A 122,958-nucleotide genomic window follows, 5' to 3' on the forward strand; every position below is an offset into this window, starting at 1 on the left:
ATCTGAAGTGTCAGCAAATTTAAATTAAATAGAATTAGAGATAGTTGACTAAATTGAGAGAAATAAATTTTTATTAGCTTTGCAGAAAACCGGCCATTTTTTCAGGCTTCATGAAAAACAAAGGGCCATTTTTTTCATGCAAAATGTAATTACTGGAATTTGAAATGTTTTCTTGGCAAAATGATCAAGTTAGGATGTGCGAATCATGCTTTTCAACTTAGGTAATTTGTGAAAATAGTTCATTAGTCTATGGTAGAATCTTTTTGCCACAGCTGTGTGTGAGTGCCACATGAACCATAACAGATCTGTTGTTTCAGCAACGTCTTGTGGCATTATGGCGACAGCCTGTACCGCAAAGTGTCAGTCTCTCACTAGAGGATGTCTGGGGGTCCGTCCTCTTCTCATTCACAGCTGCTCTTAAACTGACATGACTTAACTCCATGGAGCTCAGAAAAATAACTGATTTACCGTTGTCTGAAAATCAATACTGAACTTCAACGCGATGCCCCGGGTGTTGGTGGCGAGGTTTTGCTGGCAGCAGGGGCTGCAGGGTGGCCTCTGTGAGGAGAGCCCTCTGTGAGGAGAGGCGGGCGCTGCCCCGTGCCGGACACAGCCGGCTCCAGCCGGCTCCAACCCACCCACCGCCGGGCACGGCCGAGCCCCACAGCCAAGACGGCGGCACCTCTGGGCAAGAGTATTTCAGAAAGGGCAAACCGCCACACGGCAGTGTGAGGAGTGAGGAAAACCGGGCAGAGAAAGAGCCCTGCAGACACCACGGCCAGTGAAGGAGGAGGGGAGGAGGTGCTCCAGGCGCTGGAGCAGAGATTGCCCTGCGGCCCCTGGAGGAGGCCGCAGTGGAGCAGGTATTTCCCTGCAGCCCATGGAGAGGGTCCTGGTGGAGCCAATATCCACACTGCCACCCACGGAGCAGATATATCCTGAAGGCGTGGCAGCCCACGGAGAGCCCACACTGGAGCGGGTTCTCCTGACAGGAACTGCGTGCCATGGCGGACCCATGCTGGAGCAGGTTTATCCTGAAGGACTGTAGCCCGTGGAGAGGACCTATGCTGGAGCAGGGAAAAGTGTGAGGAGGATGGAGCAACAGAGAAGAACTGTCCTGAACTGACCGCAAGCCCCATGCCCCATCCCCCTGTGCCGCCTGGCGGGAGGAGGGAGAGGAGTTGGGAACGAAGAAGCAAATTTGACCCTAGGAAAAATGGGGTGGAGGGAAGGTGGTTTAGTTTTTTCCTTTGTTTCTCACCACCCAACTCTGTTACTTGGCAACAAACTAATTTTCCCCAAGTTGAGTCAAGTCTGTTTTGCCCGTGACGGTAATTGTAACTGATGTCCTTGCCTTTATCTCGACCACGAGCTTTTTCATCATATTTTCTCCCCCATCCTGCTGAGGAGGGGGAATGAGAGAGCAGCTGGGTGGGTGCCCGGTGGCTGGAGGAGGCCAACCCACCACATGCGCTATGATAGTTTCTGTTCCCTTTTATAAGCCACAATATCTGTTTTCTTTTACAATATACTGCCATTTTCAGTGCAGCTTGGACCACATTCTCATTTCACATGGCTGCAAAATATGGAAGTTGAGAACTGCGCAGATATGGCAGAGAGGAACACATGCCAGATGCTCACCATGATTTCTGACTTATCTTGCCCTTGGTGACATTAATCATTCTTACACTTACTATGCCCAATACAGTCACTGGAACCAACTGACCCCAGAAATTACCTCGCAAATGTCATAAATTTGAAATCAAATTATTCAGCTTCAAACATTTTAATATCATGAAAGACAAATCTTGAAGACAACTCTTTGAAGATATCATAAAGTTAAGTTAATATTTTAAAGAGCCAATCATTAATTTAGTATGACTAATTATTTTGAAATGGAAATATTTCTGTGGGGCAAGATTTTAATGTACTAAACCATTGAATAAAATGAAAAATGCACTTAACAGCAAACAAAGAAACCACAACTAATATGTGCCTAAGTAAAAACTTAGCAGATAAAAAAGATGCAAGGTACCCAAGGCTGTTTTGGCAGAAGACTGCAAATATGATTTCCCTGAAGTTACCAGAAGGTATAAGGTTAGCACTTATATTACTAGTGGAAAACTTCTGCCAAGAACAGATCATGAAATGTCATATATGATCCCTAAAGATCATATATGAATCTCAGTGTGTGACGAGCTTAAGAATAATTAGGAATGTAAGGCCAAACTCAACTATCGAGAAAAAAATTTTAGATTCTACTGTCTGAGTACAAACATACATATTCTTTCTTATTTTTACATTATACTATTCTTTTATTCCACAGTATTCTTGGAAAAGTGAAGACCATTGTTATTTACATTCTGGTCTGCTCCAGGCAACTATCCTTACGTCAAGCTCAGCAAAAGTGTATCTTACATGATGATCTCAGCTGGTCATTAACTTTGGCAATATTATTTTCAGACATGTAACACAGTTGTATTTTGTCCCTTTTATTTATTTATTTGCTTTTGTGGCCACAGCCATGGGCATTTTGCTGACCCAGGAACCTAGCACAATCAACTACCTTTCCAGGCCCATTTCCATTTGAATGGACCTTTCTGAATAAGGAGGACTAAAAAAATCTCCTCCTAACACCTTAGTGATTCTTTGGCAAACCAAAGAGATTAATACAAAGTGGCATAAAGAAGTCTCTGCTCAATACTTTGCTGGAGGTACAAGGGACCACCATTGGGCCTTTCCTGAAAGGCAGAATTAAGTTCTGTCAACATTAGTGAGAGGTATTTTGCATCTTTGCAAAAATTAATCTATAATCAGTACAGTAACCAAAGAATGAGATAATTTAGAGAAAATAATTTATTATACCAAAAAGATCCTAAAAATAAAGTCATGTATAGGTTGGTTTTCTGTGGAAATCTCTTTTTTTTCATGAAGAAGAATCATACAGTTCTTCAGTTTTGCTGTGTATGTCAGGTTAAAAGTCAGACTCAGATGCCATTGAACATGAAAAGTACCCAAAGTAGTCATCCAATACTATCCTAAGCAATGTGTACCTCCTTTCCGAAAGACAGAACTAGGTCCAATTCTACATCCAAAATGCAAACACAAAGAATGAATTTCACTGATGATTAGAAGATTTGCACAAGACCTAGTAATCACTTAAATAACACCTAAGTCCTCAAAACAGACATTTAACTCCACAAACTATATGTAGACTTTCTCCTGGCCTTTGGAACAGGAATGAATTATACTTGAAATACATACGCTATCATTTGGAATTTGTTTACCCAGAATAATATAAAGATTCAGGACCTTGATAAATTTTAATTTAATATTGGAGGTAATGTATTTCAGAAAATTACACGACATCCAAATTTGTGTCAGAGCCAGGCTAAGTTTGAAGGTGATAATTCACAGGAAAAAAACCCAAGAAAACAAAATAAAACACCCGCCACCACCCAGAAACTCCCAAACAAGTTTAGGGACTACAAAAAGGGAACCTTGGCAAAACAGAATTTATAAGAGATAGTTAACATATCATATCGACATATCAGTTACGGTGGTTTCAGTTTTACTTTTCTGCACTGCAGGTCCAATGCCACTACTCTTCTCCATGTTTCAGTTGCCTGATCTCAAAGCTATCAGACTGAGCAAGGACTTTAAATATAAAGCACAGAAATGTATACAGAACTTTGAAACAAAACAAAATTAGAGAGCTTTGGAGCAAAATTTGGAGTTGCATAATGTTATGGAAAATTCTGGCTTTGTTTTCTCTAAATCTGCATGTTCCAGTAACTTTACGTGAAGAGACAATACTAGTTTGTCCACAAGTTTGTTTGCCACTGTGGCAAGGTGGACTGTAAGACATAAACATTACTTTCTCCTGAGCATCTTATTATTTTCTCTGCTCGTAAAATAAAGCTAACCTAAACTGAAAGCTTAAAGTTGTTCTTCACTATAAAGAAATATAGCAATACTATCTTTTTTGTAATGTGATATATAGTATATGAATGCTTGCCTCAAGGAGAATTTTGCTAAGAGTTTAAAGATGCTGTGAAAGAGAGGGAAAGCATTCCCCCAAGTGTAAAAGATACAGAAGTAAGGACCTGTATGGTCAGTAAAATGCGCATTTGATTTCAGTACAATAATTAGCATGTGGATCAAATTCAGCGTTAAAGTAAGTTCTATTTATGCAAAGCTGGATTTAGGGGAGTACAATCCTGTGTCTTCCTGGCTGGCCAAATTACTGCATTTAATTGAACATCAAAATAGGGTGGGTGGTAAGAGGGAATAGAATGGTGAACTGGAGTTATAAAAAGTGGTTAAGAATACAATATACTAAGTACATAAGCAAGCAATGGGAGTAAGGCAGGCTTCAGGAGTAGAAAAACATTTGTAGAAAAGATACAGTGGTCTAGAATCAGGCTGACAGTTTTCTTACAAAGGTTTTACTCCCTTAAGCTCCGCAGAGCTTCATCGTGCTTATCCCAATGGAGGCTTTCATCTCGATAAATACATACAATATCTGAAAAACAGGGCAAATAGCAAAGAAGCCTGGAAGAAGAAGTGACAAGATCAAAAATAAGTGTTAAGGGATTGACTACAGAAAAGCTCTGCAGCCAAAAAGTTGTAATTCTTTAAATTAAAAAAGGTTCCCCCCTGCCGCCATAACACAAAATGTAGTAGCTTCTATTATAAAAACACTTTATTCAGTTGAGTCATTCCAGTTGGAAAAACTATTTTTTAAAATAAAATCAAGTTTTGTAAAAGATCTAGAACTTTTAAGAAGACATTCCAAACTATTTGAGGAGACAGGCACATAAGGGTAAAAGAAAACATTAATTTCCTGGCACTTGAGGCTTTATGTGCTTCTTTTTTTATCTCAGTCATCCAGTATTATAGGTTGTTTAATATTTAATATTGCAAATTATTTGACCTAGGTAGAAACAAGAAGTGGATTTTCTGCACAGAGCATTCAGAATGTCAGTCAAATTACAACTAATGGCAGTGCTGAGGTTTATTAAAACTCCTGTGGTTCACTTAGTCAAAGAGCTTTCTGGCACCACCAAGAATGACGTATTAGCATCGCTGTTAACATTTTAAAAGATTAAATAAAAAGATATTTAGTATAAAACAACTGACGTATACAGAAAAAGCTTGAAATATTATCTCTGGTCTATACATGAACAACCAAATTGCTCTCCACGATTTTATTGTCCTTTTCTATCAGACAACAGACATGACACTAGTGATTTCAATGCATCCCAGTTGAAGATAACTACCCATATCTTATGGCCCTTACCATGCATAGTATCTGCTTCCAACCAGATGTAAGGGTTGTTGAAACGCAGTTGACCTGTAGTAGGTTGTCTAGCTGCGCATAGCCTGTCTCAGAAGGTGTCACTTGAATAGCACTTGAAATTCCAGTCTTTGCCTCAGAAATCATTTATTGTAAAGTCTACATACGCTGAACTCTTTGGAAACCTAGATATCTCCTTTGCCTTAATCCTCCTACAGAACACCAGTACTACCAGCTAGTTTTGTGACTTCAGTATGTATATACTCCTGCACCCCAGACAAAGCCATGGAGGAAGGTCTCATCTGAGATGAAAAATTTTCAAACTCTGGTTTTCCTCTCAAACATTCTAGTGTGATTAAAAAGAAACTTTGTGAAACAAGTTTATGCTGGTGTAAAATACAGAGACAGCATGGATTAGTTGACCTTTTAGGAACTACTCTCCTCACTTCCAAACCAGTAAAAGATTGAAAAATGGATGAGGCTGAAAAGGAATATGGTCAGTGGTATTAAAATCGTAGGAGTTGAAACTCCAGCAGAAAGGTCTTCCAGAAGTACTGCAGCAGTTTGCTAAGGTCTCCCCCCACTCCCTGATTTGATCACTTGCTGTAAAGTTTGGGCAGAGTTCAACACTGCAAAACAGGGGAATAAATTATAGAATTAAACTAAGGGAAGGAAATCTCCTATCCTTTGACACATCCAAAGCAGGTTGCCTTCCTCACTGATCCTCAAAACATGATGGCATCTCACATTTTACTCTGCCTGCTACCATCTACCTCTTATTTTACAGCTGAGATGCACATACTTTGTTTAAAAGATACAGCAAAGCCAAGAACAGAGTTTAGACAGGACAACTATGAACACAAGTTTTCCTCTCAAGAAAAGAAGAAAAAAGTGTTGTCAGGAAGAAAAGGACTTGGCATGAAAGCTAAAATCCTTTCCCTAGTACGTGAAAGATACACATGGCAGACCATACATTGGAAAAATATTCCCTGATAAAAAAAGATCCTTCTCTGTTGCTTTACACGTTATATAGACCTGGGAATCAACGGGGGTATAGTAACTTCCTTGGCTTTATTTTAACAGTTCATGCTATGATCAAGGTCTTACTACACAAGAGCATTTAATGTGGAATCACTACAGTCAGTGTAAACTTTCAGAGGTTAACACAGCTTTTTTGTAAATTAAGTTTTAAAAAAAGAAAAGCAAAATGTGAAATGTTCCCAGAATGAGAATTTGCCTGCCAAGATCCACATAGACTTATTTTTTGTGGACACATTACAACTCCTTTAAAATGTTTTTTAATGGAAATACAAATGTTGGTACAATTTAAAGTGAGTGCTGTGAATAGAGAATTGAAAGGTTTTATAGTCCTTTCCAGGTGTTCTCTTCAGAATTGCTTTCCTTGGCAACTCTTCTTTGTAGTTTCCCATAATATTAATTAGCACCTTGGTCTGGGCTTTTGGGTATGTGAGCCTTTCGTCACCATCAAGTTTTTTGCAATTTGAGGATCACTGTCCTTTGCTTGGCCAAAAGTGTATTTTTGTACTGAGGGAAAGCAGAGTGTTAGCAGCAGTTCTTCACACAGTGTCACAGGCCATCTGAAGCTGGAGGGCACCTCTGGAGATCATCTAGTCCAACCTCCTGCTCAGAGCAGGGGCCACTGCAGCAGGTTGCCCAGGACCCTACCCAGACGTCTTTTGAACATCTCCAAGGGTGGAGACTCCACAACCTCTCTGGGCAACCTGCTCCCATGTTTGATCACTCTCACCATAAAGAAGTTTTTTTCTTATGTTTAAATGGAATTTCTTGCCTTTCAGTTTGTGCTCTGTTCACTTTTAACTCCAACAGGTAATAATGAAGGCTCTCAACTCCACAAAATGGAGTGTTGCATGAAAACATACGCAGAGGGTGAAGTATTGAAGGGCCGATCACCCAACAGAGCAGGAATGTCATCCTGCTGCTACATATAACCGCTCACTCTTTGTATAAGTAGTATGAAATTTTGCTACACAAAACAGCATCAAAAATTTCTCTTTTCTTTTGGCCTGGGTACCTAACAAATTGCCTCCCACCTTTATCCCATTTTGGAATGTAAATGCAATAGGGACGCTGAGCTGGAACACAGTCCGATATGACATGGCTGTGTGTCTGTAAGCAGGAGGACCATCAATATGGAATTCAACAGGGCCAAACAACATGGTGAACATAAATATCACTTGTCATCAGTAATGATGCAAGACAGACACAACTCTCTAAATGTGTATTCTTTTAAAAAACTAGTGAAATGTATATTTCTTTGGTGAGTTGAGGCTTAGAAGTTAACCACAGAGATATAGTTGTTTTTGTTGTTGTTATTATTATTATTATTATTATTATTTTACTATCCTTCCCAGAACATTCAGTAGAGAAGATATTACATATTTCTATTTTTTATGAAGAAACTGCAACAGTCAAAAAGAAAATCTTACCCTGGATGTTGTACTTAGTATTTGACAACATGTGTAAAATCACAGCTGGATAGACTAAACCTCCTTATTTAATGATTACATATCTAAGAGATTTCTTTTACATATTGGTTCAGTTAACATTCAGCAAACACTGCGCTCATGGTGTCCACGCCTATATGCTACTTTCTGTCAAAAGAATATTAATAAGTAGTTATTCTATTAGAATCTTAGAAAGGTATATCTACTCCAAAGACTCTGTTTTAACATATGGATTTGTTGGTCAGGCACAAATTTTGAACAGAGGCAGCCACTTTTTCACAAACTGAGCTCTCAACTTTGTGCTAAATATATGCAGTTTTAAGATTAGACTTAAGATCCTCCTCCCTTGATATGATTAACTCCTTTCAGCATCACAGCTAGTCCATATAATTTCCTTATCCTAAAACGGCTCACTCGTTGTTTACATCTTTGCAATGCTGAAAGCAGAAAATAGACTGAAAGACTTGATTTTATTTAGTCTTCAGTGCTACCATCAGTTTAAAAAAACACCTAACCTATTTTTTACCTAACAATCTGTAATTTACATGACTCATAACTAGTACATGAGATTACAGAACAGAACACGAGTGATTTTGGGGGCGGGAGCTATATTTATATATATTAAACAGAGAAGTGTAACCATTTTAACTGCTTCTTTGTACCTCCAGTCATTTTCTGGTGTTCACAGAAACCTGTAATGTGGCAAAGACGACGACAAAACCCCACAAAATCCAGAGCCATGCAAATTATCAGAAGGTCTTTTTGCTTTGTTTTTAAATTGAGTAGATTTGACATAAATGGTGTTATGTTAATGTGATTCATTGAAACAGTCATTCCCCTAACTTTATGCTTAGTTCTTTTTAAAAGACTAATCTACTTAAGCTCCCTGGGGTTGACCATATACATATCACAGGGCAAAGCAACCTTCAATCCTGCGCACTAGGAACAGGGAAGGAGTACGGAGAAGCAAGCACAGGACAAGTCTGTCCTGTCAAGCAGCTTTGTGAAACAACAGCATCATACCTTCACAGCATAAATGACAAGGCAAACAGACACACCACCTCTCGTCTCCCCTTTCTCTTGTCAATTATTATGTTTTTTCCTATTGAGACATGAATTACATCATTAGAACAAGTCCCATTTGGATACAAAAATTATAAACATGAAATGAATGCTGCAGTATGTCACAGTAATGTCTTATCTCCCTAGGAAATGTATACACACACACATAACTAAAGAGACGAAGAGTTTAAAGAAAAAACAATAATAAATCCCAAACCAATTAGAAAGCATAATATGAAATTTTGGTTAGGGTGAAGTTAATGCGAATTTAGGCACTGGCTTTGTTGGAGTCAGTGTTGGGAGTTTCTACATTGAATCTTGTTGAACACAGGTGAAAATAAAATGCTTGAATTGTCAAACCCTTGAAATCCAATTTCTCTACTAGGAGGATGCATGGCCAAACTTATATTAACACCAGTTTATGGTATCTGTGCTCCCATTTTCAAGTTAGTCACCTTTTAATCAGCAAATTTCTGGAGAGTCTTCCAGCTCCAGGGACTATTAGCTTTATTCAAGATGTTATTAATATGATCATTTTGCCTGGGGAGAGAAGATTTGCCTCCTTCTCTCTAAGGGAGTATCATTCTCTTAAACCTGCATATGTCACCTGCTGTTCCTACTAAACCAGTGTTATGTATTGCACAAGCATACACAAAGGAGGCATTGAGGAATCTGAATTAAGACAACCTTTTTTTTGCATTTTCTTAAAAACATGACAAAACTAATGGGACTGAAAAGTTCTTTACTCTTCAGTTATCCATACCTGTTCCTCAGACCTGCTATCGTCTACACTTTCCTGGTAAGTGCACAGGACTTTGCCTTTGGCTTCCGCACGACATTGGCCAGATCCAGTGCGGTCCTAGAACTGTATAGCTGACATACTGGTATCTCAGTGAATATACATAGATTTCAGAGACTTTTCTGGCTAAGCACAGCTATAAAAATGCACTTTGGGAATTTAGTTCTTTACTTAGTCCTGGTTTTTAGGCCATTACCAGTAAATTTTGTTTAGTTTCCCTGTACTTACTGGACACTACCCAGTTGTACCTAATACACAGTTTAAATGAACAATTACAGATAGAAATTAAGTAGTGTCTTCCTTTTGTAAATTACACGGTATTTTCTCCTAGTAAATGAACTTGGTCTGAGTGGATAGGGAATAGGTATTTTGAGGCAATTCCTCTGCCTGCAGTTACATTTCAGTGCTTGAAAATTCAGCAAGTGGTCAATTTTTATCCAAAAGAACGTATCATTTGTCAGAGGTGTTGGGTGGACAGAGGCAGACTTCCATCTATCTGTACACTGGTAACTATTCACACAACAAGCAACACAGTAAGCTTACTAACCCTGCACTGCCAACATGTAACATGCCCAGGGGTAAGTCGGGCTTCAGTTTCCAACCTCATTCAACTTTTTAGCCTTTCTGTTGAGACATCGCTAAGCCACATTGGTAAAGCACACTGTGGATGCATCAAAAGAACACTAACGTAGAACCACTAGGCAAGTCTTTTCATAGACAAACAATATTCTCATATATCACATCCCTAGCCTTAACTTCAGGACAATTTTTCTCTTCTTCCTTACTGACCTCAGACATCCAGATCAGAAGTGAAGGAGACATGATTCTCACAGGTGGTATATGCTAGGAGGAGAACACCATTTATGGTACTTAAACATTCAAGTAAGTTATAAGATATTCCACTAAGCAAGGCAGAGAAAGATAAATGCCTCCTGTTTTCTCCTGTGTGAAGAACTGCAAAAGCACTGGCCTCGTGTTCCACTAGATGCCGGCTCCAAAGCACCCAAAGACACCATCGATCTAAGCAAAGTGAAACAAGCCTCTTCATCGTTAACATCAGCTCTTCCTTACAAGTATTCCTCTATGAAATCCTGCTCATCACATGGACTCATCACACCCTGCAGCCTCAGGAAGACCTGCTGCCTGTGGAGTTTGTAGAATTTGTCCCTGTCTTATCTTCAGTAACACTGAGAAGAGTTGCTGCCTAAAGCTCCAGCCTTTCCCTCAGGACGTGCAGTGTGAGCTGCTTTCCCTAGCTGTGCCCTGGAGCCAGGCTCCTCTCAGCAGTGCCTAGTGACGAAGGCACACTATCCACACGCAGAAAGCAGTTCCTAATCATTTTGGTAAATAAGCAATTAAAAAGTCACTGAAAACGCTGCATTTTCAGAATGTGTTTCATGCCAAGCAATTAAAAAGAGAGGAGGGCCACAGCTGCAGCTTACTGCTGTCCTGATAGCTAAGTGAAGTTCATTTACACTGCCAATAACCTGAGGCGACTGAAGGTACGGATCTCCAACCAAATCGAACGAAGGCCGCTAATTCTGAAGAACTACATTTACATTCGGGCTTAATGTAGTTAGGTCTGTTTTAAGGGTGAAGTAAGCTATCCAAGAAAAAAGGCCGTTCTAACACCGAACACGTGGTCCACCGAGGAACTCAAAACAGTTTCCTCAGAGCAGCAACTCCTTCCCCCCCCCCCCGTCTCTGTTGTATCCAGCTACAAAGTGCCCTCCCGCCCCCGTTTTCTCTCCACCTAGCCGGGACTGCTCGCTGCCTTCAACCTGCCCCCGCCGGGCCCGCGCTCCTCACGGCGGCCCGGGACGACGCCCGCACCCGCGGGGCCGCCGGGCGGGGAGGCGCCCGCCGCCGCGCCGGGTTCCCTCTCGGCTCCTCACAGCACCTCCCTCGCCTGCCTCCGCCCCCCGGCCGCGTCCAGCGGCTGCCCCAGCTGTCGGGGCCGCCAGCCGCGCCTCCTGCGCCCAGTGCCGAGCGGGCAGGGCCGTGGGGCGGCGGCGCGGGCGGGCCGGGCCGGGCTGGGCGGTCTCCCGGGGCCAGGTGAGCCGGTGCTCGGCTCGCGGGGGCAGGGGCGGCCGGAGGCGGCGGGCTGTCCAGGGCCAGGAGGGACCGGCAACGCAACGCGGGCTGCGAAGGCGGGAGTCGCCCCGCGCTGCCGGGCTGAGGTGAGCGACTCCCGGGGGATGGGCTTTCCCGCCGACCCTCCCCGGAGGGGCGGCCGGGGTGAGGGCAGAAGGGTCCGGCGGGAAGCTGCCAGCGAGGCCGGTGGCGGCGGGCTGAGGCGGGCAGGTCGGGCAGCTTCGACCTCCGCAGCCCAGCCCCGCGGCTCCCCCTTCGTCCCGTCCCGTCCCCCCCCCTCCCCCGCGGATCCCTCCCCTCGAGTGGCACTTGCCTGGCTGAGGGAAGCAGGGCCCGGGGAGGGCTGAGGGGAGATCCCGCCTGCGAGCGCGGAGCGTGCTGTGGGACCGGGGCGGCGGCCGTTGGGACTCGCGGCCGGGCCGGTGCGGGGTGTGAGGCCGCGGGAAGGGGCTGCGGGGGACACGTCCGAACGAGTTTGTCTTGAGGGGGACTGCTCTTCTTATCAGGTACGTTTCTCGGTGCTCCGGGTGGAAGGGTTTCCTTCTGGTTTCCAGCCTTATTTTAAGCGCTTCATCAACGGTGATAAAAAAAAAAAAATCAGTAACGTATTTAAATCGGTTTAAAAAGGGAATGATTTTGACTGACAGCGTCGGTGGGGTTTGAATGCGGTTTGCAATGAAGAGCTAGGGCAGCCTCCCGTTCGATTGTATTTCTAGGCTGGGTCAGGTTTTGCTCTCACGCGTTTTCTGTGGGAATGGGTGCCGAGAATATATTCAGCTCAGAAGTTTTTGCTGCTTGTTTCTCGTACATTCTGCAAGGTAACCTGTATCACTGAAAGTAAAATGTCTTCAGAGTCACCTGTTGTGCACAATAATTGTTTTTGAGGGTTTTTTTGTCTGTTTTTTGTCTTGTCCCTTTACACTGGCTAAGTGTACTGGAAGCATCCTTTCCTGGCTGCGTTTATTTTTGCGTTACTTTGCAAATACGTAGGTTTTGTCATTTATGGGTAGTATTTATAACAGTACTGAACTCTGTTGCTTTTACTGTGTGATTGTCTTGCATTGGTTTACGCGGAAATGTTGAAGAAATGTTTGTAAGCTAGTTCACTAGCCTTCTAAAGGCATGCCTGTCCAGCAAATGAAACGTGTGATTGTACAAGCCCAGGCTGGTTTTGACTTACATGAAATCAGTTACAGCAATGCTGAAGACGTGATAGAACGAGCTTTGACATGAGCCAAAATAGAGTTTACAACCTCAGGCATGCAGATCTAAGTGTTATTCAGCCCCAAAGCAAATTAGTTGGGTCTTCAGCTGTGTCACTTGTGCTGAAAAGGTAAAGCTGGCATTAGATGTCTCTACTCAAAACACATTTCATCCTTTTGCTTGCATAGGCTAACAGTCTACACCATCGTTAGAAGAGAGCTGCATGAGTTGATAATTCCTGTTCTCAAGGTTTAAGCTTATGGCTTTAGCCCTTCCTTCCTAAACTGGAAAGTAGAGTTCTGTAACTGTTTGCATGGGGGAAACAAGCAGGATTTGGTCCTCTGCTGTGTGACCAGAAATGTGTTCGTAGAATTAAACTAAAGAACAGAAAACGTGTCTTTGCTTAGGAAGGTCTCCAAGTACTTTTCTTCACTGAGGAAGCACACTTATAAAATTGATAAAGACAATCTCTAAAGTGAAATGCTTTGAAAGAAGATGCAGGAAAGAAATTGTGTGTAAACAAAGTTTGCTCAGATATGAATCGGGGCCACAAAATTTTCTGCTTACGCTGCAGGCTAGTATGTTATTTCTGCTGTGGCAGTCAGGCACCAAGTGCTACTAATGTTATTAGTATCTTATATTAATATTACTTTAGTATCTTAAGGTAGTTCTATAGATTAGAAGGAGTTTGTGAGCATGTTTTTTTCTCTTCAGTGCCTTCCAAATTTAATGTTAAACTTCTATTTCCAATACTGCAGCAGAAATTGGCTCAAATAAGAGCCTGCTGGAGAGATAAAGGACTATATTCCCATTCTCAAGTTAATTGCTCAATTTATACAGTTTTTGTGCTGGGAATGTTTTTAGTCAGGTCTTCCACTAATAACTGTAGAATGTTGGCAGATTGAGAAAGTTTTGGACTTCATGAGAGAATAACTGTTGTTAAATTTGGACAATTTTTAGTTCTTAATATGTAACGTGATCAGTGGCCTTGGCAAACACAGTATAGCTCTAAAACTGATCACTAGACTTGAGTTTGGAATTTTATGTTTTCAGTGGAATAATAGATTAGATTATTTGAAGGCCAAAATTAGGGTAGCTCATACAGTTAATCTCGTTGACTTCAACGGAAGGTTTGGCATGAATAAAGCATGCTATTTGGCCTGAAATGGTAGCTTTCTGATAAATGGTAAGTTTAGTGGTATTATTGTATCTAGGTTCCGTTAAAAGCTTTTCTCTTTTTTTAGATGCATGGATTTAGAGAATATTAATTCATTGCAGGACACTGGTAGGTGCTACTGAGCTTGTGAACAAGAAAGGAGCAGAGTGAATAAGTTCATGCTTATTAGGTAGGTGCTCATGATTATGAGAGTCTTATTCTTTCCAGTCATAAATTCCTGGTGGATTTACAATTCAGAAAGGATCTATACTTGCTCTATGAAAAGATAGGATTGTGTAACTGTACAGTAATTAATAGGACTTAATTATTTGGGAGTCTTGCATTCCTTTTGTGTCAAAATACCTTTGAAATTTATTGTTGTTCAGGGTGGACAATGGATCCTTTGTAGTTGACATTAAATCAAAGACAAAAAAATGGATCTCAAACTCCTCCCTGCATGAGTCACATGGATTTGTCTGTAGCTGTGAGCTGAACGTCTTCCATACCACAGGTGCTCAACCTGTGAGTGTTACTTACATTGGCTTCAGGACAGTTTTAATGCAGGTAATATGTAATGGAACTGATAAAAGATTTTAGAAGTGTATTTGGCAGCTGAAGTCCCAGCCTCAGCATTTTCTGTTTTTCTGCTATCTATGAGTGCTGTAGCCCAGAAATCTCATTATTTGACACAACAGCTGCTTTTCAGCTAGTGCCTTATTAAAACGGTGATTTTGTTCTTCCATTCTAGGTCCTCTTCTGCTGGTTACTGAAATACAGTGCTCTTAATATCTCAGAAAAACTAGTTTGTAACATGATTTACTTATTTTTGTTTGCTTTAAAAGAAAAGTGTAAAATGACAGTTATACTAGATGAGACAGTGTATGGAAAATAAATAGTTTTATGAAGTTCCCCAATCTACGTAAATACTTTTTCACTCTGTGGAATTTAGAGGAAATTACTAGAATTTATCACATTATTTCTGTTTTCTGAAATTTGTGTGAGATGAGTACCTCAGGTGATGCCTTAGTTGCCACAAAAGATCAACCACTCACAAATTAAGCACTGTGTATCTTCTCATTTATGGTGTTCCTTAAAGGCATCGTGGAATAGTTAAGGCCTGAGAGATCCATCAGTGGGTTTGCTAGAAGTTGTTATGTTTGACAAGATGTGACGCATTTAGAAATTGTAGAACTAGCAAGAAAATGAGTAATGTGAGTATGCTGATTATGGAAACATTGTGCACACATAACAAAACTTAACATCTTTTTACTGATGCTTTTGGTGTTTTAAATATTCTCTTAAAAATTCTTTTTATATTCTTTAGAGAAAAAATTACTGTGGCGCTCTGCCTGGATTTAATAGACATCTGGGCATGCCTGATTGTGAATGTTGCCAAATTGCACGTTTAATTTCTGAGTTCCCAACCAGACTTTGAATATCTTTGTTTCTTTTGCACCAAATTAATTATGGGAATAAGCTGACTGAATGGGTTTCTTATAATACTTGTCACTTCATGTTTTGAAGTCTGGGGGACTTTGTTCCATCATTACTTATTCATAGCATAGTCCAAGTATTCACATAACTTGAATTAAAAAATGCTTTCTTTTTTTTCACCCTTATCTATGTTTCAGCAAGTCAGCATTGTGGTTAGGGTGGTTTATTTGTAAGAAGGCTAATTGCTTTTTTTATAGAGGTGGCGATGGTGAAAGCAGCCACATGGAGTGTAGTTGTACACAGTAGATTTTCTGAGCTCATACATTCATGGGGCTGCACGCAGAAATGGTGCTGGTTTAAATAAATTACTCTGAGGCTTTGAAGTCACCTACTGTCTTGTGTGACGACTTTCAAGTATTTAAGAATGATTGCTATTGACTGACTTGTTGCGGTTGTATTAGTCTAACGTGGGGTCCAGTTGGAACTTTGCCTCCCCTTCTTTTCCTAACAACTGATTATGGGGCTTGTTCTGGCAGTGGTACCATCTCCTTTCCCTTGTGCTCCATAGACTTACATTGTACCCTAAGAAGGAGCAGTGCTAAAAGAGGCCCAGAACACTGTTCTGGCATAACCCTGTTTCCTAGAATGTCTTAATAGAGGACCTCTAAATATTTACCCCATGTGAAGACTGAGGTGCCACTGTATTTCCTTAGGCTGTGTAGGGTAGTGATGCCATATTCCTAATCAGAGTTTTAGTGGGACTCTGGAAGATGCTTGCTTCAGTGCATCCATCTGTCAAAACTGATAAGCTTTATTTCTTTGGTACAAACTATTAGTTTTGGTCATTGGGCTGTTGATTAAAACAGCCTGAGGGATTGTTTAAAAGAAAAAACCAAACCAAAACAAAAAAACCCTACCAAACAAAAAACCTTCACCAAGTATTGTGCTTCGTAGCTTCCAGAGAAATTTTAATGGCTCCAAGAGCAAGATCCAAGAGACCTTTTAAGTCCATAAAGAGAAGCTTAGGATGAAATCGCAATATAATTTCTTTTTTTAGGGTGCTGCTGTTCAAGCCAAGAGAGTATGGAAAGGGGAGTGGGGAAAGGAGAGTGTAAACTAAGCAGAAACAACTATTCCACCCCCCCCCCCTTAAGTAAGATAAAATAAACTTTCAGGTCTCATTTTTGAAAAGGAGGGAAATTGAAAGCATGAGCTGAACAGTCGTCTTTTTGGTGTGCCTGGCCTTCACTTGATTCCTTACAGCCTGCTTACATTGTTCACTGGTTTGAATATTCCAGCTTCAGAAAAGTCTTTGTCCTTCCCTCTTTCTCTCTGCATCAAATTCAAGTCCTGTTGCCAAATATAAAGGTTTTGCAAAACTTCGTATTTGTCTACTTCTCTATGCTTATATCTTTGTACACCCTTCCTCATCCCTTTTACATGGCTCAAGGTGCAGGTCTAGCATTCCTTTAACCTTTTGCTATGTGCCAACTCAATGTAGTCTTTGTTGTACTTCTTTTCTACTCTGCAGAACACTTTTTTTGTTATTCCCCCCACCCCGAAACCTATATACCTCTATACCCCAAAGTGTTATTAATGAAAATATAAATAACCTCCCTGTAGTTGAAGTAACCAGACTTGTGACAAACATAACTACTTTATTACCTCTCTGCTTCTTATGCTTCATCAGTACTTGTAAACTCTTTGAAGTGGAAACCTGCTCAGGTATTGTCACTGAAAGGCTTTTTAGTTTGCTTTAGAAGATTTAATAGAGAGCATGGATAATACTGTTGTCTCAAGGGAATACACAATGCAGAAGAGGATTTCCTGGATAGTGTAGAACTTTTATAAGAGCTAGAAAGAGGCCTCTTGCTCATCTCCCAGGTGACGGCTGGATATGAGAAGTAAAACATTGCCAAACTGGGTATGAGGGAATAAAACCTTGCTTGAAATTGTCCCCTATTCCATTTTTGCACCATATACAACGACACAAGTTCTTGTAAGAGAGAATTAAGTACCAAAAGTGCTTTTTGGCCCTGAGGTCTGTAGTGGAGAGCCATCCAATGGCATATTACACTCATTAATCGACTTATACAAACCTTAATGATTAAGCTTACACTTTTACATGAATCTAAGAGGAGATCTATGAGTTGAACTGAGGGCAGACCTTGGCTTGCACAGATTGGTATTTGTTAACAAAAAAAAAAAAAAAATCTTTCTAATACCAGTATCCTGCAGCAGTTGAATGAGTAAACAAAAGAATGGATTTCTCAGAGAATTTTTCCTCCTGTTTATTTCTGTTAAGAACTGAACCAAAGAGCTCTGAGTTTTGCAGAAGACTGCTGTCTGTAACTAAGTGGCTTGTTGCTCTCTGTAAGCCATCTTATTAAAAAGTACAACATTTAATATCTTTGAAAACAGTAAAGATTTACGTCAGGAGGACATGTTTGGAAAGTCCTTGAACTGGCTCCACACATGACCATTGCAGTCTTAGAAAAAGCTGGTGTTCTACATAAAGTGACTATGTGTAGAACACAGTATGCCTGTTTTTACAGCCTTTGATAAACACTGGAGAAAATTAATGAAAAACGAGCCATTATCAGACTATAATAATCCTATTACTGTCTTCTGGAAAAACACATTAAAAAAAACCCCATGGAACAACATTTTTAAATCAATGGTCCTACTTCTGCTGTTAAGTCAGTGAATACTGTATGCGCCAAAATTCACAGTGACGTAAGACTTTCCAACATAAGTGTCCACCCTATTACATCTAACTTGCTTCAGTGAAAATTAAAAAAAACCAAAAACCTTACTACGTTTTGGTTCCAGTCTGGAAAATATAAGGGGTTGATGGAAGAAGTCTACAGTCTTATGTTTCTGAAAGTAATTAAAGGCATCAAGTTCTCACACCTGGCCAGTATGATGTTGCTCTTGCTCTTTTCTGCCTTTTATCACCTGGTATAGATTTGAATAATGCAGACTGTCACAGAAGAACAACAGCCAGAAGCTTACTATTCATTATTACCCTCCTCCTCAGCAGTAAATTCTATAGATTTGGGAAATATTTTTATTAAAATCCAAGATTTTAGTAGGTGATAACTACAAAAGTAGGCAGAATGAACCCCAAAAACTGTGGATCACATAAGTGTGACTTGAACAAAACAGCTTGAAGTGCAGCAGTAGACAGCATGGTTAGAAGTAAATGATTGATTGCTTCAGGTCATGATTTCCAACGTAAGTTTCTGCTACCAACAGTTTATGCATTGGCAGTGAGAACCTGCTCTGGCTAAAACTTGGCATAAGAGAACTAGTAGCTTTTTAAATTTTAAAGACCACCAGGAAGTAGATATATTCAACAGGAACTGCAAAATTTGAATATATTTTTCAAAAAGTGATTTAACGAAGTATGCTACAGCACAGAGCAGCTACCTTTATGTTTTGCACTTTCTTTGGCTTTAAGCCTATTGAAAATATATCTGCTGTAATACAAGACAAGCAGTGGCTTAAGGTAAGCCCTCTCTCTCTTGATACGTCACCTGTGGGTGCACCCTTGGAAAGCTTTCCAGGTTTCTCACACTGCACTTTGAGTGGAGCTGCACCATGCAGTCCCCCTTGAGCCTGGGTGTGGAGGCGCAGACTCCCGTCTCCTCTGCCTTCCAGTTGGATTTGTAACACAAGCCCGGTTTCCTGGGGCACCTCAGAGTCCTTTCACTGTGGATACCTGTGACAGACTAGCTAGCTGAAGGGCTTTCAAAATATCAACTTCAAATAGTGTTACTCATCGTTCAGAGGTACAAAGCTGGGTACACCTGACTAAACATGGTAAAAGCTGACAGGCCTTGGTTTTAACAGTTTTCTTTGCCTGCTCTTGTAATTTGCTGTCAGGTTACTGACCTTCATCCCTCTATTCTGTCTGTCCTTCTGCAGAACGCTCCCTGTCACGGTGTTTGTCTTGGTCAACCTGTTAGATTGCAGTAACTTCTCCTGCAGAAGCTCTGTGCTCTTGAGGCAGATAAAACTCCCATTGTGCTGAAGGACAATTCCATCAAAAAATAGTAAAATAGCATGACATAAGCTAATTAATACTAATGATAAGAACACAGACTCCTCTTTATACCATCTTCCTGTCTTCGTGTCCAGTAACCTCTTTACTTTCCAGAGAATGTGATATAATGCAGAACTGTAACATGTATAACACAACATACAAAGCAACCATCTAATTTTTCGAAGTATGTTTGTTCATTTGTTTTAAGAAAAGTTCTATCAATTCTAGTTTCACTTTCAAATTAATGACATGGTATGAAATGTTGTGAAACCGGGGTACCAATGCTACAAGATTGTCACTGGTCAAAATAGAGCACTCTTCATGGAGAGCAAACAACAGGGAACTGATTTATGCCTGAGCCCTTACTTCCTGTTTTCTGAGTTTCCATTTTATCCACTGACCATAAAGAAAAGTAATTGATTGTATTCTCTTCTACTTCAGGCAGTTAGCTCTTTGTAAGTAAAAGTGACTTAATTGTTATTTGAGAATAGTAAGTGAGAAAGTAAAGACAGCCATTTATATCTTTACCTGTAGTCTGTGCATAGAATTCTTCCCCACACTTGGGTGGCTCTGTAGTTGTGCCCAGTAACTGTTGTACTTGATTAGATTTGCTTGATTTACAAGTGAAAATTTTTCATCCTACTGCAAAAACTATGTGGATTCATGCTGGGCTCGAGTCATGCTATATTCATCTATTATAATGAACAATAAAAATGTTCATTTGAACGAATGAACAAAATGAATAATCAAAAAAATCACTTATGCCTAATTCTATAATGTCCACAACTGTATATTTACAATTACATTACTTTTCAGCATCATTATTAAGAGCAGAGCTTTAGAATTCCAATACAAGGAAGGGCTTAAATAAGTTTAAGAGAAATATAATGTCCAAATGTTTTATAATGTATCGTATGATCTTTATTTCAGTAGATACAGTGAAATCATGTTCTACACCTTGCTTTTTCTTTAAAAAATCTAAAGTATCTGTCAAAGCTAGCAGCATCTTTTTCTTCGGTAGTGTCTAAACAGCATTGTTGCAAAAAGAAAGAAACACTGTTGTTATTTTCCTTTCTCCTTTAATTGTGTTTTTTATCTGGACGTTGGAACAAATCTTGAGCTAGCATAGATGTCCAAAGTGTTGCAAAAAGTCAACTGAGCTGTTGACCATGTCAGGATTTCACTTTACACGTTTACTCACTTTCCTGCTATCTGGATTTTATTGCTGTCCCTGGGACCATTAATCTCCATTCATAGCTTTGAATAGCTTCAGAGTTCTTGATGTGACTGTATTCTGTCAACGAGAGGCTGTGCCTCTGTCCCCATTTGTCCTTGCTGGGCCCATCTCAGGAAGTGAGAACAATGTCAGAAAAAACAGAGGGGGTAAAAACCTAAATGTGCTGAAAGCATTTATTACAGCCTTTCATTTAAACACTGGACAAATACTAGCAAAGCTCACTCTGGAAGGCCTGAGTTAGAGGAAGATCTATTCAGACTCCTCAGGGCTACATAGCACTCAGGCAGAGCTGGAGTCAGAACCAGGAATTTCTTGGCTCCTGCCCTCAAATTTAGACTCTTGGAATGCAGTTGTTATTTCTGGTGGATGGCACACTAACGTGACTGTCTAGTGAGGTCTACCAGACCAAATAGGAGGCACGCTTGATGGTACAGTACTAAACGTTTGTCCTAGTCAGCTCACTTCATGTCTGTCTCTTTGCAGAACTGAGGCTGTAGGAGGAAAGTAAATGCAGGGAATGTAGGAGCATTCTGAATCGGTATTATATGTAACACAGAGCAAGCAGTTTGCTTCAATACTTACCAGCATTGATGGCTAAACTTGTGGGTGCCACTGAGTATTTTTGGGCTCCATCCCATTTGCATTTCAACGCTTTGATGAGGCAAGGGATGCTGGAATTTGTGTTCGATTTGTTGTCTAAATACATCACTATGGGTAGATGGTTTACTGTACAAAAGAAGAGATTTCCCCTTAAAATGGAGGAATAGATGTGCAGCTTGGTTTTGCTCTGAAGTGACCTAATTTGAGATTAGAATGGGAAGCACAGTAAGCAAAGAAAGGAAACACAGCTTTTGGATGGGCATCTCTTCTCTAACTGTAGTAAATCGTATTGTAGATGCACAATCCTTGAAGTTGTCAAATACATTTAAGCATGGCAGTTTTAATTACCAGGTTCTTAGCATAATTAATGTCATTCTGCTACTTAGTTTGCTGCCTTTACACAACTTTATTAATACATGATTTTTAGGCATTCGAGAGAAGCAAGCTGAAGATGGGTTTGGACAAGTTTCCTGTGAATCTTTAGAAAGCTAGCCTGCCTTTGACATTTGTTGCTTTTTTCACTTGTTTACTTTGTTTGGTTTTGGTCTGTTCCTGCATAGGATTGTGTGTATTAGCTATCTCTACCATTCTAGCATACCATTTATTTTCTCTCAGCTTTAGTATGCTTGATTTTTGTATTCCTTTTATCAATAGCCTTTCTTCCTGCTGGTTAATATCTGCAGCACCCATGCAGATGTTATTCATGATGTTACCACAATTTGACTGTTATTTCCTTAGTGTATTTCAATTTTAAGTGTAGCATCCAGAATCTGCAAAGTGGAAGCAGTATGTGTCATCATCCAGATTGGTCTGTTTCAATGCAATCTGTATGATCTTATTTTTCTGCTAGAAATATCACATATTGTATAATTATTGAAAACACTGGCAGCAATGTTGCAGTGCTCTAATTTTTAAAAAGCCTTTACTTAGTTTTCTATGTTATGTTATTATATGTGTATAATTTATTTGCATGTACATTTAATCAGTTTCCAAAATGGCAATTACGTAGTAACTTCACTGTTTCTCAGTTTATTCCTCTAGCACTTCTCTTGGAGAGTTCAGCCCATAGTAACCGGTTTATGCTAATAAATATTTACATTAATGTGAATGCTTGCAAAAAATACATTTTAACCTTAACCTTAACACGAATTTACAGCTCCTGAAAGAGTTCACAGTTTACAGTCCCTGAAAAGAAGGCAACCTATTGCAGCCTGATACAGCATGTACAAAAATAGTCTGCAAGCAGTATGAGGGCTAACCAATACACTCACACATGCACCAAACTTGTGATGGTGAAGTTAAACTTCTGATGCCATGAAGAATGCTCTGGTCTACCATAAAGCTGATATAGTAAAGATAAACAATACACAAAGTTTACTGCTTTGCATTTGTTTCAAGAATCAATTATAGAATCACTTGTAACTATGTATCTTTAAACTTTTTTATTTAAGAAATGATGCATGCAAAAAGCACATGAATGTTTCACCGTTTCTTTCAGCATGCAAAATATTCAGAAGATGTATCTTTTTTAAAAAGATCTCTTTTTTAAAAAGTGTATCGTTTCATAGAATGTTATCTCTTACAGTTGGAGACGTTCTTTTTCCACCACCATGTCCTATTGTTCATATTGGGCAGCCATCACTAGGAAGAAATGTGGACAAACCAAATTTTCATGATACTCGCCATGAACTTGCTGCCCACAGTGTCTTGTGGCATTTCTCATTTCTTTGCAGTAGCTTCTTGCCTTGAGAATGAGATGAGGATCAGTAATCAAACTCTTGCTTCTTCCTTAGGAGTTCACAGTGTTGCTATTAAAATGTCAGATGATAGAACCTGTGGGCAGGGGGCTGAAGAGATGCTTTCTATATACTTGCTGATACTAACAAAGCTTCTGGATAAGGTCTCCAAGCTTGCTCACTGGCTGCTTTTGGTTTGGGGGGTTTTTTTGTGGATGTGTGGTTTTTTTGTTGTCATTTGTTTGTTTTTCAAATGTTGAAAGACTTATTTGTGCAAGGACTCATGGCCATGCTCTGATGTATTTGTGAGTCTCCGGAGAATTAAAGCTTGAGTGTTTTTTTGTTTTGTTTTGTTTTTTTTCCTTTCAGCAAACAGCTCTTTCTTTCTTGGTGACTTGGCAATATACAGAGTATTTGTGCATTTCTGTACAATATATACCCAATAGTATAACAGGGTTGAAAAGATTTACACTCTTGGGTTGGAAACATAATTTGTCATAATGTCTGCACACCTGCACTTTTTCTAGTCACTGTGGTTTATTTATTTATTTTTTATTCTAGGATGGTTGCCTGGGGAAAACAGCACTGCTGTGTTGGCAGAATACAGGACATTTTCTTGAGATTCAGGATTGTTCTAGCAGTCCTTTTACTTCATTTGTTCCTGGCTACAGCAGGCAAAGGTAAGACAGTATTTTCCTGATTTATCTAGTGTTGGTATTCCAAATAAATAGCATTAGTCTTGATGAATAGGACTTTTGAATATACTCAGAACAGCAGATGTGTGGATGTCATACAAGAGTTTTTCCAAGGAAAATTCAACTGCATCTAGAGTTCTGAGGAAGCAAGCAAAGAGGGATTTCGTCTTTTACCTACATTATCACTTGCAAGTGTCAGTAATCCTTCAAGAAAAGCTAAACGGATGCAAGGGTTTATTTATGGTTCCACCCTATTTTTTTGTTTGTTTGTTTTTTAGGCTGTTAGCACTGTCAGCAGCAACTCTACTCAGTTCTCTCCTCATCTAAGGTGCCAAAGTATGTTTGTGTTCTCCACGAAATATGAAAGGATCTGCTGGTGTTCTTTCCGATGTCTAGGGCACTCTGGATAATGTGGCATATTATCCAAATACAACTGTGAATGAAAAGGAGGGATGAAATTAATTTTGAGGAAACAGTTCTTAGCTTCAGATTTCCAAAACATTCAGCAGAATCAAGCGACCTGCATGTAGAAAGTTTGGTGTTTTAAACTTTTTATAAAGAACAGTTATGAGCTCTAGGCAGAATACATTAGGGTACAAGGTTCTTGTGATGTCATTTTGATGGACTGTAGCAAGCCAGATGTGTTAAAGGTGGCAAACACTTGCATAGAAATTAATGACTATTGTTGTTACTGGTTAAAAGCCAGATTGTGCAAACACATCAACTTGTGACTATTTTTATTTGAGAATACTCAGCTGTATTAATGCTCAACTATACTGATACAGTAGCTATTAGTAACGTAAGGAAAATAACACTGGTGCTTACGTACTGAGTGGATCTGCTCCTGTATGTCTAATTCTTACTACCTATGGCTGGCTATCTCTTGTAAAGATATCAATTATTACTATCTGAAAATGTTTGGAAAAAGAGATTACATTTTTGGTTTATGTTTGCATTACCTTGTCATTCTCAGAATGTTTATTTTAAACATTTGGAAGTACGTGCATACATTTCAGGATTTCTTTTAGGGCTTAAGACAACATGCTTATTAAGTGGATGCTCTTAGTTTTAGTGAGGGTAAAAACCCCAGTTCTTGCATCTGTTAGAGATAAATATATTAAGAAGGAACAAATTGCATTTCCGAAAGAGGTTAAGTGCCTGAGCACAGCAAATGACATTGAAAAGTCAGCCCACAATTACTATTGCATGGAGTTTCCGTGACTCGAAATGGTGATTTTTTGCTTATTTTTCTTACTCTGGAGATATTTTGAGCATTCTTTCTACTGTGCTACCTTTTCTGTGCTGTGGTGATAAAGGTATGTTCGTGGCTAGGTTTCTGAATGTGATTTGTATTGTCTGGATCCAAAGGAACTAATTGTAAGCCAGGAATGCCGCAGCCAATTCCAGCTCCTTGGTGTTATGGTTGAGGGTAGGCCACAGCCCACAAGTGCCATTGCTAGAGGAAAATGAGTGATAATTAACAGAACTTCCAAAAGCTTTAACGTAATGTCATCTCCTATTTACATTGCATCCACCCACATATCAAACAGACCTAACCAAGATGATGTCGATAATTAATTTCATGCTGTACTGCATGTGTTCCACTTGGAACAGTGAAGGGCATTTTCTGACTATGGTTATGATTTCCTTTGTGCTTTTTCAGCATTCTTTGGGTAGACAAACCATACAAAATTTTCCAAGCCTTTCTTGTGATAATTCAGATAGTATTGGTATCTATTCTCTTAACTTTGGCACCACTTTTTGGCACTTTTTTTTTTTTTTTTTTTTTTTTTTTTTGAGCTGTTTAGGGCAAAGTGGGCCAGACCTTCCAGTTTCCAGAAGGGCGGATGTCTCTAAGTAAACTCTTTTGTTAGCTTAAATTAATTCGTCCGGCCTTGCGTACTGATCAACAGCAGTCTTTTTGAAGACACAAACCAGACTAGGAGAATCATCATCAGGATTGATCACATTTTGCATAATTTCTGTTGGTTACCTGCCTTAAGACTGTTTTCATTTGCACATTTATGTCCACTCTGGCTCCTTTGACAACTTTGTATTGTCAGTTCCCCTAAAGAACATAACAGGATTAATTCACTATTGGCACATGAACGCTGATTTAATGCTTAACATGAAATCAAAGCTTTGTCAGAATTTGTTCACTTCCAAAACCAAGTCTGCTGATGGTACCTCAAGTTTTGATTAACATTTTTGGTCAGGAATGGACTTCTAGTCTTCCAATCTGGATAGTTAACAGTCACTTCAAGTTTTGAAGCTATGTCAAGAAACTTCCTTCACCAGTCACTTTGGCCATCTCTGCATGCTCAAGATGGCTTACAGGAGTTTTGGAGGGTAGATGAGTCATGCAAGTATACTTCTGACATACACTCTCTGAGGAACAGCAGCTGCATCAAATCTTTCAAAACCTTCAGCATAATTCCTACTTAATAATGAAAGACTTGAGCAATTATTTTTCTTTGGAGAGACTATGTCACAAGTGTTGGCATATAACTGTATATCTAGCTAGCTGTTCCTTTATAAAATCAGTTTCCTCATGATCTGTCCAAACTGGAAGGTAGCAGATCTATTTTAATTGTAGTCATCTTAATAAAAAGGTTAGGTACATTTGAGTCTATATCTAAAAATCTCCACTTCTGTGACACTTTCCCCTCCCACCCAATCTTCCTCACTCCAGCTTTTAACTCATGTTTTAAAAACTAGTTTTCCATGCTGAACTGGTCTTAGCTGAGTATCCCAGATTTTGCTTTTAGATCTGACAAATGGCCAAACTGAATGACTGAATTCATGCTGTAGGGTTGGGCAAGGGGGAAGGAGTTCTACTGCTTGCTGTTGGGTCAAGTATGTTTTTCTTCTACATTGCTGTAGAACCATGCTACGTATTACCTCGCCATTCAAAATCCACTGTCTGCTAGTCAGGATTTTCACCTAATTCAGCCTGTACCCTGAGAGTTTTTTGTTTGGTCTATAGCCTTGTATGGCACCTTCATGATGTATGTTGAACTTCAGGAATGATTCAGGGTTGTGAAAGATGCCTACAGGTTTCTGCTAATTAGGATCACAAAGGGAGTCTCAAAGCTATAGTATGCAACAAGAATAGTTATCAATGACTTTCCATGAAACTGGATTGATATATTTTGTGTTACGAACTTTTTCTGGTAGCTTGTACCTGTCAAGCTGCACTTGGAAGTTAGGAACTTCCTCCGTTTTTTCATTTGCTGCTACTGAAAAAGAAATTTGAGAGCCCTGTGGTCAAGAGACAGAAAAGTTGAACATTCCTTATTCAGAATTGGCCTGATGAAAGCTGGTGCTCTGGTTTGTTGAGATCACAGAAGAGCTAGCTGTGATCTTGACAGCTAACTAGGACTATGAATGTAACCTACCTTGGGAAAAAAAAACCCTGATCCAAGTTGCCTGGAAATTTGTCTCTTCACGGGGGAGCTAATGGAAAAAGCTTTCTTCCTATATTGACTGATCTTTTCCTGTTATCCAACCCTGACCAATCATGATTAATGACATACCTCCTCTGGAGGGTACATAAAAGTTCTGCATATATTAATAAATAAAAGCCTCCTGAAAGGTGTCAGTAATGTGTTCTCTTGCACTGGGTGAGCATCTAGCAGGCTGTTTAATTTTTCTGTAGTTCCATTTCATGTCCCATAGGAGTCTTCCTTAGTTTGGATTTCTTTTGTTCCTGATGGGTGCACCGTAAAGCAAGCAATCGTGATAATGATTGTGCGATTGGAATGTACATTTTTGCACAAAATAAGAGTCAGCTCCAAAGAGCTTACATCTACAGCCACAAAAGCCTGTACTTCCCTGTATTGGGACAATAAGAACTAAACAGTTATGATGAAGTTCCAGTCTTTGGGGCGTTCCCTGGCACTATTTGTTTTACCAGCATTGGCAGAGCCTGACACCTTGTTTACACCAGTAAATTTACTGTTAGCACCTAAAATTCTATTTACTGTCACAGCTGAACTCTGAGTTGTCACCATCTCAAGTAGATTTGAGATGCGCAGACCAGATGTCTCTGCAAGTAAATGCCCTGGTAGAGAACAGGGAATGGGGGCTGGATGGGATTAACTTTAAAATAAACCAGTGGCTCCAAAGCACATTTCTTGAAAGTTACGTAAACTCATTCTCTTCTAGAATATGGCTGTTTTCTACCTTTCTTGCTGAAACTCTGCCAGTGTGCAGCAGAGGATTTAAGAATCTCGGGGTTGGAAAAAAATGGCATGGAGAAGCATGATCTTTTTCAGAGGAGGAGGCAAGGCTGGGACATGAGAAGGCAGTAAGGGCTACAGTCCCTTCTTCTAGCTCTGTTTCTGTATTTTATGCAGTATCTATTAAATGCAAAATACCTGTGCAGTCCTAGGAATAGAAACCAGGATCTGTGATTTTTGCCTGATTCTTTTTGCCTCCCACTTGTCATGTGAGTGCTGCTGTGGAAAGCTACATGGTCGTCCTTCATCTTGTGTATGAGTTTTACTTCAAAGCTTTCATGAGCAGTTAGGATTTATTGACTGCCTCCAAATTTGCCCCTTCCCCACCACAAAAAAAAGCAAAAGAGAAGGGTACAAGGTTGTTTCTTAATGTGTTGTTTTGAAAACTTCTAGGTAAATGCTTAGGAACAGTACTATATGGAAGAATAACATTCATGTAGAAGATCCTTTTAAAAACAAAATAATTTTACAAATCACCTTTTCTTTATTTAGATCAGGAGGATTTCCTAGGACAATATAAAGCCATCTTTAAGACTCCATGTGAAGATCCTTGGATTATGTCACCAAGAATTTCTCTGCATCCATTGAAGGAGTTCATTGTCTGTGTGCACCTCAAGCTATATTCCTCAAATAGTTCCTGGACAGCATATGTATACAATCAAGAAACACCTCACATGAATCTCTCTGGAAATAAGTATGATCTTGGACTTACAGGAGATCATGGTAAATTGAGGATATGGTTGTTTGGAAATCAAATAAATACAACAGCAAGACTTCATGAAAACACTTGGAACCAAATATGTATCCAGTGGAAAAGTGAAGATGAGGAAATGAAGCTATTCATAAATGGAACAAAAAAAGTAAACAAAAAACTAACTGGGAAACTTACTTTCCCTGGAAAAGGGCAGTTCTTACTTGGCTGTTCAAAGCTGCCAGGTACAGCTACGTCACCTAACCTGGGTATGACTGGGGAGCTGTACATGTTCAGAATGTGGGATAAAGCAAATATAAAGCAATCTCAGGACTGTGAAGATAGTGGTGTTATACGCTGGAGAAAGGAGGATTGGGTCTATAATAAGACAGTAGAAGAGGATAACTCTTTGCCATGTGGTAAGTACCATTGCATCCCTGTTTTTAAAATAGTATTTTTGTCAAAAGTTGATATGAACGTGTCTAACATTTCTCTTCCAGATTTTACAAAGTCTTTGTCTATTAGTCATTTCTAGCTAAATGCTTAATGAGATCATGTGAGGATCTGCAGCTTTCACCAGCTTTTATCCAAATGTAAAAAGCATAGCAGCAGTTCTTCAAAGACTTTCAGCTTGCTTCAACATTTGTGTCTGTCTGCTGTCCATGTAATGGTAGTGAGAGCAGGATGCATCCAACCAAAACTTCTTGGAGTATTAGGGCTTTCTATCAATGTCATCTTAAAATAATTAATTTACACACCTTCTGTTCAGGGAATAAATATACAGGAAAGCATTGCTGGTCCTCATTCTGCATATTCACTGTGCCAGAACTTCAACGAGTGCAACTTTTCACTGCTTCACTGGCACATTACACCATCTTTAGCTGGTATGGTCTACGCCTGTAAAGATTACTGGAGGCTCTGATTTCTTCTTGTTTCTGTATCGGTAATGTTTTCCTTTATTAAAATGGCCAAATGGTTTCTCACACATTTCTTGAAATTCCGCTCTGCCCTGAAAAAGAACCGCAAAAAGCTTTAAAACAAAACAAGATTTTATTTTCAGAGAAATTGAGTTAAAGCAAGAGAATAATCTTCTTGCTAGTTTTGATATCATATCTGTTGACAAGAAAGACAAACTTGAATCAAGCTTGAGTGGGATCCAGTTTATCAACCATAGTAGATGGTACTACCCCCTAAAGACCTTCAGAGATTTTAAGGTGACTAGCTCAGCTGGTTCCTAAAATTCTTATATAGCATAGGTGCTTCAGTTAAACTGTGGCACCAATCTTAGTCTTCATCACCTTTATCCTTAAAAACTGTACCTATCTATTTTGTGCAGACTAAAAAATTTTTTTTAGCTATGTAATGTTATAATCACTGCCTGACTGGGTAGATTAAAAGTGTCTTAGTAAGGGCATTAAAATAAGGTGACCAGATTTCTTTTTCTGGGAGAGAAAGAAATCTGTCCAACAAACCAGGACTCCTGGAGGATGCCTCTAATGCTGGGTCATAATGAATGAAATACCTTTGCTGGCCTGATGCTGTAGTTGGGAGCACATCTTCTCTGTTGGGTTGTGAGATTTGGGAGACAAGCTGAAGAAAAGATGTCTTTTGCTCGTGTGTGACTGCGTTTGAAGGGACACAGTCCTAGGGCTGAAAGAGGGAACATTCTGGCTACCAGACAAAAGTTTGGTACAAAGAAAGTCTGAGAGAGATCTGTCTGGATAGTGGGATAAATCCTGGTCAGAGTGGAGCATCTGATTATCTTTCACTGAGGCACAGAAAGGACAACCTTCTTTTCAGTTCCAGCACTTTCTGCCATGAATATAGAGCATCCTTGAGCATCACAGGGCAGCTTGGTTAGGCAATGCCCAACTACAGCCCCAAATGATTAATGATTTTAGAATTAGTGATTTAGGGGCTTGTGGAATCCTTTGTCTAACTGCAAGAGCTCTCTAGTGCATGTGTAAGATGCATGGTTTCCAAAGCTCTGTTACGTAGCAAAATTGAACTTTAATTATGCTGACAGAGGTTTGTTTCAGTACAGAGGCCATCTCTACTGCCAAATATAAGTTATGTCCTCTAGATAACTTGGAAGAATAACAGCTCTTCCAAGAAAAGTTCCCTGGATTTTTTTTTTTAACAGTTTATTTGCCTGTTTTCCAGGAATTGATGCATTTTAGCTGATTGCCCTTCCCCTCTACGTCAGCCTATGAAAGGCATATATTTAGCAAATATCTGTCCAACGATTAAACAAAAACAAAGCATTGACAGTAAGAGCATATAATAGTCAGTGTCAGGCAGTTTTAATTGATGGTGCTGCTAGTCTTACAATCTGATTTCTTTCTATAAGTTCCTCTGTATCCCTGTGTAAAAATCTGGTTTTGGGGGCTTATCTGCTTTTGTTAAAACAGAGGACTTTGAGTAGTAAGCCTTGAGAAAGATGTGATTTTGCGTCCACAAAGAGCATAACTGGCAAAGGGCTAAAGCTTGGGAAAGGGCTATGCCTCCTGTGTAGGCACAAAAGGTGAAAAGGAGGTGGTTCATTACAGTCATAATTGTGCCGGAGGACAAGTTTCAGAATTTTTTTATGACCTGTTTGGCATTTTGTGCCTACATAAAACAACAATTTGTAAAATGTTCAGTCAAAGATTACCATGATTTCTGTGATTTCTCCTTTGCTTAACCACTCAAAATCTTTGTGCAGTGTAAGCCGTTAACTGGTGTCTCATAGGCACTCCATGTCTTAGGCACTTAATGTCACATTATTAGCTTATGTTTCCTTACCTCCCTTTCCCACCTTTCTTTTTGTTGACTCTTCAGATTCTTTTTCTTTTGGTTTTATTATTTATTTTTATAATAATTTTTCAGATTACCAAAAACGTATTTAGTTTGTTTCTTAACCATGTGAGGTCTAATAAGGACCAGAATCCCGATTCTGGTAAGATTTACGCACATGCTTAGCGTTTAAAGGGCATGCTCAACTTCAACCAAGTAGTTCACTCCCCAGAAGTGGATGGGATTACCTTTGCAGTAGCTACTTATCTTATGCATCTGAAGATTTGCAAGAAAGGACATATCTGACTGCTTCCCAGTTTGTGATTAGGGTTGATCACATTTGTTGGACTAATGGAACTTAGCCATGCCAAACTTTTAGATCTGAGTTAAAGATGCAACTCTTGCTTCTTCCAGTCACACAGTCTTCTGTTTCTCCTCTGCTTTGTGTAGCCATTGCATGCTGAGCAGGTGTAAATACTGCAGGAAGGGCCAAAGAGGGAAGGAGGCCCCACACATTGTGCGTCACTAACCTTCCACTTACATTCCTCAGGTTCCTTTGATAATTCCCCTTTTGCTGAGAATGAGAAGTAGCATAACAGCTGTGATATGGAGAAAGAGTGCCACAGATTGAATGTATCTCACTTTAAAGATCATCTCCTGGTATTTAAAAATACGTAAGTGAAGACAGATGTGCTCACTGTTCCAAGTGCAACTTTGGAAAATTTCTTTATCTTGTTCCTTGATGAATGATTCCTGTTTAGTTACATACTTTAATGTGGACAATATGAATGATATCACTATTGTCTCTGCATAATCCAAGAAAAAAAGTGCACTAAGTAATCTAAAGCTCTGGGTGATTTAAGAGAATACAAAACCAGGAGAAAATAGCTGAGTTTAAAATGCTAAGTGCTTGAAAAGAAATTTTAGTAATCTGTGAACACCAGCTCTTCAGTTGTCATTTTTACATGGGATATTTGCAAGTTGCCTTTAATAATAACTTGACAACTGGATGAAATGTACTGTTTAAATATTAATCATTTCAGTTACACATTAAGCAGTAACATTCTTAATCCAAATATAAATATCCAAACTGTTACAGTGTGCATTTACGCAAGGAGCACAGAGATGACGGGATATATTTTACAAATGTCAATGAATATATAAAATAGATGATTTATGGTATAACTGTAAATTAGTATCACTGGCAGTAAAGCACTGTCATCTCTTTTGTGGTATCTGTGCCCTAACTTTTAGCAGGAGTCCAGTACCTGTTGCTTTTGGTTGCATTTTCTTGCATAAATACAATTCAGTGTTTATATTGTGGCGTTTTAGATTTTTCTAAACTGTCCTGTCCAACCTTCAAGATTAAGGTGTTGCCCACTCTTTTCCATGTATTCTTTTTCATTCCCAATATTGCTGAGCCTGCTATTGGTGTTGCTGGAGGCGGTTTCCAGGTTTCTGGGAACAAAGCAGTTTAATGCTGATGGGAGAAATGGGAAGGGACTGCTGCCCTGTGTGACTATTTTGTCTTTGCATGCTCAAGGAAGAGGAAAACTTCAGTTTGGGCTGTTGTTCTAGTTTGCAGGTGTGGGCAATAGGAGGTATGATTTAGGCTCATGTAATCCCTTTTAAAGATTTCCCGAGCTGTGTGCACTTCTGATGACAGGATCAGCTTTTCTGGAAGGGAGGGTGGAGTCCCAAGGCTTTATTTCCTCAGGCAGAAGGTGGAAATGTAGCTGCCACTCATCCAGTTTGCATCCCAGTCTGTTGGGTACCAAAGTTTGGGCTGTATTGTTATGTTTACTGAGCGGATCATGAAAGCTGGAGGTGAAAAAATAAATTATTTGCCCCAATACCATTTTCTTTCTAAAACTGTAAGGACAGAATACTACAGAAACCTCTAGAAGCTCTTAAAGGAAGTAAATGTGACAGGGAAAAAATACCTAACTCTGGAGTGCCTATTTGATGAGTCATGTACCACTTTACTTTGTACCTACTAACAGAATGCATGTTTGACCTTCCCCTTCCTTGCTCTCCTTGCCTCCCTCTTCTGTGATATCAAAGGAAGCAGCTTTTTGGAAATAAGCTTGCCAGAGAGGAGGTGATTTTATTCACCTCAATATCTAATGTACAGCTTTATACAGACAGAACTATATACAAACAGATAAAAACTCTCTTTATAACCTAATTTCCTAAAAACCTGTGTAACATCAAAGCTGACTTAAAATATTGCACTTAAATTTTCTGTTAAGGATGCTAAAATGAACTGGCCAAAGTGACAGAGCCTGATGTGAACAAGCACTTGCTTCGTTTTCTTACATTTGCTTCTGTCTAATAGCCAGTGATAATTCATCCTTTCTTCCATGGTGCCACTGCTAAGAGTCAGAGCAGACATGAGGTGTCATGAGAGGCACCAAAACATAAAATTAGGATTGCACTTAGTTTTATCCTATAAACTTATACAACGTGCATCAAAATCTAACTTACATAAAAAGTCGATATGGGCTAATATCTACAGTGGAACAACTGGGAAGGATTTTTGCGTGTTACTGTTATTAATGCCTTGTGTGACAGGGTGGTTCATTTTGGCAGAATGTTTATCCAGCTGAAAGGTTTATCAAATGTTAAAGGGACCCAATCTCTTAATAGAATATAGGGATTTAATTTGAATATGAGAATTGAATGTCTTATTTTTGGTGCCTATTTCTGTAAATAGATGGATTTTAGAACAGTACCCTTTTGAAATTTTGCTGTTTGGGCTACTCAGTTTTGTTCATGAGCCAGTCCTGTAAAATGTATTAATGCCAGGCATTTTCATATGGCTGTGTCCTAGTAACATTGAATACGAATGGATGGTAGTTGCTGCACAGTACTGGTAACTGATGTAATACATACTGATAACTGTTGCCTGTGAGAATGTTTAGAATAGAATTTGTATAGACTAAAAATGCAGTGTGGAATCAACTTTTTGATAGAAAATGGTTTTAATTAATTTTTTTTAAGCCAGAAAATGATATTATATATCTATTTGGAATGAAAACTTCCACTTTGGTGTTTCTGATGGAATTTTCTAATGCAAATCACTTCCCCTGCCTGAATCAGTTGAATTTTTGGTGAAAAAACTTTCAGCGCTAAGTTTGCTATCAGATCTTATGTAGAAAATCTAATTTTTATTAATTCCTGGTATTTTTGTGTGTATTTGTAACTCAAAACTGATCTTATCAGCAATACACAGTCGTGGTTATCTAATGCCGTTCTGTGCTGTCAGTCAAGTACTGTGGCATGGGAAGACCATATTACGTAGCCACCAAGGTGTCCCTTGGGATTCTTCTATTCGGATTCTGCTGTTGTTCTGTTTGTGAGAGCTGACATGGTTCAGGGTACCTTTAGTTTGAAAGAATAGTCCTGGGTGCTAATACAAACTGTTCTCATTTTTGGCATGTTTTTCAATTAATATAAGTAAAATTTTAGGCACTTCATTTCATAAACCTGTCATCTAGACCTCCAAACATGTAAGTCCATAAATGTATGTTTTTCTGCCAGTAATGTTGTCTGTCCTTCTACAGATTGCCAGGGCTGTTGCTGCTCCTTCAGTGCGAACTGCCCTTTGCATTCTCTCCCTGTGTTTCCTGAGAGGCAGAAGCCAGCAGGCACAACCCTTCTTGTTGTGCCATCCCCTGCCCCTCTGCGCTGCACAGGCTGGGCAGCGTGGGTATCCATGTGGAGGCTCTAGTTCCCTACAGGTCAAGCTCTTTTTCTCCTTCTCCTAAGAAAGCACTCTAGTTGCTGTCTCAGGCTTGCTCAAAGGATGCTTTCTGCAAAAGTTTAAAGGCAGTCATGAAGTGTTAGGTAAAACATATTAGTCAGCAGCAGCACTGTTCCCCTGAGACAGGGGAGCAAGAAACGGCCAGTAACTTAGTTCTTGCCTGATGTTGTTATCTGCAGCCAGGTTCTAGCTGCTTCTCACTCCTCCACCCTGGAAAAACTGAACTGCTTCTGGCAGAGTGGGTTGCCTGAAGACAGGTGAATCAGAGAGGGTGTTGCCTTTCCAAAAATTTTAAGAAAGAGCATACTGATCATAAATTAGATTGGAGGTAGGGAGAAGAAAAGGATATTTTTCGTTTTTGTAGTTGGAGATAGAACATTGTACACTGTTCATGATTTAAGGGTTTTTTCTGCATCCTGCGTCTAAGTTACTGAACAAAAGGCATGCTATGAGTGACAATGCCTCTGGTGCAGAGACCAGAACCATCCATCGCATCTTGACCACTGTATTACAAAGCCTCCTTCTCCCTTTTTTTCCCTTTGACCGAATTGATTTTTGAATTCTGCTTTGCTTGGTAGAACAGCTTCAGCAGGATGTGTGGAGACTGTCCCATACCTAAAAGAGCCAGTGGACTGATAGTTAAGATCTGTCATGCTAAGGAATGTGTAAGCACAAGGCTATTTTGTACACAGGGCTAGGCACTGGTCTCTCCCAGAGCTACATCAGTTTGTGGACCTAGCCTTAAGTACTGTTATTAATGGATTTAGTCTCCTACCAGACTGGAGGTGCTAAAGTTACACTGATTCCCATTGTCATACAAAGCTGTTACGAGAAATGAAGGTTGTCACAATGCAAGTACTGGTTCCCAGGTAAGCTTTTTGCGGCTGTGGTATGGAGCGATGGCAAGAGTTGCTAGACAGGTTTCATACCAGTGGAACAGTTTCCTCTGCCTGTGCAGATGGGATTCTTAAGTCTTGGCTTAGCTAGCTATTTGTCGGAACAGTACAAAGTGATATGAAGACAATAAGGGACTTGCTGCTTTTGTTTCTGATGATGCATGTTAGTGAGAGAAACTGGCGCTTATTTAATGGAGTTGCCTTTTCCTTCAGAAAAAAACAGCTCTTGTGGGGACCTATTGTCTCCCTTGCAGGAAAAGCAAAGAATAATACTGAATAATGTTATTTGCCTATTTCTTTGCTGTTTGGATCCTCAGGAATGTTCTCTGTGAGAGAAAATGTAGAAAAGTATTACTGCAATATAAAATGTCTTGTTTTGGGATAGGATATCGGGTATGTTGACTTGATGATCCTAAACTAACAGTGTTGCAAATAAAATGAAGTTTCATATACGTAAGGATTTTCTTGCTCTTATCGATAGTAAACAACCTAAGGGAAATAAATTTTCTGTTAGCTTGTAACTAGCACACCTTGAGTTATTTTACCTTCCTTTTACATGTCAACTTTAGGGGTATTTTAGATTGGACTTTAATCCTTCTCCAAATAAACCCTATTCACTTTCTTTTCTAGTTCTTAAACACAACAGAGGAGGAAGGTTGACAAACATAAGTGAAATTAAATAATGTATGACAGCCTGTCCTCCTTCCCCCTTTCTGTATGCAAAGGTGATTCTGATGAAAGACTTGGTTAGTGAACTTAGTGCTGCACCTTATCAGTGACAAGCCTCATTCTCACAGATTGTTTCGAGCAATTGTAGGCATGTGAATATTGTGCTATGTGCTATTCACATGTAGGCATGTGAATATGTGAAGGGAAGTCATGGTTAGATTAGTGTCCAGAAAAAAGTGCCCCTGAGATTATGCATGCCATCATCACTTGCTGCACTTGCCAGCTCCATATTCATGGCTTGTGTTTAGCTTATTTTGCTCCTTGTACTGCTGGATTTGTTATTAAAAACATTTGGCATTTTTAGAGTGCACTATCTTCTTACTAACCTACAGTACTAAACATGTTAGTAGACAATTTTCTTACCCACCTCAGGATATTACCTGTATTCTCAAAAATTAACAAAGCAGGTTGAAGGGATATGGAGGATGGGAAATGCAGTTTGTCTACAGTGACTATGCCTACACTGACTCCTCAAGAGTATGTGAGAAAGACCTTAAGGTCAGATTCCCCAGGCAGATTTTTTTTATTTTTTTAGTGGGCAGAAGCAGCAGTGTGGTGGTCTTTTCTGTGAGATGCTGCATACTTCAAAAGGTGGGTTTCTTCTGAGAATTTAACTTCCTCCAGGGCCTTTTGGTTGGAGACAAGGGCTTTTGCACAAGGTGCTAACCACTTACTAAGACAGACCAGTGGCAGGTAAATTTTTGGAGATGGAATTCACTTCCTGTGGTAGGAAAGCCAGTTTGCCCTCATGTGGAAGGATACTTTCTTCTCTAACCGAAAGTCCACTTTATTTTATGTAGAATTGACTCAATTATTTTTATTCACCCATTTACCTTAAAAAACTATTTACTGTTTAAACAATACAGAACAGTTTTATCTGACTACTGCTTCGGTTCTGCATATTATTTAAAGTCACTATGGTATCTTAAGGGTCTTCCCTAAACCCACACCAGGTGTTAAGAAAAAAATTTTATAGGTGCCACAATACCTAATCACTGTACAATGTTAAACTAACAACACTTCTACGTAAGAGCTCTAGAACACATACCTTATAGGATCATGTATTTTAACCAGACTTACCATCTAGTGAGAAGTCCTAACTTTCCTGAAGATTGACTGTAAAAATTAAAGTTATAGTCAAATTTTCATGATCTGTGAAGTTCATACAGTGCTAGATGTTAAAAAGACCAATTGTATTTCTCTGCAGGCAGACTCCTCGTTGTCTCAAATGAGATGTTTGATGTAACTTGATTTTGTCTTTACTGAAATAGTTTAAATTCAGTAGGCTGATATGTATGAAGGTGTAATTTTTTGCTTATACTTTTTACTTAATGGTTGTGTATTATTTTACTCAGAATATTGGCTCTCTCTCTCCCTCCCCTCCCCTGCTTTTACATGAGAAAATTTCTACCCAGGATGCAAATCAACTAAAACTAACAGTTAATTTCAAGGAAAACTCCTAAAAAATTAAACATAGTGCAATTAATCTGATTTCCATGTATTCATCCTGCCATATTTCAGAGTTGCTGCTTTTAGCTTCATGCAGTGTATGGCATTCAGGAAAAATGAACTGACATTTCTTTACATCTTGTCAAGCTCTCATGCACTCTCTTACTCCTGATCATTGGCCCCAGTATCCCAGCATTGGAGCAACCAGGCAGCAATCTGTTTATCTGGCTGGCAGCTGTAATCTTTGTGCATATCTCGCAGCTTGCCTAGGAATAGGGACTAGGTGGTTTCTGCCTCTTTTATGTTTTCTGTGACTTCCCCCTCCTGTTCTTGTGGCTGTCCTGCTGCAGAACAGGCTGCCTCTTCTGAGTTTTCTTCCTGCATCCCCTCAAGAGGAGCTGCTTCTTCCTTCACCAGCTGGGTCAACCTCCACTTCCATTGTTTCCTCTTGACTGCAGGAGTGTCTGTTATGGTTAGGGTTGTGTCTCTGGTTTAGCCACAGCATCCATTTCTATGTCCTTAGATCCAGAGATGCTCTTGCTCTTTCCAGGGTGTTGGACACAGGCCTGGTAGTCATAGGCCAGGCCCTGACACAGCACCAAAAGTCTCAGTGTCTTTGGTGTAAGCAAGACATCCTTCCTTCAGTCTGCCATTTCAGCAGGATTCCGTGCTTGTTCAGGTGTAAACTTCCAGGCCATCAGAGGTGAAAATTGCTCTAGGCAACTTCCCAAATTCTCCCACACACCTTCCTACCCAGGAATTTGCTGCCTCAGAGCACTCTCCTGTGTGTCATCCCCAACTGGTTGGTTACTGGAGGTCCCACGGAGATTTGAACTTGGATCACTGGATTCAGAGTCTGAGGATGGTCTTGTAGACGACGACGACGACTACTACTACTACTACTACTTGTAGACTACTAAGGCAAGTGGACCACCACTGATGGAAAAAGGAGAGTGTCCGTTATCTGAGGGAATTAGCAGTGGTGGAGGTGGTCTACAGCAACCAAAGATCTGGATGATGTCCATTGCACATGGGCCACGTGGCAGAGGTTAGTATAGTACGCACCAGTGTAATATGCCAACGCCTTGGTGATGATGGACTGGCCGGATATCAACTGTGGAGAAACTGTCCCACAAGCTCCGGCAGTTCAGAGAATCTCTTTTCCTCCGCAACCCTGTGGGCCCGCATCTTGGCTGTGGCTAGAGTGTCCCACCAGGTTCAGTGACTTGAAAAGAGTATCTTTTCTTCCTTGCCCCAACAGCCAGCATCTCAGCTATCAAGGGTGCTGAAGTAGGTGACAGTGCCTTAACTGTATGTCGTGCTGTGTTGCCACTTGTTTTTCAAGGCCCAGGATGATGTTTTGGGTGGTGGCATAGGCTGTAGGGTACATTTCTAGCCACCTGCTAGTTGCCTCCGCCACGGGAAGCACATAGCACTTGCCCTGGTGGCAGGTTCACAGTGGTGGTCTGATGTAATCGATCTGCTGGGCCTCCTCATATTGATATTGATTACGACACATGTTTCACATTCATGGGTAGCCTGTGCAGTAGCTTCAATTGTCACATCCACAACTTGAACAAGAGCCCATCTGTATGCTGCATCTCTCCCAAGGTGTCCTTAGAGACATGTTTCATGGGCCCATTGAGCTAGAAATAATAGCTTGCCTTTTCATTCCCAGTCCAAGTCCACCTGAGCCACTTCATTTTTGGCAGCCTGATCTGTCTGCTCATTGTTTAGATAATCTTTGGTGATGCAGCTCTTGGGCACGTGAGCATCTACATGATGTTTATGCACGTCATGATGTAGATGTATTCTCAAAGCATATCTCATTAATTTGTAAATATGTATGGAATAAAGCATCCCTGTCTTACCCAACTCTCCTGCCCCCTGCTTTTTTTGTTTGTTTGTTTGATTTCTTTGTTTGTCTTTGCACTAATAAAATTTCACTTCTTGAATAATTCATCAGCATTTCTTTTCCACATTTTTGCAAAAATAGCTGCATGAAAGCATAGCTGTGTATACCTGTTACAATTTTGGTTGCTGCTCTTCAGTCTACTTCATCTTCACTCAAGCAAACATGCTGAAAGGGTTTCTGAAGACATTGGCAATGGAAGGGCAGTGGGAAAGCTCACAGCCTAATCTGTGTCTTCCATGAGTGTAAAAGTGATAAACTGAGTAAAAAATTGAACTCAATAGAGTTGCAACTTCCAGCTTTCAAAAAGACTCGACACACGTTTCTCAATGGATGCAAAGTAGTTTTGCAAACCAGCTTGAATTGAGGTGAGTAGCACATCTAAAATGGTTGTGTTTAAAAAAGTGTGTGTGTATATGTGTGTGTACAAATATATATAAAAACTTCTGCTCCTAAAAAATCTTCTTCCTTTGTAGTTGAAACTGCTGCTATGTTGCTTGGCAGAAAATCGATAACAGGTATATGGGTGTTCTGTGTAATTTTTTCCCCATTGTTCTTGTATTTTAGAAAGGGCGTAGGAAGATTGCTGCTGCTGTTACTTTTTCATTCATAGAGATAGTTAAGAATATGTAAATATTTGCAAATTAATTATCCATATCATCCTTGTGGCTTTTTAGCATATTTCATGGTGCAAATAGCATCAGTAATTTTCCAGAGAAAATGAAAATAAGGTCACTGAGATGATTCCGATTCTGCTTTCATTGCAGAAATTATATTTACATTTATCCTTTGGAAAGAAGCTATTACTAGTTTTCAGTAAGTCAAGAAAAATAGTCTGAGCAAGGAATCATGTGAGCGATTAGCATTTCAGAAACTCCTCGTTCACTATGTTTAACTAAAAAAATCTGGGTTTCTGCAAAGACTTTTGGTATCTCTTGCTCAATTCTTCTACAACAGTAGGAAAAGCTTTACAGTATAATTAGTGTATTGTAAGTAACATTATAGAATGACTTTTGAGTTTTGAGAGAAGATGTTGAAATACCTCAAGTATATTTTTTAAAGTGTTTCATATTTGCAGCCAGCTGTTCTTTAGATTATATTTCTGTGATAACTGTGACTTGACTTGTCCATGGCACGGTCAAAAACTACTCAATGTATGAAAGGGGTAATTTTGAAATTGCTATGTGAACCAGATATCAAATTTCCTAATTTCTTTTTGATCAAAATACTGACTGTAACAACATCAAAGATTTAGTGGCTAGTGTTTGCTATATAAATAGTTGGCTGGCTCCTATCAAGATCAGAGGTTCAGACTTGAAATGAATTAGCTTTTTGTAATGCTGCTTTTTGCAGGCTAGAAAAGAGAAGAGATATGTATGGGATAATTTTAAAATGGCAAGTCTCAGTGTTATTATACAAAGTCTGAGAAGAGTTCTTCATACCCAACTACAGCCATCTTGTTATGCACGCTTGATTCCCATTCCCTGAATTAGCAAGACACTCATGGTAGGCATGCGGCTTTCAGGCTAGTGCGGCACATATCTTGGGTCAGTGATTTTTGTTTTCTTAACAAACTGTCCAGTATTTGTTGAAAAGAAGTCATCTTCAGTTAAATTCTATTTGAATTCATTAAAATTGTAATTTTTTAAATTAGAGATAGTTACATCTGCCTTTTTTGACAACCTGGAATTTTTCTTCTGATAAGAAGGTGTTGCCCTCTTCTGGTGAATGCAGTAAACTTTTGCTAATATAAGGAAAGGCTGCTGAGTGTGGTTATGTATGTGTCTGAAACTTCATTATGGTTCTTTTTTTCCCTCTTTTTTTTTTATGTCTGAAACAAAAGCTGAAAATTCAAGAGAATCAGCTGCAACAACCATTTCTGGTAAGAAAATCAGGACTTTACTGCATACCGCAATGTTTTTTATTTCCTGTTAGGTAAATCGGCTTTTATCTGAGGTAATGCAGAAAAGTTGTAATGTAAATGAGTTCTCACATTTAATGTTTTCATTGCTTATTTTTTGAAGAGAAAAATAATTTCTTCATTCTACTTTGTAATGAAATAGCTTACCTCATAGGATTGCTCATGGTTTGTGGCAGTGATGCTTGGGGATAAAGTAGGTACAAGTTGCTTGATCAGGAGCCTTTTGCCCAGTAACCTAAACAGCGAACAGTGTGCCGAGGTGGCAGAGGAGGATGACTGTAGTGAGAGCTCCTTTACGTCTCCTCCCACCCTAGCAGATGTGCATATGTCATTTCGTGCAGTGTGGTATACTGCACACACACACATGCACACACGCGCACACACATGAGACTAGTAACTTCTGGGACCAGAGGTGATGAACATCATCTATGAAAGCATTTTTAAAAAATGAAGAATGTAGACACACAGAATTAGCTGTGTGAAAGCCAGTTGGTTTCTTGCTTAATGTATACTGACATATTGTGCTCTGGAGAAAAGAAATAATACAGACACAAACACACATGCTTTTGTTCTTTTCCAGATACAATCTTTCTCTGCAAATGGTTCATCTTTAACACTGCAGCCAATTCACTATTTGTTGTAGTTTATACCAAGCCAAATAATACAGATGAAGTCAGCACTTTAGTTTTCACTCTGATTCCTCATATTTTGGCTGCTTGTTAGTTGTCTTAGAAAATCAGTTGTCTTCAGGATTGTTACTTATTGTGGTTTAACCCCAGCCAGCAACTAAGCACCAGACAGCCGCTTCGCTCACTTCCTCCCCACCTAGTGGGATGGGGGAGAGAATGGGAAAAAAACCCAAACTTGTGGGTTGAGGTGAAGACAGTTTAATAGGACAGAAAAGGAAAATAATAATGATAATGATAATAATAATATAACAATAATAATAATAAAAGAATTAGAATATACAAAACAAGTGACGCACAATGCAGTTGCTCACCACTCGCCAACCGATGCCCAGTTAGTTCCCGAGCAGCGATCCGCCTCCCTGGCCAACTCCTCCCAGTTTATATACTGGGCATGACATCACATGGTATAGAATATCCCTTTGGCCAGTTTGGGTCAGCTGTCCTGGCTGTTTCCCCTCCCGACTTCTTGTGCCCCTCCAGCCTTCTTGCTGGCTGGGCATGAGAAACTGAAAAATCCTTGACTTAGTCTAAACACCACTTAGCAACAACTGAAAACATCAGTGTGTTATCAACATCCTTCTCATACTGAACCCAAAATGTAACACTATACCAGCTACTAGAAAGAAAATTAACTCTATCCCAGCTGAAACCAGGACATTACTTAAGAGCGAAATATGCTTAGCTTTTATTCCGAGTATGGAATTGAGAGGGTGCTTTTAAAAAGGCTCAAAATGACTAGTCTAGTTGAAATAAATATATCAGAAAGAAAAGCTCCCTTCCCCTTTCCATGTAAGGAAGTAGATTGCTTTTTTTTTCCTTGATATGCAACTATCTTTTTGCAGAGCCACCAACTTTTCTTTATTATACTTTGGATATTGCTTCTACTAATGACAGTGATGCTTTTAGTAGAGAAGTTTGGAAAGCGTAGTGTTCTTCTGTTATGAAGCTGCTCTGGCCCATTTTAAAAAAGTCACTAAGTTGTCGTGTTGGAGTGATATAAAGTGGTCCTCTAACTACTTTGTATTCCTGTACTGACACCTAAAATATACTTACTAAGTACATCCTTCCTGAGCAATCTTTAAATTTTCTTCTGTTGTCTTAATGTAATTTTCTTTTTTTTTTTTGATGTAGCTGAAAAAAATTGCATCCTCACACTATTTTATTTATATATGGTTATTGGCAAAAATAGTTTTTTGAGAGAGACAGTTTGCCAAAGCCAGTGTGCCATCTCTGCTCATGAGTATTGTGGCTTCATGCAGGAAAAGGTCCTTGGGGCTACGCAGTTACTGCCATTGGATATGCCAGATTCATCTGCATCTTCTAAAAGAATGACACCAGTAAAAGGAACTTATCTGAAGGAACTTGATTACCAGTTGTTTGTGTTCAGATACTCAGATTTTTAAAATAATATGAACACTATTTCAAATATTTATATTGAAATAATGTGAACATTAACAAGTACTGCAGTTCTTAAAATGGAACTTAGATAAATAACATTCAGTTCCTGTTCAACATTTTGCATGCTTGATCCTTTTTCTCCAAAATTCATAGAAATAAAATACTATATTAATACAGTTTTTACTTCTTTTCTCTTTTTTTTTTCCTGCCAGAATCCTCTATTGTTACTGTTATCATCTATCCTATTAATCCTTCAGGCAAGATTTTATTAATGTTTCTCTTATTTAGATTTAGTTAGATTTAGATTTTCTTAGATTTTTTAGATTTTTATTTTATTTTTATTGTTTTTACTGTTATTAATTTTTCTTCCTCAGATATGAGTTCAGAGGAGACTACACAAACTGCAGGTGAGAATTACCACGAAGAGAGTAAGGTCTGAAGGGAGATGTTTGTTGCATTCATGAAAGTTTGCTTTTTTTTTTTTTTTTTTAATAACGGGGATTTGTTTAGTCAAAATGTGAACTTAAAATTTGTATTTATGTGAACTTAAAATTTGTATTTATGTCCAGTGTGTATTTTAAGTCTGCATGGGTAGGGTTTTGAAGTGCATTTAGCTGACGCTGAGCTGTTAATCTTCCTTTTTTATTCAAAATATTACATTGCTTACCAAAGCCCAAACTGGGCATATTTATTTTTAACGAGTATGTAGTTTTTCGGTATATCTGTAGATAGAATGTTTTCTGTACTTTCTGATACTGTTTAAAGTATTTTACAGAACTAAAATGTACACCCCATTCCTTGAAGACACTTAGATGATACATGTTCTTGCAGTGAGCTGCCCAATAGGATCAGTGAATACTCAATCAGAAGAACTTGCTACCCCCTTTTTTTCCTGATGTTTGCATTTGAAAACAAGGAGTAGGTTCATCCCATATCAGTACAGATACCTACATGTCTGTATATGAGCTAGACATCCTGCTATTCTTCATAGTTGGTGGAGAGAAAGACACATTTTTAGGACATCTTATGCTGAAGTGCCCATGTAGGATAGGTTAAATGGGAATGACTCACACCTTAAAAGCACCGCTTTCTCCACTGAATAATAGGGAGCCTAAGGTAACTGGCTCATGTTGGGACATAAACATTTGATTGGATGGATCTCACTCCGAATGCTGCTTTTTCATTTCCCTTGCTGAAAGTAACTTAATTCCCAAATGGTCATGTGTTCACACTTCTCCTGGGAAGACAGGGTCTAACGTAGAAACTAGGAAACTTATTTTTGTGACATGTATTTCATAGGCTTTTTAAGTGAAAAAGTGAAAACTTAATTTTAAAACTTTTTTTTTTTAATAACAGAAGCTCTTAACATCACTGATTATTACTCCACCATAACACCAGGTAGGATTCATATATCACCACTAATCTTCTTTTATGCCCCTCAAAATTTAAGTGTGTGTGATTTCAGGAGGTCTGCTCCCAAATATTTTTAATAGGATCTTTTTTCTCGGTATTATGGTGTGTCATATTAGCAGTCTGCCTTACTTTGCATTGATCTCCAGTCTGGTAGAAGGTCTAATTCTGCAATGCTTGTCTAGATGGCCACCTATAGAAGAGTTTGGTTATTTTCTAACTCAAGAGCAGCAGGTTACCACAAAGATGTAAGAAAAACAATCTTAGGGACCATGTTTACTTAAAAAAAAAAAAAAATTCTCATGCTTTTTAGTAGATCGAAGCCAGTCACGATGTTCTCCGGGCAGGTCTAGTCTATAGGAGTAGGCTGAATTTAATTTTTTTTATTATCCATGTAGGAGCCTGGAAGACCAATTAGAATGTATTTGCACTGAGTTAGTGTGAGTGGTGGTACTGGCTTGGAGCCATACTGGCTAGTGTAATTTCACTGTGTGAATGTGACCTGCAGGAAGTTTGCAGCTGTTATCTGATGATCTTTGGGGGCTGGAAGCACTAGTGATTTTTGATCACTCTTTTATCCTCCGCACTGCTTATCTATTTTGTGCATTTTGGTGGCATGCAGAGATCATAAGCAAGACTAGGTGGCACACAAATTTTCTGTAAAGAAAAAGAGGCTGATGTTACTCTTTACTTTGTGTCACTCCTGGATTTTGTGTTGGGATTTTATAAGTGTTGTTTTTTATGTAGCTAATAATTTTGATAAGTTCAGTTATTTATAAACATGTTATTTCTTTAACGATTGTTTTTTTAAAAAAAAAAAAAAGTGCTGCTACAATTTTCCTAACTATTTCACTGACAAGTTCCAACACAAAAGGGAAGGCAAATTTATTCAAATCTAAATTGCTGTCTGAAAAAATAATTTTTTTCTAATAATTTGAATACTGCCACCAGCTCATGATCTGTACCCTTGTGATGGCTGTTTGTTGATGGTGATAAAATTGATGAAGCATCAAGCTGTAACAGGCAAATATTTGTACCACAGAAAAAGTAAAAAAGTAAAAAAAATTCCCATCTCATTTGCTACTAGCTAATGATAACAGCAGAGAAAATAGCATTTGTTTTTCCATTAATGGAGGCCAATCTATCTGCTTAAGTAAGGAAAGTTGTGCTGCCACACTGTTTTTATGAACAAGTGTAGGAGTTTTGTCTTGGATGCAAATATCTTTCCGGTCCTTTATTTTGATTTTATGCAACAGAGCCATCTTAATTTGGGATCGGGATTAATTTGAGATTTTCTTTGCAGTGTAGGTAGTATTAAAAATATGGGAGCAGCCAAAAGCTTGCTGTAACTAAGTAAAGACATGTTCTACTAGAAGAGAGTATACATTTGCTATCATTGTAGTTTGAATTCTATTGGGTAGAACAGTTTTAGTTTCATGCTATCCTAAGTAGCTGTAGTAGGATCCTCAGAAGCAGATAATGCGCTACGTAGTGACTGAATACTGTGATATTTGAAAAGTTTATTTAGGGTATGCTGATTTCTGTTTTATTTGGATTAAAAAAAAAAAAAAGGGAAAAAATAGAGACTACTTGCATGTAGGTCTTCTGTGGAAACTGTTACAGAAAATTATTCAAAATTAGTTAATCAAAACCAGAATGTTTCACTCTGAATATTAAGTCTTGGAAAATGTCATGGTAAGTGCCCTAGGGAAGTGAAGCCTAGACAGTATGTGAAATATTTCTAAAAGGTAAAGACCTTTACATCTAAAACATTGAAATGATTATAAATATGTATGTTTGTCAGTACTGGGTTTAAGTTCAACTCTTTTACTCACTAGATTTTTTCTTTTTTCCCCAAAGAAATTATAGCAGGAGAAACTATTTTATGCAACATAACACCTGTCTGTAATTTTTCAGGTTAGTGGTTTTCTTTTTCCTTTTTTCTTACAAAAAACATGTCCAACTATTTTCTATTCTAAGTAATGAGGCAATGTTTAGTTGCTATATAAAAGCTAGCTCAGTAATAAATTCTCTTGCAAATTTAGAGAGATTTTGTATAACTTCTAAAAAATTAATTTAAAGTATGGGGGTTCTAATTTAAAAGTTGTGTTTAGTCTATTTAGTTTTGATCTTTGGTTTCTTATCAAAGGATACACAGTTGTAGATAAGAATTACAAACCTGAGAAAACAAGAAACTAGTATGCTATGGTAGATGCTAATGCCTGCCATATTGAGCCTACCTCTGTATCAGGAATAGAAGTTGAAATAGTGTTTAGGAGAATTACTGTAAAAGCCTGCATGTATTTTAAAAGCATAATGTGACAGAACAGACAGACAAAGGAAAATGGAAAGGGCAGTGATATTCCCCTTATGTGCGTTAACAAAAACATAGTAAAAGAAGATTTTGTTGATACATTGCTGCCTTCCAAAATGCTTTGATAAATGGCTTCTGTGAGAATACTTAAGAAAATGAAGTCCCTTCTGCTGAGTAGCTATATGCTGAGTACTTTATAGATTAGGAAGAGGCAGAATAAGTATCTGCCCCACCCCCTGTCTATACAGTTTCCCTGCTGGTTGACACAGTAAATTGCTAGATGATTTGGGTGATGTCATGTATGCATTCCTGTATGGGTCTTTCCTGTAGCCTGCACTGAATGTGTGGCTGCAGGAAGAGAAGTATCATAGAAGTTCCTTTTTGTCTCCAAAGTGGGCCTACCAGCTCTCGAGAACTGTTGAATGATGCTCTGAATTATGGTATCCTGAAAGTTCTTTAATCCCCAAGGGAATAATTTTCAGAATATTGCTTTGCCTATACCCACACATTTTATTCTTGTGGGAGTTGGAGTTGTATTAATAGTAATGTGCAGTGCAGTTTTTCTGTTTTGGGATAAAAAAAAAAAAAAAGACTAGAAGGAATTTAGAGACAGCCAACAAAAATAAATATAAAGAAAATAATGAAGCTATTGGACTAGTTCATTTGTGGAAATAGTAAGTGGAGAGGTAGAAGAACAATTGCAAAAATAGTGAATTATCAGAAAAGCTAGTATAAGCGTTCTTACTTCCCTTCTATTGTAACACAAGACAGTGAATTTTTAAATTCTCAAATAATTTTACGTCATGTGGTTTAGTGTTGATTTTCTTAACTTTTTTGCCTTTTGGTTTTAGTGTTCTACGTGGGCAAGGTAAAACTTCAGGCAAGTGAAGAAAGTAACACGTCACTAAATGTAGAAATAGTAAGTGTTCTCTCTTTTAAAACTTTATTGTAAGGAAGGTTGAAATGAGTTTCTTTGTCTACACTTAAAATACTGATACCCTAACATGATTCTTATTATGTTTTCTATAGTTTTATTTTATTTCAAATACAGTTTGCAGTACAAGTTAATATTTGCAGTGGATGGATTTACTCTCTCTCTCTCTTAAACAGCTGCTTTGCACCTAAATTTTAGAGTTCCAGCTAAGTAAACTTCCTACATTAAGGGCCTATATTCTCTATATAGCCACTGAAAGGAGGGGGAAGCCCTGGGAAGTCTGGAGAGAGGAACTGCCTAATTAAGAGTCTACATTTAGGCATACAGGATTTTCCTTGAGAAGGGCAACAAAGCTGGTGAAGGGACTGGAGCACAAGTCTTATGAGGAGCAGCTGAGGGAACTGGGGTTGTTTAGCCTGGAGAAAAGGAGGCTGAGGAGAGACCTTATTGCTCTCTACAACTACCTGAAAGGAGGCTGTAGCAAGGTGAGGGTCGGTTTCTTCCCTGAAGTAACAGTGATGGGATGAGAGGAAATGGCCTCAAGTTGCTCCAGGGGAGGTTTAGGGTGGATATTAGGAACAATTTCTTTACTGAAAGGGTTGTCAGGCATTGGAACAGGCTGCCCAGGGAAGTGGTGGAGTCACCATCCCTGGAGGTGTTCAAAAAACATGTAGATGTGGCACTTCAGGACATGGTTTAGTGGGCATGGTGGTGTTGGGTTGATGGTTGGACTGGATAATCTTAAAGGTCTTTTCCAACCTAAATGATTCTATGATTCCTTTGGCGATTAATTTAGGCACTTTAGAAGGTGAGCATCATTAGATGGCAACAGTGTGGGCATAAATTAAGTTGGATTGCATCCTGGGAATAATTCATGTTGAGACTGTCATAAATAGGGTATCGTTCTATGCTTTCTGATATGTGGTTAATCAGTTATTAATTTTGCAATAGGCCTATGTGACACAAGTGTGTCCACTTACACAACACAACAGAGGTTTAAGAGAATGTTACCATGCAAAGCAAGGACCACATAGATCATTCAGTATTGAGATAATACTATCAGGATGAGAATGTTTAGTCATTATAAATGGAAAACTGAGGGGAGTACAAAAAAAAGGACATTAGCTTGTAAAGGACCTTGTATCTTTCTCCTACACGTCCCTGTCTGCGCTCAGGCTGAGATTTTACATGCCAATCTCGGCAAGCATGAGAGCAGTCAGCAAAATCACTGCAGAGAGCTGCTGCACAGGTGCACATGGAGCATTGAGTTCAGGAAAAAGCAAGCCACCTCTGCATTGTGTTGCGTTTCAGTGGTGATAATGCCTGCTGAAACTGTCCTAGCGTATTAACATTATGCCTACAGCTATTGGACAAAAATGGGTTTCCTGTCTCTTAAACTCTTTTACTTTTTAGCAGAATATTTCTAAGATAATGTCAATACTATATATGTTAGATGTTTTCATTGCGGTGCTCGCTGCTTGCATGAAATGTAAAAATAAGTGGTAATGGTGGCAACCAGAAGAACATAAGAATGCAGTTCTATAAAGGGCCTTTAGATAAACCTTAGTGTATCCCCTAACCCTAAGGCTAGATCATATATATTTAGATCATTCCTACCATGTCTTTCACCTCAGTTATTGACTTCTTACTCCCAGGATTCTATGCTGTCTGTTACTTATGTCTATTATGGAGCTTGTCCCATTGCTCCACTTACAGTTAGAAAGTTTGTTCAGTGCCTGGTCGAAGCTGTCTTTATTGCAAACTAAGCCAAATTCCCCTTTTTCCAACATGAGATATGGTGAGGTCACTATCCTCTTGCCCATATCTTTCACAAATCAGATCCAGTTATTCAGTCTATACTAGATGAGCCAATTCCTTCCATAAGTTGTGACAACAGTGTCATGGTAAATATTTGTTAAAGCGTAGTCATGAGAAAATGTGCTGCTTATCTTTGGAATTTCAGACTGTTAAAATGTGTGAAGTAAACATGTTTCTTTTAAGGCTAAAAGTTACTGGGTTTACTTAGCTGTGGAATCTTTGTTTCTAACAGATTAATAACATAACCACCAACAATCAAGTAACAAAATTACTTGCAATTCCAGCACCTACCCCACAAGAATTGAGGTAAGTAATTTTTAATAAGGATTGAAATCTTTGTTACATTTGAAAAAGATGACGTGAGACCTTCCATGTGGTTAGCAGACTCTTCACTTTGCATTATTCCTGCACTTTATAAATTAAAAATTTCAGGAGTTGTAAGTTACTGTTCTTTAACATAAAGTTCACATTGGTTAGAATAGTCTTAGGTTTGTTTTATGTACCACTGGAGTTTGCTTTAAGAAATGGTACACTTGCTGATTTCCTTTTAGGCCCTTCAGTTTCCTTGGGGCTCAACAAGGCCTTCAGGCCTTGTTGTTTATATGCTGATGATCTTAATAGTAGTAGTAGTAGTAGTAGTAGTAATAATAATACCACCTGAGGACATGAGTGTGGATTGTTGAGAATGCCAGTCTGGCTGCTGCTCTTCATGAATAAATGCGTTTTGTAATTTCAGGGATTCAGTCTGTCTCATAGGAAATTACTAAGAGAACTTTTATAGCTGCATGTTTTTTAATACGTATTCTTGCAGTCATATCTATATTTTTATTTTGGTGTAGTTTCTTCTTTCACAGTCTTTGTAAGGAGAGGTTTGACTGAGTGAATATTTATTGCTATTCCCAAAACTTACCCTGAAAATCAGAAAGATGTAATTGGCCAACAGGTCTTGTTTATAGAAGAATTCCATATTTCTTACTTATTCTACTTCTGTGGTTTTGAGTATAAATTTAGAATTCTGTTCCAAATGCTTGCTTGCCAAAAGGCAACATTAAGATTTATCTTTTGCTCTTTTAAATAAGTGGATTGATATTAAAATATGTGATGACAGAGCTTCAAACTTAGTTTGTGGAGTGACTAATAAAAGGCGACTTTTAAAATGTTTAATCCTTTGAAAAGTGGTTTTACAATATTAGAACTGGCATAATTTTTAAAAATCACTGATCAACTCGAAAAATGTTTTTCTTTCTCAGTAATTGCTTGTTCTTTTCATTACATTGTTGTAATTGTCTTTAGGAACATAACTAGAAATCCTCCATAACGGTAACTTTTTATTTTAAAGAATTTCAGAGTTCAACAAAACCTTGCAAGCAGTAAGTGAGGTAAGATTACTAATTGTTGTTACTGTTTGGACAATTTTTTCCAACTTATTTCTGATAAAGTCATTATCTAAGTATCAGTCCTGTTTTCTCATGACAAAACAACTTTTTTCTATTTTCATTTGTCATTGCAGTCCTCTGTTATGGAATGCAGTGCAGAAAACCAGAGGTTTGTTGTTAATTTTTTAAATGCTCATATATTTAAAAGCTTATATATTGTCTTGCGATCTATCAAGTATGAATGGCTATGTAACAGAAGAAAAAACAAACTTTCTAGGAAGTTAAGTTTGAGAAACAGGCTGTAGAAATATATGTAGGCTGACAAAGAAATTCTGATCCCACTATTCTCCTCACATTAGTGATTTTTTTTTTTTAAGATTTTCTTAATTTTTTTTTTTTTTTTTTAAACCAAACTGTATTGCTTTTCATTAATCTTCTGGTGAAGCACAGGCTTGCCTGCCATATTTCTCTGCATCTTTGTATTAGCTAAGTCACATAGCAACTTAGTGACCAAGGCTGTGGGATTTGGGACCACCAAACTTCCAGAGCTTGTGAATACAATGCAGTCTTTGAGAGAATTGCTTCAGACATGCCAAGTTGCTGTCCTTTGGCTTGGGAAATCAGCTGTCCTCAGGGTATGGGAAGCCTGAGAAGGTAACCAGTTCAGAGTTTGGAAGCCATGGTTATCAGAATGGCATGACTGCTCCACAGAGGTGATCCTGGATACCCTGAAATGTAGATAATGTCTGTTAATTTAATTGCTACTCACCACTAAATTGCTGGTCCTTTAAACTGATCAGTTTGGAAATGCTATATTCTAAAATAAAATGTGGAACTTCATTTCCCCAAATACTTGAATTTGGCGTTTATCTTCCTGGGTTAGGATGAAAGAAAAGTCCAAAACACTTGAATAGTAATAGACAGAAAGTCAGATCACACCTTCACATCATATGCTGGCAGTGGTTAGGGTATTGTTTTCATTCTTGTTAGCTGGAAAGAAGCTTCACTTCATCTTTTATGTGTTGCCTTTTCATTCACCTGTGTGTTTGAGTTTGCTGAACATGAAGAATTATTATTGTAGGTTTGCTAGTTTAGGCAGGGCTTCAGGTCATTGAACCATAACTGTGTAGTTACATGCTTAGGTGGGTCATTTAAGTTCTCTCTAAAGTCAGGAGAGAGAACACTGGCTTTCCCCAGGTGATGGAGTTTTCATATGCACTGACATAGCCACCTAGGACACTTGCTAGTTCCTCTCTGGAGTCTCTTTACAGTAACAGTGGAGATTAAGTTGTTATCTTTACAAAATTATCAACGCTTTAATGGCTAACGTTAACTAGGGAGGATGCCATTTAAGAATCAACAGTGTCTGTAGAGAAAATAAGCTGCCACAAACTGATGTATTACTCTTCTATTTAGCCTGGCATAGCGTTTTATGTGCATTAAAAATATCCCAAAATCTGAAAGAGCCTAGGAAGAATGTGCTTTCACACTTAGCATTTGTGCTAATGTGCTTTCACTTAGCATTTGATGTTAGTTTCATGCATTGTAAAAATGAGGCAGATCTGTTTCTTGAGTCTAAAGCTCTTTCTTCTCATTATAGTATACACTGCAATTTCATAATGAAGCTGGCTGAGAGAGAGAATATAAGCACTTTAACAGACGAAGCAGAAATAAGCCAAATTAGTAAGTTATGCTCTACACACAATCTCATCACAGTTACCCTTTCAGATTAAATTTCATGTGTTTACATGTGACCTCCAAGTAGCTAAAAGAAAAGATTTTTAAGTATTTTTAGAGAAAAATAATTTTTTGTTGAACAATATCAATATATCAAAAATGCAGCCTTCTGATTTTTGGGTGGGGAGGCAGAAGATAGAAATATCTTTAAAAAAAACTTTGGTATAAAATTGCTGACTACATTAATAAAGCAGACTTCGAAAGGATTAAGTGTAAAATTACTTGAGAACATAAATGTGTTACTGAAACAGCAATCTGAATTGAAAAGTTCATAAAGTAGCCAAGCTTTCTTAGTGATATTGTGATAGTATGGAGTGGTGACTCATACTGTTTGTCTCTTTGTTTCAAAAGATGTAGCTTTGCTTTTTTGGTTTGTTTACAATAACAAAAAGAGAAATCTGTCCTTGTCAGGCATTGATCAAAAATGTTGGGGTATTGTAGTATTCTGACTGGTCAAGATCTATTTTGCAAATGTCATTTCAGAAGAAAACTCAAAATCAATTTTGCAATATGCATTATTGTTTAAAAAACATAAAACACATGCTTATTTGAATATCCTACTTAACGGTATTAGCAATTTTTATGCTTCAGGATAAACTAGGCTAATGCTTCTTTGTCATCTCAGAACAGTGCTGCTGTTCATCACTGAAGTATTGTTCCTTGACTGCTGAAGAATTACAAATGTAGTAAGTATAAATACAAAATTTGACTTGCTTATTTCCTAAATTTCCTAATGCCTTAATACAGTCAACTTCCATGGTGGAATAGCCAGGAGGGTCTCCACAAGAACAACCTGACAGGCATTTTCCTATATAGCTCCCTCCCCATTCCCTCCCTCCCCCCCGATGCAGATAGATTTTGTGTTCAGCATCAGGTCACCTCCAGAATAGGCAGCAAAGGCAGTAGTAGTATTTATGGGCTTGCTAGTCAACAACTACAGCTAAACAGAATGTAAGAACCCTAAAAATGTTACAGAATTCATATTCATTACTAGAGCATGAAACATCCAATCTGATTTGATTTTAAAATATACATTATGAGTAGTATGTCCATATCCTCTGTTAGAACTTGTTTTCTTTAAAACATAAACAATGTTAAATTTAACATGCATTTCTATACCTTTTTTTTTTTTTTTTTTTTACAGTACTATACAAGTGCCACCTCATTCTATATGGGTTCCTTTCCCTCGTTCTCCTTCTCTCCCTAAAAAGACTTCCCCCAAATCTAATACTTTTATTTCCCCTACTATGCTTTCTACCAAACAAAGACCCACAATTAGACCACTGATCCCACCATTCACAGAAATTTCTTTTTCTGGAACTCTCTCCCCGTCTCCCACTACCAACCTTCTCTCTGAAAGTTCTACCACATCTGCTACTGAAAATTCTGTGTCTTCTACCAGTGTTACCACTACACTTTCCTCTTCTGAGTCTCTTGCTCAACCTACCATGCCAACTTTTTCTTCCATAGCTTCTAATAAACCTGTCACTATTTCCATGCCTGCAACAAAATCTGTCACTAATGCTGCTTTCTCAATTAAATCTGATGCTGCATATCTTAGCAAGCCTGTTACAATAATTTCTCCTTCTGTAGGTTTCACTAAACATTCTGCAGTTTCCTCTTCTGAGCTTCCCCCCAAACCTTCAATAGCAATTCCCCCCTTTGAGACTACCACCAAATCTGTTGCACAAATTCATCCTGCTATAGATTCCACCCAACCTATTTCTGGCAACAAAAACATTACTACAGCACCTATTCTTCCCCTTACTCCTTTCACAATAACTTTGACCCCTACTGTTAGTCCTATCAACCAGTCTGTCTCAGCTTCTCATCCTCATTCTACTGCTGATGGCCATGGTAGCCTGCCTAATGGGAGCACAGGTAAATATCACAAGTAAAATGATTATGATTTTTTTTTTTTAATTTGAATGCCATATACTGAATTTGCTTTTAAACTTCACTAAACAAGATTATATGTCTGAGCTGTGACCTTCCAATTACTGTGAAAAACCTGAGACAACTCTCACGAGGTGTATACTTATTTTAAAATACATTCTGATGCCTTTGGCCATGATGAGTGATACCTCACCCTACAAATTGGTTGGTAACTGTGATAGATAAGTACTGTGATAAGTTCCCAACAAGTACCTTTGGCAGAAGAAATTAAGTCACAGGGCCAGGTAGCTATTTTTTTTACTAAGCTAGTATTTAAAATATTGCAAATCAATGTTGGATCTTCCTTAAAATATTGTTATTGATTAGGAATATTCTTAGTCGCTATGTAATTTCCTATGAAGATTGTATGCATCTTCACAAGCTTCTTTTCAAATTGCTGATCTTATCTTGACTTTATTCTACTTTCAGTCATCCAGTGGCTAAAAATCCAAAATAATAGATTATTCAACATCACTAATGGTCTGATGTGAGGAACTTTGTAATCGATAAAAAGTGGAATTAATGCTGGCCATTTGAAACCTTGCTTTATGTTTTCATAAGATTTAAAGTATTGCTATCTGCAAAGTAGCTGATAGGGAGAAAAAGGGATTCTGTCTCACATAACACATAAAGACCTTACAAGTTCTGATAAGGTTTGTTGGTCAAGAGAACTGCTTAATTTTTCTGCGTCTCAAAGCTTACTTCATTTGTTGAACACAATGTTTAAATAAACACACAACTTTTCTTTTGTCACAGGAAAGATACTATCAGCTACCACATACACAACTTCTGTATATACCACCATTAGTATCACCACAGCTGAGCAAATCGTGTCCAAAATAGAAAACGATTTAGCAGCTGGAACAGTAGAGCCAAAAGATGTAGAAAGGATGGTTAGTGAGGTTAGCAAAGTCCTGACTGCTTCCCAACCATTACCACCCCGAATTTCTAACAGGTAAGTCATTCTGGCAATAGATTAAAGGTGTGTTGTATTGACTCTCCTGATAAATTGGCTTCAGCAAGTTTCATTTTTTGATAATCATAATCCAAAAGAATATTTCTTGTTCTTTAATGTACTTACACAAAACGGAAGGAGTATCATTCTAATGTTACCAGCTCTACTATAATATAACGCCATGGAAGACAGTGTATTTTTTGTGTGTTAACACCACAGTAAGTGAGCAGAGTCAGATGTATTTTACATTACACTTGGATTGCTGCTCCATAACCACAACTTGCTGAGAATTTTGGGTTTATATTTTACACTACACTTGCATTGCTGCTCCATAACCACAACTTGCCTGAGAATTTTGGGTTTATGTGCTTGGTAATACTACGTATCTCTTTCTCTTAACAGAATTATAAAACTGGTGGATTATATTGGCTTAAAACTGAACTTTTCAGCAACCTCTGTTGATTTTGCCTCCCCTTCCTTGGCTCTGGCAGTTGTCAAAACCAATAGCATCCACTCCAATCAAATGTCTTTTGCTGTCCAGGACTCAGCTGATCTCCAGGTTAAACACTGATAATTCTAAATATGTACAAATTCTGAAACATTTATTTTTAAGTATTTGTGGTTTTATATTTATAGGTAACAGGAGTTCTGTGTTTTTGTCAGAATTTCAGGTTCTTTTGTTCATGTAGTTTCAGAGAAAAAATACTTTGTTTTTGAAGCCCTCCATAGTTTTTCCTTTCATTTTCTATTGTGTAAATAAGGGTAAATAAGCAACAGACTTAGCAGAAACTGGCATTCAACTAATAAGCTGTTAGAGATGGTACAGCCAGAACACCGGAATGGGCAGAGTGCTTGGCGAAATAACTTTGCCCCTAAATCACGAGTCACTTAATCACCCACCCTGACAGTGCTGAAATTTGTCAAGGAGTGTTGCCAGATGGCTTCATCTGTTAGAAGGAGATTAATTGCAGAGGGTTCCAGGAAAGAACTATTATGTTGCTTGGATAATGACATTCATACATTTGCCACTCATGACTAGTTGGTGTTGCCAAGAAAGAAGTGCTTAGAAAGTTTGGATCCGCTTTGTCTCACTCAAAAACTCCCTTCTGGTTGAGGAAATAATAATTTGGACAATACCAGCCTTGGAGGCTTAAGCAAGGAGAGTTGGAAGTTCTGGACAAATTTTGGCACATTCTGTCCTGTCAGAGAAGGAAATAGCTTAACGTAGCATCAGCCATAAGTAGTACTAGAACTGTTCCACGATACTGAAAATTATATGGAATGTTAACATTTGAGTTCTTTTCTATTTTCTTAGCAATATGTAGTGCATGCATGTGAGGTGACTAGGAGGTGGTAGTGCTGAAAAACAGATATTTGCTAAGTAATGATTTTCTGGAAATCTCATGGCACTGGCAGTGAAATACAGAGAATTTTCAACAAGTGTCTAGTTCAAACCGGAGCAACAGGAATGCTTTTGTGGAATTGATTTGGGATTTCTTTGTCAGCCTACTAAACCAGTGATCTCCAAAGTGGGCTGTGAGTACCCCAGGGCATGTACATGACAGTCTGTCCATTGGGGTGCAGGAAGAAAATATTTTTTTATATGATTAATAAATTAAAAATACATTTTTTAAAAAATAATGTTTAATCTTTATCTCATCCTTTTGAAATGTCTGGTTTTCTGTATGATTTATAACATGCATAATATATTAGTACAGTTGTACATGCATATAACTTATAAATAGATATTTTGAGGTGCATGCTCAAAAAATTTTTAGGGGGTGTATGATCAAAAAAGTTTGGAGACCACTGGTCTAAACAGAAGAGTTAAACCATATTGTTCGGGCACTGTGGGGAGCTCACACTGTTATTCCTATTATGGCCATTCTTTGAATACACAGATAATTCCTTTCTTCAGTTCTGCTGATGTTTCACATCTCTCAGGAACTCTGAGACGATGATAATTGTATGTAAAGTGACTAATGTGCAACAAGAAAATTTTAGAGATAGTGTACTAAACAAAGCTCTCTGTCCTGTAAGTACAGCACAGAAAACTAGGTGAAAGTTCAGATCTTTTTGTTTTTATAATGTTAGATCACTAAGCTCTTGAGATATTGAATTGTACCTTATCCAGTTTATTTTTGTCATTTTTGCCAGATGATCATAAAGTTAGGGTTTATGTTCTTAGATTCTGCTTAGCCTACTGTACTTAAAAACATATTGACAAATAATGGCTATTTACAGTTTTTCTGAATTCTGACATACTTCCTATAAAAATTCTTTGCCTTTGCAGGCTTCCATGCTGTGAAATGTTAATCTCTCTACATAGTTACAAGTTAGATAGACCTATGGAGGTTGTTGCTCTTCACCTTTTTCAAATCAATATTATGTACCACAGTGATGTACTGTGTTGCTGTAAGCAAATGGGTAAAGCCAGAGTATTTTCAATGGTAGGCAGACCTGAAATGAGTTGCATCCTTTTCAGCCTGCAGATGCTATTTATTCATTGGAGCAGGAGAGAAATGAGAGAGGAGCAGTGAGTTCCTGACAGTGATTACAGAGATATGTATTTCAAAGCTCTAAACTGAAAATAAGTCATAATTTAATTTTTCTTTAGTGACTGAAATGAAGCATAATGCTTGCATTTATTTTTCAGATCTCTCTAGGCATTAATGCAATTCATGATTTAAATCATCTCGGATCAATTACACTTCCTTCATCATTGCTGACAAATTTACCCCCTGAAGAGTTGGACGTGGCTTCTAGAATTATATTCAACTTCTTTAAAAAGACCACTGTGTTCCAGGTATCTTTTTGATCCTCTGTTCATGAGGGTTTTAAACTCCAGCCTAGAGCAAAATGAAATATGAACGGACTTTTTTTCCCACAAAACACATTTCAAAACTTCCTGATTTAAAAAGTAATTGTTTTTGTCCAGTGCTCTCTCCACATAATAACTGAGCTTGTGGGTGCTGTACTCTACTATTGTTTCCTTTAACATTTTAAAATCATATTCTTTTTTGTCATTCCAGGATCTGTCCCTGAAGAATGCATCTTTAATCAGCAATGTTATATCATCAAGTGTTGCTAACCTCACAATTAGCAACTTAAAGGCAAATGTTACTGTCACTTTACAGAATATCAAACCTAATCAGGTATGATTTACATTTTGGCAGACTTAAAGTACAATTTTGTTGCCTCCATTGGAGTTGTTGTAGAAGAAATACTGTACTAAGAATGCAGGTTGGTTGGTTCTGCTTTACTAGTGTGGACATTTAATCTCCATCTGAACTTTCAAAATCACTCATCTTTGCTTATTTATCACTGGTATAAATTTATGTTCTCAAATGGTTTCAGGTAAAGTTGCTTTACCACTTACCCATCCAGTTTTTATCTTTCCTACCTACCATTCTGTTTTATTCTCCAAAGAACACAAACTCTTAGATGAAAGCTTGACAGTGGGGGTTGCTACGGAGATGCCGCAATCATGACTTTTGTAGGTGCTGCATGGCCAGAAAGCAATATAAGTCTTTTTTCTTAGGGGGAATGTTGTTCCTTACAGTGGAACATAGGATTGTGCCATCTGGAAGTATTAGGGCTCATATACAGCATCTCTTTCCTAAATGACCATCAAGGATTAAAATCTTCTATCCCATATCTTAAAAGAGTTTAAAATACTAAGATATTATAAACTGAAAAATGTAGGGATTCCATTAATGTACCTGAAGCTTTTTTCAAGAGCTGGCTTAGTGTAGTCTTGACTTGTATTGATATAATACTGAGTTTTGAGATACAACTGTAGAAGTATTAGTGTTCATAGCAGTATAGTGTATTACTGCTGCTATTTTTAGGATTTTCTTGTGTGTGTGTGAAATCTGTATGTAAACCTTTAACATCATGATAATATAAAGTGATTAAATGTTTGCAAATGAAAAAATTTTTCGTTTTCTATGTGGTCATGTTCTTGATACTTAAAAAATCAGGAAGGATGAGAAATCCCAAGGATTTGTACAGTGTGGGAAGACAATGAAAGAGCATTCATAATGTTCTACCAGGAACAGAATCTTAAGCATGAGAGCTAGTTCCTGTATGGTGACTTCAAATTTGTTCAGCGTATTTTCACATGCATATTGCAATATTAATCCATTCTAGGCACCTAAATTCATCTTGCATTCATGTAAAACAGGTATATTTGCTGTACACAGTATTTATTCTTGCCTGCATTTGGTAGATAATTCATAAATTACCTGATCATAAACTCATAGTTTAGTAAAACATCTTTTTTTTTTTTTTTTTTTTTAACCTCCTAAACAGGATAATTCAACAGTTAGATGTGTTTTTTGGGACTTTAATAAAAATGGTAAGTACTTGATATCACCCAAGGTATCATGCTGTTTTAGCTACGTTAACTCATGTTAATGTAAATAAAGGCTTTTATGAATAACAAAGCTGTTTTCTTTAACAGGTGGACATGGAGGCTGGTCATACGAAGGTTGCATAGTTAAAGAAAGTAGAGTAAATGAAACAGTCTGTTCATGCAACCACCTCACAAGCTTTGCAGTTTTGATGGTAATTATTTAAAAAATTATGCAATCTTACCCTGATTCAAGAACACATGTTATCTTAAGCAAATGAGTATTCAGGAAGCACATACCACCTATGAAATACTACTCGGGTTCTGTTCACTTTGGTGTTAGTACATATAGCCATACCATCAGTCACATGCTTAAGCTGCTTGTTGAATGGGGGCCCATGAGTTCCATTGGAGTAAAAAATTCCTTAAGTGCTTATTAAACTGCAGCTTTTATGTTTAGGCAGTTGTATATATTGTAGGAAATAAAAAATAGAATAAATCAAATTTAAAACAGGTTTTTAATCAAATGGGATTTAACAATTAGAATCATAGAATCAGAGAATATCTCAAGTTGGAAGGGACCCAAAAGGATCATCAAGTCCAACTCCCTGCTCCTCGCAGGACTAGATTGGCTTTTCTTTTTTTTCAGTTACCCTTTTATAAGATCCATGATGAAAAGAACTGTTTCCTTTTTTTTAATTGCAGAGGGAAAGGTGCATTTTGGGTTTTTTTTCGTCTTTTTCCATTTAATAAACATGTTCTCTGAAATTAACTTCTGTTTCCATTTCAGAACTTGTATGGAAATACTCCATTGAATCCCACACAAGAATTGGTACTGACTTTTATATCCTATATAGGCTGTGGCCTCTCTGCAATCTTTCTTTCTATTACTCTTGTGACCTACATAGCCTTTGAGTAAGTACCTGTTCAACTAAGCTCCCATTATTATTCCATTATGATTGCTTGTAGTCTTCACTGCAAAGTCCTTTCCAATAGTTATGGCTTCTGTCTCCATTAATAATGCACAAGTTTGTCCAGTTCACCAGGAAGGTGTTGATTCAGTCTTCAGAATTGTTAATCTTGTGGACAAGTGAATTAATCATGAGGGTCTATGCAGTAAGAAGTGAAGAAGTAGCACTCTTAAATATTCTGTAATGTATTATCGTAATAGAAGTGTGAAGGAATGTGTTTAAGATACAAGGTATATAAAGCAGTGCAGAATGATAGCATTTTTAAATGCATTTGTATTCTTTGTTGTTTGTTGGAACATTTTCTTACATTTGAGCCTTAACTATCGAATCCTCCATACTATGTTTTGGAAATCCTCCTCGAAGTTATTCAGCACACCTTTATTCTGTCATTCATTATCCTGTCATCAAGGACTCACTTGTCGCTATCAAGGCCTTAGAAGCCCAGTCAAAAGCCTAATCTAGTTTAGCAATAAGGAACAGTCACATTTTGGTTTTTTGTAAGTACTGTAGCAAGGAGAAGTCCAACATAAAATGTAAAAAAAATAATGGTACTAAACTCTAAGAATTCAAGTTATTGTTTGTATTTATGTAACCTTATTATAACAAACTTTATCCATACAGACCATTAATTTGGAAATCTCTTGTAAATTACTCTCTCCGTGTATAAATGCAATAAATGAAGCATTACATACGAATGAAAATATATAATTTTTTTTCTTGGCATTTGTGCACTAAGGAATACAAGAGAGGAAGTAAGCTAGGGGTCCATGGACAATTGATGTCATCTCACTAATTTGCTTTTTTTTAGGAAAATCCGGAGAGACTACCCTTCCAAAATCCTAATTCAGCTGTGTTCTGCATTACTTTTACTCAACTTAGTTTTCCTCCTTGACTCATGGATTGCACTGTATGATACACGAGGCCTGTGCATTACAGTTGCAGTATTTCTTCACTATTTCCTCTTGGTTTCTTTCACCTGGATGGGCCTAGAAGCTTTCCACATGTATCTGGCACTTGTGAAAGTCTTTAATACCTATGTACGGAAATACATTCTTAAATTTTGCGTTGTTGGTTGGGGTATGTATTTTTTTTTTTTCCTTTTAGATGCTAAATAGATGAATCCTCTTAGCAAGTATTTCAGTGAATGTGTTCAGAAATGAAAGTGAAGCAGTCATTAAATGTTATGATCTTGCAGTGACCAGGTATTCCTTATCAGTAAACATGATCTTATATATTCCACCTTTCTGAGGTAGGGAACTCCCCACTAACTGCAGAACAGAGACTGCTGCAATGCAAATCGGTAATTAATTTTCCTTGTGCAAGTACAATTGAACCAATTTTGAATGTGCATACTTCCATTTCCATTTACCAGACAGATAGTGTCAGTTGTGTTTTTAAAATAAATGCCAATAAATATATATATTCCATTTCTGGGATAGCACTGTTGCTAACAAAAAGCAGCAAAACAGATCTAACTGGATAAAGGATGAAGAGATTCTGGACCTGATTATCCTCTCTGGCCACTTGAGTAAACATGAGTGAAGGCAGTAAAATCAATAGAATTTTTTTCTTAAAACACGTAAGAAAGAAAATCAGGTATACTCTATCTGATATTTTAAATCAGTTTGATGAGGGATGGTATTTGTTGCCTTATTCAGAAAGGTTTGGAGCTAGCTGTGGAGAAGAACTCTTGTTTCTTTGCAAGTTATACTCCTGAGCAGTTTGAATGCTCCAGTTTTTAGATTCTTTCAGACAGCTAGTAGCCAACAGAATTCAACAGACAAATTTCAGAATCAAGTTGTAGATATCACAGAAAAATATAATAATTTCAAGTCCTCATAATACTGTCTTAGTCGTGATTTTCACTTACATGTTTGCTTATACTCTTTTAGGGTTACCAGCAGTAGTTGTGTCCATTGTGTTGGCAGTATCACCAGATAATTATGGACTTATAATCACTGGAAAGGTTTCCATAAATAGACCTGATGAATTGTGAGTTAAAGGGAGGTGCTTTTTTGGGGGTGGGTGGGAGGGAGGTCCTACAAAATTGCTTTTCTTTAAAGTAAAAGTGGGGAAGGGAAGAAAGCAACGGGAGAGCTTTGAAATGGTATAGCTCTACGATATGTCATGTGTTTTGTGGTTATTGCCTATATGAAAGCTCTTACCCTTTGGCCAAAAAAAATATTTTACTAAAGAAGCAAAAATCGTTTGCATGTGCAACAAACTACACCTTTATCTCATGTTTATTTTACTTAATTTCTGTTTCTGATAATGGTTGACAGACTGTTCTTGTGTTCTAGCTGCTGGATTAAGAACAGAATTGTCTTCTATATTACTGCTGTGGGATACTTTTGCCTGATATTCCTGATCAATATCAGCATGTTCATTGTTGTGCTGATCCAGCTCTGTCGTATCAAAAAGAAAAAACAACTTGGTGCCCAAAGAAAAACCAGTATTCAAGACCTTAGGAGTGTTGCTGGCCTCACATTCTTGTTGGGAATTACTTGGGGATTTGCTTTCTTCACAGTAAATGAGGTATTTACTTACCTCTTTACCATTTTCAACACTTTGCAAGGTAAGTTTGTTCTTCATGTGACAGCCCGTTGCGTACAGTATAATGAACAAAACATTTGGAAATGGCATTTCCTTGATTCAGCAATAAATATGTAATTCTGATATGTGCTGTAATATGTTAATTAAGTTAGAAATGATACTGCTTTACTGCAATCTTAAGTTACAGTTATGTTACAGTAAGGTACAGGAAAGCTAGCTACTATTTATAGGTATAGTCTATTCATATCTATAAATACTGTTACTTTAAAAATGTATGCAAACCAGACACCACTGGAAGTGACTGTATTTCTCTAGTCAACAGATCAATTATAAATACTCAGTTGCTGTAAGTGTTCACATAGTAATGCAATTAATGTAGTGAAAACTGCATCATTTCTCCACCTACCTGTAAGGCTTAGGAGTGAGCCGTGGCATTCAACAAAGGGCTGTTGAGACGGGCAAGGCTGCAACATCTAGAAGTTAGTGGTCTAACTTTTAAGCCTGGCCTTTTCCCTTTTTGATAGAAGGAAAATTTATGCACTTTGTGGATTTTGTTATATTTGTTGTTCTTGCATTTGTGTGTATGATTTCCCTCATCTATGTAAGTGAAAAGTACTCTTCAGTGTTTAGAGTTGTAAACTTTTTCACCAAAGAAGGGTGTCATTACCTTTAATTAGAAATTTCAAAGAAATGAAAGAAAACCAAAACATTGTTCATTAAGAAATAGTAAAAGTCAATTTTGCAACATTCTCTAATGTTATTGCTTTGCAGGGTTCTTCATTTTTATCTTCTATTGTGTAGCAAAGGAGAATGTCCGTAAACAGTGGAGAAGATATCTCTGTTGTGGGAAATTCAGGCTGGCTGAAAACTCTGGTATATGAATATTTTTCTTTTTTTTACTTCTGAATACTTATACTCAGTGTTAAGTTCCTAGTATTTTGCAATACTTTTTAAAAAAAACTCAATAAATAATGTTGCTGCAGTCGCAGTTCTAATTTATTATCCACGGTATAATAAACCTCCAAAATTATGCTCTTTAAAGGTGGTAGTGGATGCAGTTCTTACATGCTTACATGCTGTTGTATTAAGCTATTAACTGCAGTTGATCTCTTCCACTGCAGTATAAAGGCATGTCTTTGCAGAAGACTTTTATAAGTTAGAAATTGTAAGATTTGTTCCAGCTTCTGAATCAACTGTGGTTTTACCAGCAACTTCCACAAAAACAAGGTGAAGCATAGTTTAAACCAAGAAAACTAGAAATGATTTTATGTTATTTTGTTATTCAGTAGTTGACTTCTCATGAAGCTATATAGTTTTCATACACTTTAACTTGGAGGATCAACTATATTTTAGTTATTTCTCTGATCTGGTCTGCAGTTGTGAAACTATGACGGCTGCTTGTATTAAAAAAGGGACACAAGAAAAAGCAACTAGATTTAAATAATTTTAAACATCAAGAATCATAAAATTCTTAGGAGAATGTCATTCTGTCTAGAATACTGTGAGGACAGTGGGTAAAGCCTTGTTTTTATTTTAATTCAGTTGCATTATTAACTATATTTTTATATATTGCTTGTATGAGTTGTGCTATTTTCTGTGACATATATCTATTGTAGACTGGAGTCGAACTGCTACTAATGGTTTAAAGAAGCAGACTGTAAATCAAGGAGTATCCAGTTCTTCCAATTCCTTACAGTCGAACAGTAACTCCACTAACTCTACAACTCTGCTAATGAATAATGATTATTCAGTGCACGCGAATGGAAATGGTATGTATAATGAAAAATAGTATTTCTCAAGCTATTTTTTTTCTTGTCTTAAAACAGAAGTGCTATGCTCTCTCATGCTAATGTAAAGTGAAGTGCTGAGAAAATATTACTCCGAAGTATAGGGTCAGAATATTTCAGGATGTCCTCACAAATAATACCACACATCTGTTTTAGGGAACTATAGACAAAGTTTTAAAATATCCATTTCGTCCAAGAGTTCCAGTGGGTTCTCTTGATTTATATATCAAATAGTAGGTCATAGTCATTATTAGAGCAATTACTTACCAGAAGCTGCTGTTAACACTTCTCTTGTCACCTTAATATATGACAATAAACTTCAAGCATGTTTTAAAACAGTTCATATTTTAAACCTTATTAAAACAAACATTGCCTGAAGAAGAAAGAAATGTAGGATAATAATATAACTTGAAAGTATGAAAGAAATCATGTAGGAGGTAATATGAGGAAGAACATTAATGGAATGCTTACATGGAAGCTGCTTATGAGAGGTGAAGTAAGAGAAAATGGAGACTAACTTATAAAACCACCTCAGTGAAGACAGCACTGTTGAGAGGGCTGCCTCACTGTTGGCTACTGAGTAAGTATTGAAACTGAATTTCTCTATAGCTCTTTTATTTCCTCTGTGGGGTTTTTAAGGATGTTTTTGCCTAACAGATACATATCTTTGTTGCAGAAAACAATTCTTCAGAAGTAAAATTCTCTATCCTTCCTGTTCTAACACAGTACTATCCTCTGAACTGTTACCTTCTGCTCTGTTCCTGAGAAGTTGAAATGCAGGTGCATGTAGCACTCCAATCTATTTCACTTGCAAATGGGCATGGTTTATTTGTCTATTGAGAAAACTAGATATGAATCTGCACTGAATGTACTTCCTGAAAAATGATTTTTTTCAGTGGACATAATCTAGTTTTTCACACTCTTGCTGATTTGAGCTCTCAGTAAAGACAATCAATTTTTCAAAGAGAAAAATAACTTACAAATCTGTAATGTATAAAAGCCTAAGTTGACCAAAACTTACAGGACATTACTCCTGCGTGCCTGAGGTATTTTTCCCAACTGATCAGGAGTTGAGGCTAACAAGTCGTGCCATCAGCTAAACTGTTTAGTATGATGTTGTAGAGCATGCTCACAGAGGCTGTATTGTCCTCGTTTCCTGGCATATGCTGTCAGAAGACAGCAGATAATCAGTGGGATAATCTCAGCAGATATTCTCTCAGATGTATGGAGTAAAAGCTGTGGAATTCATATGTGCTGCCCCCTTAATAGGTTACTGTTCATTTGGATGTACTAGCTGTATATTGTAAAGGAACCACAACACTTCAGGAAATGGGATTTGGACATGCCCTGAAAAGCTTTCCAAAGAGCTTGTAAAATTAGTTCCTTTTTTTTTTTTTTTTTTTTTTTTGTCATTCCTTTATAAAACCTCTCCGTTTGGATACCACACAATGCAATTAACATACTTTGTATCTAACAGGTCAGTTGAGAACCAGAATCCAGTAACTCTCACTGTCATCAAATACAAAGCAAGGCAATGTTTTTAGGTATATGTAATACCTTTAAAAGAGAGAGAAATTTTCAGGCACAAAAGCTTGCATGTCTTGTAGGGTTTTTTTCCCAGCCATGTTAGTTACTCTGCTGAAAGATGCCACCTCTCCCTGCAGCATTTGACATGCTTATACACAGCTACAAAAGCATTTTGGCTACTTTTCTCAACAGAAAGAAAGATAGCAGAAATGTTTTACTGAACTCATTTGTTGTAGCAGCTGAGTGAATGGTCCTGTTGTGGCTTTCTGGAACAAGTTTTTGTTGATTTGGGTAGTATTTTAGAATGAGATGTAAAATTGATGGTCTAAACCATTGAGTGATGCCAATTCTGTGGGATGTGCTCCAGTTTTGTCCTAGTTTATTGACATAATTAGATCTTTCCAGTCTGAGAGTCTGTATGTCCTGTGCCAACAGCTTCTCAGACAAAGCAGCTGAAAAAACTTTGATAGAACTTTGTTCCTATACACTCACGAACACAGATGTCTCAGATGACCCACCTCATCTCTTCTTGTATTTTATTATACGTTTTGAATGCTGTGAACCTTGTGAACCACATCCTCCGTTCATATCAAAAGGGTTGTACGATACCTTGCCTGCGTAGTTTATTTGACTAAATAATTCTTCTGGGTCTTTAGGACTTCCACAAGAAGAGGCTAAACTTATGCTTGGATAGAGCTGGTCCGCCCAGCAAAGCTCTTTGAGGCAATTCCTTACACTTAATGTTCCAAACATGGGGCAGTTGTATCTCAGAAGAGCTGGGCAAATGCCTCCAAAAGGTAGTTGACTGGTGTTAGGAACATGGGACCTTCTAATTTGCTGTACCTGATTTCCCTGCTGCCATAGCTAGAACTTCAAAATAACGTTGCAATGCTTCATTTTAAAAAGTGAGCTCCAAAAAGAAAACACTCTAGAAATTAAGACTTACATCATGAATGTACTGAGCTGTAAACACTTAATGGTTTTGGCTTCACTACTTCCACTACTTGCCATGGTAAGTTTGGGGTGTCTATACAGCCTGTGGCTTTGCTTGCCTACTGGACTGTGTAACTTCATCTTTTCATGGCACACTAATATTTCCTTGTTTTCAGTTTTTCTCTTACAGGTTTGCATGTTTGGGAAACTACCATTAGGTATCGCTTGGCTGAACCTGCAGATTTCCTCACTGAGGAACAGAAACCACCTTTCTGAATTTGTTCACAGAATAGCTTTATTTTCCTCTAGGATTTTTCCCTAACGTTAGGGCACAGCTATTTTGAATGCTCCTTCTAAAATAAAACAGTTGTAGTCAGGCAGGGGGTTAAGCAACTATATATGCACAATTACAGTGTCAGCAACTATGGTTATTTTCTGTCATTTCAGTCTTTAATTGATTTGAATTGATTAACAAATCTCTTCTGCTCATCTTACCCTGTTTACATTTGTGCCTGTTTAAGTGCTTGATGGCCTTTTAAATTAATAATTAAATATTAGACTTTATATTTAAGAGGTTTTGCATAATCTGTTGGGCCATTGCTTCCATTTCGTGTGTCCAGTGGCAGCTAAGTAGTTTGGCATGGAATTTGTGATCTTTGACAGCCATCACCACAAACCCACTCCTGTAAACTCCCATCCTGAGGTGTTTAAAATAAGTTACATGCATTACATTTTCAAACTGGTAGTAAGCTTTATCAGGGAGAAATACATGTTCATGTCTTATTTAAAAAGTGCTGTCTGTCATTCCAAAGAAGAGTTTGCCAGTGAGACTTTGGTGCTGACATCTGCTTGAATCAGTATAATAACTGCTGAAGCATATGCAGTCTGCCTAAAGTCAAGGATTAGTTTCTAGAGGAAGTGTTTGGGTAGTCCGATACTAAACCTGTGTGCTTGGGGGCCCTGGCCCAAGCAAAATAGAGAAGAGCAGTCCAGCCCAGTCACTCAAGCAGCAGATTCCTTTCTGAGGGAGGGATTAAATGCAGGGGAGGGGTGTCAGCAAATACTTCTCCCTCAGGTGACCCCAACAAGAAATACTTGAAGAGCGTCCTGTAATGTGGCCCTGCCCCTTCTGGAAGGCCTCAGAAGCTTGAGGTGGTGAGAGTGAAAGGGGAGGACAGAGCCAAAGCAGAATTCTGCTCCAGGATATTTGAGGTATTTGATGGACCAGGCATACTAGAGGGGCTCAGATTTTGATCCCTGTAATAGAGTCATCTTTCACTGCTTAGAGGTTTCTCACTGGCGTTTTTCCTCCTCCTAAAACCATAAACCACAAGCACTTTCTACCTTCACTGTTGTGTCTTTTCAGTAGATTTACTGAAATCTACTGAATCATGATGATGATTGTATATGAAGTGTTGTGAATATTAACACAAATAGCAAACTTGGATGTTTTATGTTTTTTATTAATTCTGTTTCTGGTATAAATGACAGCACTGCATCTGTGTTTGTGAACTCATTTCTCAGTGTTTAACAAAATAATCCCCTCCCAAAAGAAATAGTAGTTGTGGTTTTGGTTTCCCCATCATGGTATTCCTTATAATTTACTCCTACTTACATTATACATAAGATATCAGGATCCTGGCAGATCTTTTAAACTTGACTGCTTTGCAAAAAAAGAAAAAAAAATCCAACCAGAAGCATTTGCACAAACACTTACAATAAAAAAATCTTAGTTCTCATCAAAATTATCTAGAACGTGATGCACAGAGGTGTAGGAGATTCTATCCAGTGAACTGAGCATTTGTGGAGCATTTAATTAATAAGCTTCAATCAGCAGTGGTATTACACATACATGTTCATGGTAGACTCACCTAAACGTGTAAGATTTGCAGTCTAAATATGGCTTAGACCCATGACTGGACCTAGGCCAAATTCTGATTGTCCTCCAGAAATAAATGCTGCAAGTTGGGTGCCTTTCAAAGGAAAAAAAAAAAAAATCCTTGTTTTCTCAAACACTTTGTTTCAGATGCATGGCAAACCTCAGAAACCTTTTAAACTTACCTTATTAAAGCAAAATAGAATGAGAAGTATTTTGCATCTTACCTAGTGATAATTATTCCAAGTCAAAGTCTACGTTCTGAGTATTGTGACCTTCACTGCTTAAAATATGGAATCCTATCGTGCATAAATATATTAACATCTCTCACATCTCTTACTGATTTCACACAGGAAAAGAAATACATACAGAATACGTACAGAAAAACCTACATTTTGAAATTGTTTGAAAAGAGTGCATGAACTCCCTGCAGTGACTGAAAAAGCATTGGGAGACTTGATTCTGAACCTTTCTGATAGCGGATGCACTTTTTTTGTTTCAACAGGCCATCTTTCCAGTGAGAAGAATGGTGTTTCTTTCAGTGTACAGAATGGTGATGTGTGTCTCCATGACTTTTCAGGCAAACAACTTGTATTTCAAGAAAAGGATGATACAGGCAGCCAAAAAAGCCATATCTCGCTCAGAAGGACTTCAAAGAGGGGAAGCCTAACTTTTATTGAGAAAATGTGATTTCCTTTTAAACAGCACATTGTTTTACAGTGTGAAGTAGAGATTTACTTTAACAGTTTTACATAATGTGAGCAGACCAAGAACTGATTTTATTTAATATATGGTACTGGAACTTCAAGGCAGCCATGCAATGGATTGACAAGGACAATTATTCTAAAAAAAAAAAAAAAAAAAAAAAAGGAAGCTGCTATTTTGACAAAGTATCTTGGTTGTCAAATTACAGCTGGCACATTTCCATTTTGATTCTTCATTTGAGGGTTTTTTGAGGTTGTTTTTTACATTTTAAGGAAAGTTTTGTTTAGACTCTTTTCATTACAACTAAGTTTATCTGGATATAATGCATAGTAGTATTGTATAAAAGTAGGAAGGTTACAACTTGTGCGTACAAATGATGTTACCTGTAAAAATGTTAAGCTACACTGTCTTCAACTTTTTGTATGTTGTAGTAGCAAACTATAGTGATGTACATAAACAAAAATATCAACCTTTAAGCATCTTAATGATACTTTTATATTTATTTCCTGTAATATAAATATTCCTATGTATAGAAAAATAATTGGTATTTTGTTTTAACTTTTATTGTAAGTTTGCATTTTTCTCTAATTGAGATAATTAACATAGAATGATATGGAAGTTAATTTGTTTAGTAAGTGAAGTCACTTAGAGTGGTTTAAGTATATTCACTTAAATACAGACCTGTAAATACAAACACTATCGGTCTTGAACCTTTAGTGACCTCTTAGTACACCACAGAGGGATAGAAACTGGGTATCATCAAAGTAGAGTGCCATGAATGAGGGAGTGATAAATAAAGTAGTCAGTAGGTTATTAAATACAACTAAGTTATGTTAGTGGCTTGAGGAAATCAATGGGAGCTTTTGCCATTGATTTCAACAGGGTCATTATTTTATCTTGAGTGGTGGTTCCAGAGATGAAACACACTGCCATTTCTCAGTTGCAATGATAAAGAAAAGAAGTGTTATTTTTTTGAAGAAAAAATACAGAGAATAAATGCTAGCTGCTGTATTTAGTAGCTGAGAAATTGTTTGTTTCACTGTGTGACTGTTTTTTAAGGGGCAGCTCTTGAGCTATTCTAATGAGTATTTCTGCTTGTACTTTGGCCCTTGGTTGGCAAGCCAAATCCTGAGGCCCTAGCTCAGTAATTCCTGAAGCTAAATTCCATTCTCTTTGTGGTATTTGTCTGAAAAAGCTGGATTTTGGCTCTTCATGCACAACAACTGAAAGCCAATACAACATTGTGAAGATTCTTGCTGAACCCTGGTTGTGCCTCTTCTTCCTCACACAGGTGTGCAGCTGTGGCCACCACTTTTTTTCCCTTGTGTTCTTGGGCAAAGTTTGGACACTCCTGGAGCAAGAGCTAGGACAAACTGGCGCTGCACTGTGGAGTGCCAGACCCTGTAAGGGGGTGCATGCAACACACGGGTTCTTCTGGTCAGCTATGTCCAAGACTACTCTGAATATGCTTTTAAAGTGAGAATTTAAAGTATTTGTTGTCTTTATCCACAAGGTTTTAACTGCATGTTAATAAAAGACCATACTGGAATGCTAGTAGCTGGAATGCATTTCTGTGAATGCTTTAACATTTGGCTAATTGCCTTTGCACTGTTTCTTGTAAATTTATTTAATGTTCTTGTATTTATATTTTCAACTGTAAAAAAAAGTAATAAATTTACAGCAAGTACAACATGTAAAAGATATCAACTTTGTCTCTTAGATAAATGTGTTGTTACACAGGGCTGTGTTACAATTCTTCAGATTACATGAGCCTTAGTACGTAACCTCTTGGAGAAAATGTTGACCTAGTCCTTACATTGTCTTCCACGTATTTAACCCTTCATGGTTCTAGCAGATCTGAGTTTTAGCAGGGAAAACCCTGACATGAGTCAGTCCAGCCAATACTTGCCCTCAAGTCTGCTGAAGTTTTTCCACAAGAACACTATCAGCAAAAGCACATAGCCAAGTTTGGCTTTGGTAGTTAAATTCCCTATGAAAATGCATATTCCACTGTCACTGACCTGCTTGGAGTCTTCCTTTGGTTTTCTTTTTGCACACTAACATAGGTTAGGATTCTTTTTATTGTTTTTATTTGATACATTCCTGGGGGTGGGCAGTCTTTTCTGACTTTGCACATGCTGTAGTAAAATTTTGTACCCACAGCAGCATATCATTTTAGCTCAGTAAATAATTATCATCGTTAAACTAGCTGAAAAAGCGTTTGCACATTGGGTGTCGTAGTATCCTTTTGATCCTTGGTCTCCTCTGCGCTGCTAGCAGTTTAGCCGTGGGAGCGCAGAGCTCAGTGAAAGCTGGAACCCCTTGCCAGAGCACAAAGTAAAATTCTGCACACCTAGTTGTGGCTGCAAAGCTAACGTGGGGACATCCGTAAGGAGGTTTTAAGCTTAGTCATAGATAAACAGCAACATGCTGCGTACAGCTGGCACTACCTCGCTCAGCAAACCTGTTCCCTAGGCATGTGCCATCTTTGTAAAAAGTAGTGCCCTGAAGCGGGAAGTTCGTACGGAGTTTAGGGGAGAGTGAACTGGCCCGTGGTCTGGGACTGCGCAGCCTTCACTGAACTGCAGCTGCAGGGCTCTGGCTGATGGAGTTCTGAACCTCCGAGCAGTGCCTGGTCCCCTTGCTGCTGCGCAGAAACGCTGTCCGACGGCCACCGCTGAACAAAGAGGTCTCCTTTTGAGACTCAACTGTGGCTGTCAATTACAGCCAATGAAGTACAGCCAAAAAAAAAAAGTTAAAAAATTAACTCTGTTAGTGTTGTAATTTTACATGAGAGAAAAAAAGACAACAGAAAAAAAAATCCTTTCTGAAGGCTGAGTGAGTCAGTCCCACACTCCAGCTGCTCTGCAGCACCCTTTCTGTGCTTCAGCACCCATCCACACTTAGTGATGTTTTTCTTCTGTCGCCAGGAGCACAGAGGGAACTCACTGAAGATTTTGCAACCGTCTGTAACACATGTCTTTTTTTTTTTTTTCCCCCTTTTAAGTGTCTGTCAAGTGTCTAAGTCTTGGTTCTCTTTGCCTGACTTCCCTTTCTGCTGGCTCCTGTCCTATCCATGTTGAGGAACTACAGCGTGGAAGCCCGACTCGTGCAAGGGCAAATGGAGTCAAAAGTGCACATTGCCTAACGCCCCTCGGGAGCGCCTGTGGGAATAGCGGGTTCCTTTCCATCAGACACCTCTAAATCTTGTTTGTTTATGAAGTTGGAAAGCCAAGGCTGGGATGAAGTCTTGCATTTTTTTGCCCTTCATTCTATGGGATCTCAAAAGGGCATTTCTTAAGGCCGAAAAAAAAAGGCTTCCAACGCACGTTCCGGCCTTCTGCGTTTTGTCTGGCGAACTCAGGAAGAGGATGTATAAAATGGCCTTTATTTTTGACCATTTAGCCTGACCTTTGCCACCCGCTGCTCGGGTCGGCAGCCCCGCGCTCCCGCTGCGCTCGCCCTCGCCGCCCCGAGGGAGGAAGCCGTCCGCCCCGCCCCGCCCCGCCCCGCCCCGCCGGCGGGAGGGAGGGCGGGCTGGCGCACCGCCCGCCGCGCAGGCCGGCCGGCGGGAGGGAGGCAGGCAGGCGGGCCGGCGGGCGGGTAGGCAGAGAGGAGGCCGCTGCAGCCGCCGCCATCTCCGGCTGCCGCCGCGCCGAGCGCGGCCGCGGCGGGGTGGGGGGGAGCGGGCTGGGCCTGGCAGCCGGGCCGGCCGGGGCGGGAGTGCGCGGGCCGGCCGCGAGGCGATGAGGAGCCGCAGCAACTCGGGGGTACGCCTGGACGGCTACGCCCGCCTGGTCCAGCGGACCATCCTCCGCCACCAGGTGAGGGCAGCCCGCCGCTGGGACGCCGGGCCGGGGCTGCGGGCGCCCGGCGCGATGGGGCCGGCCCGGGCGCGGGGGTTGGGGGGGGACGGACGGACCTCCGGCGCGGCGGCTGGAGCTGCCCGGGGCCGCTGACCGCAGCCTGGCTGCACAAGGGGCCGGTGGGAGAAAGGACCTCCTCTTCCTCCTCCTCCTCTCGGCGCGTCCTCCTCCGCCCGCCTGAGGAGGAGCGCGGGGAGGGCTGAGGCGGTGCGGGTCCCCGGGGGCGCGCGCTCGCCGCTTACATAAACGCGCGTTGGAAGGGGTGTGGAGAGCGCGGCCGGCCTCGGCTTGCGAGCAGTCGCCCTGCGCCTACGGGGGTTACGCTTGCTCGGAAGAACGAAGGGCTGGAGCACCCCTCCTGTGAGGACAGGCTGAGGGAGTTGGGGCTGTTCAGCCTGGAGAAGAGAAGGCTCCGGGGAGACCTTACAGCAGCCTGCCAGTACCTAAAGGGGGCCTACGGGAAAGCCGGAGAGGGACTTCTAGTGATAGGACAAGGGTGATGGCTTTGACTGGAAGAGGGGAGATTTGGATTAGACATAGGGAAGAAGGTCTTCACCGTGAGGGTGGTGAGGCACTGGCACAGGTTGCCCAGAGAGGCTGTGGATGCCCCATCCCTGGAAGTGTTCCAGGCCAGGTTGGATGGGGCTTTGAGCAACCTGGTCTAGTGGAAGGTGTCCCTGCCCTTGGCAGGGGGGTTGGAACTACATGATCTTTAAGATCCCTTCCAAGCCAAACCATTCTATGAAGATGTCAGGGCTGGTAGGGAAAAACTGTGGGTTTTGGCCAACACCTGTGCGTCAGCATGTAGCATAGTACTCTGCTTGATGTGCTCACTTCACCCAGGTGGGCTCTGAGGACTCAGTGTGCTCTGCAGTGTCATGCTTTGGTTAAAATGGTCCAGTACATAAAGATGAGAGCAGCAGGGGGTTTTGCACAAATCAGGTCCCAGATATACTTAGTTGCTGAGAGTTACAAGGAACTGGAAAGCAGTGAAGGAAGAGGTTAGGACCCAAACCGCTTAGGTCGGTAAGATTTTTGTCACTGACTGCTGTTGTGGGCACAGGGTCCAGATGCCTGTGAATTAATGTTTATGTACTAATTATCGTAATCGCATTAGAAACAAATGCAAGAACATGGTATAAGTGGTGTGAGAAGATGACTTTGCTCTCTCGTTGTGCTGGGGTGCAGGACATGCCATTTGAGTTGTGCTCCTGTCTCTGCCTTTTGTCTGTGGGATGACCTTGGACAAATCACTTTGGCTTCCAGTGCCTGCCTTGATTTCCATGTTTATAGGATGAGGATGCCGGTGACAGCCTCCATTAGAGGAGAGATGGAGCCTCTGAGAGCCAGAGACCAAACGTGCCCTGTGAAAGCTGTGCCTTAATGATATTAATAGTTAACAATAATAAAAAGGGTAGCTTAATGGTAACATGGGAGTTTATACCAGTGACCTGGAATTCTGTAATTGCTATTTACAGTGCTTGGACACATGTTCATGTCTTAGTGCTGCCTTTTCTGCTAAGTGCTCAATGCTGGGGAGAGTTCAGAGGTGGGGGAAGGAGATAAATAGGTTTTCTTCGGTGTGTGGAAGGCAAGTCACAGGCTAGCAGAAAGGCAGAGGAACAATGATCTCCCAAGAGGGCTCAGAGAGATACTGCAAGGCGGGTTTCTAGATTTGTTTTCTGTATCTATACTCTTTATGGTTTTCCACTGCAATAGATTGAAAATGTCCTGCTCAGCTGGTGAAGAGATGCAGTGCTTACTTGGGCAAATTAGGAGGGTTGGATGTGTTTAATGCAGCCTCTTGAAGGTAGGCAGGTCCCTCCCTGGGGACTGAATGGTCTTTTAAAGTCTTGCATGGGCCGTTTTTCCAGGATTTCCATCTTGGTGGGGAAAAACAAACCAAAATGATTGTTTCTCAGGCAGCAGGGTTATCTCTGTCAAGCCAGGGCTGCAGGTACATAGAAATTTGTTGTGCTGCATGGGAGGAGGGAAACAAAGTAAAATTTAAAATACTGTGAATATGCATTCTGCCTTTCGAGATCCTGGTTTTTGCCATGCAGGTGCAGCGCTGAACTGGAAGCGGGGTCTACTTTCTTTGCTTGCGCACTTGTTCTTCTTCTGCTACTTCTTCGTTTGACTTTTCAAGTTCAGAAGGAAGTTTTTTAAGCTCCTTGGGTTCGTATGTGCTACTTTCCCCAGCAAATAGATGAGTAGGTGGTCCTGCTGTTGTTACCTGGTTTGTAAAGACCGTGCTGAGGGACTTTCAGCAGAACTACGTGTTTCTGCTCTCAGCGAGCCACTAGACATAGCTGTGTTTAAACCGTAACAATAGCACTGACTGTGCCCAGTCGTGTGTGTCAGGCTGTCACCCGTGTCTTGTTCAGTTGTCACATGCAAAGCCCAGGAAATAGTAATTGAAGTTCTTCCCCCTTGAAACTTATTTCTTAAAAATAACTATGGAAGGAGTTGAGTGAACTGGTGTGTGGCAGAAATGAGAAACTGGTATACATATTCTTTTTAGTTTTACTTACTTTTATTATTGTAATCTTTGCCCCTTGTCACACCAGCCATGGCAACTGCTCTTTGTTCACTGAAATTTGCTGTAAAGGCTCGATTGAAAGCTCTATAGACCTTTTGCCTCTCTCCCTCATTTTTTTGGTAGTGAAGAACATACAGCTGAGAAAGACTGTCTTAAAAATGAATGATAATGAAGTGATGGGAATTAATGATGCAATGAAAAATTTAATGGAGTATTTGGGATGCAGGAGACTACTCAGTGTGCTGGTTTTCAGACACTGCTGCTTTTCAACACCATCAGAATTTGTCTTTCTGTACATTTTCCAAAGGAGGATATAAAAAGGCTTTGCATGCATTCATGCTGTAGCTGTCATAAACCAAGCAGGTAAATAAATAGAAATACCTTTTTAATTTCCTAGAAGGGAAGTAGTGGTTTTTTACTTCCTCAGGTTTGTGCCACAGACCAGTTGCATAGAGAAGAGTAGATCCCAGGCTCAGTTTCTAATGTTAACTCAGTACCCTCTTTTCCTTACAGGTGTGTAACATTTAAATTCCTGTTTCCTCAAGGTGTTTCAAGTTTCACTCAATGACTTTGCTAATAATCTTGTGGGGATGAGGATCCCCAGCTGGATGTCATAAGCTTTATATCTTGAAGGGTTCAAAGAAATTTTGCATTTCACTTGTTTGAGTTTGGGAAAGAAAGATGGGACCTCACTTCTGTTGCAAAATTGTGAGCAGCTGCAGTGTGCAATCAGTGTGAAATCATCTTTGGCTCTCTTTTGTTTTATTACCCTTTGACCTGGAAAGATGGGATTTCAGGTAGTAATGTTTGTTCTTTATTCCTTCTGCCGTGGTTAGAATCCAGTTACGGGGCTACTTTCAGCCAGTAAGGACCATAAGGATGCTTGGGTACGGGACAACATCTACAGCATCCTGGCCGTGTGGGGGCTGGGGATGGCTTATCGGAAGAACGCAGACCGGGATGAGGATAAGGCCAAAGCCTACGAGCTCGAGCAGGTATGTCAAAGTTCAGTGTAATCCAGTTACACTGTTTGTTTTTTTTCATATGGTAGTGGTTTCGAACGGTGCATTCGCATTGCTGCTGTGTCTAGGATCTGGCAGGGTTTTCCCATCCTGGGGTACGTGTCTTGTTCCTATCACGTCAGTATCTGTGCATCACGGGGTGTACAGTGTTCCCAGCAGCCTTCTGGCAAGCAAGTTTTGGAGAACTGTGGCAGAGAGACTAACACCTGAATTAAAATATAAGTAAAACAAATACATATAGGAATCAAACTTCCGTCAGTTGGCTGATCATTGAAAATTAGGCTTCTGAGAGAATTTATGCCAAGATTTACAAGCCTCTGATTAAACCTTGAGATCCCACATGAGGTGTATTATGGAGCAGAAAATCAAGCCTAGGTTGCTTGGATCCTCAGGTAGCAATTTATCTGCTAGACCGTTCTTCCCCATAAGGAAGAGCGTGCCATTTAAAGTAGCAGTCTTTGAAATGTGCACTTGTGTCATCTCACGGAACTCGTACATGGTGTATAGACACATTTGATCAAACCAGACAAGGCAGTGATCTCCAAACCGGTAAGACTTATGTGCTGGAGAATTGTAAGGGGAGGTAACTCACACAGTTAATTTCTATAATCTGCAGCTGGGAAAGTGGGTATCAGAAGCGGGAGGGTGGAGGTGGGTTAGTTGGGAAGTGAGGGAGTGTTAGTGTTGGTATCCTGGTGTTGTTTTGAAGTCAGTGGGTAAATTTGATGCTGACGTGTACTGCTCAAACCAGGGAGATCTGCGGTGATAAAATAACCTTGACTCAGTTTGCACGATCATATGTTGAGGCTATAATAATTTTTGGATAAAAAGATGGGGTTGATTTCTTCATTTACGACAAAATCTTGTGCTTCTCTTTGTATGCACTAAAGGCCATTTCTTACTCATCTGCTTTCTGTTGTACTGTATAAAGAGGGGAAGAAGCTCCACAAGTTTTCCAGTCATGTTGATGTCTTGCAGTCACCTACCAGTGTTCCCTGGATCCGTCACTCTCAAAATCATCATCATCAACATTAATCTTACAAGACATAGCATTCCTCTTACTTCCTTAGCTGGATAGAAAGACAACATAGTTGCTCCACTGTTTAGAGAGGGCCTTTGGGAAAAGAGTTGTTCTCCTAGATAGGGATGTGGGAATAAAAATCAACCAGTGTATATATTAAAAAGAAAAGGCAGGTAAAGCATTTCAGGCAAATACACATGTTTTTACCTTTGGCAGGACATTATTAGTAGGGGGTGCGAACTTTGTCATGTTTGAGTGTTGTTTGTAACAGCTGATGAAGCTGGCCCTGTGAGGGTGTCACTGGTCTGTTTTGTTCCTGCAGAACGTCGTGAAGCTGATGCGGGGACTCCTACAGTGCATGATGAGACAGGTATGAGTTGAACTAGTACGTGTTGCATTTACAAAGCATTTAATCTGAAGCATGTATTCCTTGTGTCTTTTCTGTAGAGTGAGTTTTTTGCATGCTTGTAGATGGTGTTGTGGGGAGTTTTTAAAAAACTCTTGAGCAAAACTCTGATCTTACTTGCACCTTTTTGAGATTGTGCTCGTAGCAAATCTCAGTTTTGCCTTTGCAAAGTGATTTTCACCAAGAGGCGTACCTGTAACCAAGATCTGAACTCAACAAGGTAATTTCATCTTACTCTTTCCCAAAGAGATGTGGATTTAGCTGGAGCCTAAAGTTAGAGTTGTGTTTAAGCACGCTGATCAATCAAAACACACTGAAGTGGGGTAACAAAAATTAAGACCTCAAGTTTCTCCTCACCTAAGAAAAGTTGTTAATTTTGAAATAGTTTGGAGATTTTCTTCCGAAATGTTTCAGATTTGAGATTTCTGAATCTTATTTTTTAGGTAGATAAGGTAGAGAAGTTCAAACGCACACAGAGTACCAAAGACTGCCTACATGCCAAGTATAACTCTGCAACCTGTGCCACAGTGGTTGGGGATGACCAGTGGGGGCATCTACAAGTGGATGCAACTTCGCTTTACCTGCTCTTCTTGGCACAGATGACTGCTTCAGGTAAGCAGAATGTATTTTAGCTTTGACTTTTGTCGCAGTCTTTTTCTATTCTGGTTTTCATTTAAAAAGGAAAAAAAAATGTAACTAACTGCAAAGACCTTTACATAGTTGTTACTCAGAAGAAAGTAATATTTCTCTGGAAAAGAGATGTGGCTTAGTTAGGGTTTCATGTTTATAGTAACTGGCAGTGTCCATTCCCTTAATGTTTGCTGGCATACAAATACGTGGGCTATTCAGAGTCATGTCAGAGAAGAGTTTCGTGTTTGAAGGCAACGCAGGGCATCCTAATGGACAACAAGGTTTCTTCAGAGAGTGGCGACATTGAGTCAGGTGCCACTAGTGCCATCTGTGTTCCTCTTCTTGCTGGCACTGTTTTGTTTTGTGCTCTTCTCAGCTGTACTCCTGTGAGGATAGGATTTGTTTCCCTATGTGGCCTTCTGTCCTCAGAGCCCCTTGCCATTGACCCCTGCAGAGCGGGTGCCTGGTGGTCCCTCGGTAAAGCACTAAGCAGGCGCAGGGGTGGGGAGCTGCGGGAATTGGGATGCGCTGCTCTTGAGAGCCAGAGCTGGCTCAGACCTACCTGCTTTGTACCCACCGTGTCTGAATGCCACCCTCCCAAGGGTGGTTTTTGGTTGTTCTTTGAAACAGTGTGTATTGGTGGCATTTGAACTGTTTTATCAGCAGCGAGTATTGAGGCTTGCTGCTTGATCTTTTGAAATCAGCTTGAGTTTTTCCATTGATTTCAGTGGGTGGTAGTTGGTAGCACATAAACAAAAGCATGAAACCCACTGAGGAGTAAATATTTCAGTTCTGATACAGTATAATTACTCTCTTCCCTTCTTTTAATCAGGGTTACGTATTATCTTCACCCTCGATGAAGTTACCTTTGTTCAGAATCTTGTTTTTTACATAGAAGCTGCTTACAAAGTCGCTGTAAGTAGTTATTTATACTACTTAACTTATACCATACTACTATAACGCTGCTCAGATGTGGGTGGAAAAGTATTTATTGATGGAGAAGGAAAATACAGACTTTTTCCATGAGAAGATAGCAGAACCTGTCAGTACTTTATATTGCGAGCAGCATCTTTGGAGATGGTGGGAGAGCTGTGGAGGATTTACGGCTGCCTGGGTGGGGTATATTTGTTCTATCATAATAATAGTTTTTCTTTATTGATACTTAATAGTATTTCCTGATGTCTCATTAAAACCTCATGGGCCTTTCTAAAAAGAGCAAAGCATTAACAAACTTTTTGGAAAGTGATGAGTTGAAGGGACATGGGGAGAGGCACGCACACGGGGAAGGATAAAGGGCTTTCTGTGTTCTGTGAAGACAGTGATTCATGACTGTAGACCTGATCCTGTTGGGGTATATTTTTATGTGCTGCTTTTTAAACATGAGGAGGGGCTCTTTGGAGACTTAGAGCCTTTTTTTTTTTTTTTTTTTTTTTTTTCCCAGGCAAATAAACTAATTTCATGCAGGGCTCTGGTTTTGTTGTGGGATGAGGGGGAAAACTTTGGGTTTGTATATGACCATGCCAATTTTTTCTTGATGATGTTGTTGTTGCAGGATTACGGAATTTGGGAACGTGGTGATAAGACAAACCAGGGCATCCCTGAACTGAACGCAAGCTCCGTAGGGATGGCCAAAGTGAGAATGTCTTCCTGGGTGTTCTGTCATGCTGAAGGGCTCTGACAAACCTGACTACTTCCTTTGCATAGTTGTCTTGGCCATTGCAATAGTTAACTGATTGTATAAGATTTTTTTGTTTGGGTGTGAGTGAGTATTTTCAGTGTAAAATCCTTGTGATAATGGCTTTCATCGAAGGACTTCAGCACAGTTGTTCCAAGGATTGCAAGAAGGGTACCAGATTCATTGAGGCATGAATCTGATAGATTCAGTGAGGAGCAGTCTCATAAAGTGGCCTCTGGTTTTCTGTCCCTCTATCTTAATTCTCTAGCCCAAATATTATATGTGATGTTTTCATGGTAAGGTTAAGTCATAGAATGGTTTGGGTTGGAAGGGGCCTTAAAGATCATGTAGTTCCAACCCCCCTGCCAAGGGCAGGGACACCTTCCACTAGACCAGGTTGCTCCAAGCCCCATCCAACCTGGCCTGGAACACTTCCAGGGATGGGGCATTCACAGCCTCTCTGGGCAACCTGTTCCAGTGCCTCACCACCCTCGCAGTGGAGAACTTCTTCCCTATGTCTAATCCAAATCTACCCTTTTTCAGGTTAAAGCCATTACCCCTTGTCCTATCACTACATTCCCTTGTAAAAAGTCCCTCTCCAGCTTTCCCATAGGCCCCCTTTAGGTACTGGAAGGCTGCTACAAGGTCTCCCCGGAGCCTTCTCTTCTCCAGGCTGAACAACCCCAACTCTCTCAGCCTGTCTTTGTAGGAGAGGTGCTCCAGCCCTCTGATCATCTTCACAGCCCTCCTCTGGACTTGCTCCAACAGGTCCATGTCCTTCTTATGTTGGGGGCCCCAGAGCTGAACGCAGTACTGCAGGTGGGGTCTCATGAGAGCAGAGTAGAGGGGGAGAATCCCCTCCCTCGACCTGCTGGCCACACTTCTTTTGATGCAGCCCAGGATATGTTGGCTTTCTGGGCTGCAAATGCACATTGCCGGGTCATGTTGAGCTTCTCGTCAACCAACATCCCCAAGTCCTTCTCCGCAGGGCTGCTCTCAATCCATTCTCCGCCCAGCCTGTATCTGTGCTTGGGATTGCCCCGACCCATGTGCAGGACCTTGCACTTGGCCTTGTTGAACTTCGTGAGGTTCACACGGGCCAACCTCTCTAGCCTGCCAAGGTCCCTCTGGCTGTAAATTCTGGAAAACAGCAGAATATCAGTCTAAGAAATAACTCACACATAATTTAGAGAGAAAAATGAGTAAAGATGTACTTAAAAGAAAGTGGATATTTCTGGTTCCCCCATAGCACAAGGTCACAGAGATACTAAATGACGCTCAGAAGGCTGTAAATGTAAATGTGTAATTGACAGCCACCTTTTTACATGGCGTCTGGGGGACTGACAGAAGCCAAATATCTTTAAGGTCAAAGGTGTAGTTGCATTTCAGAAGGATTTATTAGTTACCAAGATCTTGTGTGGCTGCAGGAGGGAGAAACTGCGGGTCTTGGCCACAGTTCAGTCGAACAGTGGTGGGGCAGCATTTGTGGGGAAGGTTATTCCTTAGCTGTCCGGTATGAATTTTTTTGTGCTGAACAGTCTGATGTGGGTTGCTGTGGTCCCTGCATGACTTCTAGGTGCATTGATGTCAGGACAACCTGTGGCACTTGCTGCACAGCTTTGCGTCTCTGTGGCTCTGGGTTCAATAAAAGTGCTGTTCAGGGTGGGGACCAGGAGGCACGCTGGAGGCCCTGCTGCAGAGGGTGAGGTAGATGTTATTTTTTTTTTTTTTAATCTGCCTCTGGAATTCTCCCTCTTAACATTTCTCTCCCTGATCTGCTTTGTGTGGCTACCTGTGGCAGCAGTACAGCACAGAGCGTGTGCCTTTAAGTTGATCTCGGTGCCTTTTGTACACCGTTAAGACTGTCGGCTAGAGAGGGGCTCTGCAGAGCCAATAAACCCGTGTTTGTGTTGGAAGAAGAAAAATACCCTTGCCTCTCTGCAGAGAGAATAAGGCAAGCTGCACCGTGCAATCCTTTGTCAGAGATTGACATCACCGTCAACCTGCAGGACAAAAATGGGCACGGAGCAACTTTCAGTGCTACTGCAACCCTGTGAATCTGCGTTTCGGGAAAGCTCTGCTAGCCTGACTCCGGGTGTCCGGTCCTTGCTCTCCTGCTGATGCATTCCCTGCGCGGTGCTGCACACCCTGCTTCTGCAAAGCCAGGCTTTGTAGCCTGCTAGGTTAAAGTAGGAGTGCCCAAATGGAGTCAGTGGATGGGCTGCTGATGTCTTCACTAGGCAAATGCGTTACAGCCGAGAGGCGTGGGATGTGGTGATTCACCTGCTGACGTGGAGCATGGTGTGCCTCGGGTGGCTGTGCAGAGAGCGGACGTCTTGTTTCTCTGTCCCTTGGGAAGCGATAGTATGAGAGAGACAGCGATGCTTTCTTCTTGGGGCACTGGCCTCTGCTGATTCTGGGGTGCTGTGAGCAAGCCTTCCTCTTCAAACAGCCCTTCAGGCAGGAGGAGTGAAAGGCCACTGAATGGGGGTTATTTTGGAATATAAGACAGAAGAAGCATTTATTACTAAATACTTTAATATTTAGATATTATCTCAGTGGAAGCTCAGCTCCCCATTGTTTTGCATTGCCTTTAAATTGTAAGAAGGATCACCAGCACATCAGTCCTGTATCATACTAGCAGAAAGACAGAAATAGTTACTTTTTCTAAAATATTGTCAAGCTTCCCTTTAAAGATGAAAAAATGTCTGTGGAGCAAACTTCTGTCTTACATAATTTGCTTCAGAGGGTAAGTGCAGGTGCTAGGGTGTAAAGGTACTTAGTTTAAAAGGTATTTAATGATTTGGGGTTGTTTGGTTTTTTTTTGAAGGCTGCTTTGGAAGCAATTGATGAACTAGATCTTTTTGGAGCTCATGGAGGACACAAATCAGTGATTCATGTTCTGCCTGATGAAGTAGAACACTGTCAGGTAAAAATTAGCGTTCTGTTTCCTTTGCTAGGGAAAACCCCAGCACCCTTTTGTTTTTAAATGAAATATTGGTTAACTGAACCAAGAACTTAATGTAATAAGGATGACTTCAGCCATCTGCCATGCTTCAGCCATGCTGTTCACCCCGTTTCTAGTAGATCATGTGGAAGTGAGTGGTGTGAAGCATTCTCATTCTCAGTTAAAAATAATTATGCAATGAGTTCCCTGTCAGTTTGCAAATAGTATAGTCTATTCCGTTTGCACTTGACATAGTCTTGAAGTAGGCAAATTGTTTCACATCCCTCTCTTCTGTTCCTGTTTTGCTCAGTCTATTCTATACTCTATGTTGCCGAGGGCATCCACGTCAAAGGAGATAGATGCTGGCCTTCTCTCTATTATTTCTTACCCGGCTTTTGCAGTGGAGGATCTAAACCTTGTTAATGTAACCAAGAGTGAAATCATATCCAAATTGCAGGTAAGGATTTCCTTTATTTCTGCTTCTCTTTCCCTTTGGAAAATAGAACCTCCCTTTCTCAACCAAAAATCCTGATTAAACAAGGGTTGCCAGACTTGGTTTGTCTGTGTGTGGAAGAGAGGGAAGAAAATCAGTAAGTGACACTTAAAACTCAGCACATACTTTTATGCTGATGTTAGTCTGTGAGGAAGAACAGTATGTGTAGTTTTCTATAATTTTGTCTGTTTTTACAGGGCCGCTATGGCTGCTGTCGCTTTCTCCGAGATGGTTACAAGACACCCAGAGAGGTACATCTGATGCATATTTTCAGTAGGCATTAGGAAGAATTTTATCTCTTGTTTATAGACTTTTTTTGGTCTTGTTTACATGAAGGGGTGAAGTTCTGTATCGCTGTTAAGATATCTTAGTGGATTTGAAGGTAATCCAGGTATCCACGCTAGAAATGACACATATCTGAAGGAGGCTAAGGGTTTGAAAAACTATTATTAAGGACAGAACTTAATTCATAATTCTGAAAGAAATTAACCCTTAAATAGGCTTATGGTGCCTAAGCGGAAGCAGTGTCTCTGAGGTGTCCCGAAATATCTTTGAACTGAGGCAGAGCCAAGATTATTTGGGTGACACCTAGAGTCTGAGACTAGGAAGGGTTGATTTGTCTAGGGAATGATTAAATGAGTTTGAGACTGAATGTGAAAAAGAAGTCAAGAGACTGCGTGGGAACTATTTCTGGTGGTTTTATTGGTTTCTTGGTTTTAATCACTTGTATAAAATGGGCTGCCATTATGATTGGAATATGAGTGACTAATTTAGCACTGTGGCTAAATGAGTATGATTGAATTTCTAGGATCCAAGCAGGCTGCACTATGATCCTGCTGAGCTCAAGCTCTTTGAGAATATTGAATGTGAGTGGCCGGTATTCTGGACATACTTGCTAATTGATGGAGTATTTAATGAGGACAAAATTCAGGTGAGGAAAGAAGAAATTGCTTTCAATGTAGATGAAAAGCCATTTACCTGCAGTATTTTGTAGCTTTGCTCCATGTTTATTTTGGATATCAGTTGGATACCCCACCAGCAGGGTGGGAGTAGTCTTCAGCCAATCTCACCTTCCTGGGGAGTTCATGACATGGTAGAGGCTGCAGTGTTGTGCACACTGGGACCTCTTTGCCCTCTCTACCAGGTTGAGTGGCTCCGTTAGCTGGTGTGGTGAAACTGGGCTGAATGGGGTTTATTTGCTGGTTCTGTCTTACCACCAACTGTGATGCCCCTTTCCTAATTACTTCAGGATGAGACCAACTTCTTTTTCCACTGACCTCTGTGGCTTGGCTGCTGAGAACAAGATTCATAGTACTTTCAGTCCTTTTGTACATTCAGGAAGATTTGGGGTTGGATTATGAGGAGCCATTCCATTTTCAGTAATTCCCTAAGTTACTTCATGCCTTTACTGCGTTCAAGCATCCAGTGGTCAGGGGAGCTAAATTGATTGTAGCCCTCCAAAGGTTATAGTGGCACCTGGAGGGTATTGGTGAATTAAAGAGCAACAAGTAGCTGGGACTAAATGTATTCATACCAGGACTTCTGTAGGTTGGTGGCTTGAAGGAAGTAAAAAATACATGTGATTTAAAATTGCCTAGTATGTAGAGGGACAGGAGATTGCTAAACATAGTGCCTTAATAAATAAAATGGCATCAGAAACAAACCAGAGAACTTCTGATCAAAAAGCCCTCTTTCTGTACCAGATGTTATAAATCAAGTGAAATACTGACACTAGAAATATAAGTCGCTTTCCTGAATGCAGTAAAAATAGGCTGGTGGAGAGAGAAACGGTATTATTTCATGAGGGGGAAAATCAGAAAGTTTACTGAAACTTCATTCATGTCAATAAAATACCACTCCACAAAGCAGTATCTAGAACTTAGTTGGATTATCTGGGACGGTATGTTCCTGGTTGCCTTTATGGTGTGCAGACAGGCTGTGCTAGGGCATGGTCAGACTGGGCAATTGCTCTTGGTTCCCGCCGTTTAAATATAGCTGAATGAGTCACTGAGACATGCAGGTGAGTGTCTAGTCTTCCCCAATTACTGCTGCAAACAAGTGGTTACAATGGCAGCAACTTTTGGAAAAAATAAGGACCCTGAGGACTCAAAAAGAGTGGAGAAAGAGAGGTTACTGAAAATATCAGTGTACCATAATATGAACCTGTGGGTACCTTGTTTTGCGCAAGTTCCACTGCACTCAGAAAGGGATAGCAGAAATAGGATTTCAGAGGCAGGTGCTGGTAGTGCCTGAAAACAGCTTCCCTGTAAGTAAAAACTTGGAATGGGGTAGTTAAGAAATGGAACAAAGTAAGGGATCTGGTAAAAAGAATATTAAATGTTCTATGTTTTGTACCAGTCTGGTATTCCTGTTCATAATACATTGTCTAACAACACAAGAGCAAGAAGATTTTCTGCTCAGTTAACTCAGGTATTTTTAAACAGTTTAAATCCATTTTAAGTTTTTCCATGGCGCAAATTTTTAAGTGACTCAGTTAAGAGAAACTGATTTCCCAATCCTGCAAAGCAGAATTCAGAAAATCATAGAGAAATGTGCATGGTAGAAAGCTAACAATTTATACATCTTATGCTTTTGTGGGTATTGGCAGTCCTGACATGCATGTCACTGCATTGTCATCTGTTGCAAATTTCATGTAGGATTTGTTCCGGTGACTTCTTGATGGGAATATGTCAGAATTTTTGTACTGTAGCAGTGTGTTACAGATTAAAGATGGGTGTTCATGTTTCTGAGGCTGATAATACTGAGATGCTGGAACAGGCTCTGAGAATTTGAACCCTGATCTTCCATCAGCAAGTCATGATTTTCCTCCCACCCCCCCCTTTGTTTTTTTAAATGAACTTTCATTGGAGAAGTACTAGAACTTTAACTTTACTGTTTTGGTTTTGCTGACTGTAATGTGAATTCTCACTGTCTTTTAAAAATATTTCCAGGTACAAGAGTATAGAGAGGCTCTGGAAGGAATACTTATTAGAGAGAAGAATGGAATAGTGCTAATGCCTGAACTGTATGCAGTCCCTCCAGAAAAGGTATTGTGAAAATGCAGCATCCAGTTCAGCATGCAAAGTATAGATACCAAGATGAATGTTGGTTTTATAGTTTTCTGGTTTTCCTGTAGCTGATAAATCTAAACCAGCAATAAAAAAAGACTACTGCACTTTATCTAAAAACTAAAGAGACCTCTCACAGCTCCTGCTGAGAAATGGTAAACTCTAGGCTTCCAGATGGTCACATTTTTTACTTGGGAATCTGGGTGCCTGCAGAAGTATTAAAGCAGGTCTAAAGTTTTAAATCCTTATAGCAAGACATATATTTAAGAAGTGCTGATGCTGACTTAGGAACTGAAGCTCACAGAAGAAATAAAGCATAGTCTGCTCTGCCTGTCTAGTCTATTGATTGATTGTGCTCCTTCTTCTCCAGAGCTCGTATGTGACAGAAACAGGTTTCGGATGGATTATGGTTTGGGCTGGGTTTTTTGTTTGTTATGTTTGTTTTTTTCTCCACACCCCACCCCCCCCCCCACCCCCCCCCACCCCCCCCCATCGTTGCTGTTACTGTTTACCTGATTCTCCCATTGTGACAGAGAAATTCAGATGAGCTGATGAGCTTATGTGCTCTTCCACGCTATGTGCCTTTGTATCCCTCCCTGCCAACTTCTCCCACTCCAGACTTCTTAACCCTCACTCAAGGGTGTGGAGCCTGCTGGGTTGGTCCGAGTTTGGGCAGGGAGTGTCGACAGCTGATGTCTTGCTCGCAGATCTGAGGTAGAAGCTCTGAATTGCCTTCCTAGTGGGAACAAGCGTGTAAGAGTTCAGAGCCTTCTTGTGAATTTTGGTATGATGATGATGATCTGATGAACGTGCCAAATAAACAGGGTAGATTTTGCCTGTCATTTATAAATTTTAAAACGGCTACGGTAAGGATGTTATCTAGGAGGGTTTTTCCTCCGCCCTCAATAGATCTGTATACTGTAAAACCAAGGCAGTTTTTCTAAACTAATGAGTCTACTCTTAATTTTTCCATTGACCATTCTTGCTAACACAGGATAGGTGGAATAGCCTTCATTTTTGGAAAGCACCTTTACTTCAGGAAGCTAGGTAGACATCAGTGAAGTTGAAGTGTCATCTTGCAAGGGGTTGGAAAGCAGACACACAATTACCTACGAGCTGCCCAGAGGGAAGGCAGCAAAGTCGTGGTGAGAAGAAAGGGGAAGTGCTAACACCAAAGCTGTAATTGCATGCAGAGTCCCCATTTAACCTCCAGCTTCAAAGGGTGGGGCAGCTTATGAAAAGTAAGCATAGTTCTTGTCCCAGAAAACGTGCAGCCTTAAAAGTAAAATCAAGAAATCTCGATGTAATAATGTAGTAATAATGGCAGGTTAGAAAGGGTAGATGATAGATGGTATTTTTTTTCAAATACTTCCATGTTATTGATTGTTCTTCACAACTTTAGGGTAATTTTTCTTGCTTATGTGTTTGTTTTCAGGTCGATGAGGAGTATGAAAATCCTCACTCAGTGGATCGTGTCCCAGTGGGAAAGTTACCTCATCTTTGGGGCCAGTCATTGTATGTCCTTAGCTGCCTATTAGCAGAGGTAATTGTTTCCTGTATAATAGGTGAGCTTATATTTCATTTTGTTTTGAGATGGCTTCGCCTTTAAGTACAGTTTGGTTGACAAGTGGGGGACAATGTGTTTTCCAGTAGAAACATGTACATGAACCATGGAGGGGTGAGTCTGAGCCTTCAGGAGTGGTTTGGGTTTTGTTTTTTTATATGGATATGCAATTGTCAGTTTCTAATCAAGCTGAATAAGTTGTCAAATGGACTGGATACACGGTTAGGCTAGAGGAATATGCCCAGGCTGACCTGGCTGTCCCAGAGCTAGGATTTTGCACTGTTTCAGCTCCACTAGCTACGCCTTAATCTGTGGCGTACAATGCCTACAGAGTTGTCCCGTATTAGCCATGGACTTGTTAAAGGAACCACTGAATATCTCTGTGGAGCTACAAAAAAATTCGCTGGCCTGGTGAAATTGTGTCGGTTGCTGCAACTCTAAAATAGGAAATCTGAACATGCAGATTTTGTCAGTCATAACCATTTTCTTGTTGTTCTGAAAAATATTGCAGCCATTTTTTTAATTGAATGTACTACTTAATGGACGGGGTAAATAAACCAGGCTTTAAGTCCTGCTCTCCTGATAAAATATGAAAATGGGTTAAGGTTTCTTCTAGATGTCATCAGAAGCCTTTTACTTAATTTTGATTTGCTTTGTTTCTTTTTTCTTTCTTTTGCATTTATTCTAGGGATTTCTTGCTGCAGGTGAAATTGATCCCTTAAACAGGAGATTTTCCACTGGATTTAAACCTGATGTTGTGGTACAAGGTGAGGGAGTTTTTGGATCATTCCGGGTGAATTGGATTATGTGATGGCAAAGTCCCTATGTACAGGAGAGAAGAAAGACATGTTGAAAAGTAATGTGGATTTTTGCATGGGACGTAGATGCTTTGATGATACTGTGAGAAGGAGAAAGGGGTTGTTTGCCTAGCTGCCTTTTTCCGGGAGGGAAGATCACGTTTAACAAACTTTTTTTAAACAGTATTTCTTAAAATTTTAAGACCTGTCAGGGACTGGAGAGTGGCAAACTTAATCTTGTAGTGACAAGGAATATCTTGGTGGATTCTAGCAAGAAAGAGCAGGACTGACAGTGTTACCATAAGTTGGTACTTCAGAAACTCTAAGACTTGATTTTGGAATTTTAGAAAGCAGGCATTCTTTATTGCAGCACTGGGTGCACGGGAGATTGCTCCACCTGTCTTCCGCACCATGTTCTTTCAACAGTTGTGATTATATACAAAATGCATGTACATATTCATTATTTTTTCCTGGAAGTAATTAACATATTCATCTGAATTCCAGGAACTCATTAATATAGGTAAATGTCCTTGGCACAGGCATGTTCGAGATCTTCGGTGTCTTCAAGGTCGTCTGGTGGTCTTTGATAGTCTTCCTCACTTGTCTGCTAGTTCACCCTCTTCTAGTGATTCTGTGCAGTGGGACACTAAAGAATGTTCATTAGTAACTCTAATATCTGTCTTTTCTTGATTTTCATTCTTTTAACACAAGCCATATTGACGCTTTTAAGCTAAATTATCTAAAAGGGCCTAAGGTTCTCATCTTCCCAGGGAATTGCAAGGTCGCCCAAAAGCAATTTCTTCTAGTTTCTTATACGTTTTGCACCATACAGGTTTTCTTATCCACCAGTAGTCAGCATAACAAGGCCACTCTGTTCTTCTCTCAACACGAGATGTAAAGCATCTTGTATCAACAGGAGACGGGTCGGTTTAGTTAGGTTTCTGTGCAGCCCCTTTTCGGAGGAACCGGGGACCAACGAGCGCGGAGGATCTCTGTATGCAGAGGTGAGGCAGCCAGACTTACGGCTGTCTTTTGGGTGCTGCAGGGAGTGGCTTCTTTAGTCAGTGCAGGAACAGCCAAAACCAGAAAATTCAGTAGAGGGCAAACACCAGCTGATCAGGGCTTAAAGGCTTTTCAAGGGCCTGTACCGCTCTGGAGAAGCATCCGGCTTGTTTATCAGGAGCAGCCTTTGTCAATGGTACTGTGACCTGGGCAGGTGCTTGTTTACCCCCTGTTGGTGTCTCATGGGGGTGGCATTTTCTTATTCTGAAGCGCTTAATTTGTAGTAGAAGTAGAAATGCTTGCTTATTTTTAGCATTCTTTGACAAGTATTTATAATGCAAAGAAGAATACTGAATTATTAGTCCCAAACTGGTAAGCCACCTAACATGGGCAAAACCTCAAGCAGGACAAGAGGTGGGATTAGGGCGTGGATTGTAAATTCCTCTGATTTGGGGACTTCTTTCCCCCCCTCCCGCTACCTCTGCCATTTTATGGTCTCTCTAACATTTATTGCTCTACAAGTATCAGCACCTGTTCCCCATTGACTCGGGTGTGGTGTTATAGTGTGCTGTATTAAAACAACAAAGATTTTCAATCCATGTTTCCCCTTGTTTTATGGGGAAAAAGCCCTATCTGCTAGCAGAGACTGCATGATCCAAACTAGTGGTACTGAAAGAAATCAGAAGAAACTGATAAAGCCCCAGAGAACCTGGTCTAACCTCAGAGCTGACCCTGCTTTGAGCAGAAGGTTGGAGTAGAGACCTCGTGAGGACCCTTCCAACTTGAATTACCCTGTGGTCCAAAGTGGACAAGGATGGCAAGACATGTTGAGAAGCAGAAAGCCGAAATCTGTTTGATGCCCTCTTGGAATACCTTTTGATCTCACGGGCTCATAAGTTAAGAAAGAAGTGAGGTTTTTGTGCCTTTTTAGTCAACTAAATGCGTTAGTTGAGAGGTGACAGTAGAGACAGTCAGTTAAAAAGAGGAGAACATTGCTTCTTACTAGCGTTTTTGTTTTCTGTTACGCAGTAACTGTTTTGGCAGAATCTAATCAAGTTAAGAATCTCTTGCAAGAACATGGAATCAATGTTCAGAGCATCGCTGATATCCATCCGCTCAGAGTGCAGCCAGCTCGCATCCTGAGTAACCTCTACACCATGCTGGGTAGGTATTTGAACATGGAAGCCTCGCTCGACTGCTGTGCAAGGTATTTTTTTAAGGGTGGTGTTTTGGGCTTTGTTTTTCTTGCTTCACACTGTCTCAATTTCTTTGATCTAATTTCTTTTATTTAAATCAGTTTCTTTGATTTAAAATGCATTTGTGCAAAGAAGCTTGACAAAATTAGAACTTCTGTCTTAAATAAGGGACTCCAACAGGGGAAAAAAAAAAATTGCCTCATTAGAAAAGGTGGCCAAAATACAAGTTTCCCTGTGCCCTTGGAGTTAGGCAAGAACTGACTCTTTTCTTGTCCTGCAGGAACAACTTCCACAGAGAAACTGGCTTTAGAAAAAATGCCTGGAAAAACACAGAAAAAAATCGAATGTTTTTCCTTTCAGAAGTCAGAGTACTTCTGTACAGAAGTACAGGTTTAAGACTGGAAACTCAGCAGTGTGGTTGCCATTCTACCAGCAGACAGCCTGGGAAGTTTTCTGCTCCAAATCAGGGAAGCCTTGCTGCTATCAGACCATCTTTGGGCTGTCAGGTTCTTGCTAAAGTTCCTTCCAACTCTGAGCTGAGCTGTGCTGCTAAGGCTCTGTCTCTGCTGCAAACTGAGAAGCCTTTAGGGCTTTTCTGAACTCAGGACTTTAAATGTTTCCTGTTCCTCAGCAGTGGCCCTAGAGGCCTGGTTTCCCCAGAGCCTGGCAGTTGGATTAAATAAATGCCCCAAAACTCTGACTGCTTCTAGTTGTTGAAAATCTTTTGATGGCCATCTCTTTTGATAATCCTTGCTGGAATGAATGGTGGAAAATTCGTTACGTGTATTCCTAATTGAACTTAGTTTTACTTCAAGCATGCCAGCAACTCATGACTCAAAATTGTGGATGTTATTACAAAGTAAAATTGGGGTGGGGTGGATCAGCACTGGTAGATTCCTTTGCAACGTGGACAAGGGGAGCTGTATCGTGCTTCTCTGTCAGTCTGGAGCATGTTCCCATGGCAGTTTGCTTACAGGTAATGCTGAGGGAGGGTATAAGGTTGTTCATGGGGTGGGTTCAGGGTTTTTTTGTTGTTGTGGTGGTTTTTGTTGTTTGTTTGTTTTAACAGGAAGATTTTTTGAAGCACCCAAAGTAATGGAGCCTTCAAATAAGTCTTATAAAGTGTGCCCTGTATATGGAGAAGGGAAATTGCATGTGCTGCTTTTGGGAAAGAATCTGTCTCTTTACCATGAAGAACTTTTAACGAATGAAACATTTGGAGGGCTTTGCTGAAGCTTACATTTGTTTCATAATAATTCATAATAGCTTTCTCTCACTAGTGGGGGGGTGAGTAGGATGATTTGACACATTGGTGTATTGTTTTTAACAGCGACTTCTTTGGGAACGTTCACAGTGGTATTTTTTCAGGCACATGGTTGTTTGGCTCATACTCCTTGTCAGACAGATTCAAGTCAGCTCCTGGCTGTTAGAACAAAGGGTGCAGTGCAGATCATCTGCTAATAAGTTCTACTGAGAAAAGTGGAGCTTATTAGCCTGGTGAAAAGAATGAAAATCTGTCTTTGTATTTGGATGTACTTTGTATTTGGATTTAGCCTTCTGTGGGCAAGAATTTTTACGGTTCTGCAGTGAAAGCACTGCAGTTTTCTGTTTCACGTTGATGGCCTTGTTTTTGAAAGGGCATCCTTCTTGGTGGTGAAGCTTTGGGTGCTGAGCAATGACTGTAATTAAAAGATCCAATCCCATGGTCAGTGAAGCCAAAATTTTTATTTTTAATCAGGCCTTTGAAGAACTGGTTGCTACAATGGACCAGTCTGTAGCATCTCACTCTCTCATCTGTCTTCTGCCTTGCTGATATCAATGAAGTAGATCTCCTTGTCTAAAATGGTTGTTGTGGAAAACCACACAGGAAATGTTAGGTGAGACATTTTTTTTTTTCTCTTTTCTTTACAGGCCGGAACAAGAACATGAAATTAAGCGGACGGCCACACCGACATATTGGAGTGTTAGGCACGTCCAAGCTGTATGTGATAAGAAATCAAATATTTGCTTTTACCCCTCAGGTGAGCATGTGAAGCTGGCAGGGAAATCACTGCTTAGTTAATGGCTAATCATTAGTGAAGCACTTTGCTTTAACATGCTGTCACTCTACTTTAGGTAGAGCAGGGCTGATAGAGCAGATGTGGTTTGCTTTGTGGGGTTTTCCAGAGTGTTGGATGATCAGCATGGTAGGAGTGCTGATAAATCTCTCTTCTGTCATACAGAGTCTGCCGCCTTTGGCTTCTGGCTTAGGAGAACACAGCAAATCAATAGTACAAAGTTGTTACTGATCTCTGCCCGAACCAACATTCTAGCTAATGAAATAGTTTCTCCAGAAATAGGTCACTTAATATATCTTTCTACTGATTGCTTTGATCGAAAATTTAGTTTCACCTAAGCGTGCCAAGTACTGTAACCCCCAAGCGATTAAGATGTAATCTTTTCATTATATTGTTGAAAGGGTCAATAGTGCTGAGAAAGGGATGTTCTGTCTTTGTTTTCTGTTTAGTGCCTTTTTCAATGTAGCTGAAAGTTTGGATCCTGCCAGAATTAATGGCTGTTATTTATACATTTAATGAAATACTACTCACTTATTCCTGTAGACTTATTCTAGCAGTTGGTACTAGAAGGCCAAGGGATCACCTACTCTAAACATGTGCAACTGAAGCAGGATAAAGAATGCTCACACCCTCCTAAATAGATGTTTGACTAATGTAGTCTTTAAATTCCAGTGGAAGACATTCAGTGGACTCCATAGGTGGCTTCTGTAGTGCTTCATAATATCCAAACAATATGAGATACACTGCAAAAAAATGTGGATCCCTTCCCATTCTTCCCCATATCAATTGATCGCAAGGAGCTTTATAACAGATTATTTGTTGTGTTGTTCCCCCACACCAATTTTGACTTTGCAAATTAGGGAAAAATTCCTTAGTGGTGATTTTTTTCAAAATATCTCTTTGTCCATATCTTACTATGTAAGTAGGACCCAATATTCCAGCTGAAATCTTGCCATATATCAAGTATGTATTAATGTATTCCAAAATGGCATTTGTCTTTGCATTAGCAACACACTGGCAGTTCCTGTTTATTCCGTGTTTGACTAAAACCTCCATAACATTTTCTGTTGTACTTTGTAGCCAGACATTTCCCCCTGATTTTTTTTTGAGGGGGGTGGAATTAATGTTTAATTTTACCTTCCTAACGTTAGCTGTTAAATCATCTGTGTTGATCTTGACTAATGTCCACAAATTTTGTGGTTTTGTCATTTGTGTTTCATCTTGTTATCTAATGAAAACATCGGTGAGGTGTGGGGCAAAGGCTGACCCCTTTTAGATACCCCCTCATTCTGAAAAAAATGGTTAATAACTACCTTTTGAGAACAGTTTTTCAAGCAGCTCTGCCTTCTTGGGTGTTTTTTCTTCAGCTCGCTAGTGTGAAAATTTGCAAAAGTTGAGAGATGTCAGCCACCTTCTTGTACCTATCATCTAGTTGCCCCCAAAGAAAGAAATTGGACTTGTTTGCTGAGACTGTTTTTTGATATGACTGTTCAGCCATCTTGCTTTATCATTTTGTAATTATCTTGGCAGTCTCAAATTGGCTTTGTTTTCCTGTGCTTTCAGGCACTACAATTTGCTTGACTGGTCTATGTGATCCTGGCTCTTCCTTTTTAAAGACAGGCAGTGTGTTTGCTTCTCTCTGGATTTCTGGGACTTCTTCCTGAATTATCAAAACTAATTGCAAGTGGCTCAGGGATTGTTTTGGCTAGTTCCTTAAGTTCTATGAAGTAATTTCTCTGGACTTTGCCAGTGTGAATTTATGTGCTCTTTAACCTTTTGTTCCCATACTGAGGCTGGACTCGTATCGCTTTGTATTACAGGTCAAAATTTGCTACTTTTCTTCTGTCAGTAAAAACAGCATAGAATGCTTCAGGTTGTCTTTATCCTCTCTTCCTACCTCCTTTCTTTCTTTCTTAACAGACCTACAGTTTCTGTGTTTCCCCATTACTTCTGATGCGTTTACAGGATGTTTTCTCCTTGACCACTATGTGTCTTACTAATTGATGTTTATTCTATATCCCAGCCTCCTTTTTCCACCCCTCCCCAAGACTTATGTGATTCCTTAACTTTTGTTGTGGCTGCTTTGACATACTTTCCATTGTTTGTCCAGCTTTTTTGGTTTCTAGCTCCTGAAGCAGCCATAATAGTCTTTTACTGTGGTTCTTGGCTTTCCTCTGTAGTGGGAACAGCACATTTTACACTTGTACATTTTATGTACCTTTTTTCCACAGTAACTGCCAGCTTTTCTGTATTCTGCTTGACTTTCAGATTGTTCCCAAGAGACATACAGTTATTAGTTCCCAGTCCCCAGCATGCACTTAAGACTATTAATTGTTTTTGTTGTTATCGTTAGTTTTTTCTTCCACGTCTAGAGTGCTTCCATCTCCCAAATCATAGGTTACTGTATTCATCATTGGGAAGATTCTACTTCATGGGTGTGATTGTCTGCTTTTTATTTGTGTGGCTTGCTTCTTTCATGGTCAGCCTACAAGTTGAAGGAAGGATTGAGTTGAAGAAAATGGACTCTGCACAAGCATGGGTTTCTTTTTCACAGTTGCAGGCCTTGTTAGATTAATTCATGCAGTTTGTTTTGTGGTCAAGAATAGCTCATATGGATTTGGTGAATGATTTAAGGGAGGAAATAGGAAAAAGTAAGGAGAGCACCAACAGCTACTCATATGCCTTATTTCTCTGTTCTCTAGTTTACTGACCAGCATCACTTCTATCTGGCTCTAGACAATCAGATGATTGTGGAGATGCTTAAGACAGAGCTGGCTTACCTAACTTCTTGTTGGAGGATGACAGGGAGACCAACTCTGACATTTCCCATCACCCACACAATGCTTGGTAAACTTAATTTTCTCTGTTTCAAGTGGAGTAGCTTACTGCAGAGGAGTAGTATGGAACTCGGTTTGAGAGGAGGCAGGTGGCATGACTGTTTCAACATCTGAGTTTTAACACCAAAAGTACAGTGTAACTTTCTCAAGTATATGCTGAATTGGTACTACTTCATTTTGGTTTTACTCCCCCTTTATATCCTTGCATCTCCCCATTGTCTCCATACTATTTCTGTCCAAAGAAATTTGATAGAAAACCCTTTGAAACTTGTCTTGAGTGGGTTGGGGTTTGTTTGTTTGGGGATTTTTGAATAAGCTAGTATTGATAGTAGTTGTGGGTTCTGTTTTAGATTTGTCTGATTTCCTTTGTAGAGAACACCCAGTGATACAGTTTATTTGGACATGATAATTTAAGAACGTGTTGGTAAGCTTCAACTCTTCCATTATTCTTTTTTAGTTGATGATGGTACTGACATTCATCCAGCAGTTCTTGCCACCATAAGAAAATTAGAGGATGGTTATTTTGGAGGTGCAAGGTAATGTCAGAAACCTCAGATGGGTCTCTCCGTGATATTTTTAATTAAATCCTATACAAGCCTCAGTTTTGAACTTGTGATAGTGCACAGATCTTGTACTGGAACTCTGCAGAGAGAGAAGTTTCAGCTTTATTATGTGGCAGTGAGATGGTAGCTGGACCTCATATGCAATGTGAAAGATCTGTCTCCCAAGAGGTGTACCATCTTTGACTGCCATTAATGGATAAGGAAAAACAAATGTCAGACCTTTGGAAATACAAAAACTTGGTCTTGGCTGGGTTTCTGTTTTTAAGAAGTAATTATCTTTCACAGTTATTGGACATGTTTTAAACATGAATTACATGTAGTACTTAAGCTTATGTGTTCCATTTATCTACATACAAAAGCAATTTAATATGATGCTACAGTAAGTCCCTTTCTGCTTGCCCAGCCTCAATCAGTACCTTCCTCTGACAATCAGATGTGCTTTCTGTTTGTCCTGGTTTCAGCTGGAATAAAGTTAATTTTATTCCTAGTAACCGGTATAGTGCTGTGTTCTGGATTTAGGATGAGAATAATGTTGGTAACACACTGACTTTTTAGTTGTTGCTAAGCAGTGTTTATACTAAATCAAGGACTTTTCAGCTTCTCATACTGCCTTGCCAGTGGAGGCTGGAGGGGCATGAGAAACTGGGAGGGGACACAGCCAGGACAGTTGACCCAAACTGGCCAAAGGGGTATTCCATACCATGTGATGTCATGCCCAGTATATAAACTGGGGGGGAGTTGGCCAGGGGACACTGTGGCTCAGAGACTGGCTGGGCACTGGTCAGCAGGTGATGACTACATAATAATAATAATTTCCTTTGCTGTCCTATTAAACTGTCTTTATCTGAACCCCTCACTGCCACCCCACCCAGTGGGATGGGGGAGAGAATTGGGGGGGGGGGGTAAAACTTGTGGGTTGAGATAAAGACAGTTTAATAGGACAGAGAAGAAGGGGAAAATAATAATAATTAATAGAATATGCAAAACAAGTGATACACAATACAATTGCTCACCACCCACTGACCAGTGCCCAGCCAATCCCTGAGCCGCGGTGTCCCCTGGCCAGCTCCCCAGGGAGTTACATTGTTTTTCTCAGTTATCAGTGTCTGCTCTTTTGTAGTTACCAAAGGTGGATTTAACAGTAGGTCTTGTAAATTTTGGAGGAGTTGCTGAAAGCTCAGTGAGCATTAATCAGTATCAAAATGGTGGATGTTAACGCTGTTTGGCACACGTTCCTGTTTGCAGGGTGAAGATAGGCAAGCTATCAGAATTTCTTACCACCTCTTTTCATACATATCTGAGCTTCCTGGATCCAGACTGTGATGTAAAACTGTTTGATGACCCTAATGAAGGCCGTAATAGTCCTGACAGTGAATATGGAGGCTATCCAGCAGATTTCTGTGAAAGCGGTAGTGTTTTTTCATGCTTCAGTTTTTTTCTCTGTCAAGTTCTATCAGCAGAGCCTGGGTTTACCTACAACGCAGAGTCTATTTTGTGCACAGTTGACAGTCATTCAGGTTTCTCATGCACCAGTCTGAGGACAGGACCTGCATGACTTAAGTTGGAGAGGGAATTTGTGCGTATTATTTCTATGTTCATAGTATGGCATTGACCAGCAACTGCTGCAGTAAAGCTGAGTGTGAAGAGTCAGCAGATGAGCGTGTGTGTGTGTGTGTGTGTGTGTGTGTGGAAGAGGCTGGAGAGAGGAAGAGTCTCTGATGGGTCATAGACAAGAGCTTGTGTGGAAGACCTGATAGAATCATAGAATAATTTAGTTTGGAAAAGACCTTTAAGATCATCGAGTCCAACCATGATCTGTGGACTACCAGCAAGGTAAAAATCCTTTTGCTTCCTTTCAAAGGGAAGAACAACTTCTTAATGTAACTGTTTTCAAAGTGTCAAAAATAGATTAATTTTTTTTTCCTTTCCAATTTGTTGAGCTTAAAAATCTCTTGCTTATGATAGTCTTCTATTTTTCTGTGCCCTTCTACATAAGCAAGAATAGAGTGGTATGTTTGAAAAAAAAAAGCACTGATAAATTATGATTTTTACCTTTAATAAACCTTTTCTTTTATGTATGTCACACTAGAAAGCCAGGATGAGCTGGATCAGTATATAAATGATGTCCTGCAGAGTACAGCACTGAAGTCATACCTGCCTCCAACTTCAAAGACTGCGAATCAACCACCTGTGTTCAGTGCAAACCATTCCACGAAAGAGATACTGTCAATAATGGCCAAGACAAAGGGCTTGGAGGTTCCAGGTATTTCTCCCTATTATTTATTTAGTGATAATAATAGAAAACCTGTTTTGGGGTAAGTTCAGGTATTTCAAAATTTTGCCATTTAAAAAGAACTAGTGGCATGAGTATGTTGTAGTTATCAAGAAATAAGAATGACTGTGAAGCTGTAACTCTCATGTTCCCACAGTATCCCATGTCTTGGTGTATACATAAATAACCTGCTATGAAACTTAACATTCAAAGTTAATGTTATGGAAGCTGCTACAGCTTCTCAGTTGGGTAGAATTTTAGAACCTGAGTCAGTGAAATCATTTTTTTTGTCTTTGTTTATACAAAATATTTCTTATTTTAATAAAGTTGTGGCGGAATTAAATGTTTCAATGCCAGAAGAGCATACATATGTGCATGTGCTTTCTAAATTTGTAAGAACAAACAGAGTAGAGAGGGAGGACAGTATTCCTAATTATGCTACGTTTCTAATAGACTGGAGGATTTACACCAAAATAATGCTTTGACTGAATTTGTAAATAGATTCTAACATATGCACTGTTTTATATGTAGGTGTGTAGTATTCAATGCCCTGGTTAAGGCAAGGCTTCCCTTAACTTCAGTGTAAATTAATAACTTAAGCTTTTTTGTTAGTCTTTTCTCCCATATTTCATATGCCACATCATCTGATCCTCTATTGAATTCAACATATGAAGTTAACGGAGCATTAGCCTGTATTTACTATTATCATTTTAATTATGGTATCTTACCAGTTAGACCATTTTCTTCACATACATCCTGTTAAAATGTTTAAAACGCTTAGCAGAGTCAAGTCATTGGGCTGTAGGATTTCTGAGGCATAGGCCATCGTAAGAGGTATCAGCTGAGTGTGTAGCACCTGAGCCTTTGACATGCTGATCTCGGAAGCTCTTGGAGCAAGCCTGCAAGGAGATAAGGTTCAGAATGTGAGCTTGTCTCTGAGTTCTATGCACAGCATCTCAGAAGCGTTGCCTCTGTATTTTGACTCTTGGAGGTATTTCTGTTGGTTTTGCCTCGTACAGTTGCTCCATGTAGGTATTTTCGATTTTCATTTCATTTCTTTTTGTTTTTCTTTATTCTGGTGGCTTTGTTTTCTAGCTGTGTCTATGTCTCTTCCCACTAAAGTTCTGAACACACACCGGAAGTCTTTGAATCTTGTTGATAATCCCCATTTCTTTGAGACAAAGGTAAGCTGTGGGAATTTTTATGCTGTTTGTGTTTTTAGGATGCAATCCTGTGGCCTTTCCTGTGTTTCCCAGCCAAACCCTATGCTAATTCTCATTTTCCTTCACAGACAAGCCATTGTCTACTCCCTTGGTTTCAAATTTATTTTTTGGCTGGGTGAAGGTTTTTTGGTTAAATATTATAATTAATAAACATTATCAAGTGGAAAGTATTTAATTGTATGTGCAAACAAAATAATGTAATAGGTGCTTATTTTTAGACGCCAAAAGTTAAGTCATTGTCTTTAGTTCTAACTGAACACACAAAGGGAAGGACAGGATGTTCACAGCCTTTAGAGATGGCCTCCAAGAAATGCTACTTACAGTAATGTCTGGGCAGGAGGGGAGTGTGTGAAAGGACCGGTGTCCTTAAGGCGCCAGCCAAATCCCACTGCAAGGTATGAAGATGGGGTTGTGCTGGGTACTTGTTTTGTCTTAGTATATGGGACCAGCAGCTGAGAATGGTTGCAGGAGGTTGTATCCAGCCTGCTGAAGGATTCTGCTCTACAGGCTCTGTTTGTGGAAATGGTATTTTAGGACCATATAAATTGCTGAATAACTTATTAAGCAAAAGTACTCTTCATCCAAGAACTCGCCACAGGATTGCATCATCTGATTAGTTAATATGATAGTTTCATAAGCTTGGAAAATTTATCATGGCAACATCTGCATTCATAAAGCACCACATATATACAGGTTAGAGATGGAACTCAGAAAGCTCTGAATTATTTCAACTAAAAAAAGGTAGTACCCTTCTGCTTTTCTCTTTACAAGTGACAGCAAATGACAGAAAAAGCATGCAAATAATTTCCTTCTTTGACAAATATTTCCTGCAAGGAAATTGCGTTTCCTTCTTTGACAAATATTTCTTTGTTTTGTCCAAAAAATGGCTTTCCTTGTTAATTGAACCAAAATAAGAGACAAAGTTCCATTCTGGGTGTTGTGTTTCCTGGGATTAGTCGTCTTTTCATGTTTGCAGTAGTCTGGCAAGAACTATGTGATGTGTCTGTATTTCAAGTGCAGAGTTATGTTGCAAGTTTGTTGTATTTTTTAGTGGGAAGTTACAGTTTGAATTTGATCTGCTACTTTTTTCAAGACCATTTTGTTGATTTTTTTTCATCCATCTTTGTTATCAGGACCGTGAAAATGTTTTACACTTACCTAAAGATGCTCATGGTGATTTGGATTGCAGGAAGCTTGTTGAGCAGCTGAAGGAATGTCCAACGCTCCATGATCAAGCAGATATCTTATATATCTTGCATATACTAAAGTGAGTTGTCTGAGTATAAACTTCAGCATCTTTAAGTTTGGTCACAACTATCTGATTATTCTTGTGCAAAAGCTTTTCACTGTTCAGGGTTGTGTTTTGAGGGGAGAGGTTAAAATATTTTGTGCTTTAACAAGCTTTTTTTTAGTTAGCTTGATTACATAAATAGTTTCGATACAAAAAAATTCTTGTGCAAATTTCAGAGTTGATTGGCACACAGTTACGAATACATACAGGCTCCAAGGCTCACAAGTGAAACACACAAATCCTTTCCATGAATGAGACGACACCTTGCTATATTTGTGGTACTTAATAGTTGACAAAGATTTGGTGTGATTTTTATACACAAGAAGGGAAGCGGAGGGAAACTTCATCTTCTCATTTTCTAACTAAAAGCAAAATGCAATTTTAATGAGTAGTCACTATTTTTCCTCTAATCCATGTGCATGTTCAAGTGCACCGCTGGCTAAAACTCAGTGCTCTTCAAAATGTTCTTTGAAACAATCTAACTCCAGTTGCTGGGGTCAGTAAACAGCTGCTATTTAAATAGGTTTCATGGGAACAAATGCAAATACAAACCAATGGAATCACCTTCTGGAGTGCATTTACTGGGCTTTTTTTCCTGTGCAGGAGAATACTGCTGGAACCTGTCAGGAAGTTAGCTTTGGGTGCAAGCATGTGTTAATCAAAGATGGTCTTTCTTACTGCTACAAAGATTGTATTTTTGTTTATTTTAGTCTTTCTCCTGTGAAGACCTCTTCTTTGATCTTCTTGATTTCCCAAGCAAAATGTTTAGCAGCCTCTCTTAAAGACCAAAGGAAATCCTGAAAAAATAGCATTTTGTTGTTTAACTACACATAACCCCCTTAATTTCCTGTTCTGCGTTTGTTTCACCATGGGAGTCTCTGTTGGTCAGGCAGGTGGACTTGTGGTGGACTCTGCCCCTCCAGCAGGAGTTGAAAGGTCATTCTGTGATGCTTTAAAACATTGTCAAAGAGAAGCCATAATGCAGTGAATTTCAAAACCAGGAGAGGAACAGAAATCTCCTTTGATTTTTTCAGTAATGGTATAAGCAGCATGGAAGCTTAGTTAATAGCTAAGAAAGAGGTAGGGCAAAAAAACTTAAGGGTTCTCTGAGGCATTTGGAAAACAGGTGGAGTCTTCAGCAGTACTGAAGACGTTGCTGAGTTCTGCTCTGAAAAAGCACCACATGGAGCATTCCTCCAGCAGACTCTCTGCGTGCACGCTCAATTTAAAGTCTGGTGGGAAACCCTTTGGGTGGTTGCTTTGAAGTCACAGCCTCGTGGCTAAGTGAGTGCTTAAATTGATATGAAAGTTCCTGGTATCAAGAGGGTTTCGTCCATGTATAACCGATGCCTGGTAAAGGCCCACATGTCCCATGTACTACTTAATTCTGTCACCAAAATGAGCAATGCGATCAAAATCAGGCTGCTTGTTGTGTGGTAAGGTTAAGCAGTGTGGCATTTTACCTGATGACAGTTACCTTATGTGACTTTTCTGGCAGAGGCGCTGACTGGGACACAGAGCTGGATGGACAGTACGGCGTCACTGTTCATTGCCTACTCAATGAGCTCTACAGAAAGGCAGGCCTCAATCAAGAATGGGGCTTAATCCGTTACATTTCTGGCATGCTCAAAAAGAGAGTGGAAGTCCTGGCTGAGGTATGAAATACAAATAGTGCTGGTTCAGTTTCCTGTCTGGAAACAGAGATAAAACTACCAGTTTCTGCTTGGGCTTGTGCTTGCCCTTCTTCTGGTCTTACTTCACAACATACATAGTGGAGCATTTTTCAGTAAACACTGGTTGCTTTTCTGATCTAAAATCTTATTATGACATCTTTACCTTTCATCTGTACTGTGAACTGTGCTAATCTTGGCATGGACTGAGAATGTCACACTATAAACGTGAAGGCTTCATTTAATCTCTGTTAATCGGAGAAGCTTAATTACGTGCTTTGAAAGCTGTAGTTGTCATTGGTAATGGTCTATTGCTATTGTGATAGCATGAACACTTTTGGAGCACCAGTACGTCAAGGTGCTAGCAATGATGCAAAAACATGTTCTGCTGACGTCCATCCCATTGATAACAAGAAAGATCCCCTGTAAGGGTACAGATTTGATTTTTGAACATTACAAAAATGTTTCCTCTCAAGTACTCCAAAGTATCTGTTTAATTTCCTACTTATCCCTGCATATTTCTGAAGAGCTCTTTCTCTAATTCGTGGCCATTTTCAAAGCTTTGACTGTCACACCTAGGATGCCCTATTAGTGACAGTTATATCTGCAGGGAGCAATTTGTGATAATCGCCCTGCATGGTACTACATTAAGCACATAACCTTTTCCATCCTCAAGATATGATGGACAAGCAGTACAGACATGCTCACAGAAAGCCCTGTGTATTAAATTGAGAAGGTACTGGCAAAGGATTGGGGAGGAAGAGAGTAGAGACGATCTGGTTTGTTCCACGTTAAGGGAGGGAAGATAGACTCTTCAAAATCAGAGGAACATTGCTCTGTGATGTCTTTGATTCAGGATGCTAAAACAGGTCAACTGAACATCCACTTTTAAAGGTTGATATAAAACAGTAAACGCTGTGGTACTGGGGGAAGCACCTATTTCAGAATGTATCAAGGTGCCTAATTCAGGAATGTGATGCAGTATGTTTGGTGTTTGTTTCTTTTAAGAGATATATTAGTATGCAGGACTTTTTTAAGCTAATACTGCCAAGTTTTTCAATGATTAAAAATGTTTGTTGTCTTGCATAAAGAACAAACTTTTATGATAAATGGTGAAGTCCTTTATTGATCTGCCAGCCCCACTGGAGTCCCTAATCATTATGCTGCTGATTTCACTGAGTGGGGAAAAGCAGGCTTTCAGCCTGGACAGACACTCATAGCCCTGTTGACCTCAATTAACAACTGGCAACTAGTTAACAGCATTCTGCTGGCTCTGCATGTCTCATAGTTATTAGAAATGTACTTAAATACAGCTAAAGAAATGCTTAATTTTCAGGAATTAAAAGCTGTATCACTTCCACATGACTCAGAGAAAGGTCTCTTGCTTTCTGTCCCATTGTGATAGGCATGCACAGACCTTCTGTCACACCACAAGCAACTTACAGTGGGCCTGCCACCAGAACCCCGTGAGAAAATCATTACCACGTAAGTTGGAGCTCTGCCTTGGTTACAGAAGCAGCCTGCCCTTCATGTTCTTGCCAGTACTGTTCTGCTATTATCTGGTTTTAAAATTTATTCCTCACCTTCAGAAGGAATTGCAGCTGCCCAGGCAGAATCGTAGGTGCCTTTGTGGTACACAGATATTTCTGGGTGGCTTGGTTCCAGTGCTTGTTCAAGAGGTTAATAGCAGGTGCCTGAGTCACTGCTAACTGTGGTTTGCCTTCTTGCAGCCCACTACCGCCTGAGGAGCTCACAGATCTTATTTATGAAGCCAGTGGCCAAGACATCAGTATTGCAGTCCTGACACAGGTATACAGCATGCATAAAAAGGGTTCTTTCAGCGGTGCCCAGTGTGGCACCAGTGTTTGCTCTGTGACTGGGAAAGCCAAGAGGACCCACTCTGAATGGGTGCCCTTACGGATTTGTCCTTACAGGAAATAATTATGTACTTGGCGATGTACGTCCGGTCACAGCCTAGTCTTTTTGTGGAGATGCTCAGGCTCCGCATTGGTCTGATAATTCAGGTGATGGCCACTGAGCTGGCTCGAAGTCTGAAATGCTCAGGTAAGAGCAGTTTTATCATAAGGGTACTTATGGCATTATTTCTGCTTCACCTCAGTGGTTGATTTTTCATTTATGTGTGTTAAATCCTTTTATTAACTTCTTCATTCAGCATGCACAGTTACAAACTTTGAAAATAACTTCTCTTTTTGACTTAACGAAAGATTCCTGTCCCCCCATCTCCCAGTTATTCGAACTGGAGTGGATAGGAAATAAGTAAGTCCCCTGACTTTCAGTGTTTGAAGTCCAGGTCATCAAATTGCATGTGTGTGTATTTAGGGACCCAATGCCACTAACGTCAATGAGAATTAGGACCCTAGGTATCTTCTGAATATTTGAGCCTTAATTCATAGGTCTGGTAGTTTTTATTCAAAGTAACTTCTGATGTGTAAGCCTTCTCCCCTTGAATGTGCTTAGTTGAAAAGTATTTGCTGTTTAGATTTCAGCTAGTGATATGTTGTTTTGCCAGGAGGTCAGTAAAAATTCTTACAGGCCCCCAAGATGTTGCATTTGTCCTACAAAAACCCAAGAAGTAAGTAACAAGTGGTGCAAGGCAAAAATACTTTAAAACTCCTTTTGGAAGAGAAAAGTGAAACTAGAGGGAAATCATGACTGAAGAGAGATCTGAAGAATTTTCCCTATTGAAAGGGGTTAGAAGTCTAAGAAGGAGCAGTCATGAAAAGTAATCAAGTTAATGTGACAACTATATAGTCAAATGCTGATACTTAGGAGCATGATCTGGGCCATATTTTTGTGGCTCAGCTCTTGTTACCATTTCTAATGCCCTGGCACTTCCTAAAGGGGGATAACTTTGTGGAAGCATATTTTCTGGTCTCCCCAGTTTTCTCCCTCGTGGAGTGCAGAGGGGAGTCCCTGGTAGTTGGTTAGATGGAGCCCACTTCGGACACTGCTGCTTTCTAACTTCAGTGGCTAGCTGCCAGCAGGGGGTAGCAAGTTTCTTCCTTAGGAGAAGTTGTCAAAAGGAGTGAAGTAATTTTATGGGATAATTCTCTTTCTCTGTGAAGAGCGTACAAAATGCCCTGTTTCCCCCCAAACCTGTAACTGAATAGCAGCAGCTGCTTTGTTCACAGTGCAAAGCCTGTCTTTCCTGGGGTCCCTTTTGTTATTCCTTAGCCTTAAACATCAGCTGCTTTGTACACTGCCCTTGGCTTCACTGCTGCCTTTTCCATGTTCTCCTATGGGAGACTTGTCTGTGCACACGTGTGCTCCTGTGTACGTATGTGCTTTTTCTCCCTCTCACTTACAAGCATGACCCTTTAATCAAATAAAACACAAGCCTTCTACATGCATGCATTTCTTTATGTAATAACTCTGGCTCTGTAATTTAGATCTAGATGCTGTTGGGAGATGTCTGTAATGTCTTTCCAAGTGATCTTGCTCTACAAAGAAGCAACTGCTTTCTCATCATCAGCTTCAGTGAGATTTTGCACAAGCTGCAGTGTAATATTCACTAATGCAAATAGTGTTATTTCCATGCAGTGTTTGTTGTTTAGTCCTGAAATGTATTTTCTTTGAAATGTGACTCTACGTATTTTTTTAAAGGAAGCATTAGCCACAAAGGTAAATGTGACTGAACTTCATTCAGCAGCAGCTTACTTAGGAATAAAGCTATAAAGCCACCTATAGTGATGTTTGGGTTTTTTTGTTGTTGTTGGTTTTTTTGTTTTTTTTTTTTAACTAGGTGAAGAAGCTTCAGAGAGTTTGATGAATCTAAGCCCCTTTGATATGAAAAATCTCCTACACCATATTCTCAGTGGAAAAGAGTTTGGAGTGGAAAGAAGCTGTAAGTTGTCCGCTTGGGTACTTCTATATGTTAAGTGAGAACTACAGATACAAAGTTAGATTGTCTTGTAAGTAGGAATCTACTCTCTCAGCATGTAAAATAGAGTTATAGGTGATGTATTAATCATGGGTGGCCAGTACATGTGTATGTCTGCTGTGGAATAAAGAAAACAAATATAATGGAAGCTGTCCTGCGTTGAAATAAGATTGTATCAAGTTTTCAGTGATATGAAGGCAAACTTTTAAAATGAAGAAATTTTATGTGACCAGAATGAAAATCATAAAAAGGTCATATCTAACCTGCCTTCAAGGAGTATGTCTGTGATGCCCAGATATTTCCAACTGGCATGTCAACTGTCTCCTGTGTTTATTCTTAGGCCCTCACAGACTCATGGCACCTCTGACCTCTTTTAAAGCTATGATTGCTCAGTGTGTTGGAAAATCAGGCCCCGATATCCAAGTACAGATCTAGGCCCCTTACTTGATGCAGTCAGGCTTGAACTATTGACGTGATTTGAAAGGATGCTGTCACCAAGAGCATTGTACAATTCTGAGAGGATATGTGTCTATCTTCAACTTCTAGATACAATTTTGCCTGTTTTTCTACCCCTAGAATTTAAAAAATGTTCATTTGCTTCCTTTAGTGCGACCTGTAGATTCCTCTTCATCTAGCCCTGCGATTTCTATTCATGAAATGGGGCATTCTGGAGCAACGAAAACAGAAAGAAGTGGTATTACTAAATTGAAGAGTGAGATGAAGCAGGTGAGGGTTTTCTGTCAATGCTTATCAGAAAATCCAGCTGTTCTGGAACTGTGTTATGTTAGGTTTTATTCTTGGTAAATGCAGAAGTTTCCAAAGATCCTTTGATTTAAAGCTGGTCACTAAATAGAAGGCAGCAAGGGGATATTTCCTCCAAAAATGTGTTTCCTTTTTTTATTCTTGTTTCACATGCTGAATATAGAAGAACTTGGAACAAACTCTAATGCATTCATGCCATCAACTTTAAAACAGCTCTTTTATCATCTTTAGCTAAGGAGAAGTCAGATGTACAAAGCAAAGCTTTTGTGCAAACTGTTCATTCTTGTACTCTGCCCAAATTGCTGAAGTGGTCCACATGCCTTTTGGAAAAGGTACACTGGGAAAAGAAATCTTGGCTTGTTTTCTTCCTGTTTTGTTTCTTCAGGAATGGAGGATGATTGCTGCTAGAAAATATATATATATATATATATATATATATATATATATATATATATATATGTATTTAAGTTCAAAGTACTTTAAATTACACAGTAACCGGGTATGTGGAGAGATATCACAGAAAACAACCAATATGTTCTGAATGAATGTGACTGATGGTTTTGTTATGGTTTTGGTTTCTCTATTTTGTGTCATTATTAGTAATTTTCTTTTGCTCTAGATAAATAGGAAGGTAGTAGTCAAATAAAATACATTTATAAGAATGGTTCTATATTTTTCAGGCTGGGTTATTCAGCCTGGAGAAGAGAAGGCTCCAGGGAGACCTTATTGGAGCCTTTCAATATATAAAGGGTCTTATAAGAAAGATGTAGAGGTGCTTTTTACCAAGGCCTGTAGTGACAGGACAAGGGGCAATGGTTTTCAACTGAAAGAGGGTGGGTTTAGGTTAGACATGAGGAAGAAATTTTTTACAATGCGGATGGTGAGCCACTGGAACAAGTTGTCCAAAGAAGTTGTGGATGCCCCATCCCTGGTAGTGTTCAAGGCCAGGTTGGATGGTGCTGTGAGCAACCCGATCTAGTGGAAGGTGTCCCTGCCCATGGCACAGACTAGATGATCTTTAAAGGTCCCTTCCAACGCAAACCATGTTATGCTTCTATATTAGAAACCTGTTTTTTAAAGACCTTCTTAACAAGCAAATGTGTTTCATTTAATCTGAGGCCATTTCTGTAAGTTTCTAAGGAAGCATTTGATGTTTTCCTTTGATTGTGTGAGACAGATTTGCTCAGTAAACCTTCAGAAAGGAGTGACGTTTCTGCGTGGTCTTGACGTGGAGCATTTGAAGGCGACAGTAAGGATCGGTTAATGATCCTTCATAGGACACAATCAGGCAGGGAAGCAAAGGCACCTGTGAAACGCGTGGTGTCCGTCTCACGAGACCTGCTTGCCGTGTTTGAGCCATGCCGCTGCCAAAGCATCGTCCTGGCCGAGCCTCGTGGTGCGGCTGTGGCTCTGAAGGTGCTGCTAGCTGCTTTCCACCGCCCTGATGCGACTTTGGGGTTCAGCCTGAAGTGCGGTGGGCGGCTGGCTTCAGGACCCTTCCAGGAAGGGAGAGGGACTAGGCACTAGGTGGCAGCGTTATTTTAAGTACAGAGGTGGGCCTGAGCTGAAACACTTGGACCTTTGTTGAGGCTGGAAATGTATTTCCTGCATTGCTTTTGCATTAGATGGAAACTTGGTATTTTGCACAGAGGAGGACTTGGCTGGTTTTATTTTTGTTCCCTCCGCCTTGCCATTTGTGCTGCTTCCTGCCGCATCTCACTGCATTCTCTGAATAATTCACTAGATACTAATTCAATGTCATTTAGGGGGGGGGATCAACTTTGTGTTACAAGGAACATTTCAAGTACTTGTACTAACATCTCTTTGCACCAGTGTTCAGCTGTTGAGCAACTGCAGCTCTCATTTGCTGATGTCGTTTCTTGAGTCTGAACATCAAGCCTTTGCCTGGTCTGAACCATGAACACTTAATTAGGAGGTGTGGCTTGGGGTGGACAGTTAGAGAAAAGTGCTGTAAGTCTGAGGTGCTCCATCCACATTTCAGCAAAAATTTTGCCTTGCAGCTGTTTGTTTAGCACTGCCCACCCAGTTGGCAGCCCACAGACTTTCTGCAGCAAGATGACCTTCTCGTGCAAAGGGAAGCTGCTGACGTTGCAATGAATGGGGAATGGAAGTGGGGAGCTTGGGGTTTTTCGCAGCCCTGAGTCACAGGGAAGCTTTTGCATGCATTTTAAACTGTGGCGGTTTGTGTTGGCGATGCTTGGAGCCCAGTGGATGGCATGAGCAGCTTGTGGCTGCCAAACAGGCTCCTGGCATGGTGGGGTCTGCCTCGTGCTGCGAGCATCAGCAGCAGCTGCCCCCAGGTCAGCTGAAGTGCAGCACTGCAAGAGGCCAGGGGCTGTTGCAGTTTTCCCCTGAGAACCTGAGCTTATTCCATGTTTCTTGCCTTTGCATGGACAAGTTACTGAACTGTGTTTGCGCCCTGTTCTGTCATGGCTGGCTGTCTGACGTGTTGGTGTCTGTTTTTCTTTTGTAGTTCTTTCATGAGGGCCACTCCATGTCCAGCAGCATGTTCACTTCCATGGTAAAACACCGTCTGCAACCCTGCGGCTGCTCTTCCCCCTCTGTGTGTGTGCGTGCGCAGGTCTTAGCTTCTAGACACCTCCTGTGACTTCTGCGTAAAAAACTTGTTTCAAACCCTACCTCTTTGTCTTACTCATCTTCATTGGCAACCAATTCTGATTAGTAATCTTTTAATAGAAGCTGAGTCTCACATTTAGATCCACTTAGTTCTTCTGAAGCTTAAGTAGTTGTAGATAAAGCACTATAGCAGATTTAGCTATATGATGGTGGATTATGTTACAGGTGTCATCAGTATTTAAAAGTAATGTAGCATTGATAAACGCTGGCAATCCCTGGATAGTCATGAACTCAGAATAGCTTCAGGTTGCTGAGACAGGGACTTTATGGTCATGGGTATCTCCTCAAGCAGTCACCTTTCAAGGCAGAGAACTGTAGCTCTTCTTAAGCTCTTGCTGTTAAGAAGGAAGATAATTGTTTAAATATTTTACCAACAGAAACCTCAACAATTTAAAGTAAGTCTGAGGCTCCAAATCTGTCATGAAGACATGGAAAGTTTGCAGCTACATGTGCACTTTGAACTGGGGTTGTGATTCATGGTTCTCCGCATCTGCAGACTTGCTGGGATGGCACACCTCCCAGGTGTCCTAAATACACTGCAGAGCACCATGAGCCCTGTGGCCTGGCCTGACAACTGCCAGTTTGCTGTTGCCTCTCTCCTCCCACGTACCAGCACAGAAAGGCAGGCCTCAATTGTGGGTTTGAGTCAAGTGCACAGAATTGTTCAATGAGATCTTTGCTTCTCTGAACCACCTGAGTAGCTAGATTAATTATCATATGCAGATGGATTTCTCTACTTTGGCACCAACCTTCCTGCTGACCTCCTGCATCCCCTAGCTCTGCTCAACAGGATGGAGGAAGTTCTGTCTGTCTTGGTCAGCGTGCAGTGGAAAGGAATAGCAAGCATCAAAACATCAAGGGAACACCACCTATGCCTCACTGATACCAGTAGGAGTGGAAATGGACTGTTGTCGTTTGCTGGTCTTTTTGCAGAGCTTGGTTGCGTAGAATCAGTGAGCCTACCCTTTGCAAATGTACAGTTTTTGGTCTTCTTTTCTTCCTTCCCCAGTATTTGCTCAGGCGGTTTCTTATTCAGAGATGATGGGATTTGAGATGGGGCTGTTAGTGTAGTCCTTTCTGGGTTGAAAGTAATAGGTGTGCAAAAAGGAACAAGAAAACAGAAGAGCACATGATCTCTGGGACTGCAAACAGTGGGCAGGCTGCATGCATGGAAATGGAAATGAGAATTTGGTGGTAGTGCCACAACTTTGAAGATGATTTGCTGCCTAATTTAGTCTCCAAGTCTGGTAGAATAAAATAATAGAGCAGTAGTGACAATAAAGGAAAGACGACTGATTCTTACAGAGAGGCAGGCATGATGATTACATGACCACGTGAAGTCAATTTTTAATCTCCTTACTTTAATGGAGCTTTTTGCATGGAGGACCTCTCTTGCTGGAGTCATGGGCCACTGGGCTCTTACAACACTGAGCCCAGACCTACCTGCAAATCCCACCGTCTTGCACACCAATGACACTGCCCTCGCAGCCAACTCATGCTTGTTAAAATAGTCAAGCCTTGTGTTGAACTGAGCAGTGAAGTTTACTTGGTTACGCCCTGTTGAACTGCTTGCCTGTTTTCTTGAGAAATGATTGTACTGGAGAAGTGAAGGTGGAGAGAAAGGGATCAATCCTGCTCCATCATCTTGTATGACATCATGGCCTGTATTTTTCCGCTGGTTCTGAGGTAGCATTGTAACAGAACGATGTATTCACCAGGAGTAGCACTTGGGGTGGTAGAAAGCAACTAACCAAGGCTTTAATGTTTATTACAGAAGGGCAGTACTCCATCGTCTCCCACTAGTACTTCTCCAACTGGCTCCAGTGGAGACACCAGCTGGGGTGACCGAAAAGGGCAGTGGCTGCGCAGAAGGAGGCTTGATGGTGCTATTAACAGAGTTCCTGTTGGCTTCTATGAGAAAGTGTGGAAAATCCTTCAGAAGGTAAGTTGACAACTGTGGAGGGCAGGAAGCAAGAAAGCTGTACGGTAACTTGGGGAGGTGGTGGTCCAGTGGTGGTGTGTCACTGGGAGTTGAAGTTGTCTTCAGCTGGAAGACTGGTGGAAACTAGAGTCATTAGTAGGAGCGTGTCTCGTGAACGTGAAAGGGCTCCATTAATAGAAGTTCAAGCGTTTGTTTGAAAGTGTATTTTTCTCTAAAACCATCGGTGCCGAATTTCGGCTGAACAATTCTGTTCCATCACTGTCCATTCTGCATCGCCCGTGGCCTAATGCAGGTTGTGGTCAGTGCTGCTGCAGGGCACTGTCAGGCAGGGCAGTTCATGTACTCAAGTTCAGAAGGGCTGCGAGGAATCAAGTGGGAAACTGCACTGACTCTTCCAAAATGTCTTCAAATGCTGGTTCTTCTGAGCTTTATGGCATTCTTAACATTTTTTGGTTTGTTTTTAAGTGAAAAGTAAGTTCTTGCCAGCACCTTGGAGATCTGGGGTATGGAAATGTGTTGCAGCAGCTCTCCAGGAAGGAGGAGAGGGGAATTACGAATTTTTACTCATTTCAAAGTGATTATGCACCTGTTCTTCTGCTTTGCTGGATGAAAGCCAGCATTCAGCACCTTGCAGCACTGAACTGTTCATGCCTACACAGTTGGGAAAAATGTGCATCACCAGCTTAGGTTGATTTTGGTTGTCCTTCTAAAATCACTTACACTGAAGCTGTTAGTATTGATGTCAGCCAAGACGAGTCATATGTGACCTTGTGGCTATTTACTAATGGGATCTTTCAGTAGAGTGAGCATCACTTCTATCCTGACCTAATGTAATAGCTGAGAGTATTTGAATGGTTTTTCTGGCAATTAAAATTAATTGTGCTTATTTAAGTTGTCTTCAATATTTCATTCTTAAACTCTCTTTGGACTACTTGTAAAATCTCTCTCTTCTTCTTGGTGCATTTTTGTACCTCAGGTACCTAGATGTGTCATTCCTTAGCCTGCCTTCTTACCATTTAGGTTTTGTCACTCTTTTCTTGTATACCACTTGGTATTTGTAACACTACCTCTCCCCCACTGCTGGTGGCCCATGTCCAAGCACTGCAACATGTTGACATCCTTGAGTTGTGGTGCCCTGGATCTGAAACACTTAACTAAATGTTGTTTTAGCAAAAATGAAAAATAAAGGTTCTCGCTTCTGTGGTCTGTTGTACTTTTGCATTATCTGTTGTTTCTACATCCTTTCCCACAGAATGTGCTCATTGATTTGTTTTCCTCCTTTGTGTGCCTCTGGCTGTAGTGGCTTTCTAAGTAGTTTCCTCACCTTCCATAGCTGGACTGAAACACAGCACGCTCTCTATGTGTCATGTCAGGCTATTTCTAACATTTGCCAGGTTATATAGTAACTTCTTCAGCAAAGGTGAAGTAATATTTTCAACAGGTTTTGTTGGTTTTGTTGGGGGGGGGTGTGTTTTGTCTGTGTTTGGGTTTTTTTAACTGAAAGTTGTTACATATTGGCTTAGAACAGCAAACCCTCAGATTTACTTGCAAGAATTGTAATTTCTGTTTATTGTCAAAATGTTGTTGTTTCAGTGCCATGGTCTGTCCATTGATGGGTATGTCCTTCCTTCTTCAACCACCAGAGAGGTACGGTAAAATGCCAACAATTTTCTAGCCCCACGACTGAATGTTTGGTTTGACAGTGTACGATGCAGCGGGGCTGCTGTTGCAGATCCTTGGTTTTAAGAAGGGTAGAAGATCTGGACCTTCCCCCAGCACCTCCGCCAGCTTCCCTGGGGCTGTGCGGATGAGTTCCTGCCAGGCAGGCCTGGGCGCGGGTTTGTGGCAGGTTTTCCCCTTTGCCGAGCTTGCCCTCTGCACGCCTTCGCTGACCCCACGCGCCCACGGAGCAGCGCTTGATAGAGGGTGGTTGATGGCAGTCCTTCTGGCAGTGTGAGAAGAAAGTACGGCCTTGTTGGTATAAAGCAGACGTGTTGCTTGCTACTTATTTTTTTTAGTATGCTGCAACAGCAGCCAGTGTATTTTGGCATCACAGTCTCAAAAGTAAATACCAATTAAGGATGATTGTTTCTAACCAAAGCTTTGACTCTTTAAATCCATAGCTTTTCCTTAAATTTTTTTTCCTTAGCTGGATTGCCATTCTGTCTTTAGGCGCTCTGGCAAGTTTTGAATTCACATCTATAAAACAAACTCTCGTGAACAGTAATCCGTCAGCACAAGAGAGTTGCTTGTGTGCCTGAGACTGTTTTCCTGTCTGGTGCGCTCAGATTTGTCTCTGGCTTCCTTCTCTCCTGAGGGATGGTGGCAACAGCTGAAGAGAGGAGCTGGAATCTTCTGCCAAATTTAAACCTTTTTTTTTCAGAATGGAAAGCTTTATTTATTCCTATTGTGTAGATAAACAGGCTTATATTTTTAGCCTGTCAGACCTAGACAGTGTCTAATTTTGCTGTTAAAAGGACTCAAACGAAGTAAGTGCAAACCTCCCAAGGAAGCAGCCTTTCACATAACATCCATAGAACTATGCCAGTGCAAATTAGGCTGCTCTACAAACAAAATAGCTATATCTCCTGTGTGGAAAAGCATTCACTCTAAGCAGGTGGTTATTTTTAAAACTTGACAGTAATTTTGGCTTTGCAACTAACCTGCGATGCTAGAAAGATACTTACAAGGCAGAGTGTGTGAGACTGCAGCATGAGAAACAAAGAGTTAATTTGTCAGCTAAGCATCAGCAGTCCTGTATGTAACCAAAATGTGTGTGTGATGGGTTGCAGGGCCGGAGCAGTCTTCTGGAAGTTGCGTAACTGTTTGCAGGATCAGGGCCTAGCAACACAGAAAGTTTCTATAAGTGCTAAAGCCGCACAAGCATTTTGTTCGCTTCAGTCAGTCTACCCCCACGTGCAGAGAGGAGCATATGTTTAAGTGCTTGCAGGATGTGGGGAACTAGTCCTTTGGATGTGTCAGTTTTCTTTCCATTTCCACTCAAACTTGCCAGATGACCCCGTGCGAAATCAAGTTTGCTGTGCACGTGGAGTCGGTGCTGAACCACGTACCCCAGCCTGAGTACAGGCAGCTCTTGGTGGAAGCTATTCTCGTTCTCACATTCCTCTCTGACATCGAGGTGAACAGCATCGGGGGCATCATCCACGTGGATCGAATCGTGCACATGGCCAATGACCTGTTTCTGCAGGAGCTGGTGAGTTCAAAGTGCAGTGGTGGGAAGCTTCCACATTTGAAAATTGTGCCCTGCTCCTTTTTTAATATGTGTGATGATCTTGATCTTATCCTTATTCTTTACCCTACAAAGACAGACCAAATCACTTAAGTATCCTCTGGAAATATATTTGGAAAACTAATTTAAGAATTGCGGGAGATCTAAAGGGAATGAAATTGTAGTGGCTAACAAGCTTTGAAGTAAGTGGGTAGTCTGAAGTGAAGTTTTGCTTTACCAAGGCATTAGAATTACCAATATTTGAGTAATCCCACCCGCCTGCCCCAAAGGACAAAAATCTGTGAAGTCATATGTTCCTCATTTACTTACACTGATCCAGCTAAGTCATGTGGGTCCTATGATAATCCTGATTAAGGTTTTCATGAGGGAAAGGAGAATTGCCTTCAGTATTCAGCACAAATGCAAAAGCATAATGTGGCGGGGTTTTTCCAATAAATAAGCACGCACACCTAACTTTCCCTATTTCTTTCTTTGTGTCTTTTCAGAAATCATTCGGAGCTACTGGTAGTATCTTGGAGAAAGATGTAGCCACAGGAATTTGCCACTTTTTTTATGACAGTGCTCCAAGTGGGGCCTATGGCACCATGACGTACCTAACAAAAGCCATAATTATTTATTTACATGATTTCCTGCCTAGCACAGGCTGTGCGATGCAATAAGTGATGCCTCATGTGGGAGGGAAGGCTCAGAAGCTCTTTCTCCCGATTTCCCTGTCATGAACCTCTTGTTTAGTTGCTGCATGTATGTGTGCCGTGCACTACCTCAGCATTTTACAGTAGTCATCATGCTACGTGCATGTGGGGCACAGGTAGGTGGAATTTGGCTTGGTTTTAAGACTGTGTGAGCAATAACAAATAATGAGGCTTATTCTGCCCAAAGTGCGTAAATGTAATTCATATTAAATTAGCAAGAATTATACAGTTCTGCCAAGGGGAAAACAGATTACTTGGTGGAGATCAAAAGGCATAATAAAACAAGGGAGCTGTATCTCAGACATAAAGTCTCCCAAATAAGGGAAGTGATGGAATTCATTAATTTTTCTCCTGCTGTGTGTAAATGTACATCATTGTGAATCACTAATGCACAGTGTGAGACATCCAGGGAAATGTAAATTAGAGGAATAGGAATAACTTGAAATATCCAGGTGATATTTCTCATACATGTTTATCCTGATTCTCATCTCATTCGCACCTAGTCAGTGCAGGGCTAATGCCACTAGAGACAAATGTCATACAATATCCACTAATTTGAGAGGATAGCCTCTCTCAGGAAGCTGCATCTGTCTTTAATATGAACAAAATAGCTTCCTTCCCTGCCTCCCCAGGGCTTTGGAGGCAAAATCTCAAGACTCCAGCTTCCTCAGGGTGATAGACAGTTTTATGCCTGTAATCCTTTCCTCTGAATGGAGCAAGATCGACCTCTTCCACCAGCGCACCCTTTCCAAGTGTTCAGATCCTTTCCCTTGCAAATAGCCTCAGAGTTAAGTACTGTGTAATTGCCACCCTTCCAGCACCGTGTGAGTTTATGGAAGGCTTTGATGTTTTTCTTTTTTTTTTTTTTTTTTTTTTTTGAAGTCACATTTGTCACATGTAGTTAGGAATGGGCTGCCTGGAAGTCTCCCTTCAGACAGCTCCCAGCTTAGTGCCTGCACCTTGAATCTTTCCACTGGAAACCAGTTTCTGTAGCTGCTCCCAGCTGCTGCAAGGAGAATAGGTGTGTCCTGCAGGGAAATGGCTGAGTAGCCATTTAAACTGAAAATAGAGGTAGGCTACCTCTGGAAGGGAAAACCCTGCTTTACCACAGGTGTCAGCTGTGGTTTTCTTTGCACTGGTGCTGCTGGTTTTGCCAACAGCCAGCACGCATCTGGCTGGCAGCTTATGAAAGTAGCTGTAGCTTTACCTTCTCCGTGGCCATGGGGTCCCTCAGCAGCGTGGGGGTGTGCTGGCACTGCTGCCCTGCAAGCAGAGGGGATCAGAGCAATTATGTCTTGCCAGGTAGAGGGGAAAAGAGCAGACATGGCCTGTAAGAAGTAAGTATTTTCTGTGCAAATAAGCCTGACTGATAAGTATATTTCTGTGAGACCCCCCCCTCTGCTTCTTCATAACTATGCTGTTTTTACAGGATTTGAAAACTTGATTTGTTTTTTTTTTTTGTAGTAATAGTATGTGGTGCTTTTGAGAACAAGGTTTTTGGTTCCAGTTTTATACAGATACCTGAAATACCTTGATGAAAGGAGGGAAGTAAACCCCTGTCTCGCTTGACAGTCGCCAAGACCCATGATTCTGGGGAGGCTAAGCTCCTGATGGCCGTGCCACCCCTCCTGCTGTCCCTCCACAGAGTCGCTGCTGCTGTAACAACATCTGGACACTGGCTCAAGAGAGCAAAGGTGTGGGAGGCTGTAGGAGGTGATTTCATGTTTTTCCAGAGACTAGGAGAGTCTGGGGGCCCTTGGACTGGATGCTCTGAGAGAGGCACGTACTGTATTAACCACCATGAAAACTGTGGGCCTGTTGAGGGGCTAGTAAAAAGGTACGGTTCGGGTACAATTAGCTCTTGGATGTGGAAGTTATTTATTGGCATGGTGCCTGTTTTGTAGGGGTTTGCCTTCATTATAGGGGTTTGTTTTTTTCCTTTTCGTATGTATTGTGAGAGATCATTTAGCTTGTTACCCAGTAAAGGAAAGCAAAATTCTTTGCTTAGTTTAAGCAGACAGATGTGACAGTGCAGAGTGTGAGCACACGAGAGCCTGTGCGATGGTTTCTTCTTCTATCCAGTATCATATGAAGTCAGTAGTAGCAGTTATCTTTGCTTTTCTTGTTGAATCCTGGATTGTGAGAGATGCAAGATGATTTTCCCTCAGGGTATTTATTTATTTATTTTACCTACAGTGTGATCTTGTTTTCAGAAACAGGAAGGGTGGTGTGGTTGGTTTTACATGCAGCTGCATTGAAGTCTAAAACAATCAAGCCTATGGCCAAACATACCTGGACACCCCTTGACACTTTTTTTTTTGTAATGGGAGTATCATTGGTATCTTTAATTTGAAATTCATAGTATGACCTAGGTTTTGGTATGTTTATGATCATCATGATCAGTTATCACATGGAGTGCAGGCACTTGGAAAGTATTTATGTGGCAGTTTGAAGAGTTGAGGTAGCTGGTGGTGAGGGGTGGGATTCTGAAACACAAGGGCAATGGAAGGGAAATTCGTGTTACCTCCAGGCCGGGCAGAGCTGCAACTTGCTGCTGCATTACTACTCGGACTGAAGAAGTGCTCCAATTGGAGAGTCACATTTTAGTGCAAACCTAATTAAGCAGCTAAGGTTTTATATAGATGCCCTGCTTTGCTGAGGATCCACCTCTGTGTGCAAAGCTGTTGCAAAGCAGAGCTAGTGCTGGCGGTGGTGAGGGTGTGCTCCTGGTGAAAATATGTGATGACTTCTTTGCAGTTTTTATGGGGCTCAGCTAATTGGCAGAGGCTGGACTTGACTGTCAGGCTTCCCAGGGGAGCCAGCAGAGGATGACAGGGCCGACTTCAAGTCCCTGGAAACTCATTTATGGAACGAAGGCAAAGCAAACAGACACATCTGTGCCTCAGACACAAGGGCATTAATGAATTAAAATAGACCCACCTGAGACCTGGTCTTTCCAGTCTGATGGGCACTGCTGCCCTAAGCAGTTTGCCATGGTGGGGACAGAAGCACCTACACAGCTCTGGGGGGCAGCCAGGCATGCCTGCAACCAGAAACGGGGCTGGTGGGGGCTGGCCAGAAGAATGAGCTGTGTCCAGCTCAGAGCACACGGAGCATGCTGGCCCCAACCCAGCTCCTGCAGGCTAGCACCCTCCCTCCTTGCTGCCTCACGGCTGTCCCTTCTCCCTGCTGCTGTGCGAAGGACTCAAGTTTGTCAAACTAGGCAGATCAAAAGCGGCATTGATCTCCCCCGGCTGCCGTTCCTACAAGTAAATGTGAAAACCTGATGGTTGGGGTACAAAGTTTGTCTGGCTTCTCTCCTGCTAATTGTAGTCTCCTTCCTCAGGGAAAGAGCCCCACTTGTTCCTGGGAGGCGAAGGTGAGCAGCGCAGGCCTTAGGAGTCCTAAAAAGGGGCAGTCGCTTTCTGTGGTGGGTCATGAAACACCTGGGCTGCGGCACGGGGCTCTGCGGGACTGCGTCACCCCTCCGGCAGCAGCCAGGGGCTTGAGTGAACTGGGAGCCTGGGTAGGTCCGGGTCCAATGCTGGGCACTTTCTGGCATGGTCCGGAGGCAGGGGCAGAGCTGCCCGGACAGTTGGAGAAAGAGCGATGCCTCCAGCGGTGGCCTCTGTACTGTAGGGCAAGAGTTTGGGCAGACTGATGTGGTCCCTGCTCAAAGGCATGCTCACAGCTGTAATATTAAGTAGCTGCTGCATAAAATTGTGGGATTAAGAAAAAAAAGATTGGGGGTGGGGGTTATGGAAGAAGAGCTTCAGCTCAAACGGTTTGGTTTGAAGTACAAGTAGCTGGGGGCGCTCTCCCCCTCCCAGGTTTTGTCTTGAGTGGCTTTTATTCCTGCCATTAGATGTTTCACAGTTACCCCTCCTGCCACCCCCTTCTGTTAGGGGGTTCTTGTGTGCCGCTAGCAGCTGACAGGGCAGGCTGCTTCTTCGGCTCGATGACTCAGCTCCTCTCATCCCTCAGTACTGCGTCCCTGAAAGCCTCATCTCACCGCCTGCCGCATGAAGCACGGCGCCGCGGCCTTACCTTTACATCCCCTCTCATGAAGCGATCCCTCAAGGTGAGCGTCCTTCTAGGTCATGTTTGGGT

The 122,958-nt window shown here is 40.1% G+C and overlaps 2 protein-coding genes across 6 annotated transcripts; both read left to right on the forward strand.

Annotated features, from left to right (window-relative positions):
* Positions 1-11,623: 11,623 nt before the first annotated feature.
* Positions 11,624-73,188, forward strand: ADGRG2 (adhesion G protein-coupled receptor G2). 4 transcript variants are annotated; one of them, XM_030020722.2, is made up of 29 exons: positions 11,624-11,826; positions 23,716-23,834; positions 28,583-29,200; positions 40,785-40,826; positions 42,152-42,190; positions 44,529-44,573; positions 44,691-44,723; positions 45,673-45,714; positions 47,587-47,643; positions 48,892-48,959; positions 51,025-51,098; positions 52,132-52,171; positions 52,303-52,337; positions 53,769-53,851; positions 54,531-54,591; positions 55,050-55,786; positions 56,597-56,795; positions 57,198-57,354; positions 59,452-59,601; positions 59,828-59,950; positions 61,110-61,155; positions 61,261-61,364; positions 61,940-62,064; positions 62,929-63,197; positions 64,013-64,112; positions 64,421-64,695; positions 65,445-65,546; positions 66,290-66,442; positions 71,302-73,188. In XM_030020722.2, exons 2-29 carry the CDS (start codon positions 23,717-23,719, stop codon positions 71,484-71,486), a joined length of 4,080 nt encoding a protein of 1,359 aa, XP_029876582.1. In that variant the 5' UTR covers positions 11,624-11,826; position 23,716; the 3' UTR covers positions 71,487-73,188. The 4 variants fall into 4 exon arrangements, with proteins under 4 accessions (XP_029876582.1, XP_029876583.1, XP_029876584.1 ...); XM_030020723.2 differs by lacking the exon at positions 40,785-40,826 and having other exon boundaries at positions 11,626-11,826; XM_030020724.2 differs by lacking the exon at positions 44,529-44,573 and having other exon boundaries at positions 11,627-11,826.
* Positions 73,189-75,082: 1,894 nt separating this feature from the next.
* Positions 75,083-119,170, forward strand: PHKA2 (phosphorylase kinase regulatory subunit alpha 2). Of its 2 annotated transcripts, XM_030019859.2 has the most exons (32): positions 75,083-75,325; positions 78,746-78,904; positions 80,275-80,322; positions 80,802-80,970; positions 81,821-81,903; positions 82,541-82,621; positions 85,494-85,592; positions 85,921-86,067; positions 86,301-86,354; positions 86,912-87,034; positions 89,055-89,150; positions 90,607-90,714; positions 91,424-91,502; positions 93,564-93,698; positions 95,642-95,751; positions 98,490-98,634; positions 99,082-99,160; positions 100,433-100,596; positions 101,277-101,450; positions 102,555-102,643; positions 103,816-103,949; positions 105,472-105,628; positions 107,049-107,128; positions 107,374-107,452; positions 107,578-107,707; positions 109,407-109,508; positions 110,152-110,270; positions 112,801-112,848; positions 114,739-114,906; positions 116,500-116,553; positions 117,920-118,120; positions 118,642-119,170. In XM_030019859.2, the coding sequence occupies exons 1-32, from the start codon at positions 75,248-75,250 to the stop codon at positions 118,813-118,815; spliced, it is 3,666 nt and encodes a 1,221-aa protein (XP_029875719.1). In that variant the 5' UTR covers positions 75,083-75,247; the 3' UTR covers positions 118,816-119,170. The 2 variants fall into 2 exon arrangements, with proteins under 2 accessions (XP_029875719.1, XP_029875720.1); XM_030019860.2 differs by lacking the exon at positions 112,801-112,848 and having other exon boundaries at positions 75,084-75,325.
* Positions 119,171-122,958: the final 3,788 nt, after the last annotated feature.

The sequence above is a fragment of the Aquila chrysaetos genome, chromosome 7 (genome assembly GCF_900496995.4).
Source record: "Aquila chrysaetos chrysaetos chromosome 7, bAquChr1.4, whole genome shotgun sequence".
In the NCBI taxonomy this organism is placed as follows: Eukaryota; Metazoa; Chordata; class Aves; order Accipitriformes; family Accipitridae; genus Aquila; species Aquila chrysaetos.

Coding starts and splice junctions, on each gene's coding strand:
- ADGRG2 (XM_030020722.2), top strand. CDS start 23,717: ATGGTTGCCTGGGGAAAACAGCACTGCTGTGTTGGCAGAATACAGGAC. Junction 42,191..44,528: donor AGCTGCAACAACCATTTCTG/GTAAGAAAATCA, acceptor TTTTCCTGCCAG/AATCCTCTATTGTTACTGTT. Junction 47,644..48,891: donor ACCTGTCTGTAATTTTTCAG/GTTAGTGGTTTT, acceptor TTTTGGTTTTAG/TGTTCTACGTGGGCAAGGTA.
- PHKA2 (XM_030019859.2), top strand. CDS start 75,248: ATGAGGAGCCGCAGCAACTCGGGGGTACGCCTGGACGGCTACGCCCGC. Junction 80,971..81,820: donor GGCACAGATGACTGCTTCAG/GTAAGCAGAATG, acceptor TCTTTTAATCAG/GGTTACGTATTATCTTCACC. Junction 99,161..100,432: donor GGTTATTTTGGAGGTGCAAG/GTAATGTCAGAA, acceptor TCCTGTTTGCAG/GGTGAAGATAGGCAAGCTAT.